Source organism: Acomys russatus, chromosome 20, assembly GCF_903995435.1.
Source record: "Acomys russatus chromosome 20, mAcoRus1.1, whole genome shotgun sequence".
Lineage (NCBI taxonomy): Eukaryota > Metazoa > Chordata > Mammalia > Rodentia > Muridae > Acomys > Acomys russatus.
In genome coordinates, this window is record NC_067156.1 from 62895583 (window position 1) to 63020456 (window position 124874).

A 124874-nucleotide genomic window follows, 5' to 3' on the forward strand; every position below is an offset into this window, starting at 1 on the left:
TTCATGTGTGTGTCCATGCAGGCCAGAAGAGGGCTCAGATCCCCTGAAGCTGGACTTAACAAGCAGTTGAGAGCTGCCATGTGAGTGCTGGGTCCTCTGACAAAACAAGAAGTGCTCTTCACCAAGTAGTCACCTTCCCAGCCGTCCTTCTGTCTTTCTTACCTCCAACTTTCTGAGACAGGGTCTCGTTCACCAGTGCTGGCCCAGAGCTCGCTATTTGCACTAAACTGACCTCTAATTTGCTGTGATCCTCCTGCCTCTGCCTCCATACACTTAGAATTTACAGGTCAAAGCCACTATATTTTATCTTTTCCCTCCTGTCTTTTTTGTTTTTGTTTTTAAATGTTATTTATTTTATGTATATGAGTGCTCTATCTGCATGTACACAGGAAGAGAGCATTAGAGGGTACAGATGGTCATGAGCCACCATGTGGTTGCTGGGAATTGAACTCAGGACCTCTGGAGGAGCACCCAGTGCTCTTAACCGCTGAGCTATCTCTCCAGCCCTTCTGTCTTTTTTGTGCCAAAGCTTCCCCTCTTCATTATTTTCTATTTTCATCCATTCTCTCTGGTCCAGATATAAAATACTCAAGTGTTCTACATCTTTTAAAAATGTATGAGAAACCCTGTCTTGAAAAACAAACAAAAAAAAAAGTATGAGTTGAATTGAGTACACTCTCAGTCTGTCTGTTTCTCCGTTTCTTCACTTCCTGTTCACTTCTCACATTATGCTCTTGCTCTTTTGAATTCTTGGGGCGGAGGGAATGGGGGAGGGACGGCTGGGGTGGTGTAGGCTCAATTTTTTTAACCAATATTTTTATTACAACTTATTGACCGAGTATACATCACTTATAACCCAGCCAACCAAAACAATAGTAAAAGAGGATTAATGAACACAATAACAAAACCGTAAGGATATCAGTTCCAAGGAATGATTCTCCTGGCGTAATCAGCAGGATTTTTTCTGTTGGCACCTGGAGTACCCAGAACCCGGAACCTCAGCAGGAGCCAGAACCTCAAAGCCTTCCCTCAAACAGTTCTCTCTAGGAGCGTCTCGAAGTGGAGCAATGAACAGTTAAAACTATCTGAACTCTCCAAAAAAGCCTCGCCTCCAGTTTTTGGCTCATTTATATAATCTCTTCCCAGAGTCTGGTCACGGGATCTTTTCAGCTGACAACAATCAAGCTCCTGCACGAGGTGGTTGGTCTTTTAATGATTAACCATTCCAATCCCGCACTTGGGATCCTAAAAAACAGGTTTATCTCTCCTTCAGGGCAGTGTATCTCACATTGCCAACCCTTCTGTCTCAGCCTCCTGACTGCTGATATTACAGACATGAGCAACCATACCTAGTCTTCTTACTGAAATGTGCCACTGTTTTCAAGGTACTAACATCTATAACTTATTAAGCATCTATGGCACCCAGTACTATGTGATTTAGAGCCCCACCTTTGTTACCCTATGAAGCATGTGCCACCACTCTTTTAATTATGTGAGTACGTGTGTGTGTGTGTGTGTGTGTGTGTGTGTGTGTGTGTGCGCGCGCGGCCTGCGAGTGAGTATGGGTTCCTGCAGAGGCCAGAGGTGTCGAATCCCCTGCAGCTGGAGTTACAGATAATTGTGAGCTGCTGACGTGGGTGCTAGGACTAAACTCATGTCCCCATCAAAAGCAGTGTATGCTCTTAGCCACTGAGCCACCTCTTCAGCCCTGAGGTAGCGTCTAAGGACAGTGCGTGTAAGACCCTGTTTTAGACAAACAGCAGAACAATTATCAGTGCAGATGAAACAGACTTTATTGGGAAAAGATGCTATTAGGACTTTAGTATGCAATAGCTTAAAGCTGGTAACTAAAGAAAGAAGCAATGTTTATTTCCCATCCAGAACCTCCTAGGTTTTCTTAAACCTCTGTGTTCTATAAATGGAATAACAGAGCTTGGACAACTGTACATCTGGTTACAACATGGTCTACTACATATTTTAAGCACTGTTCAGAACCACTAAGGAGAAAAAAAAGGCCCTTTCAAGATAGTATTGTTCATCAACAATTCCTGTGGTTACCCAGGTGCTCCAATGGAGACCAGCCCCTTACCAGCTACAGCACTCAGGAGAACAGGTCCTGCACCTCTCCTGGACAGCACAATAGAGTTGATCCCGGGGTGGGTGGTGAGGGACACAGGTAAGTTAGCCCTAAGGGCTAAAGCTCTGGAGAGCTGGCCACATCACTCCTCTGCCATGAGGTAGTGTGGGTGCAGGGCAAAGCATCGTCCTACTTGCCCCTTACCACCTGCAGCAGTTGGGAGAGCTGGCCCTGCCCCTAACTAGCTGCAGGAAAGTGAGCCTTCCACCTCACCTGGGCAGCGCAGAAGAGAGAGTTCCAGAGAGCTGGCCTTGTCTGGGTAATACAATGGTGTTGTTGGCCCTGATGGTGAAGGCATACCCTTAAGAGTGTGGGAGCAGGAGAGCTGTCCTAGCCCCTCACACCCTCACAGGCTGCAGCACTTGGGAGAGTGGGCCCCGCACAAACCTTGACTGGGCAGCATAGCAGAGCTGGCTCTGGAGGCAGGTGCAGTTGAGTTGGCATGAGGGCATGAGAGCAGGAGAGCTGGCCCTGCCTCCTGCCAATTGGGTGGCCTAGCTGAAGCAGTGCTGTAGGGCTTTCCCTGGTGGTACAGATAAGGGAGAGCTGGCACAATGACCAGCTCAGCTACCACCCAGGCCCAGATCCAGAGCCCTCTGAATTGCCTCTCCCAAAAATCTATATTATTTGCGAATGGTCGGGACATGTGAAAGGGGCCAGTCCTGTTGTTCCAAATCTGCAAGATCTCCATGACACAAGGCAACAACAGGATAGCCAGGAGGATCCAATATTGATGGTGTCACAGAAGCCACAAATGTCAAACTAGAACAACTCATTGCAATGAACATTGTCAAGTGAAGATGTGTGGGACAGAGGGATATACTGTGACACACTACAGCTTCCATGATGAATTGTTTGCTCTGCTCTGTTGTTGTTTGCTTGTCTGTAGCCTTGGCCGTCCTGGACTCACTTCGTAGACCAGGCTGGCCTTGAACTCACAGCGATCCGCCTGCCTCTGCCTCCCGAGTGCTGGGATTACAGGTGTGCGCCACTACACCCTGTAGGCTTTCCCCAGCATTCTGGATTCCTCTTTCTCCAAAACTCTCCTCACTGCCATGGTGTTTGTCCACCATGTTGCTGGCCCTGACTGCAGCTTAATTCAAACTGTATAGGTTTTTTTCTCTTTCTCTTCTCTGACTTCCTCCTCTGGCCTGCTTGCCTGAGCTAGTGTTTTTTAATTTAACCGATAATAAAATTGTCCTTATCGGGTGTGATGGCGCGTGCCTTTAATCCCAGTACTCAAGAGGCAGAGGCAGAGGCAGACAGAGCTCTGTGAGTTTGAGGCCAGCCTGGTCTACAAAGTGAGTACAGGACAGCCAAGGCTACACAAAGAAACCCTGTCTCTGACTTCCCCACCCCCAAAAATTTTGTTTAAAAAAAGAAAGAAAGGAGTATATGTTACCGGAAGGAATGTCTGTGCGGTTATCTGGAGCATTATGCCAGAAAGCACTGCACAAGACAACTGAAGAAAGGTTGTGACCAGAGCAGCTTCAACAGCTGTTCCATTCGCTCAAAGTGTCCTGCCATTAGTGTGACTCACTTTAAAGCCTCTTTATCTCTAACGCTCAGTCCAAACTTAGAAGGCTCAAATGCTTCTCTGCTGGCTGACAGATGGGTTCTTCCCCCAGATGAATCAGCCCAGCTATGGTGTATGATCTCATAATAGGAATAGGTCTGCAGGAGCCTCAGGGAGGACAGGCAACTCTGATGTGTCCCCTCAACCTAAAAGGATCTGGCGCTATTGCCTGGGAAGGCCCACCATACAGTTTTCAGTGGATCTTAGCAACTAAAGTTACTCTATTTCCCTGTTATCTCAACCTTCATTTTGAGTGTCCCATATGTACTGATAAATGACCTTCTTTTCCCACTCCCCTACCTTCCTCCCTCACGTCTGTTTTGAGCTCCAAATGGGACCCATGCCCTATGTCCCCACAATGTATTTTTTAGGTTTTAGTTTTTTAAGAGCTTCAGCCTCAGTGTCCTGATTACTTCCATGTGTTCACCTGCTCTTAGTGGTGCGTAACTTGCGGTGGGATGGGGTTCACTTTATTTGTAGTGAGAAGAAGTCTTATTACTGAGTGGGTGAATTGATAATAGATAAATAAGCTGGGTGTGGTGGCGCACGCCTTTTATCCCAGCACTTGGGAGGCAGAGGCAGGAGGATCTCTATGAGTTCGAAGCCAGCCTGATCTATAAAGCAAGTCCAGGACAGCCAAAGCTACACAGAGAAACCCTGTCTCAAAAAACCAAAAGAAAAAGAAAAATAAAGAAAAACAAAACTAATAATAAAAATAAATCAAATAAAAGTGTGTAGGAATGGTGCCCTGAGGAGTACCTGCGCTTCGGGAGCAGCACAGCCAGGGTCAGGGCAGAAAGGGGCAGCATGGAGGGACATAACAGGAAGTTGTAGGGTCTGAGAAAGGGAAAAGGAAGGCCTAGTACCTTTCCCATAACCTTCCTAACTCAGAACTCACCGGAAACCACAGCAGTGCTTCTAAAGTTGGACCCCAAGGCAGATGGCTAGTTTTTTGTTTTGTTTTGGGTGCACCACCAAGCTCTGCTGAGGATGGCTAGGTTTTTGTTTGTTTGTTTGCTTTTGTTTTTTGTTTTGTTTTGTTTTTTGAGACAGGGTTTCTCTGTGTAGCCTTGACTGTCCCGGACTCAATTTGTAGAGAGGATGGCTAGTTTAAAGGGAAGTTAGGCCCTAAGTGCCTCCTAATTCAGGAGGGAATATAACAACATTTGAATAGCTTGCTTTTTAAAAAAGATTGTTATTGCTGTTAATTTAATGGTATGGCCTAACAAATGTTTATTATTACACTTATAATTATTATTTTGACCACTTTCACAATTAACAAAGACACAGACAGTTGGATGCAGAGGCGCACACCTTTAACCATTGCACTGGGGAGCCAGGGGCAGGTGGATCTCTATGAGTTCAAGGGCAGCCTGGGCTGCAACTCAAGTCTAGGGCAAGTCGGGGCTGTTACACAAAGAAACCCTGTCTCGAAAAAACAAAAAGACCCAAACCAAAAAACAACAACAACAACAAAAAAACCCAAACCAAAACAACAACAACAAAATCCTAAAAATAATGAATAAATAAAGACACTGACAACTGATATACTTCAGAATAGCCCTATCACCTGGTGCATGGCAGATACTAACCACTGAGCTATTCAACCCTCCATCCCATGCCGTCTGCCTCTAATAATTTCTATTTGGCCTACCTCCCATCCATAATCCCAAAATACTTGCTAAGGTTGTTCATCTGGGCCAATTCTTTTCTCGTGGGACTTCAGAGTTCCTCCTCAGGGGCCACATGGCTCCCTCCTGTCCCACAGGGATCCTCTCCTTCCTCCTTCCTCCCATATCTCTCTGCTTCTTCCTCCCATGATCCTTCTCTCCTCAAAGCCTGAACCTCCACCCCACCCCACCCTTCCTTCTGCCTTGCCCAGGCCTTTTACTCAATCTTGGAGGCAAGGTTTCACAGGTATACTTGGGGTATTTGAGAATGTGCTTGTCAGGGCAGCAACTAAATCTTGGGACCCAGTAATTAATATCAAAATAAAGCTGGGCATGGTGGCACATGCCATTTATCTCAGCACTTGGGAGGCAGAGGCAGGCAGATCGCTGTGAGTTCAAGGCCAGCCTGGTCTACAAAGCAAGTCTAGGACAGCCAAGGTTACACAGAGAAACTCTGTCTCAAAAAACAAAAACAAAACAAAACAAAACAAAACAAAAATATATATATATATACCACCAGACCAACCTCCAACAGATTTTAAGAATGTAGGCAAGTTTCAGCCAAACAGAGAAACCTCTGCTGTGGGCCTCAGAAACCACTGGTGATGGAGTGAGGCTGCTAGCTCGTGAGCTGTTACAACCCAATGGTCTGCTGAGCCAACACAGTCCAAAAGCTGTTACCTGATAGTCACAGGGTGTTATGCTTCAGACCAGCAACATCCCAACCTTTCTATAGTCATCGATGTTCAAGGCTGATCAGTCCTGGGGACTGAGCTCAGGTGGCCAGGTTTGGTGGCAAGCACCTTAGCCTGCAGAGTCATCTAGATGGCCCTATTATTGTTTCAAAGCCATTTAGGCCGGGCATGGTGGTGCACACCTGTAATCCCAGGACTCTGGAGGCAGAGGCAGGTAGATCACTGTGAGTTCAAGGCTAGCCTGATCTACAAAGTGAGTCCAGGACAGCCAAGGCTACACAGAGAAGCCCTGTCTCGAAAAACCAACCAACCAACCAAACAAACAAAAAAAAACCCAAAAACCAAACAAACAAAAATCCAAACCATTTATCCTTTTTTTTTTTAATGTGTTGTTTTTGTCATTTTGCTCACTGGTTATTCATTTTCTCCTCAAAGCAGATTTACTTTTTTCCTACTATGTTACCTATGCCATAATTCTACCTTGGAGAAGGTTCTAGATTCTAAAAATCATAATCTACATTTTTTTTTCCTCCTTAAAACAGGGTCTTACTAGGCAGGTCAGGCTGGCTTGGTACTTACCCTCCATCTTAGTCACTTTTCTATTGCTGTGATAAAACACGGCACCCGAAGTAACTTGCAGATGGATAGGTTTAACTCGTGGTTCTAGAAAGATGAGATCCATCACCATTACAGCTGGGAAGTGGAGCTGGGCCTCAGACTGCTCTTGTTTATAAAACAACATCTCAGTCATCTGATTTTCCCAATGAAGACTCAGGAGCCAGATGCTGAGGTGAAAACTTGCTAGCTCAGAGAGGCAAGGAAAGCACCTAGGCCACCTTCCTACTCCACCAGTATTCTAGAAGGAAAAGGCCCCTTCTTCTCCACACTGTCTTACATACCCTCAACTCAATGTCTCTTCCTTTCTGTTTACTTCTTGTAGACTGGTTGCTCGCTCAGCATTTTATTTTATTTTTTATGTTTTTGGGTTTTTTTTTCTTTTTTTTTTTCTTTTTTCTTTTTTTTTTGGAGACAGGGTTTCTCTGTGTAACTTCCCTGGCTAACCTAGACTCACTTTGTAGACCAGGCTCGCCTCAAACTCACAGAGATCCACCTGCCTCTGTCTCTCAAGTGCTGGGATTAATGGTATGTGCCACCATGCCTGGCCTTGCTCTTGCCTTTTGACCTAGGGTTGACTTTATTTAGCTCTTGGATTAAAGGTATGTGCTAGGGTTGAGCCACATGACAACTAGAAGTAGGTTTTTCTAGTACACAATCTTGGAGTTCACAGTGTGATCAAATATCCTGCAACACACTTCAAACCACAGCCAGGAAGCAGAAATCAAACTAGGAATGCCACATGTCTTTTGAAAGCTAAAAGCAACACTATGAATGTAACATTAATATAATCCCTGATTGTTTTGTGGTTCTTCTTGCTGTATGTAGTTCATTTATATATGTGTAATAATATAAGTGTGTATATATAAAATATTTAAAAGGGGGGCCTGGAAAGATGGCTCAGCAGTTAGGAGCACTTGCTTGGCTTCCAAAGGTCCTGAGTTCAATTCCCAGCAACCACACGGTGCCTCACAACCATCTATACTGGGATCTGATGCCCGTTTCTGGCATGCAGGGGTACATGCAGATAGGTCACTCAATACATAAAATACATAATAAATAAACAAAAGAAAGCTAAAAGCACCTTGCCCACCTCCACCCCCCACTTCCTTCAGCAATGCCACAGCTCCTAACCCTACTCAAACAGTACCATCAACTGGGAAACAAATGCTCCAATGCAGCGAGGACTAAGGAGGTACATCTCATTCAACCCTAACCCTGTCCTTCAGCTCTCCCTCCTGTGTGGGGATCTTGCAGGCCCCTAGTCCCACAGGCTTTTAATCTATGCACTTTATGGTACTGATAAATCATAGAAAAGGAAGAAATTTGCAAGTGAATGCATTCAAGATATGTTAAAAAGAAACATAGAAGATAACAAAATAGGAAGATGATTTATTCCTTATTAAGAACAAGCATTCTACACCAGGCTTGGTGGCTCATACCTTAATCTCAGCATGTAGAGAGGCAGAGGCAGGTAGATCTCTGTGAGTTCAAGGCCAGCCTGGTCTACAAAGTGAGTTCCAGGACAGCCAAGGCTACACACAAAAAACTTGTCTCAAAATTAAAATTAAAAAAATTCTAAACATTCTGTCAGGTTGTGATGGGGCATGCCTTTAATCCCAGCACTCTGGATGCAGAGGCAGGCAGATATCTGTGAGTTTTAGGGCTTTGTGTTCTACAGAGCAAGTTCTAGAAGAGCTAAGGCTGCACAGAGAAACCCTAACTTTTTAAAGGGGGATGTTTCGAGACAGCTCACAGAGGTCCCCCAGCCTCTGGCTCCTGAGTGCTGGGATTACAAGTGTGCACCACCACCACCTGGCTAATTTTTAGTTTTTAATCTCAGAGTTTGTAATGAGGTTTCTTTTGTTTGTTTGTTTTGTTTTTGTTTTTCAAGACAAGGTTTCTCTGTGTAGCCTTGACTGTCAAGAACTCATTTTGTAGACCAGAATGGCCTCGAACTCACAGCGATGCGCCTGCCTCTGCCTCCAGAGTGCTGGGATTAAAGGCGTGTGCCACCACGCCTGGCTGAGGTTTCTTTCTTTCTTTCTTTCTTTTTAAGATATAAGTTATTTTATGTTCATTAGTGTTTTGCCTGCATGTGTCTGCGTGAGGGTGTCAGATTCCCTGGAACTGGAGTTACATATGGTTGTGAACTGCCATGTGGGAGTTGGAAACTGAACTGGGTCCTCTCGGAAGAGCAGCCGTGCCCTTAACCACTGAGCCATCTCTCCAGACACTAATGAGTTTTCCTTTCCTTTCTTTTTTTTTTTTATTTTTAATTTTTTCAAGACAGGGGTTCTCTGTGTAGCCTTGGCATAGTAATGAGTTTTCTAACTGGACTAATTTATTTATTTATTGGTTTTTCGAGACAGGGTTTTTTTTTTGTTTTGTTTTGTTTTGGTTTTTGTTTTTGTTTGTTTGTTTGTTTGTTTGTTTTGTAGTCCTGGCTGTCCTGGACTCACTTTGTAGACCAGGCTGGCCTCAAAACTCACAGCAATCCACCTGCTTCTGCCTCCTGAGTGCTGGGATTAAAGGCATGCACCACCATGCCTGGCTCTAACTGGACTAATTTTAAGGCAGTGGCCTATTGCAGTATTCCCATAGACTGAATTCAGAAATAACAATAATGTAAAAACATTTCATTATTAAAAAGTGTCAAATATGGGCTGGAGACATGGCTCAGAGGTTAAGAGCATCCCAGCTCTTCAATTCCCAGCATCCACATGATGGCTCACAACCATTTGTAATGAGATCTGGTGCCCTCTTCTGGCATGTCGAGTGTCAAATAAGGTAAGAATAACAGCCATTGAGTCATAAAGTTCGTTCACACAAATTCTCTTCAGCGAGGTTTATTAGAATGAAAGGGTCTCAAAAGGCCAGAGATTGGAGCTTGAGGTGGGAGGCAAAGCATTAGACAGAATACAGAGATCTGAACAGAAAAGCAAAGAAAGACATCCCTTTAAAGCCAGGGGAGAAACACTATTCATGAAAATTGAGGGACTGAAGAAATAGCTGCTCTTGCAAAAGATGTGAGTTGGGTTTCCAATGCCCACATAGAGGCTAACCACAGTTTCAGGGGATCTGACCACCTCTTCTGGCTTCCCTAGGCACTGCACATATATTGAAGTAAATAAACCCTTAAAATATGAAAATAAGGGCTGTAGAGATGGCTCAGAGGTTAAGAGGTCTGGCTGCTCTCCCAAAGGTCCTGAATTCAATTCCCAGAAAGCACATGGTGGCTCACAACCATCTATAATGAGACCTGGTGTCCTCTTCTGGCATGCAGGTGTACATGCAGGCAAAACATTGTATACATTATACATAATAAATAAATAAATAGCCTGGCGTGGTGGCACATGCCTTTAATCCCAGCACTCGGGACGCAGAGGCAGGCGGGATCACCGTGAGTTTGAGGCCACCCTGGTCTACAAAGCAAGTCTAGGACAGCCAAGGCTACACAGAGAAACCTTGTCTTGAAAAACCAAAAAATAAAATAAAATAAAACAATAAATCTTTTTTAAAAAATGAAAATAAGAGGCCAGGCATGGTGCTGTACACCTTTAATCCCAGCACTCGGGAGGCAGAGGCAGGCGGATCTCTGAGTTCAAGGCCAAGCTGGTCTACAGAATGAGTCCTGGATAGCCAGTATTGTTACACAGAGAAACCCTGTCTCGAAAAACTTAAAAAAAAAAAAAAAAGAAAGAAAGAAAAAAGAAAATAAGACGGCACAGAGAGAAGTATAGATGTGAAGGGAGGCCAGAGAAGTCTCTGCAGAAAACAGTCTTTGGACCAATTGTGAGAGAGCTTTTTTTTTTTTTTTTAAGATTTATTTATTTATTATGTGTACAATGTTCTGCCCGCATGTGTGCCTGCAGGTCATAAAAGGACACCAGGTCTCATTATAGATAGTCATGAGCCACCATGTGGTTGCTGGGAATTGAACTCAGGACCTCTGGAAGAGCAGCCAGGACTCTTAACCTCTGAGCCATCTCTCCAGCCCTCTTCCTCCTTTTCCTCCTCCTCCTCTTCTTCTTCTAAAAGATTTATTATGTGTACAACATTGTGCCTGCATGTGTACCTACCAGCCAGAAGAAGGCATTAGACTCTAGTATAGATGGTTGTGAGGCACCATGTGGTTGAACTCAGGACCTCTGGAAGAGCAGGCAGTGCTCTTAACCTCTGAGCCATCTTTCCAGCCCTTTTTTTCTTCTTTAAACTCTGAAACATATGTGCGTTTGTGGGTCTCCGCTGTATATACTATTTGTATGAGAGTACGGAATCTCCTGGAGCTGGAGCAGGCCCCTGTGAGCTGCATGACCTACATGCTGGAAAAACAACTCAGGTTGTCTGCAAGAGCAACAAGAGTTCTTAATCCCAGAACCATATTCTCAGCTACAAGAAATGCTTTTGTCCCTTTCAAAAGTAGCTACCTTGCTGGGCAGTGGTGGCACACACCTTTAATCCCAGTACTCTGGAGGCAGAGGCAGGTGAATTGCTGTGAGTTCGAGGCCAGCCTGGTCTACATAGCATGTCCATGACATCCAAAGATACACAGAGAAACCCTGTCTCAAAAAAAAAAAAACATTAAAAAAAATGTAGCTAGCTCAGCAAGAGTCAATAGTCTAGAAATCTCCACCTGTTTGCCCAACCTCTAAACTGTAATGCTCTTTCCCTTCCCACTGACAATTAAGACAGATTTTTTTTCTTTTCGAGACAGGGTTTCTCTGTGTAGCCTTGGCTGTCCTGGACTCACTTTGTAGACCAGGCTGGCCTCAAATTCACAGCGATCTGCCTGTCTCTGCCTCCTGAGTGCTGGGATTAAAGACATGTACCACCACTCCCGGCTCTAAGACAGATTCATAAAGCTGAACTCCCACCAATGGGATAAGACTTAGGCATCACCTGTCCTACAGTAAAAGCAAGGCTGTGTCCTGCTCCTTAGCATGCTTGCTAGCATAGTGTGTATTGTGGCATACCTTCTTTTTAACCAAAAGAAACTGCTTGCCAGGCTACTTTTGCTTTGTGCTTGTGTTACTTTGTGTGATACTGAGAATACTCTTCCCTAACACAATCTTCCCAGCAGTTCCCCCGAGGAATCTAGGACCAATGCACTGAACAAAAGAAAGATTTGAGTTTCAATAACTTTTTGATGGGAAATTTCATATCACATGGCAAACAGCATGGAAGAACCAGGCACCATAAATCCAAAGCTGCCAAGGCACAGTGGAGATTGCTACTTTGTCCTTTCCTTCCTTCCTTCCTTCCTCCCTCCCTTCCTTTCTTTCTTTTTCTTTCTCTTTTTTGTTAAGAAACCTTTAGCTGAGCCGGGCGTGGTGGCACACGCCTTTAATCCCAGCACTCGGGAGGCAGAGGCAGGTGGATTGCTATGAGTTCGAGGCCAGCCTGGTCTACAAAGTGAGTCCAGGATGGCCAAGGGTACACAGAGAAACCCTGTCTCGAAAAACCAAAGAGAGAGAAAGAGAGAGAAACCTTTAGCTAGATGGTGGTGGCATACGCCTTTAATCCCAGCACTTGGGAGGCAGAGGCAGGTGGATCGCTGTGAGTTCGAGGTCAGCCTGGTCCAGGATAGTCAGGGCTACACAGAGAAACACTGTCTCAAAAAAAAAAAAAAAAAAAAAAAAAAAGAAAAAAGAAAAAAGAAAGAAACTTTTATTATCTCCACTTCAAATCATTTCTATCTAATGCTCTGGAGTTTATAGATGCTGCCAATTTTGTGCTGCTGAGATTTTGAGTTTTTTTTTTTTTTTAAGTTACTTTGTTTATTTTATGGGCATTGGTGTTTTGCCTACATGTATGTCCATGTGAGGGTGTCAGATCTCCTGAAACTGGAGTTACAGATAGTTCTGAACTGCCATGTCGGTACTGGGAAGGGTCCTCTGGAAGAGCAAGCAATGCTCTTAACTGCTGAGCCATTTCTCTAGCCCCCTTCTTTTCTTTTCTTTTCTTTCTTTCTTTCTTTTTTTTTTTTTTTTTTTTTTTTTTGAGATAGGGTCTTGCTAAGTAGCTTAGGTTAGCCTGGACTTCAGTACATAGGCAAAGCTAGCCCTGAATTTATAGAGCTCTCTGCCTCCTGCGCTCTGGAATCAGAGTATGTGATCATGCTAAGACAGATTGCTTTTTCAACCCTGTTCCAGTAAGAGTAACTGTTGTCATGACCTGATATAGGCCTGAGTTAAAGGTCTATGCTCATGGTTTTTTTTTTTTTTTTTTTTTAAAGAGATTTTATTTATTACGTATGCATTATTTTGCCTGCATGTAATGCCCGCAGGCCAGAAGAGGGCACCAGATCTCACTATAGATGGTTGTGAGCCATCATGTGGCTGCTGGGAACTGAACTCAGGAACTTTGAAAGAGCAGCCAGTGCTCTTAACCTCTGATTCATCTCTCCAGCTGAATGCCCATGTTTTAACAGAAAAGTAATGGTAGTATTGAATGGAGTTCTTTTTGGTGGAAATGCCTTGGAACTGGCTAGAAATATGTGGCCTGCTTTGGGAGAAGAGATTATACATACACCCGAGTCCCTTCTCTCTCCCAAGGGTATGTTACAATTTGAGAAAACTAAATTTGGGTGATTTTTTTTTTTTGACAAGTGGGATGTACAAAGTCTGATGCACAGCTGAATGGCTTACAATAGTGAAGAGAAGTAACAAGTGTCCTTAACACCTTTTATCACTTAGACTTCCCTTGACTATGAAGTACAGTTTCAGAAAGGCATCCAATAATCTGCTTCAGGGTGTCAACACTCCATTCTAAGATTTTCAGTGGCAATTAACAAGAAACTTAAAATAATTTAAACACCAGAAAAAAGGGATTAGTTTATGAAAACTAACAAATGCGTACACCTTTAATCCCAGCACTCTGGAGGCAGAGGCAGGCAGATTGCTGTGAGTTCAAGGCCAGCCTGGTCTACAACGTGAGTGCAGGACAGCCAAGGCTAAAAAACCCAAAAACCAAAAACAACAAAACCCCCAAATTAAAAAGCCCAAAGAACAAAACCACGGGTTTTGCTGTGAAAAACAGATGGGTTAAGGCTGGAAAACCTCTTCTGTCACTCAAGCAATGGCATTACAAACATAGGCCAAACCACATCTTTGTTTGTTTGTTTGTTTTTTGAGACAGGGTTTCTCTGTGTAACAACCCGGGCTGTTGGTCACTTTGTAGAGCAACCAGGCTGGCCTCAAATTCACAGAGATCCACCTGCCTCTGCCTCCTGAGTGCTGAGATTACAGGCGTGTGCTACAGCTCCGGGTTCCTGAAACACATCTTAAGATCTTTTCTTCACAATTATCAGAACTTGAGAGTACTGACACTGTCAGGTGCAGGGACATGGAACCTTAGTTGCTTACAGCTTATGGTGGATTGAATAACAATGATTCCCAAAGGATCACATATTTGAAAGCTTAGTCACCAGGGAGTGGTACTATTTGAAAGGATTAGGAGGCGTGGCCTTGTGTGTGTGTGTGTGTGTGTGTGTGTGTGTGTGTGTGTGTAGGCTTTGAGGTTCAAACCCATAGTCCCTCCTCTGCCTATGGGTGGGCTGTAGCGCAGCTTGCATGCCACCATACTCCCTGTGATGATAATCATGGATGAAACTTTGAAGAGTGTAAGCAAGGCCTCAGTCAAATGCTCCTCTTACAGTTGTCCTGGCCATGGTGTCTGTTCACAGAACTGGCCCACTAGGTCCATAGTACCAGGACAGGGGTATTGCTGTGACAGGCCTGACCGTGCTGCTTCCTGGTAGAATGTGGACTTTGGACTAGGAAAGCAGTTGAATGCTTTAAACAGAGTCTAATGGGGCATCCTAAAAGGGGCATGGAAGACAGTGGTTTTTGAGAGCAATGTAGATTATGACGGCCCAGCTCGAGAGGGTTCAGAGGGCAAGAATATTAGCAAGTGACCGAGAGACCATTCTTGCTGTATTTTAACCAAGAATTTGGCTGCTTTTTGCCCTTGTCTTAAGAATCTGCCCAAGGCTAACTGAGTTTTGGATCAATGGCTTTGGCAGAGGAGATTTCAAGACAGCCTAGTATTTAATGTATTCTGAGGTTATTAGTAATTATTCTTATGCATAATTTATCATCTATAATTATGAAAAGGAGAAAGCTGGACAAAGACATACAAATGTAGTTTCGGGAAAAAAGGAAGACCAGGAAGTGTAATGAAGCTAAATCCGTAGCTCATGGAGATAAAAAGTGAAAAAACAAACAAACAAAAAACAGGCAGATCTCTGAGTTCGAGGCCAGCCTGGTCTACAAAGGGAGTCCAGGACAGCCAAGGCTACACAGAGAAACCCTGACTTGAAAAAACCAAACCAAACCAAACCAAACCAACAAGTGTAAAAAATAAAAGCCTGATGCTAAATGAAATAAAGGGAGTCGTTACCTTAGAGCAAGGCTTCCCCAGCTAAGCTTCCAACTTGTGGACAGGAAGTAAAGAAAGCTTAAGTAGTGAAGGAAATGAACAACAACAGGAAGCTGTTGAAAATGTAATTGAGGGGCCGGGCGTGATGGCACACACCTTAAATCTGAGCACTTGGGAGGCAGAGGCAGAGGCAGGCAGATCGCTGTGAGTTCGAGGCCAGCCTGGTCTACAAAGCGAGTCCAGGACAGCCAAGACCCTACACAGAGAGACCCTGTCTTGAAAAACAAACAAATAAACAAAAAAGAGTCTAGAACAGCTGGGGCTCTGTTACAAAGAGAAACCCTGTCTCAAAAACCAAACCAAACAAACAAAAAAGAAGGAAAGAAAATGTAATTGAAGGCAAACAAATTCCAGCTCCAGCAATCAGTAGAAACTGGCAGTTTCAGCCATGTGGTTCTGGCTCTAAAGTCAATGGCACAAGTAGGAGCTTGTGGAGTCTCCTTCCATGGATAAGGAAAGCTGCTGGGGCTGCAGGAGCAAAATTAATGCCATATGCTATATGTAATTTATATTCTGCATTTAATACCATGTCTTGTATCAGAACTTGTCTCCAGGCGACTTCACTTCTTCCTGTGTTCCAGGAATGACCACGCACTGCCATAAACTAGACCTGCTAGCAGTTTCCAGAAATTCCACAGGAGCGATTAGCTGAGATAAAACAATTTCCCTGGAGACTCAGTCTCCACCCAACCTGCCTAAGGAACTGTGAAGTTTCCACAGCCTCACCTATCCCTCCTCTCCAGGAACTGTGACCAAAATCTGCCCAGCCTAAGAATATAAAACCCTTAAAATTCTTCTATTCAGGGTCGCCTGTGTGCAGGCGGACCCCCGCACACTGGAACAATACAGCCTCTTGCTTTTGCATCCACCCAGTCTTTGTCTCTCTCTCATTTGATGCTTCCTGGTATAATCTCTCCCGATCAGAGTCTTACAAGGCCAGGTGTGTGTCAGGGATGTTCTTGCATGGAGGCCCATAGAGGCCATTGTGTGAAGCTGTGAACATGAAGCCTGGGGTCTGGAGAGATAGCTCAGCAGTTAAGAGTACTGACTGTTCTTCCTAAGGACCCAGGTTCAATTCCCAGGACCTGGGCTCACAACTGCCTGTAACTCCAAGATTGGACACCCTCACACATACATGCAGGCAAAACACCAAAGCACCTAAAAGAAGAAAAGTGAATCCTGGATTGTGTTGGAGCTCCTAAAATATTGAAGATGCAAGAATTATGTGACACCTGCAACAGAGACCTACTAGTGAGTTACAGTCAACAAAGCTGAAAGAAGTTGAAGATCTGAAGAGCTCTTTGACATCAGAATGTGTAAAAGTATCTCTTACTCACCTGATGTAATTGTCTCTGAGGCTTATTGCCTCCATCTGCTAACCTAGGCCTAGTCCTGGAAGCTTTTAGCTTCTGTACAATCTAATCTAGGTCTAGAATGTTTCAGCCCCTGAGATTTACTGCTGAATAAGCTCACCCTTTCTAGCTCTTTCTGAACTCTGGCTGGCTGGTTCAACTCAGCTGTTCTGGCTCAAATTCTTCCCCTACTTGACTAATTCCAACTGGCTCCTCTCAGGCTCTGACTGAATTGCTCTGCTTGGTCTCACACTAACTTTGGCATGCGTTCTAATCTTCTGGCTCCTCATTCTCTGGCTCCTTCTGTCTTCACATTTGTCTAGTTTGTTCTCTCTCCAACCTGTCTCCGTAAAACTATTCCAGTAAAACAGACTCTGAATTCCACAAACTGAACTGCCACAAACTCAACTCTACTGCACTGCCTCTCAACTCACTGATTCAACTGAACTCACTGGGACTCAGAGATCTTCATGCCTCTGTCTCCCAAGTGCTGGGATTAAAGGCACGTACCACCATGCCTGGATGTAAGCTTTTATTTACCTGAAATTTGCTCTATACCAGGTGGGCCTTGAACCCAGAGATCTGCTTGCCTGTCTCCTAGGATTAAAGGTGTGTCTGTATTCCAGGCAGATCAAACATACATAGAAGGTCTTTGGATGTGATCTGTTACCAGAAAAGGCATGTCCTTAATTAAAATTCCTCTACAGACATGGAGGTACAGGGTTTGGAGTTTGCCCTGCTGGGTTTCAGTCTTGCGTTTGCAATTTCCTCTTTGTGCTCCCTTTCCTCCGTTTTGGAATGGTAATGTATACTCTGTGCCATTGTATGTTGGAAGTATGTGATCTGCTTTTGATTTTGATTTTACAGGGGATTACACTTAAGAGATTGCCTTGAGTCTCAGAAGATACTTTGAACTTCTTTTTTGTTTGTTTTTTGTTTTTGGAGACAGGGTTTTTCTGTGTAGCCTTGGATGTCCTGGAACTCACTTTTGTAGACCAGGATGGCCTTGAACACCCAGAGATCCGCCTGCCTCTGGCTCCCAAGTGCTGGGATTAACGGCGTGTGCCACCATTCCCAGCTCTGTTTAGGCTTTTATATTTTGCTAATAAGGCTTTCTATGTACAATAATCAAATATCCTGTAACATGAGGATTAGGGGTGTGGCCTTCTTGGAGGAAGTATGCCACTGGGGGTGGGTGTTGAAGTTTCAAAAGCACATGGTAAGCCCAGAGTCTCTTTCTCTCTCTGCCTACGGATCGAGTTGTAGCTGTCAGCCTGAGTGTGGCCTTGCTCCCCGCTATGATGATAACTGAATAAAGCTCTGAAACTGTAAGCAAGCTCCCAATTAAATGCTTTCTTTTATAAAATTCATCTTGGCCATGGTGTGTGTCTCTTTATAGCAATACAACTGCTGTGACTAAGAAACAGAACTACTAGGACACAGCTTTTTGTTTCTAAACCTTATGTGAGTCAGCTGTGTACAGTCCACTCATTTAAGTTCTGTTATTTATTACACATGGATAGTATACTCTGTTTAGGCTTTCAGTTAGCTTTCAGGTAACAGTTTTAAGGAGAGGCATTCTGGGGCCTAGTTTTTTTTATTTTGTTTTTCTGTGTTGGGGAAGGAGGCTAGGGATTATTATAGTCTAGCCATGGCCATACCTAAGGCATTTGAGTTAGTACGGTCTGAGGAAGATCTTTGCGGGCAAGTGAGAACTAGTGGATACATACAGTAGAAACTCTTTGCCCAGAAGTGCAACGAATGTGACTGGAAAAAAAGCCTTAGGTAGGAGCAATATTAAACAAGTGTCTGAACTGGTTGTATTCCAACCAGTGTGACTGCATTGTCTATCCTTGGTTTTGTTTTTTCAGTCTCACACTGTACCCCAGGCTGGCCTCCATCTGGCTACATAGCAATTCCTGATCTGATCCTCCTGCTTCTGTTATGCCCAAAATTTGAGAGACTCCCCGAACAGACCACCCAAGAGCCGAGTACAAATGCAAAGACAAGGAAGTCTTTATTGCAGGTTCAAACCCGGGATACACCTCCTATCCACTGACACAGCAGATGCAGGGAAGTGGCCTCAAGCCTCAATTGAGAGGGGTTTTAATAGGTTTTAGACAAAGAAATGGGTTTTACAGTATATGATTTGATGTCATTTGGGCAAAAAAGCTGCAAGCAGGGAGTTACAAGCCTTGGCATTTCATGGTTGGATAACAGGTGTTCATGGGGACATTAGGAACTTTGGCCTGGCTTCTTGTAATTGGTTGTTGCTATGTGCCAGACCACCTGCTAGTCAGCTTGATCAGCAGAGTATATTTGGACTTCCCCAAGGTGAGCTGATTGTGTTGCTAGGGACTATTTTTCTGTTTAGACTAGTTTGTGTTTTTTTCTGTAATCTGGGTTCAGCCCTTGGCTAGGCTTAACACAAAACGGACTTTCTTTTTCAAGATGGAGTTTGTCTGGTCCCTCCACTTCAGCCTCCCAAGTGCAGGTATATAACCCCCACCGCTCATTTCCTCAGGAGCAATTTTTCTTTTTTCTTTCTTTTTTTTCCTGAGCAATTTTTCATCCAGCAATCTTCTATCTCGTGTCTTTTCATTTTTCCTCATTGTCAGAATTTCTTGATCTTTCAACTTCAGCAGGGTTCTCTAGGGCCCTCTTTTCAGGTCATTGACATTAACTTCAAGGTTAGGAAAAAAAAAATCAGCCACGGTCAAGATATAAATTAAAAGTCTTATTCAGCTGGGTGTGGTGGCGCACACCTTCAATGCTAGCGCTCAGGAGGAGGCGGATCTTTTTGAATTCGAGACCAGCTTGGTTTACTAAAGCATGTCAAGCCAGCCAGCGTTACATAGTGATACCCTGTCTCAAAAGCAAAACGAACAAAAAAATCACACACACACACACACACACACACACACACACACCTTATCTGCGAGCACTATTAACTCGAACAACGGTTTACCCGTCACCCATGTTTGGATTATCCTACCACAGCTACTCTGGGGATGGCATTGTGGCTGTTTCCTCTGTTCTTAACCACCTTCGGAAGAGCATTGTGAGAATCCTCCCGAATGAGTCTTGTCAACTCTTTTCTCCAGGCCACTTCCTCAGCCCAGGCTGTCCCTCCAAGTCCGGAAGAACGCAGCAGTTCCGTGTGATTCTACGAGCCTCGGTAGCAGCCCGGACTCCCGTGCACGGAAAAGAGAGCGGGGGTAAAGGAAGTTAGGAGGCAGGCGAAGCTCGGCAGGGACAGGCCACCACCGGAAGCGCGTGGGGGGCGCTCGGGCGGAAGGCCGCGCACGGTGGGCTGGGGGGCGCCACGAAGGGGCGGGGCCTGAGCGCGCCGGGGGCGGGGCTCCCGCGCAGGTCACGTGAGGGGCTCGGTGGTGGTGGTGGCGGCGCGGCGGCGGCGGCGGCGGCGGCGGCGGCGGCGGCGGCGGCCGTGGCGTCTAGAGAGGCGCCCAGTGCAGGATGTTGCAGGAGACGGCGGTGGTGTCTTTGGCGGCAGCGGGCGGAGGAGCGGTGACGGCTGAGGCGCCCGCGGGCGGGATAAGATGGCGGATTTCGAAGAGTTGAGGGTGAGCGTCGCGGGGGGAGTGGAGGCCGCAGGGCGGGGGGAGGGGAGGCGGGAGCTGCGCGGCGCCGCCGGGGCGTGCGGCCGGTTGGCGGAGCTGCATCCACGGGCGCTGCGCTGGGAGGGACAGAGCCCGGGCGTCGGGCCTCACACCTGCGGCCAGCCTTCGGAGGGAGGGCCGGTGGGTGGACTCGGCTGGGCACGGGCAGCGGCGTTCGCCTCAGTGCTGGCGACCCCTCAGTCTTGCGTGCCCGCCGTTCACCGTGTGAAGACCGCCCTCGGAAACGTGGAGTCGCGTTTAGGAATTTTCCTGTCCCCCCGCTGTGGGCTAGGCAGGTCTGTCACGAGATGAGGCCCCTTCCTCCCACCAGTGCTTTCTCCCTCAGCGTGGGGAGAAGCGCGGTCTTTTGGGAACACTGCCTTGCATAGCCGGCCTTATACCCAGATACTCGTTTTGTAACCATGGTAAGAAATCGTCAAAGTCCGTGTTGTCATGCATTTGTAGTTTGTGCTCTTGAGGAAAAACTGTTTGCTAGCACGAGGACAAGGTCATAACTTTATTGTTGGTACCTTTGTAGTTGGAGTTTAAAATAGAGGGAGTTGGAGGTTGCACGGAAAAAGGTTCTTTTTTCTTCTCCGCTAGCCTGATGAGCTGCTTCTTCACAGAAGCTTTGTCTCAAACTAAACCAGGTGTGATAAGTTAGCTGGATTGAAATCCGAAATACAGAGGATATATGTGAGATGTTTACAAGTAGAAACCGTGATTATTTTTTTCCTTGTGTTTTAAAGTAGTGTTTTAAGTATAGAGTTGAGGTTAAATGAACTATAACCAGTTGGGATAACTTAGCCGCGTGTGGTATTTGGGTTTCTATACCCTGATGAACTGTTTCGTAAGACTGTGATTGTTTGTGGGAAAAGATTGTTAGTGGCTGGACACCAACAAAAGAGTGTGAGAGATTGCACGGGGCCTACCATTTTCCCTTGTGTTTCAGAAAAGACTGACTTTCCCACTAAGAAAATAATATCGCTACGTGTTGTATCCACACACACTTTATACTGAGAACCATGATCATAAAGGCCATTTGAACCATAACAGTCCTAAGTGTTCTGTGGTGCTCCTGAAACAAGCAGGCCTGAGCCTTGCTCTAGCCAACTGAATGCTGGAGTTATTTTTACCTGCAATATTACCTTAACTTTTGTACAGTAACATGTATATTTTCTCTTCGCGGGAAGGTAGGGCTTCGCTGCTGCTGCTGTTGTCGTTGTTTGAATTTGGTTCGTGGAAATCTCTGCAGGGCTTGTATGAGACTTTTAGAAATGCTACTGGTTAAAGTGAAGAATTAACCTTAATCATACAGGGTGGAAAAGGGCACCAATACTCAGATTGAAGTGGAACCAGGACCTTGAGAGCAGTGAACACCAAAGTGGCCCTTTTTGCATTTTTCCCATTTTGTCTCATCCTTAAGTCACCTGGAAGCCCTTAGCTGGCCAAGTGACCATCAGAGACGTGACCTCAGAGTTTCCAGAGGAAAGGAAGGAAGGAATGAAGGCTGCAGGCTGAGTATATGCTGGAAGAATTATCCACAATGTTTTTCTTTTTTCTTTTCCTTTTTTTTTTTTTTTTAAGATTTATTTACCAGAAGAGGGCATCAGATCTCATTATAGATGGTTGTGAGCCATCATGTGGTTGCTGAGAATTGAACTCAGGACCTTTGGAAGAAGTACTCTTAAGCTCTGAGCCATCTCCCCAACCCTATCCACAATGTTTTACCTTAGCTTCTTAGACAGACTCATATTAACTTGTGTTTAAAGAACCACTTCTCCGGTGAGAAAAGTGATGATTATGATGGTGCATTGTCACTTTAATGTGGACATGCCAAACTCTGGTTCAAATATTTCATAGATATATTGCCATTCTCAAAATTTTATGAAAAAAATGAAACAAAGACAAAAATTTCTCCTAGATCACAGTTTGAGAGTTGAAAGTTTCAAACATCAGTTATCTTACTTCAGAGTCCTGAGTTCTTTTGTCCATGTTAGAGTTAATTATTCAGATGCCTTTGGGTCCAGGTGGAACTCCTAACCACTGACATTTATGGAATAAGTTAAATGATAAATACCACCCCGTTGAATCATAAAAGTGGAAGAAAGGGGCTGGAGAGATGGCTCAGCGGTTAAGAGCACTGACTGCTCTTCCAAAGGACCCGGGTTCACTTCCCAGCACCCACATGGCAGCTCACAACTGTCTGTAACTCTAAGAGCTGACACCCTCAAACAGACATACATGTAGGCAAAGCACCAGTGCACATACAATAAAAATAAATAAATTATAAAAAAAAAAAAGAAAGAAAATGGGACTGTTAAAAAAAAAAAAGTGGAAGAAAAATAGAGTGGGAAAAAACCAAACCAAAGCAAACCAAAACCAAATAAACACACACACACTCATACACGAAAAAACAAACAGGAATGGAGAGATGGCTCAGAGGTCTGTTCTTCCAAAGGTCCTGAGTTCAGTTCCCAGCAACCACATGGTGGCTCTCAACCATCTATAATGAGATCTGGAGATCTGGTGCTCTCTTCTGGAGTGCAGGCACACATGGAGGCAGAATACTGTATAAATAGTAAATACTTTAAAAAACAAACAAAAACTATAATCAGAGAAGGGGAAGAAACTCTCAGAATGATGGTTTCTGATCTATATTATATTCTAATGATCAGAGTGGCAATTAAATTATAGGACCAGAGAAAATCTGTGCATTTGTTTTTTGGTTATCTTCTTGGCAGTGGAAGGAATGATACTTTTCTTCTTTGTTTCCTTTTCTTTCTTTTTTTGGTTTTTCCAGACGGAGTTTCTCTGTGTAGCCTTCGCTGTCCTAGATTCGCTTTGTAGACCAGGCTGGTCTGGAACTCACAGAGATCTGCCTGCCTCTGCCTCTGGAGTGCTGGGTTTACAGGCATGTGCTTCCCAAGCCCTGTTGGTACCACAGTTTAAGCTGCTGAAGATCAGCAGTCAGCAGTCAGTCTGTGTCTATTCTGGAAGAATTGTTGGGGAAAGATAATTGCCTCCCCAGTGTGGTTTAGTTATCCATGTCTTCTTACTTTTTAGGCTTGGCAAAGGGGTGGGGTGGGGAGGTGCCGTTTGGTCAGGCAGCTGTGGAACCTTGAGGGGTTGCTTGACAAGATGTTTTTCAAGACTACAGTGTGAGCCAGGGACAAAGAGACACTGTGTGGTCCCAAAATATGGCAGCTCTGTTTTGCCTTTCAGGCCCAAGTGACTAGTTGATTACCAGTCTAGCTTTGTTCCATCCTTCTGAGAGAATATGATGAGTGTAGAACTTTTTGTCAGTCCACTGGACTGTAGCCGGGGCATTGGAATCATGGTACAAACCTTATGTAGGAAGCTGTTCTAATGGGTTGAAGGAAAGGAAGGGGGACATTCTTTGAGAAGGAAGAAGGTGGCCAGTGTAATCAAAGATGATTATAATATTGTGGTTAGTATAAGAAGCTTTGATGTGCCAGGGAAATTACTTGGTTTCCTAGATGCTCACTTAAAACATCTTTGTTATAATTGAAGGGATGGCTAACTAGTGTGTGAATTAGCAGCTGGATGTGAATTAACTTGGTACATACTATTTTAGTTTCTGTTCTATTGCTGTGAAGAGCCACTTTGACCAAGGCGACTCCTAAAAGAAAACATTTAATTGGGGGCTTGCTTACAGTTTGAAAGAGTTATTTGTTCATCATCATTGTTGTGAGAAGCGAACAGGCATAGGCTTAGAGCCATCCCAGCTGATACAGTGCTTCTCAACCTTTGTAATTACCATAGTGCTGCAACCCTTTAGTACAGTTCCACTTGTAACTCCCAACCATAAAATTCTTTCTTTCTTTTTTTTTTTTTTTTTTTTTTTTTTCGAGACAGGGTTTCTCTGTGTAGCCTTGACTATCCTGCACTCACTTTGTAGACCAGGCTGGCCTTGAACTCACTGCAATCCACTTGCTTCTGCCTCTGCCTCCCAAGTGTTGGGATTAAAGGTGTGTGCCACCACACCCGGCTCATAAAATTATTTTCATTGCTACTTCATAACTAATTATACTATGCTATGAATCTTAATGTAAATACCTGTGTTTTCTGATCGTCTTGGTCAACCCCTGTGAAAGGATTGTTTTGACCCCTAGGTTGAGAACTATTGAGCTAACAGTTTTATATCCTGATGCCTGGTCAGCAGGAAGCAAGAGAGACACATGGGCTTGGCCTGCACTTTTGAAACCTCAAAGCCTACCCTAGCCGCGCACACTTCCTCCAACAAGGCTATACTTCCTAATTTTTCTAATCATTTTCAAACAGTTGACCAACTGGGGACCAAACATTGAAACATGAGACTCTTGGGGGGCATTCTCACTTAAACTACCACAAAGGTCAATGATACTTCTGTCATTACCACTTTTTCCCCTTAAAATAATCCCTCAGAGAGCTAAGTACTGGGTGCAGTCATGGAGGTGCAACAGTCGGGTTTCCGGGACCAATTCAGCCGATTCCTCCATTCACCAGCTTGCTTCTTACACAGTTCCAACATTGGCTTTCTGGTGGCAGCCATTGTTCAAAACTTTCTGCAGCAATTCAGTCTAGTTAATCCACTCTGTTCTCTACTATCTGTTTGTAGTGACATTCTATTTATTTCTTTTTCTTTTCCAGACTTAATTCACTTTTTCTTGTATAAAAACCCCTATGTGGTAGCCATGGCCGGAGCCTGGGTCCTCTGAACAGAGACTCTGGTGTGAGTTTTCACTAGATCAGTGAATTCCTGATGAGAAGAGTTGGTGAACACAGTCTCTTTCCCTCTAGAGGTTGGGTGTCAGGCAGCTGTAGGTCTTAGAGATGGCATCAAAGGTGGCTTTGGTAAAGTTGCCCAGGGTGGCAGGCATCCCCTGGCTGATGTGTCACTGTCATCAAAACTGGCCATCATCAGTAGCTTTTTGGGCACAGGAGCAGAGACAATACCAGTGCCCCCTCTGGGGGCAGGGATGAGCCGCACTAGAATAGAGCTGCAACAGCCTGTCACCTTGCACAAAACAGTGAGTGGCTTGCCAATCTTGTTGTTCCCCTAGTAGCCTCTCCACACAGGGATGATGGAAAGCTTGGCCAGGATGATGGCCCCTCCAATGGTGGTGGCTACTGCCTTGCCGCACTTAACACCAAGACCAACATGACCATTGTAGTCCCCAATAGTGACAAAAGCCTTGAACCTGGTCCGCTGGCCAGCCCGTGTCTCTTCTGCACTGGCATGATCTTTGCAACTTCCTCCTTGAGGGATGGGCCCAGGAAAAAGTCAATAATCTTGGATTCCTTAATGGGCAGGGAGAACAGATAAATCTCCAAGAACTTGATCTTCTTGGTGACGGGGATCCACTCCTTGTCTTTTGCTTCACTTCCACATGTCCTGCAGCCTTGACCTCCTAATCCTTGGCCTCCAGGCCCTTCCCATTTGGTAGTTTCCTGAGGAAGAAAGGAGGATTTATATTTCTTAAAAGGACATTCCTCCTTTATTCATTACCTTTCATGTATTGAGAACTCGATTTCTGTGTATCTAACATAGAGTGAAGATACATATGACAGCTTAGATATGTATGGTGTTGATTACAATTTTATAGTTATGGGTAAGCTAGAACATTTATAAAGTTTGGAAAGTTTGTTACATCGTACTTTGAAATCAGTTAGATTGGCTGGTAGAATTTGCTTAATATACTTCATGCCCTGGGTTTGGGACTGTGGAAGGTGGGATGTGGAAAGTAGAGGTGGGTCTTTGATACTAAGAGTCTTTAGTAATTCTGTAACAGGTAATTTTCTGCCTAGAATATCCAAGGTGATCCCTTTACGCCTACAAGAAATCTTCATTTATCTTCATTTTTATAACTTTAGGTACCACTAGGATAGAGGAAGAATGAGAAGTTAATGAGATGTTCATGTTATAAGTCCTCATCACCCCTCCACCAAATCACTGGACAGGGGAGACAGACTAATATATATGTGCTGTGACAGCCCATGGTGTTTCAACACTATAAGGAGACACAATGAGGATTCCAGTACTTTGCTTGAGTTACCTATGAAGTCATGCCACAATTAAATAAATGTTATTTTAAAATGAAATAAACGATTTCCAGTTGTCAGTGAGCCATGATATTCTTGGTATAAGCAGGCACTTTTGTATTGTTTGCTTTGTAGGTCTGTTTGTACCTTTCAGTAAACACGAGTAACTTTTGTAACATCTGAACATTCCTTTTTCCTTCAGCATTTTTGTCTTTGTTTCTGTGGGTTTGATGCCTACTTTTTAATTAGTTTTAAATTGGAATCATTTACCTGTTGTAAGATTAAGCCACTGGAAAGTATTGAGTATGGTGTTCTTTAGATTATTCACAAAGTCATCCTAGTATCACCACTGTCTAATTCAAGAGCATTTTTCTTATTCCAAAATAGTCCTTATTTCCACATTCACTATAATAGTCACTCCTTATAGTTCACCTTTTCCCCAGGCCATACCATCTACTAGTCTTCTTTCTGTCTGTGGACTTGCCTGTCGTGAACATTTCTTACAAATGGAATCACACCACAGTGGCCTCTGTGTCTGGCTCATTTTCATTTAGCATAATGTTTTCCAGCTTCGTCTGTGTTGTGGCATGTATAAGCAATTTGTTCAGGTTTTTTGTTTGTTTGTTTGTTTTTGTTGTTTTCAAGACAGGGTTTCTCTGTATAGCCTTGGCTGCCCTGGACTCACTTTGTAGATCAGGCTGGCTTTGAACTCACAGAGATCCACCTGCCACTGCCTCCCTAATTTGTTCCTTTATGACAGAACAGTATTCTGTTGTGTGAATGTATTGTCTAGCATTTTACTTATTGACTAGTACAAATAATCATCTGCATAGGCACAAGTTTTCTATAGAATAGGTTTTCAGTTCTCGAGTGGATATTTAGAAATGGAACTGATGCGTAGTGTTCTGTTCACTTTTTGTATTTAATGCGGGATCTCATCGTAGCACAGGCTGGTCTTGAGTCCTGGTCCTCATGCTTCTACTTGCGGAGTATTGGAATCACAGGCATGCTCCACGATGTTTAGCTTCTTTCCTTCCCTTCCCCGCCGGTATGGAGTTATACTCAAGCGTCACCCAGCACCACATTCTGACAGATATGTTGGCAGGCAGTTTCCATTTTGTGGAACTATCACAGGATGTTGTTATTTTGGGTTTTTCTATAATTTTCTTTTTCATTAAATTTTTAAAAATTTTATTTATGTGTATGAGTGTTTTACCTGCAGTGAAAGTCCGTACCTACTGAGGCTAGAAGATGGCATTGGAGCCTCTGGAACTGGAGTAACAGATAGTTGTGAGCCACCATGTACGTTCTGGAAATCTAACCTATATGTCTTCTGGAAGAGCAGCCAGTGCTTTTATTTGTCTCTTTCTTTTATTATTTATTTATTTATTTATTTATTTATTTATTTTGCATTTTCAAGACAGGGTTTCTCTGCATGGCCTCAGTTGTCCTACACTCCTTTTGTAGACCAGGCTGGCCTTGAACTCACAGTGATCTGCCTGCCTCTGCCTCCCAAGTGCTGGGATTAAAGGCGTGCACCACCATGCCTGGCGGCTTCAGCCAGTGCTTTTAAGCATTGACCCATCTCTTCAGACCCCCTTTCTGTTTTCTTTCTATTTTTGAGGCATAGTCTCTTGTAGTTTAGGCTGATCTTGAGCACTGTGTAGCTGAAGATGGTTCTGAGTTCCTGATCTTACCAGTATGTGCCCACACATTTGGCTTTATATAGTATATTTACACAAATATAGGTGGGATAGCCTACTATGTACACTTAGGCTATATGGTGAGTATTTACATATGCAATATGCAGTAGCCTGTTGCTCCTAAGGCCATGAACAAAATAATAAAGTGATTAAATCAAGCATAAAAGAAAATGAAGCAATAAAAAACTGGCAAAGAAAGAGGTTAGTGAGGCTGCTGCAGGCATAACAAGGTGTACTTTTTCACAGTAAACTTTACTTTTTTCTTTTTAAAAGTTTACTTTATGTGTACGGGTGTTTTGTCTGCACACCACTGTGTGTCTGGTGCTTGAGGAGTTCAGAAGAGTTAAATCTCCCAAGACTGGAGTTACAGATGGTTGTGAGCCACTGTGGGTGCTAGGAATCAAACTGGGGTCTCTGGAAGAGTAACTAGCCAGTGTCCACAACTGCTGAGTCATCTCTTCAGTGCTTTATTGATTTTTGTTTGCTTGCTTGAACAGTACAGTATGACAATTTTTAAAAAAAAATTTTTCGAGAGAGTTTCCTGTGTATCCCTGGCTGACCTGGACTGGCTTTGTAGACCAGGCTGGCCTTGAACTCACAGAAATCTGCCTGCCTCTGCCTCCGCCTCCTGAGTGTTGGGATTAAAGTGTGTGCGACTATGCCTGCGACAATTCTTTACATAACATTTATGTTGTATTAGGCATTATAAATAATCTAAAGATAACTTTTTCAGGAGGAATTGTAGATGACATGAAAGTTTTGTTTGCAGTATCCATTCATATCTTTATGTATAGAGAGACTTACTTACTAATTCTTCTATGAGACCTCAATCCCTCAGTTACTTTGATAGAATAAATCATAGACGTTTAAGATATCCTGTTACTTTCAGTTTAAAACATCTATCTAGACCTAAAAACAGCTCCTAAACAACTAAGCTTAATTGTAAAACTAAGATGTTTTAAGTTGATAATGGTAATGATAAATAGTGATTTACATTCAGAATTTTAGATGCACCAAGACAGGAAAGATGTTTCCTTCAAGGCTGCCAAATACAAATAGCCAAAACACTAAGAATGTAACATTCATATAATTCCTGATTGTTTCATGGTTCTTGTTGCTGTAGGTAGTTTATTGTGTACATGAGTAATAATATGAATGTATATGTGAGAAATAAAAAAAATTTTAAAGCTATTTTCCTCCAAAAATACTATATAACAAAGGAAAAAAATCATATTAATAAATGTCTGCATGAAGGTTAAAAAAAAAAAAAGGTGAGTCCAGACAGCCAAGGCTACAAAGAGAAACCCTGACTCGAAAAAACAACAACGACAACAACAAAAGAAGAATTGGAGAGGGAGCCTGGTGGTGGTGACCCACGCCTTTAATCCTAGTATGTAATGAGATCTTTGTTTTCACTTTTCTGATTATTACTTTGTCCCCTTCCCTCCCCTGTCTTAACACATTCTGCCTGTGTTCTCCAGTGCAGTACTGAATAGACACTGTGGGGGGGCGGCATAGCAGCCTGAGCTTTTCTCTTCCTTAAGGGAGTGCTTTCAGGGTTTTGCAGTTACGTATGATGTTTGCTGCAGGCTTATTAGAGCGTCTTTTCAAGTTAATGTTTTTAAGTTTGCTAACTATTTAAAATTATGAATCGATACTGAATTTTAGCAAAAGCCTTTTCTATGTTTTTGAAAATCATTGTTTTGTAATCATTTTAACATAATGAAGTAGATTGCTTGTTGTATTATATCTAAACTAATCTTGTATTCATAGTACAAATTTCACTTTGCCTTCCCTCTTCCAGAAGAATTGTCGTGTCATTAGAATAATGTGTTTTAGTCTGGTGCAATGGCGCAAGCCTGTAATCTTATCACTTGGAGAGGCAGAGGCAAGTGGATCTCTGAGTTCTAGGGACAGGCAAGGCTGCACAAAGAAACCCTGTGTCGGGGGAGGAGGGGGTCGGGGAGAATAATGTGTTTTATAAATGTCTAATAGAATCTGCTGTAAATTTGTTGGTGGTGTTTTCTTTTAACACTATTTTAAAAATATTTTTTATTTAATTTTAATTTATATGTGTTGGTGTGAGGATGTCAGCTCTTGGATTTATGGACAGTTGTAAGCTGTCATGTGGGTGCTGAGAATTGAACCCAGGTTCTTTCGAAGAGCAGGCAGTGCTCTTAGCCACTGAGCCATCTCTCCAGCCCCTGAACACCATTTTTTAACCAATTGATGCAATTACTCTGTTTATAATTCTAATTTTCAACTCCTCCTCCCCATCTTGAATAGAAGTTTGTTCATTTCTTCTATTTTCTTTCTTTTTTTTTTTTAATATTTATTATTATGTATACAGTACTCTGCCTGCATGTACACCTGCAGTCCAGAAGAGGGCATCAGATCATATTATAGAGGATTGTGAGCCACCATGTGGCTGCTGGGCATTGAACTCAGGACCTCTGGAAGAACAGTCAGGGCTCTTAACTGCTGAGCCATCTCTCTAGCCCTCTATTTTCTTTCCTTTTTTTCTTTTTGTTTTTTTGAGACAGGGTTTCTCTGTGTAGCTTTGGCTGTCCTGGACTCCCTTTGTAGGCCAGGCTGGCCTCGAACTCACAGCAACCCACCTGCCTCTGCCTCCCGAGCGCTGGAATTAAAGGTTGTGCCCTGCTTTTTTTTTTTTAAGATTTATTTATATATTGTGTATACAGTGTTTTGCCTGCATGTACACCCGCAGACCAGAAGAGGGCATCTGATCACATTGTAGATGGTTTTGAGCCACCATCTGGTTGCTGGGAATTGAACTCAGGACCTCTGGAAGAGCAGTCGGTGCTCTTAACCGCTGAGCCATCTCTCCAGCCCTATTTTCTTTTTCTTTTTGATATCCCTACCTCTGTCTCCTGAGTGTAGGGATTAAAGGCATGTGCTCTTTAACCTCCTTTTTAAAGTGCCCTGGTTTATTCTTGATTATTTTAGCTAAAATATTTGTCAACTGCCCCAGTAGTGGTGGCTTTTAATTGAATCCCTGCCTTCGAAAAACAAAAATTTAAAAAAAAAAAAAAAAAAAAAAAGCTTGCCAACTTTTAAAGACTTTTCAGAGGATTAAGTTTTTCTTTATGCTCTTTACTGTGTCATTTGATTAATTTTGCCCTTAATTTCTTACTCTTTTCTGGCCTATTATTTTTTTCTCCCTAGTTTCTTTTTCTTTCTTTCTTTCTTTCTTTTCTTTTCTTTTCTTTTTTTTATTTTTTGGTTTTTTTGAGACAGGGTTTCTCTGTGTATCCTTGGCTTCTCTGTCCTGGACTCACTTTGTAGGCCTCGAACTCACAGCCTCTGCCTCCCGAGTGCTGAGATTAATGGCATGTGCCACCATGCCTGACGTTCCCCCTAGTTTCTTACGTTGAGTGTCTCATTCTTTAGTATTTTATTATATTATATAGGCATTTAAGACCATAGTGTGAGGTGTGTATCTGTGTCTGTCTGTCTGTCTGTCATAGTTGGTACATGTGCATGTGTTTGGAGGCCAGAGGATGGGTGTCTTCCTTATTTGCTCTCTACCATACTCTTTTGAGTTTGTCTCATTGACTGTTGGGCTCACCTGTTTGGCTGCTATGAGCTCCAAGTACCCTCCTGTCCTCACCTCCCTCACCCTGAGATTATAGGTGTGAGCTACGGCACCTAGCTTTTTATGTAGATGCTGGGAATCTGCACTCAAGGTCTCATGTCTATGACAGGAGGCCCTTACTAACCGACAAACCTTTTAATTAATTAATTTTATGTGTATGGGTGTTTCATCTGCATAAATATCTGTGCATCACATTTGTGCTTAGTATCCATGGAAGACAAAGTGCATCAGCTCTAGGACTAGGATTATAGATGGTTGTGAGCCACAATGTAGGTGGTGGAAATTGAACCTGGGTTCTGTGCAAGAGTAGCACGTGCTGTTAACCACTGAGCCATCTTTCTAGCTATCATGAACTCTCTCCCACCTCCTACCCCTGACCAAAGTGTGTTTTAGGTAGGGTCTTTTATATAGCACAGGCTGGACATAAACTCACTGGTGATGCTCCTGTTTCAGCCTCTTGAATGGCTGAATGTTGGAATTAGGTATATGCCACACCTAGCTTTTAAATTTGGTTATTGATTTGTAATTGCACTATGCTGATGGCCAAGGTCAGTGTGATAGCAGTTGTTGTACATTTGTTGCTGGGTGGTGGTGTTGCATGCCTTTAATCCCAGCACTTGGGAGACAAAGGCAGGTGGATCTTTTGAGTTCCAGGATAGCCAAGGCTACACAGAGAAACCTTCTCTCTTGAAAAACAAACACAAAAATTTGTTGAAACTATATGGTTATTTTAAAAAATGTTACTCCCTTTATTCCCCTCCCCAACCCCATAAAAATTGATCCCAGGGAGGTAGAGGCAGGTGGATCCCTGTGAGTTCGAGGCTGGCTTGATCTACAAAGAGAGTTCAGGACAGCCTAGGCTAACACAAAGAGACCCTGTTTCGAAAAACAAAAACAAAAAAATCCCAGGGCCTTGCCACATATTAAGCAAGCCTCTGGAACTGAACTGTATGCTTCCCCTCATGCTTTGAGGCAGACTTTTGCAGTGTCCCTTTAACTTTCTAAGTGCTGACTTTGCAGGCATTGTGCCATTAGCCAGGTACTCAGATGGTCACTTTGAAAAACATTTTTGTTTGTATTAAGAAAAATTTTTTTTTCCATTTCATCTTATATTTCTAGTGCTCTGATAAAACACCATGACCAAGGTAACTTACAGAATCAACAGTTTATAGAGGGCTTATAAATTTGGAGTTAGAATCAGGGACCAGTATGGCAGGGAGCATGGCAGCAGGCAGGCATGTGCAGAGTCAGTAACTGCGAGCTGACATCTGATCCATGAGTGTAAGGCAGGGTGAATCACTGGGAATGGCTGTCCGGATAGTTAATTATGTTGTTCATCTCTCTCTTTTTAAAAAGATTTATTTTATTTTATGTGCATGAATAGTTTACCTGTATATATGTATGTGCACTGTCTGAGTACCTGGTGTTCATAGAAGTCAGAAGGTAGAGCTAGTGGGTCCTGGGAATCAGGGCCCTCTGCAAGAGCAACCAGTGTTTTTAACCACTGAGCCACCTCTCCTGGTCCCTGTTCTGCATCCGGTGGGAGCCTGGGTTTTATCACATACTCTGCTGGGAAGCTTGGACCCTGTTGAGTACAAAACTGGAAGTGCGTGTACCAGGCTGAAAGGGTGAAGTGCGGAGTAAAAGGAACACTCTAGCCAGGGGCATGAGTTCCCTGCCTGACTGGGGCAAAAGAAGCCAGTAAAGGAGGCTTCCTCAGAATTCCGAAACTGAGAGAGGCACAGGCGGGAGTCCAGTTTTTGTCTGGGTAGACAAAATGGCTGCTTCTAGAACAGCCAGATGCTCACCCCTGCAGATAGGCACTGCTGTGGTGGGTGGAGCTGCACTGGAAAGATGGCAGCAGCAATTCGAGCTGACATGCCTTTGAATAGCAGAAGCTCTTAGTGGCCAGCAACACTTGGCTGACCGAGTGGCAGCGAAGCCCCAGGGGTGCAGTGATGAACTCTTTGAGGAGAAGGAGAGCCCTTCCCAGAATGAATGACGAGTATCAGAAGAGCTTTAATGAAACAGATGATGCTGGCCCATTTATTTGTGTGAAGCAGGGACTTATAAACCTTGGGCAGTGGGAGGGGTTTTGAGGGTAAATGTGTTTGGTTCTTTGGGGCTAGGGGAACCAAGGATACTTCATTTACATGTAACTATCATAAGAGGAGGAAAGCAGTACTTATCCTATGGGTGGGGGGGGAAGAACTCCAGGTACAGTTAAAGGTCATTGGTTGAAAGGAAAAACACCAAGACATCTCATTAGCATAGGATGGGTGAATCCCCGTGTGCACTTTGGAGGCTTATCAGGAAAGGATTGAGCCTGTGATTTCCCTGAGGGCTATGTGACTCTTGGAGGATCTGGGGTTCCCCAGATCAGATGGAGAGGGTACCCAGCTGAGAAACAGACTGTGTCATCTTGTACCAAGCTCAGAGGCTATCAGGAAGAGGCAGACTTAAACCTTAACAGAAGAATCCCACAGGCCTCCCCTTCCACCGCCTTGAGAAGATCCCAATCTTTTGATTTTACTAATGAAAATTCTGAAGTCAGATTTTACCAATGAAGATTCGAAAGTCAAATATTGGGGTGAAAACCTACCAGCATCCAGAAAACATCCAGCTGACCTTCCTACTGAGCTCAGATCTCAAAAGGCAAAAAGCCCAAGGCCAAAAGCTTGCTAGCTTAGTTGACCATCGAGGAGGAAAAGGGCAGAGGCATTCTTCTTCTCCACGATGTCGTAAATACCCTTCAACTCAAACTCCCTCGTTTCATCTTGTTACTTGCTCTGCCTCCTGACCTAGAGTTAATTAATTAATTAATTAATTTTATTTTTTCGTTTTTCGAGATAGGGTTTCTCTGTGTAACGGCCCTGTCTATCCTGGACTCTTTGTAGACCAGGCTGGCCTCAAACTCAGAGATCCGCTTGCCTCTGCCTCTATCTCCCAAGCACTGGGATTAAAGGTGTGCTCCACCAAGTCCCTGTGACCTAAGAATTAATTTTATTAAATCTTGTGTATAGAAAACTCTTGGATTAAAGTGTGCGGTAGGGCTGAACCACACCAAGCAAGAAGCAGAGTTGTTTTTTGTTTTTGTTGTCATTGTCCTAGGTGTTTTTTTTTTTTTCTCCAGACGGTTTCTCTGTGTAGCCTTGGCTGTCCCAGACTCCCTTTGTAGACCAGAGTGGCCTCGAACTCATAGCCATCTGCCTTCCTCTGCCTCCTTGAGTGCTAGGATTAAAGGCCTGTGCCACTATGGCTGGCAAAAAACCAAGTTTTTTTCAGTTCACAATCTCTGGGTTCACAATGGGATCAAATAGCCAGTACCCCTTATGCCAGGATGATTTATTTATGGAACATAGTGTCTCATGTATCCAGTGTTGGCCAAAGATGACTTTGATTGCTAATCCTTTTACCCTGACCTCTGGAATGTTGGAATTGCATGCATGAGCCACCAGACCCAACTTTGTGCAGTGCTTAGAAATCAAATCTAGGGCTTGGCCATGCTAGACAAGCATTCTACCAACCGAGTTACATCCTGAGAAATTCCCCTCCCCTGGAATGTTTATTTTTTCCTGTTCATTTTTTTCTTAGTGTTCTTTTTAAATTTTTATCTATTTCCAGCCCCCTCCTTTTCTCTCCTTCCAGTCCCATCCTCATATCCTCTCCTTTTCTCCCTTTCCTCAGAGAAGGGGAGGCCTCCAAGGGGTACCTTGGCACCTTGGCACCTCAAGTCAAAGTAGGACTAAGTACATCCTCTCCTATTGAAAGCAGACAAGGCAGCCCAGTTAGAGGAAGTCCAGACTCCAGTCCTCTCTCTGCCTAGCTATAGGCTGATCAGCCATTAACCAAACAGAGATGATGGAGAACAGTTTTTAACACAACCTTGAGACAGGGGATTGTTCCTAGAAATGACAATGCCCAGGTGTGGGACATAGAAATCAACATCTGAATACATAGCACACAAGATCATCCTCTGTTGTTAAAAGAAAATCCCAATCTTAATCTACCAATAAAGACACAGGAGCTTAATCTACCAATAAAGACACAGGAGCCAGATCCTGGGGTGAAAACCTGCTAGGTCAGAGAGGCCAAGAAAAGCACCCAATTCACAATCTCAGGGATCACAGTGGGATCGAGTATCCTGCAAGGTCCTCCAGCTGGCTTACAGTGTCAGAGGACTAGTCCATGGTCATCATGGCTTTCTAGCAGGCAGGCACCAGGCAGAAAGAGAGGAGAGAGACCGACTGGGGTCTTCCCTGGAGTTTGAAACCTCAGAGCTCACTCCCTGTTGGGAAGTATTAGCCTCTTGGAGGAAATGTATCACTGGGGACAGGGATGACAGACAGCACATAAGAACATTTACCAAGGGGGCTGGAGAGGTGGCTCATAGGTTGAGAGTGCTGACTGCTCTTCCAGAGGACCTGGGTTCAATTCCCAGGACTGATATGACAGCTCACAACTGTCTGTGACTCCAAGATCTGACACCCTCAGACATATATGCAGGCAAAACACCAATACATATAAAATAAAAATAAATAAATTATATTAAAAAAAAACATTCACCAAACATAAGCCTGCAAAGGCCATTCTCATTCAAACCATGTCACCCTTACCTCATTCTAATATCTGGGGAAGGGTATTTACCACTAAGCAAAACATGAGGCCCACCATTTGTAGATACTGTTTGTCCAGTGAGGACTTTACTTCTCTTCTACTTCTCTTCTACAAAAGTCTTGTTGTATAGCCTCAGCTGGCCTGATACTATGTAGTTCAGGTGAGTGGGCCTTGAGCTAGCAACAACCTTCCTGACTCAGCATCAGTTTTCAGTACTGATTACAGGCTGCACTACACACCCACCTGAGACCTTTCCTCTTCCTCCTCTTTAAAGTCATGATGGGGTTTTGAATTTGTTGATAATTCTGTGTGGATTATGTATGTTCACATGACTTTCTTTTTAGCTGTTGAAGTGCTGTACTATGCTAATATCTTGAACACAGCCTTGCCTCCCTGGCATAATCCTACTTGGTGTGGTACATTATTTTCAGATATTGCTGGACTTTGAAAATATTGTATTAAAGGTTCTGTATATATTTGTGAGGGATATTGGTTTCTATTGTTTTTTTTTTTTTTAAAGAATTCTTTATAATTATTGAGGTCTCAATTTCTTTAAAAAATTTTATGTGAATATATATGTGTGAGAGTATATGCACCACGTACATGTAGTTCTCACCCCTCCCCCACAGACAGGGTCTCTATGTAGTCCTGGATGTCCTGGACTCGCTTTGTAGACCAGGCTGTCCTCAGACTCAGAGATCTGCCTGCCTCTGCCTCCTTAGTGCTGGGATTAAAGGCGTGTGCCACACCCGGCTCATGTAGTTCTTGAGGAGACCAGAAGAGGTCATTGAACCCCTTACTCTGAGTTGCAAGGGATTTTAAGTCACCCAGTGTGGGTGCCGGGAGCTAAATTTCAGTCCTTTGGAAGAGCTGTAGATGTTCTTCATAGACCTCATAATTTATTTCATTTCTTACTGTTTTTTTTTATTTGTTTTTGTTTTTATTTTTTGCTCATATACATGAAATAAATAAACCTTTACAATTGCAAATCTTCTCTCTTTGTTATTTCTTTTCCCTTGGAAGAGCAGGCAGCGCTCTTAACTACCGAGCCATCTCTCCAGCCCTGTCATTCATTTGAAATTTAGACATTTTTGTTTATTTAAATAATTTATTTAGATTACATCTTGATTGTTGTCCTCTCACTTGTATCTTCCTGCCCCCCCCCTCTCTCTTTTCACCTTATCCTCTTCCCCTCGGTCTGTGACAGAAGGGGACCTCCTCACCCACCATATGATCACAGCCTATCAGGTCTCATCCTGGTAGCCTGCTTCCCCTTCCTTGAGTGCCACCAGGCCTCCCCACCAAGGGGAAGTGGTCAAATAGGGGGCACCAGAGCTCATGTCAGTCAGTCTCCTGGCTCTCCACACATCTGTGGAGAATATGCTGTCCATTGGCTAGATCTGAATACGAGAGTCTAGGTTTACTGCATGCATAGTCCTTGGTTGGTACAGTAGTTTGTGTATGTCCCCTGAAATTTAGAATTTTTATCTTTATAACTTAAACTGGAAAGTATTAACTTTCTTTTATTTTGTTTTATTTTTTTTCTCAAGATAGGGTTTTTTTGTGTAGCCTTGGCAGTCCTGGACTTAATCTGTAGACCAGGCTGGCCTTGACCTTGCAGTGATCCACCTGCCTCTGCCTCTGCCTCTGCCTCAGAGTACTGGGATTAAAGGCATACGCTACCACTTTGGCTAACTACTTTCAATACTGAATTTTACATTTAATCTGATAAAGTGGTTTTTGTCTTTAATTTATTTAGTGTGGCTTTTTGTCTTTTGAGATAGCATATCACTTTGTAGCCCTGAGTTGCCTGGAACTGTATTTAGACTAACGTGGTCTTGAACTCAGAGAATCACTCACTTGTCTGTGCCTTCCTGTCTGCTGGTATTAAAGATGTGGGGCTACTACTCCCCTCTCTCAGTTGTGTTTTAGTGTTTGAAAAGCTTTGAAGTTTAATCTTTTGTATTTTGAGTTATGTTATTTAGGTTTCCACGTGTAAATGTTATTTTCATTAGTCATTTGCAGTTTTGTTTTGTTTTTGATGCAGGATCATGCTTTGTAACCCAGATGGTGTGAACTTAAATCTGTAACAGCCTTAGTTTCCTGATTGCTAATATTACAGGTGTGCTACCATGCCCAGTTTATGCAGTCCTGGGACCTTAGACGTCATGCGTGCTTAGCAGACATTCTGCCAACTGAGCTACATATCCAGCTCCTTCTTCAAAGACTTACGGCTTTGTTGTATTATCTAGAATCTTTGGAATCACATTTAATGACAAAATAGTATACATATTATGGGCCTTGGATTTATGATACAGTGTTTCATCTTTAATAGGATATTTGCTATTGACTTCTGATGTTATTTATCATGTTGATAAGGTTTTTATACCTTATTAAGTGGATTTTATCTGAGTAAGTAAAATTTTATCAGATGCTTTTCTGTCATTTATCTAAGTCAATGTGGCTTTCCTTAAGCCAGTAAAATCTTTTTTAAAAAAAGGTTTTCTTTTTATAAACTTCAGAATAATTGTTCAGTTACTCATATCTTCTAAAGGCAATCATTGAGTTTTCTAAAGGAAATCAGTGAATTTTCTAATGTCATTATGAGCAAGTTTTATTATATATTTAATGTTTGAATCCAGTTCTCATCTCAGTTACATGACTGGCTCAGTCCTAGATTTTCCCCCCTATGTCCATCATAAGACCTGAATAGTTTTGTATAATTTCTTTGTTTTTTAGTATGATAAAATATGGCAAGTATGAGCCACGCGTGGTGGCGCGTGGCTTTAATCCCAGTGCTCAGGAGGCAGAGGCAGGTGGATTAATGTGAGTTTGAGGCCAGCCTGGTCTACAAAGTGAGTCCAGGACAGCCAAGGCTACACAGAGAGAAACCCTGTCTCGGGGGGAAAAATTGCAAGTACATCTTGTATTTTTTTTTTTTTTTAATTATTGTTAGGACAACTTTATTCAGAATTCCTAGAGATCTTACAGATCTCTCCATCACTAAGAGATCTTATATAGTTTTAAACCCAAGGCCTGTAATACCTATAATGAGCCATTTTCTCTAAGAGCCTGGATTTTTTTTTTTTAATATTTGAATAGGTGTTTTGATTAAATGTTTTTATCCCACCTTGAAGCATACTAATATTTTTATTTGTTTAAATTTAGATTTGATGAAAAGTTTAGAAATTAATAATCCCTATAAGTCTTATGCCAACTTTGATATGCTTAATCAAATGGAAACATTCTTGCTCGTTCTTTCTTTCTTTCTTTCTTTCTTTCTTTCTTTCTTTCTCTCTTTCTCTCTTTCTTCCTTTCTTTCTTTTTGGTTTTTTGAGACAGGGTTTCTCTGTGTTAGCCTTGGCTGTCCTGGGCTCGCTTTGTACACCAGGCTGTACAAACTCAAAATGATCCACCTGCCTTTGCCTCCTGAGTTCTGGGATTAAAGGTGTGTGCCGCCACCGCCCGGCTCATTCTTGCTTTTTCAAAGATGGCAAATTCTCCCTGTACACTTTACTCAGCTGAAGTAGTTATCAGCCATAATCTTTTTTATGTCATACTCCGTACAAATTATTTGAAAGAATATGTCATTTTGAGTATTTCATACCCGTTTAGCAGTACTATCTGACTATAATGATAAGATTGTTTTTCTCTGCTATACTTAGAGATATATTTTGGCTCAGGGCTTCATATTTCAGTCTGTGGTTCATTGATATCTTTCTTTTTCTTTCTTTCTTTCTTTCTTTTTTTTTTTTCCCCTTCGAGACAGGGTTTCTCTGTGTAGCCTTGGCTGATTTGGACTCACTTTGTAGACCAGGCTGGCCTCGACCTCACAGCGATCTGCCTGCCTCTGCCTCCCAAGTGTGGGATTAAAGGCGTGCACCACCGCACCTGCCTCATTGATATCTTTCTTATGTCCTATAGTGAGGGAGACCATCATTTCAGGGAAAGGTAGAGCTGAGCTGCTTACTTTATGGCAGCCAGGAAGGGACGTGGCCTCAGTTTCAGTAGTCTCTGCAGAGATATGCATACTCCCTCTCCACACTCTACCGACCTAACTTCCTGTCACTAGGCCTCTGCTTCCTTGTTCTGTCATGGGATCCCCCTCTGGGGTGAATAGACACCCGTGTGTGTGTCTCCAGAAAAAGTTGTGTCACATAACAACCCACACTGGCAGAGGTTTTGATTATCAATAATCTATATAGTTCAACATTTTCCCACTTTTCCTTTTTAAAATACAAATAAAATACAAATGAGATGATTACTGTGTGTGCTAAAATGTGGCAATATTAACTTCACATTTTCTTCAACAGCCCAGGAAATAGGATTCCTCTTTTTCCTTGGCGGTTGCCAGGATTTGTTTACTAAACTGCCTGGTCTGTGTAGTGGTTTTAGATGGAGCAGGGAGACAAAATATTACTATCTCTTACTGAATCAGATGGGATAACTTACTTTTCTTTTTTAAAATCTCTTTCCTTTGCCTTTCAGAATGCTTGCATTTAAGTAACTGCTTTATTCTCAAGCTTGCCTCTTGCTTTCTGTACATACACAGGAGCTTATTCTGTAGCTACACCGTTGTCTTGGAACTTGAGATGATACTCTTGCTTCAGCTTTCTCAATGTTACGGTTTCAGGCGTGAGCCACTATGCTTGAAAAGATCTCGTTGCATGTACTTTCTTTTTGTTCTTTAAGAAAAAGTGGCTTTCATAGCCCACACTGCTCTCAAATTTGCCATCCTCCTGCTTCATTCTCTAGATGGGTAGAAAAGAAGGTGTGTACCACCATGCCCAGTTTCTATCATCATTATCACTACTTTTTCTTTTCTTTTCTTTCTTTCTCTTTTTTTTTTTAAGATAGGGCCTCTCTATTCCTGGCTGTCCTAGAACTGTCTAAGTGGGCCAGACTGTCCTTGAACTCATAAGATCCTTTATCCTCTGTGTTTGGTGCTGGGGTTAAAGGTGTGTGCCATAATGCCTAGCCTTTTTATTCTTCTTAATATACTGTATATTTGTTTATTTTTCTGTTTTGGGGTTTGATTTCATTTTGCTTTCTAGTTAATGTGTGGGTTTTTTTTTTTTTTTTTTGTCATCGTTTTGTTTTGCTTTATTCTTTAATTCCTCCCCCTTTATGACTGCTTTTGGTACTATTTGATTCTTGAACTATTTTTATAATTACAGATGTATTTAGAGAGGTGTCCAGAGCTTTTTATAGATTTTGAAATGTAGTATGTCTTTTTACTTTGTCTATGAGTGTTTTGTTTGGATGCATGTTTATCAACCATGTGCCCGTGGAGGCTGAGTGAGGGTCTCTGGAGTTACCAGTGGTTGTGAGCTGCCATGTGGCTGTTGGGAATGGAACCTAAGTTTTCTTTTTGCAAGAGCAGGAAGTACTCATAACCATGATCCATCTTTCCAGCCCCTGTAGTATATTCTTTATTGCTTCTTTTTTGTTTGTTTGTTTGGTTTTTTGAGACAGGCTTTCTCTGGGTAGCCTTGGCTGTCTTGGACTCACTTTGTAGACCAGGCTGGCCTCGAACTCACAGTGATCCGCCTGCCTCTGCCTCCCGAGTGCTGGGATTAAAGGTGGCACTACCACGCCCGGCTTTTATTGCTTCTTTTAATAGTTGACATTTAATTTTTTTTTTTTTTTTGGCCTGAGATGAGTTAAAATATTTTATTGTAAGCAAAGGACCCATTTAGAATTCCTCAAGTAAAAGTAGGCTTAATCATAGGGAGTGATTTTTATAAGGATTGAGTCTTTCCATGACCTCTGAAACAGACAGTGGTTAGGATCTAAGAGATTTTCTGATTTGCCGTGCGTGCAGACTATCTTAGGATGTTAGTATCCTTATTCATTTATTATTTTTTTGCTATGTTGATTTTGTTAACTTTCTCTTTCTTCCTATTTATAAATATAGATACAGGTTATTTTTATGTAGTAGTAACTAAAATAGGTAGCATTTAATAATAAAATTTATGAGATTCCCTGGCAATTACAAAAGTAGCCTCTTAGTCCCTATTATACATTATGGCAGATGGGGGAAGTCATCAAAACCTTGTATCAACGCTGTTTAAAAAAATTTTTTTTAAAGTGTTAATTTTTACATACACATTTATGTCATTACACATATATACAATAAACTACCTATAGCAAGAAGAACCATGACACAATCAGGAATTATATAAACGTTATGTTCTTAGTGTTTTAGCTATTTGTATTTGACAGCCTTGAAGGAAACACCTTTCCTGTTCTTTTTTTTTTTTTTTTTTTTTTTTTTTTTGGTTTTTCGAGACAGGGTTTCTCTGTGTACCCTTGACTATCCTGGACTCGCTTTGTATACCAGGCTGCCCTTGAACTTACAGTGATCTGCCTGCCTCTGCCTCTCAAGTGCTGGGATTAAAGGCGTGCATCACCATGCCTGGCCGGCTCTTTTTAGTTTATATACAGTCTTTCTCCCTACTCTCTGTCTTTTTCTTTAAAAAATTTTTTAATTTATTATAATTTATTTATAGTACATCCTGATTGTTATACCCTTGCTTGTATCTTCCCATTCTCACCCTCCCTCCCTCTTTACCCTATTCCCCTCCTTTAGACCTCTGACAGAAGGGGACCTCCTCTACCATATGACCACAGCTTGTATCAGGTCTTATCTGGGTAGCCTGCTTCCCCTTCCTCTGTGTGCGGCCCAGCCACCCCACCAAGAGGAAGTGATTAAATTGGACCACCAGAGTTCATGACAGAGGTAGTCCTGATTACCCCACAACCAAGGAGAGTGAGTTGTCCATTGGCTAGATGAGAACAGGGGTGCATGCATTGTCCTTGGTTGGTACAACATTTGTGCAGCCCTCCTGGGTCCAGATCCACCAGCCTTGATGGTCTCCCTGTGGGGCTCCTGAGCCCTCTGGGTCCTTCCATCAACCCCATTCTTCCGTACCACTCTCACCTGGAGTCCAGCAGCGAGTCCCAGTCCTGTCATGGGGGCGGGGTTAAAACCTTAGTCTTACAAGAAAGGAATCCTGGCAGCTTCGTGCCTAACTCATGAGCTAGTAGGGAACCCCAAGTCACAGTGAGAAGATGATCTTCTGAGAGTTGGTTTTGGATGGGTGACGCCATATCAGTTTCATCTCTTGGCAGAGGATTCATGTGTGGCGTAGTAAATCTCCCTATGTGGTGTGCCTCTTATGTTCAGAGTTCACTGAAAATCACTCAGTAGCCAGACTCAAAAGGCAGCAAGCCATTTGCCGTACTGACTAGGTCTTACGGACTAAGTAGATGAGATATGTAGAGCAGGAGTTGCTTCTAATGCTGCTTAATACTCAAATACAGATCAGTAAGAGTGCTATGAGGGTGATCTTAATTATTTTTTGTTTTGTTTTTCAAGACAGGGTTTCTCTGTGTAGCCTTGGTTGTCGTTTTGTAAACCAGGCTGGTCTAGAACTCAGAGATCAGCCTGCCTCTGTCTCCCTGGTGCTAGGAACACAGGTGTGTACCACCACTCCTAGCTGTGATCTTAAGTTTTAAGGATTGTAACTGTTCTGTTTTTTACTTTGTAGAGATTCTCTTTTTTTATTTAAGATTTATTTATTTAGTATTTATACAGTATTCAGCCTGCATGTGAGCCAGCACGCCAGAAGAGGGGCACCAGATCTTATTATAGATGGTTGTGAGCCACCAAGTGGTTGCTGGGAATTGAATTCAGGACTCTGGAAGAGCAATTAGTACTCTTAGCCTCTGAGCCAGCTCTCCAGCCTGAGGTCTTATTCTTGTTGAATACTAAGTTGAAATTTAAATATATTTTATAAGTTTGACTGTCAAATAGGATGTATGTGATGTTTAGTCATCGTCTTCTACTACTTCTTCTTCTTCTTTTTTAAAGACACTGTCTGTCCGTGTATTCTTGGCTGTCCTGGACTTGATTTGTAGACCAGGCTGGCCCTTGAACTCAAAGAGATCTGCTTGTCTCTGCCTCCCTGAGTGCTGGGTTTACAGGTGTGCATCACTGTGCCATGCTGCAATGTTTAGCCTTAATATTTTTAAGTCTCTTTTAAAAATTATTTTGTTGCCAAGCAGAAGTGGTACATGCGTTTAATCCCAAACTTAGGAGGAGGCAGAGGCAGGTTGATCTCTTGAGTTTGAGTCCAGCTTGGTCTACAGAGTGAGTTCTAGGACAGCCAAGACTACACAGAGAAACCCCCCTGTCTTGAAAAACTTTAAAAAAAGATTTTTTTAAAAAAATGCTTTGGCTTTGAATACCAGTTAGAGTTGGATTTTCTAGATTTATTAAGGAGCACTAGAAGTTATACATGTGACATAAAAAATCCAATTTGTTTAATTAGTGACAATTTTGTAACAAATGCTGTGTTTTATATTAGCAGGTCTTAGTTTTGAAAAAAATTGTATTAGTTCATAGTGAAGAAGCAAACAGGGATTTTTATATCAGCACACGCTGACAATAAAGTGGCTAATAAGAATCAATACTAGGAAACTATGATTTAACAACGTAAGTCAGATGTAAGTTTCAAGAGAAGATAGTTTTCTGAATATTATGTTTTGCATGGTGTGGTCTATGTAAATAATGATGACTATCAGGAAAAAGTCTACTTTCACAGTGCATTTTAGGTAGGGTTTTTTTTTTTTTTTTTAAATACCTAACAATGACTTCTCTTTTTTTTCCTTCCTCCTTTTAGAATATGGTTTCTAGTTTTAGGGTTTCTGAATTACAAGTGTTACTGGGCTTTGCCGGACGGAATAAAAGTGGGCGCAAGCATGACCTCCTGATGAGGGCGTTGCATCTATTGAAGAGTGGCTGCAGCCCTGCGGTTCAGATTAAAATTCGAGAATTATATAGACGCCGATACCCACGGACACTTGAAGGACTTTCTGATCTATCCACAATCAAATCATCGGTCTTTAGTTTGGATGGTAGCTCATCACCAGTAGAACCTGACTTGGCTGTGGCTGGAATCCACTCGTTGCCTTCTACTTCAATTACACCTCATTCGCCATCATCTCCTGTTGGTTCTGTGCTGCTTCAAGACACTAAGCCCACATTTGAAATGCAGCAGCCATCTCCTCCCATTCCTCCTGTGCATCCTGACGTGCAGTTAAAAAACCTGCCCTTCTATGACGTCCTTGATGTTCTCATCAAGCCCACAAGTTTAGGTAAGTATTAAGAAAAATTGCTTTTTACGTCTGGAGAGATGGCTCAGAGGTTAAGAGCACTGGCTGGTCTTTCAAAGGTCCAGAGTTCAGTTCCCAGCAACTATGTACATAGGGCCTCACAACCGTCTGTAATGAGATCTGGTACCCTCTTCTGACATGAAGGCACAGTGTAGGCAGAGCACTATATACATAATAAATAAGTCTTTTTAAAAAGAGAAAAGAATAATTACATTTTAAACTAATTTTGTTTAAAAGAAATGAATAAAACAGCCCTCAATTATTGATTAGTGATTTGCTATTAATACCTTAATATTGATAGCCAGGGTTGATAAGATGACTCTGAGGGTAAAGACACTTGCCACCAAGTTTGACAATCTGAACTCAGTCCTCAGACCCACGTGTTGAAAGAAGAGAACCTGTTCCTGGAACAGATGCTATGCTTCTGCCTACATGCACCACAACATGCATACACCTACAGATAAATAAGTGTTAAGGAATATTTGTAAGAGGACCAGAGAGATGGCTCAAAGGTTAAGAGCACTTGCTGGCCTTCCAAAGGTCCTGAGTTCAGTTCTCAGCAACCACATGGGGGCTCACAACTATCTATTATGAGACCTGGTGCCCTCTTCTGGCACGCAGGTGAGTCATTTTGTGCAGTGTGTGTGTGTGTGTGTGTGTGTGTAAAGAACCTGATAGCCAGGTATGGTATGCAGTAATTCAAGAGATCCGTGAGCTAAGGAAGGTTCTCATAAGGCGGCCAGCCTGGGGCACTTAGTAAGCTTGAGGCCAACCTAGATTACATAGTGTGAGCCCTTATTTCAAAAGCAAAAACAACCTCCCACCAAAAAAAGTCAAGGGGCAAGGGAAATGCTTTAGTGTGTAAAAGCAGCAAGCCTGAGGACTTGAGTTTGACTATTTAGAATCCATATAGACCCAGACTTGGTAACACATACTTCTGTGATTTTAGTGTTCCTATAGGGAGATGGGAAATGGAGAAAAAAAAATCCCTGGACGTTTATTATGTACTCACACACAGAGGACTGACACCTGACCCTCCTGCCTGAATTGCCACATGTGAATGTGGATGCTTACACAAACTTTTAACTATCAATACAAGTCATACATGGTGGATTATGCCTATAGTCCTAGTACTAGGGAGATTGAGGCAAGAGGTTTGCTGAGAATCTGGGGCCAGCCTGGGCTACATAATGTAATTCTAGGGTGTCTAAGTTTACATAGCAAGACCCTGTCTCAAAAGCAAAAGGAAACAACAAAACCGAACAAACCAAAATGAGGTATTACTTCTAAACACTTAAATGTATGAGTAAAAAACTGTGGCAGCCATAACAAATTTAATGTAGAAATGTTTTATCAGTTGAGTGTCTTTTATTTTTCTAATTTTATTTCATTTAATATTTAATATTTTTTTTGAGACAAGGTTTCTCTATGTGTATCCCTGTCTGTCCTGGACTCACTTTGTAGACCAGGCTGGACTCCGACTCACAGGGATACACCTGCCTCTGCCTTCCCATTGCTGGGATTAAAGGTGTATGCTACCACACCGGGCTCCTATTTTTCTAATTTTAAAGAATTGTATATGTGGGGCTGGAGAGATGGCTCAGAGGTTAAGAGCAGTAGCTGGCCTTCCAAAGTTCCTGAGTTCAATTCCCAGCAACTACATGGTAGCTCACAACCATCTATAATGAGGCCTGGTGCCCTCTTCTGGTGTGAAGGCACATATGTAGGCAGAACACTATATATGTAATAAATAAATCTTTTTTTTTTTTTTTTTTTTTTTTTTTAAGAACTTAGTTTAAAAAAAAAAAGGCTGGGCATGGTGGTGCATGCATTTGATCCCAGCATGAAGGAGGCAGAGGCAGGCGAGGCCAGACTGATCTACAAAGTGAGTCCAGCATAGCTTAAGGCTACAGAAACTCTTGTCTTGAAAAAACAAAAAACAAACGTCTTTTGGAGTCTTACTGTGTAGCACAGGCTAGACTGGAAAACTGTCTTACTGCCTCAGCCTCTCGAGATGAGATTACAGGGTTGTGTCCCCCAGTATTAGCTAACCTTTTCCTTTCACATTTGTGTGCCTTTTATTTCATTTTTCTGCCCTCTTAATTCTGGCTGGAACTACCTCTCATATTCTTTGTATGTCTTAAGGACTCAGATTGCTTTTGTGTGAATTGGAAATAAATTTAGGCCTTCATGTCTGAATCATGTTTTGATAGTGTTACAGAGCCCTGGCATCTTTTTAACGTAGTTTTTTTTTTTTTGTTTTTTTTTCCCCTGTTTTGTTTTGTTTTTTGATTTTCCAAGACAGAGTTTCTCTGTGTAGCCTTGGCTGTCCTGGACTTAACTTTGTAGACCAGGCTGGCCTCAGACTCAGTGCGATCTGCCTGCCTCTGCCTCCCAAGTGCTGGGATTACAGGCATGCACCACCATGCCTGGCCTCTTTAATGTAGTTTTAAGCTACTTTGGTAACAAAGAAACCTCTTGGCTGAAGAGATGACTGAGTGGGTAACAGTAAGTACTGCTGTTGCAGAGGACTCATTTTCTAGTACCCTGTGGCTCACAGCCAGCCTGTGCTGTAGCTCCAGCTTTAGGTGACTTGCATTCCTTTACCCACACTCAAGCACATATACATAATGAAAAGAATAACTCTTAAAAGAGTAAGCCTCTTATACATAATATTTTTCCTAGTGTCAAAGGGTGTCTGATAAAGTTTACAATTTTTTATTATGTTTTTATCCTTTTGTGCATCAGTGGTTGGTACAGTTTATTATCCTGTGACCCAGGATGAAGCTGTCAGATGGTTTAAGAGATTAGGATGGTCTGATTGTTGACAGGCCAGCATGGCTACTTAGTATCTTTTACTCTGTTTCATTTATTTATGTTTTAGCAGTTTAAATTCTGCAAAAAAAAAAAAAAAAAAAAAAAAAAAAAAAAAAAAAAAAAAAAGTAAGAAATTGTCTCATTGAACAACTTCCCATTATTGGATACTTTTAAAAACATCTTTGCGGAGAGTGAGGTGGCTCAGTGAGTAAAAGATGTTTGCTCTGGAGCCTTAAACCTAACCCTAGGCTGCTCGAGCCCACACGGTAGAAGAGGAGGTCTGACCTGCACAAGTTCATCTCTGACCGCTGTGTGTACAGACAAATAGATGTAGTAATAGATATCCAACCACCAAAAGAACTCCACATATTTTTGAAAAATTTATATGAAAACTTGCTTATTGTTTAAACTTTTCATTTTGAAAATTAATATTAGAGGAAAGCAATGTGCCTCAATGCCTCAGTGGGTGAAAGACAGTGGTCATAAAACCTGAAAGCATGAATTTGTTCTTTCTTTAACTGTACTTGTAGCTTTTCTTTTATTCATTTCAGCAAGGCTAAAGGAAGACAGGTTTTTAAAAAATACAAGTTTAATAAAATAAAGTTTTATGTTTAGCATTCCAAGTAATTTTCGTTTGACTTGAAGAAATTGTACTAGAAATATTTTATTTTGAAACAGGGTTTTTCTGTGTAGCCCGTGGCTGTCCTAGGACTTGCTATGTAGGCCAGGCTGGTCTTGAACTCAACAGAGATTCATCTACCTGCTTATTCCTCCCAATGCTGGAATTAAAAGATTGTACCACTATGTTTAGCTGGAGATATTTTATTTTCAAGAGTAGTTAAGAAAATCTGCATTTTGCTCATAAATTGAAATTGTAATATTAGAAATGCCCATAACCTCCTTTTTTTTAGATTTACTTACTCACTTTACATCCTTGTTGTAACTCCATCCCTCCACACATAACCTGTTTTATGAACCAAAATAAACTGTTCATATGTTTTTCAGTATCCTTGTATGTCACTGTTTTTTTTAAATAAGTATTTATTTTTCTTAATTTTTACCCCCTGTTCTTGGATTATAAACATCACAAACACAACAGAAATGAAAGATCTTCAGGAGCTCATATTTTCTGGTTCAATCATAGAAACTTCAAAGTTAGTGATGTCTCTATATGTATTGAGCCATTTCTCCCCCCCACCCCCTCCCTGTTCTCCATTTGAAAAGACTTTTGTAGTTTCAGGGTCTTCTTTGGAGAGGGTTATTATTCTGTTTGCCATAGCTGTTAGTCTCACCAGGACAGTCTATTGTAGTGGTTTTTCTGAAGTGTATTACATGTCTTTAGGTAATAGTTGGTCTGTTACCTTGGTACTTTATCAGTAGTCTGATGTACAGTTTTAGTTTTTACTCACTTAGAATATTTTAGTGTGTGAAATGTCAGGCACCATTTCTGCAGTCTTATATACATAGCAACTGTGAACATCTTTACTTAGGTTTCTGAATAACTGCACATAATTATGAATGATAAACACCTCAATGAAAAGTTGGGCCCAAGAGCATGAATATTTAATATCTTCATATTCACTGAAGCTTTGCACCAATTTATATTCCTCGGTGGCATAGCATAAGATTGCATTGTTTCAGCCAGGCGTGGTGGCACATGACTTTAATCCCAGCACTCAGGAGGCAGAGGCAGGTGGATCACTGTGAGTTCGAGTTCAGCCTGGTCTACAAAGTGAGTCCGAGACAAAACCCATATTTGTATTGTTTCCCTACATCCTTACCAACATTGCATGACGGACTTTTTAATCCTTATTAATCTCAAAGATTATAAAGTTAATAGTGTTAGCTACTTTTCATGTCCTTAAGCCCTTCATATTAGGATATACTCAGTCAGCTCCTGAGGATAATCAGACCAGTATAAAGTGATATGCTAATTAATGTTAAATCCATTAAAACAGAATGTTTAAAATTATTTGAATAAATTTAAACACATTTAAAAGTAACTCAGATAATAAATGAGTATTAATTTGGAGGTGGCCGTGTGGTCTAATTGTAGGGAAGCTAGAAGAAATATGAAACGGCTTTAGGGAGTGTGTTAATGTAGTTTAGGAATTGAATAGGAAAAAGGAAAAAAACAGAGCCAGGTGAGGTGTCCCCATGTCTATAACTTGGGAGGCTGAAGTAGAAGTGTAGCGGCTTCAGAGTCAGCTGAAGGTGTACAGCAAGACTCCTCAGAGAGGGGGTGAAGAAGTGGCGCAGGGTCTTGGGCTGGTAGCTCAGGGTTCCAGGGCTTCCCTAGCATGTGTGAGGCCCTAAATCTAATCTCTAGAACTAAAAAGGAGCCAGGGAGTAACAACGAGTGTGTGGTGTGGTTACGATTAAATTGTGCTCAGATTTTTGCATCTGTCTAATTAATGAGGGATTCAATGAAGCTTTCTTCTAGAGACGAGGGAGGTTTGGATGTCAAATATGTATAATTGGAATTATTGGAATTTATGTCAAGAAAAGAGAGAGCTCTTTTTAATCATAGAAATTGAAATTATAAGACGAAAACAGTGCAGAAACTGAATGGACTTCAGAAGGTTTGAGAGGTATGGGTTTGCTGAGAAATGGCTAAGACCACTGCTGATGAAGGACTGTGCAGAGTGCAGGTGAGACCTGGACGCTGTGCAGAGCAATGTGATGGAAGTGACACTACAATGACTAGCTCCACCGCACCTAACTCTCATGGGAGATTGGCAGAGGAGTAGTGCAGTTACTGCATTGTGTACAGCATCGCTAGACATTGACCAGAGTGATGTCATAAAAATGGGCAACAGTGACAGGGAAGAAGTTTTTAGACATGAGGCTCAGTGTGGAACAAAGAACACTAAAGTAAAGAAAAGGACTTCTTCCCAAGTGATGGTGGTGCACGCCTTTATTCCCAGAACTCTGGAGGCAGAGAAAGGTGAGTTTGAGGCCAGCATGGTCTACAGAGTGAGTTCCAGGACAACCAAGGCTACACAGAGAAACCCTGTGTTGAAAAACAAAACACAAAACAAAACAAACATTGAAAAGGACTTCTGAGAATTTTACTGTGGTATGTAATTCTGACTTTAAACTCACTGTTTTTCAGATACAAGAAATCTCCATTCTCTGACCTCTTCAGCTGACTATTGCAGCTGTTGATTATTAATATAATGATGGCACCTACTGTATTAAGAACCAAATAGTAAAAAATGGATTAGTTTGATAATATAAAATAGCCTTATTTTTATCCTGTGACAATTATATATAAAAGTTAGGCTTTTATACCTTTTTGTAAATTTTTTTGAGCTATAACATCCCCTTTTCTTTTAAGCAATATTTTGATTTTCCTCCAACTTTTATTTTTACTGTCATGAAATACACATAACATAAAACTGTATGTCTACAGAGTGTATTTTTCTGTGACTCTCATCACCATCCATCTCTATTTCCTTTCATCTTATAAAACTGAAACTTTGAGCCCATAAAACTATAATTCCCCATTTCTTCTCCCCCAGCTTCTGGCAACCACAGTTCTACTTTCTGTGTTTGATATTGACTATGCTAAATACCTCATGTAAGTGAAATCACACAACATGACTTTGCTACTGGCTTATTGTGAAGTTAATATAATGTCCTCCATGCTTGTCCTTGACACAGTACATACTTTTTTCCCTCCTTAAAACTGAAAATCACTATGTGTAATACTGCCTTTTGAGTGATTGGTGGAGGATGGAAAGCAAGCACAGCCTTAGAGGATGCAATATAATAAATTAGTTCACTCACTGTTAAATTTAGGAATCATCAGGTTGGCTAAACTGAGCTACAAATCTACTTGTAGAGGAATTTTAAATCAGAATATGGCTCTTCTGGCAAGAGATCACATCCAAAGATCTTCTAGGTCTGTATGGTCTAGCTGGAATACAAACACGCCTTTAAACCAGGAGACAGAGGCAAACAGATCTGAATTCAAGGCCAGCCTGGTATAGAGCAAGCATCAGGTAATGAAAAGCTTAGTCCAAGTGTGGTGGTACACTGCCTTTAATCCCAAACAATGAAGGTAAAGTGAGTTTGTAGAAGGAAGCACCCATGTTTGAAAGTGATGTCTAATTGAGTGGCAGAAAAAGAAAGTGACCAATCAGAGATTTGACAGACTCTCTCATAAGAACAGAGAGGAAAGGGAAGCTATTTAAGGGAGCAAAACAGAATGAGAGACACAGGCAGCCATTTTACCCAGAGGATTTTACAGAGAGAGGAGTTGTTTTACCAGGACAATAATAAAGAGCAATCATGACCAAAATACAAGCCAGCTTACTACAGGGTGTCAATATAATACTTCCAGAGGGTGAAGGGATGGCTTAACAGACCTCATATTTTATTAATATTTAACAGGTTTGCTAAAATGCTAACTTTTTACCTAAATACTTTACAAGCCAGAGTCATTATTATAAAGTGGGTGCAGTATATGTCAAACTGTAGCTTTTTTCCTTGAAATATTTCACTTATTTTACTTATTTTGAGACAGGGTTTTACTATGTCACCCTGGCTAACTTGGTAGTCTATATATTCCAGACTGGCCTTGAACTCACAGATATCCACCTGCCTCTGCCTTCTGTGTACTGGGATTGAAAGTGTGTGTACCATCATGCCTGGCCCAGGCATGTCTGAATTCATTTAATATATATTTAAAAATTTTATGCATGTATGCAGTATATTTTGACCAAATCTTCTCCCCAGTCTTTTCCTTCCAACTCTTCCAAGGCCCTTCTCATTGACATCTCCCTCCCACCCCCATGTACTTATTTTTTTTTTAAAGTAATTTATTCAGATTACATCTCAATTGTCATCTGCTCACTTGTATCTTCCCATTCCCCCCTCCCTCCTTTTTTCATCCTATTCCTCTCCCCTAGGTCTGTGACAGAAGGGGACCTCCTCCCCCACCATATGATCACAGCCTATCAGGTCTCATCCAGGTAGCCTGCTTACTCTTCTCTGAGTTTTACCAGGCCTCCCCACCAAGGGGAAGTAGTCAAATAGGGGACACCAGAGCTCATGTTAGTCAGTCCCTGCTCTCCACACAACTGTGGAGAATGTGCTGTCCATTGGCTAGATCTGAATAGGGGTTCTAGGTTTACTTCATGCATTGTCCTTGGTTTGTACAGTAGTTTGAGCAACCTCCCCCCCCCCCAACACCTCTGGATCCGCCAGCCTTAATGGTCTTCTTGTAGGTTTCTAGAACCCTCTAGATCCTTCTATTTCCTCATTTTCCCATACCTCTCTTACCTGCAGTCCCACTAGGAAGTCCCAGCATCTATCCCAAGCTCCTGCTAAGTGAAGACATTCAGGGCTAGTGTCCAGTTATAAGTGAGTATATACCATGTGTATCTTTCTGGGTCTGGGTTAACTCATTCAGAATGATCATTCCTAGTTCTATCCATTTGCCTGCAAATTTCAAGACTTCCTTTTTGGCACAGGAGACAACTTCATGAACAGAACACCAACAGCCCAGGCTCTAAGGTCGACAATTAATAAATGGGACCTCATGAGGCTGAGAAGCTTATGTAAGGCACAAGACACTGCCAACAGAACAAAACAACAGCCTACAGGCTGGGAAAAGATCTTCACTAACCCTACATCTGATAAAGGACTAATATCCAAGATATATAAAGAGCTCAAGAAATTAAATACCACCAAACCTAATAACCCATTTAAGAAATGGGGCTCAGAATTAAACAGAATTCTCAACAGGAATATCTAATGGCTGAGAAACTTAAAGAAATGCTCAGTGTCTTTAGTCATAAGAGAAATGCAAATCAAAATGACTCAGATTCCATCTTACACCCGTTGGAATGGCTAAGATAAAAAACCAAGCGACACCACATGCTGGCGAGGATGTGGAGAAAGGGAACACTCCTCCATTGCTGATGGGAGTGCAAACTTGGACAACCACTTCGGAAATTAGTCTATCTGGCGCTTTCTCAGAAAACTGGGACTACGGCTACCTCAAGACCCAGCTATTTTACTCCTTGGAATATACCCAAAAGATGCTTCACCACACAAGGATATGTGCTCAACCATGCTCATAGCAGCCTCATTTGTAATAGCCAGACCCTGGAAACAACCTAGATGTCCTCACTCAAAGAGTGGATAAACAAACTGTGGTCCATTTACATTATGAAATACTACCCAGATTTTTGTTTGTTTGTTTATTTAGAGTGCATCTTGGTATCCTCAAAGTCAGGATTTTAGACCTTCTGGAACTAGAGTTACAGGTGGTTGCCATCCACCTGTTTGGGTGGTAAAAAGTCTTAACTTTGAGCTGGGTGCTGTGGTGCATGCCTGTAATCCCATCACTCAGGGAGGCAGAGACAGGAGGATCTCTGAGAGTTTGGGGCCATCCTGGTCTACAAAGTGAGTCTAGGACAGCCAAGGCTACACAGAGAAGCCCTGTCTCGAAAAAACCACCCCCACCCCCAAAAAAGTCTAACTTTGGTCCTTTATAAGAACATCAAGTACTCTTTAACTACTGAACCATCTTTCCAGACCTCTCATTTCTTTCCTTCCTTCCTTCCTTCTGCAAGGACTTAATGCAAACTACCAGAACTAAACATTTATCTGTTTATTTCCTGTTTTCACGTGTGTTACAGTTATAAAAAGTTGGGAAAGAGAAGACTTAGAAGTTTTATGTGAATTTTATTTGTGTGTGTGTGCCATATTTTTGCTATGTTCTTTTTGGGGCACTCTGTACTTGTGTTCAATATTTTCAGATTTATGGCTAAAGAAACAGTACTCATGCAACACTGTGTATTTACTTGGTTGCTTGGTTTGTGCTAGGGATTGGGTCTAGGGTCTGGTGTGTACTAGCCAAGCATTCTAGTGCTGAGCTATATAGCCCCAGCCGCTTTGTGGTCACTTGTAATCTCACAATATAGGTTTTTATATTAAATTTGATAGTTAAGATAGTGTGCGTAACTTAGCCATTAACAGAGGAAAGTGGAAACCAAACAAGGAGGAAGGGGATGCAGGAGCAAGTAGGAGCTGAGGAAGTGGAAAGACTTACTTTGTTTTATCCTATAGTTGTCATCTAATGTGAAACTGCTTCCTGTATAGATCTTCATTTTTAGCTTTATTTATTATGTATACAGTGTTCTGCCTGCATGTATGCCTGCAGGCCAGAAGAGGGCACCAGATCTCATTATAGATAGCTATGAGCCATCATGTGGCTGCTGGGAATTGAACTTAGGACCTTTGGAAGAGCAGCGAGTGCTCTTAACCTCTGACTCATCTCTCCAGCCCTAGATCTTTACCTTAACAACCCCTCTCTTTCCTTATTTTAAAGATAGTCTGAAAAAATAGGAATTAGCATTATACTTATATGAAGCGTAATTCTGCAATAAAGTGCCCTTGATTTTTACTCAAGGAGTTAGTAGTTTTCTTGATTTGGTGTGATTGAAAAACAATGTCTTTTGACAGTATATATTTAGCTATCTTGTTCACGATCTTGGATACAGGAGTTACTTTTGCTTGTTCTTGGGTGATGGTGCAGTGCTTTATGGTGTACTCTCCCGCCCTGTGTGTCAGTAAGCTCCTACTTTTTAGGACACGGTCTTTGTAGCATTGGACTCATTGTATATAGCCACGCTGGCTTCAAACTCATGATCCCCTTGCCTTACCTTTTTGAGTGCCAAGATGACAGGCCTGTGCCTGTAATAAGCATTAGAATAAGATTGAATAATTCATCAGTATTAATGTGTTACAGTTCTTGATATTATCAGTGCATTTCAACTTTTAGTAATATAGTTTACCAGAATAACTTTACCAGGTAATTATGACTAGGTCATATTTTTGGTTTGTTTGTTTGTTTTGTTTTGATTTTTTCAAGACAGGGTTTCTCTGTGTAACAGCTCTGCCTGTCCTGGACTCGCTCTATAGACCAGGCTGGCCTTGAACTCAAAGAGATCTGCCTCTGCCTCCCAAGTGCTGGGATTAAAGGCATGCACCGCCACCGCCGCCACCCCTCCCCCCACCGCCGTCTCCGCCAACCTTCCGCTAGCTAGGTCATCTTTTGTAAGCAATAATTACTATTTATCAGATTGACCTAGAGCTGTGAAAATTTGGATTTTCTTTTGTATGCTCTGAGTAATGTAAATCACTGAAATAAACAACAAAGATACTAAAACATTTATATATTTTATTATTATTTAGTATTTATGTGTATTGATGTTTTGTGTGCATGTGTAACTGTGTAAAGTTGTCAGAATCCTGGAGCTGGAGTTACAGACGGTTGTGAGTTGTCATGTGGTACTAGCAATTGAATCCGGGTCATCTTGCAAAGCAGCCAGAGCTATCCTCCAGTATTTCTTGGATTGTAATGCTTTGAGGAAATATTTTTGACTTTCATGAGATAGTCCAGAGTAAAGTGTCATCTTGAATGCTTTCTTTTATATTCTAACATTACAGTATAGTTAATGTTTTAGAATACTGAATGGTTAAGTATTTAAAATTAGGCTCATTTGGATAACTGTACTCAGATCATAGATGAATGCAACTCCATACAGTCCTGGAATTTAGAGTATTAATTACATTTAACCTTGAGCATTTCAGGATTTAGCAAACAATTCCTGGTTATTGCAGGTGCTTATTTGTTACTGAATAAATTTTTTTCCCTCCTCAGTTCAAAGCAGTATTCAACGGTTTCAAGAGAAGTTTTTTATTTTTGCTTTGACACCTCAACAAGTTAGAGAGATATGCATATCAAGGTAAGAGGAATGTTTCAAATATATTTTTCTTGAAGGTTATGTGTTTGACTTATAAAGTCATAACAAAATATGATAGACTAGGTAACTTAAACAGAAAGTTATTTTCAAAATTCTAGAGAGTTGTGTCAAAGATTGAGATGTTGATAAGTTTTGTTTTCCTAAAGCTTTTCCTTATGGCATACACATTTGCTGTGTCACACATGACTTGTTTCCTGTTTTAATGTATCCCAGCTATTCAACATGAAAGTGTCACGACACCATGCTTGTTAGCTCAGGGTTCCTTTAAGAATGTTAATTGCATCTATAAAGTATTTCAAAGCTTGTCACCAATATTATATAATATACAATTTTGCTTGAATGTGCAGCTCTAAAATAAATTTTTAAAATGGATTTTATAAGATTATTCATAAAGTTGTGTGTGAGTGTGTGGGTGCAAATGTGTATGCACTCCAGTCCAAATTACATTTAATTGTGAAACTTAGTTTTCTTTCACTTAGTGACTGTTTTTTTCATTTATTGATGACATTCGTCATCTTATGCACTTTCTTTTGAGTAGCTGTCAGGGAACAGCTTGTAGGAAGTAGGTTACTTACTTCCACCATGTGGCACCCTTTTGCCAGAACATACACAGATGCTTTGTCTTGATTAGATTTGGCCAAAATGTCTTGTTGTATGGTTTTTTTTTTTTTTTCAAATAATATCATGTGCTACATAATATTTTTGTTCTTACTTTTGGTCGTGCTAATATATCATTTGGCTCAGCTGTCTGTTATACTGTAAAGTCCCTGATATTTTCCCATTGTTATTAGTAAATATCTTGAGGGAGATACTTTGAGACTTGGCATATATTTTATTTTCCTTAAACTTCTGATTGATAGTTCAGTATTCCTCTTGAATCTTGGCAGTTTCCAGCTTTTATTTTGGTTAGTCTTCTGTAAGGAAGGATTAACTGGCCTTTCATTTATTTATTTGTATAATTGTAGACTCATAGGTAAATTGTGGGTTGTAATTTATTTTGTGATTCAATTTTTTTTTTTTTTTAGTGGTCTTTCAGATTAAATCCTAGATTTTAAAAACATTTTTGTTGTTGTTGTCATCTTACTTAATGGCACTTTATTTTGTTGTGTGTTTAACCTTTTTTAGATAAGGTCTTACTGTACAATCCAAACTGGTTTTGAACTTGGGTGCAGTCTCCTTGCCTTAGCCTTATATGTATTGGTGTTCTGCCTTAATGTATGTCTCTGTGCTATGTAATGTGTGCATTTAGTCCTAGGGAGACCAGCAGAGGACCTTGGTCCCCTGGGACAGGAGTTACAGGTTTTTTTGTTTGTTTGTTTGTTTGTTTTTTTAAAAGACAGGGTTTTTCTGTGTAGCCTTGGCTGTCCTGGACTCGCATTGTAGACCAAGCTGGCCTCAAACCTACAGGGATCCACCTGCCTCTGCCTCCACCTCCTGAGTGCTGGGATTAAAGGCGTCTGCCGCCACTGCCCAGCAGTTGTAAGCTGCCATATGCATGCTGGGAATTGAAACGAGAATTGAAACTGGGACCCTCTGGAAGAGTAGCCAGTGTTCTTAACAACTGAGCCATCTTTCCAGCCCCATCAACATGGCTTTTCAAACAAACAAAAAGAACTGCTAATTGGGAGTGGTGATGCACATGTTTAATCCCAGCAACAATAAATAGATGTCTGTGTTTGAGGCTAGCCTGATCTACAGAGTGAGCTCATTGTACATTGACCCTGGAGAGGAAGGGTGGTGGGAGAGTGAGGGAAGTAGAGAAAAGAGAGACAGATTATGTCTAAAATTGAACTTGTTTTCTCCCCAGACCTACCTGTTTGTATTTCTAGTCATTTGTTCACTTAGCATGTTATTTGCTGACTCTCTGCTGTAGTCCAAACAGCACTTCATATAACAAAGATACACATTTGAAGCCAAGCGGTGGTGGTGCACTCCTTTAATCCCAGCACTTGGGAGGCAGAGGCAGGTGGATCTCTGCGAGTTTGAGGCCAGCCTGGTCTACAGAGTGAGTTCCAGGACAGGGCTAAAACAGAGAAACCTGGTCAGCGCCCCCCCCCCCCCCCCGCCAAAGGATACAAATTTGAAAAATAAATTGCCCTCAAGTAGTGGAATCTACCTAATCGGATGACCCATACTATTATTGTACTTTTCATTAAGCATACCATGTCTATTTGCAGTATGCCATTGATTTCTCTCCTTTATTTTCAAGATGTAGATTTTGACTATGCAGTTTTACCTTTGAGGAATAACAGTTACTACTTCGTCGCATAGTTAAAACATTTAATGTTAAACCTGTTCTCCTTTTCCTTATCCCTGAGTTAGTGTCACAACCGTCCAGGAACACTTCTGAAACCTGGCCTCCACCCTAGAATCACCCTCATTTATGCACACTCATACCCCCTCAGTCATTGGATCTTACCAGATTCTTACTGAAATCACCCAGAAATACTTAAGTTTCTTTTGAAGGCCTTATATTTGCTTACACATAATAACTAATTCTAATGGTTTTCTAGCCATCTCTTACCTAGCCATGTAATCTTTTTTGTAAATACTAATTTTGTTTTTATTTGGGTACATGTGTGAATGTGTGTGTATTTGTTCATATACTCGTGTATAGAGCTGTAAGTTGTTGTAAGCCACTTTATATGGTTGTCAGGAACCAAGCTGGAGTCAGTACTTTTAACTGCTGAGCTGTCTCTCCAGCCACCAGTGACCATATAATATTTTAAAATCGGTTTCTTTCCTCTATGGTGCTTAAAAACCTTTCCTGTAGGACTTGTTTATAGAATTCCCATTTTGTTACCTGCCAGCTGGGGCTGAGCTTCTCATCTTCGACCTCTCTTCCCTAGCAGCTGTATACTTTCTGCGTTTCCAGGGTCACCTCTTGACACTTCTCTGTCATGTTTTGTTCCCCAACCTCACAAAGTTCTGATATGTATCTAGTTGAGAATTCCTGGACTCAAGGAAACACTAGCAGAAATGTTCTTGTACAAAGCTGGGTTCTAATTTTGATTGTGTAAAGTGACTTGCACTCTTAAATAAAATTAACTTTCTTCCTTCTTCCATCTCTCCCTTCCTTCCTTTTTTTGGGGGGGAGGGGTACTAATTGTCACATTTTATTTTGTATATCTACTACTAGCATGAATCTTTAAGGAAAATACTATATTACTTTTATCTGTGAAGCTTCAGGGGCAAGACTGAATTGTTTGATTTGAATAAATGGAATGTTTGAATAATTTAGTCAAAAATTGCTTAGAAGGGATCAGTAATGTAGAGGGTATTGGAATATTTTGAAGAAATGACTGTGGATAATGTAGGCTCCTAGAAGAAGGGGAAGTAGCAGGAGCAGAGGAGACACTGCTGATACTTTTTGTATAAGCGTCTTAAACCCAGGCATTTGGATTACTCTGTTTAATCATCACACTGGATGAAGTAGGTGCATTCATTTCTGTCTTTAACACGTATAGAAACTGAATACAGAAAGGTTGAATGATTTGCCTAAGGTCATTGAATTTGGGATTAGAGAGTCCCTGTGCTTTCCAGGGAACTACAGAATGAGGAACAGTGAGCAAGGTGAAGTCTAAATGTGCTTCTTCAGGTTTTTCAGGTTTGGTCTGTGCTGTAATATTTTCCCTGGTACAGTCCAACACTTAGAATAATGTTAAGAGCAATACTTCATTTTTATCAGATTTTATATCTGTAATTTATAAAGTGTTCGTTTGAGACAGGGTGTATAGACCCAGGTTGGCCCCAAAGTTGATGGTTAGCGCAGGATAGCCTTGTATTCCTAGTCTTCATACATCTGTGATGGGATTCCAGGCACACACTGCCATGTGTGCAGGCAGGGGTTTCATTTGCTTGTCTGTTTGTTTTTGTTTTTGTGGGTTTTATTTTTATTTTTTAATCACAAAATAGTCATCTGAGAGTAGGAAACCTCAGCTGAGAAAATAGCGTTATAAGATCAGGCTGTAGGCAAGTGTGTAGGGCATTTTCTTAATTAGTGACACTCCTACCTGCCATCTGTATCAGCTCCTGCCTCCAGGTTCCTGCCCAGTTTCAGTTTCTGTCTTGACTTCTCTCAGTGGACTATGACTCAGGATATGTAATCAAACAAACCTTTTCCTCCCCAAGTTGATTTTGGTCAGAAGCCCTAAGACATCCAACAAGGCAGATGCTTCCTGAACTGTAATGTGCATCCGTGTCACCTGGAGGTCTTGTTTTCCTCTTTTTCCTCAATTATGTGTATGTGTGTATTGGATTCTCTGCAGTCAGAGCTTCAGGTGGGTGCTGGGAAATGAATTCTGGTCCTCTGGAAGAGCTGTCTATTCTGTTAACTACTGGGCCATCTCTCCAGCTGCTGGAGATCTTGTTAAAATCCAGATTTTAGTTGTATAGTTCTGAGGCAAGTCCTGACATCCTATGTGTTTATTATCTCTTAAAAATAACAGTTCTTGCTGAGCGTGATGACACACGCCTTTAATCCCAGCACTTGGGAGGCAGAGGCTGGCAGATCACTGTGAGTTCAAGGTCAGCCTGGTCTACAAAGTGGGTCCAGGACAGCCAAGGCTACACAGAGAAACCCTGTCTTGAAAAACTAAAACCAACCAACCAAACAAACAAGCAAAAAAAAAAAAAAAAACCAACCAAACAAACAAAAAAACAGTTCTTCTTAAGTGTGGACTTCATTTTGAGACTAAAAAGTCCAGAAGTCATAAAAGGCTCTGTGTCTGTATTTGGACACATGGTTACAGAATTGCCCTTACTGACATGTAGTAACTATAGGTTTCTATGTTAGAATCACCCATGCAACTCAAAAAACTATGATACTATGATCAAACCAGTAAATATTACCTGATGAGAAAACTTTATATTAAATCAAGTCTTCACATGGTTAGCATGTTCAGTCAAGGTGAAGAATCACCTGAGCATATAGATTAATTCCTTAAACTCCTTCAGAACCTAGAATGCTCCTTTTCATGTTAACTATATTTATGTATAAAAGCAAATATCGTATCACTGAAGTTTCTGTGAGCTGAAAAGAAAAACACCTTAAAATTGGCATGAAGAATGACTAAAGTTTATTAACTGGAGGTTATAGGTATTGCATTGTTTGTTTGGTTAGTGTCATTTTACATTTTACAAAGTGGTGTGTGTGTGTGTGTGTGTGTGTGTGTGTGTGTGTGTGTGTCTGTCTGTCTGTCTGTCTGTCTGTCTGTCTACGTGCTCACCTGTGTCCACACTCTTGGCATGTTTAAGTGGCGACTGGAGGGCAGTGCTGATTGTCTTCCTCTGTAGTCTCTACCTTGTTCATTGGGACAAGGCCTCTCTGTGAGCCTAGACTGACTGGGCAGCAGGACTCAGGGATTGTCCTGTCCTCATAAATCCTGCCCCGTACAGGGCCTGGGGGAGGCAGGGTGTAGTTGCTCACTGTTAAATAGTACCTGGCTTTAACATGAGTACTTGAGGTCTGAATTAGTACCCACTGAGTCATGTCCTCAGCTCCTGTTCTGTGAAGTGTTATTGCACTTTCTTATTCATTTTTTTCCCCCTCTTGCCAACAGGGATTTTTTGCCAGGGGGCAGGAGAGATTATACAGTTCAAGTTCAGCTGCGGTGAGTTTGATATTTGCCTACTTGCTATGTGCATTGTACTTTTAAAAAACATGTAAGCATGTTTTGATGCCCTAACTTTTTTTTTTTTTTTTTTAAATACAGACTTTGCTTGGCAGAGACCAGTTGCCCTCAAGAAGATAACTATCCCAATAGTTTGTGTATAAAAGTAAATGGGAAACTCTTTCCTTTGCCTGTAAGTTGCTATGTATTCACCATATTTTTGTGTAAGTTTAAAAAGCCACTGAGAAAGGGGTAGGAACAGTAACAACCTGACACTGATTAATAATTCTAGCCATCTCTAGAGAGGTTGTATCAGGCCAGCCCTCATGGCCATGTGCTCATGGTCCTTACTGCCCCATGACAACTTCCTGCTCTTGAGCTTGCTCTCCTGTTTCTGTATCTTCTTTTCCTCTCTCCCTCCATCCTCGTGGTTCCTCTGAGACCTCAAGCCCGGGAGCCTAAACACCACCCATTTCTCCCCTGCCCTGTTACACGCTTCAGCTTTATTAACCAATCAGAGAGTGTTGGCAAGCAAAGTCAGATGCACAACATCACTTGATGTGCGTGAGAATGCAGTCTGACTAGCAAGCAGATCTTGGGGCCAGCAATTAACATTAGAATACACGGCGCCTGATTAACTACCAACACATATCTAAGCTAAGCGTAGACAGTTGAGCATGCAAAATATGTTGTGGTGAAGTTCTGAGTTAGCTGGGTTTGGTCTGAAGATTCCATCAAAGAAAGCAGAAATAGCAACTGAATCCAGGATTCTAAAGCTTGGCCTTGATGATAGATAGATGCTCTTGGCCCCAGGAGCAAATATTTGATTGATAGCTTGTTGCCTAACAGTGAAGCAACTCCTAGAATTTATACAATATGAACATATACAACCTGTTTTGGCCTAAGATAACTAGAATCCTCAAATTCTTAGGTCTTAAAATAGCACTTCACTTGTTGAATTGTACTATATGTTAGTTTCCCCTGAAGTCTGGAATACATCACTAAATTAGTATAGTTGTATAGAAGGCCAGCAGTACTGTAATTCAGAAGTGGGGGAGAAGCCTCCTTATTAAGCATTAAAACAAAGGGGAGGGGCATGTATATTTGTTGTGATTGAGTGTTCTATGATTCCAATGGTATTTCAAATTGCCATTTCAGCAAAAGCAGCTATTAGAGACAGGGAAACTGTTTGACTTCCTGGTAGGCTTGAGACTTGACTTAGAATGATTATGTGAACAATATACATTTGAGCAGCTGAACAAGTCACGGTGCAGTCTGGGGAGTCTAGGTTCTCCCAGGACCAAGTGCTTATAACTGTTCATGGCCTAGGCTACCCTCTGTACTGTAGTCAAGGAAACTGACTTTCTTTAGTTGTTAGGCATATCATTTGTCTTATTCGTGGGCTATGGGACTTAGAAACTTGAAACTTTATTTGTCCCATGAATTTATAGAAAGATTTGTCTGTCTGTTTATATCTATCTATCTATCTATCTATCTATCTATCTATCTATCTATCTATCTATCCTGCACATATACTTGCACACCAGAAGAGGATATTAGATCACATTATAGATGGTTGTGAGCCACCATGTGGTTGCTGGGAATTGAACTCAGGACCTCTGGAAGAGCAGGCAGTGATATTAACCTCTGAGCCATCTCTATAGCCCTGTCCCATGGATTTTTAGAAATGCTTTTTTAAAAAAAGTGTGTGTGTGTGTGTATGTGTATGTTTGCATGCATGCATAAGAGTGCTGTGGTGACCGTGTTGAAGTCAGATGGCAATTTTGAGGACTAAGTTCACTCCATGTTTTTATGGGCTCTAGGGATTGAATTCTTATATAACCAGACTTTAATGGCAAGCTCCTTTTTATACCTGCTGAATTCTGCTACTGTCCCGCTTAATGAATTTTATAGAGGGTAAGCACTACTGTACCATTAACTGACTCTTCTAGAAGATGTTTGAGATACTGAAGTCTGAGATAGTTCTTTGAAGACAAAGGGGAAGAGGAGAGGGTCTGGGACCATGGGGTTAGGGAGTATAGCACTCACCAGCAGTATAAGTAATGACACACATGCTTTTTTAATAATTTAAAGCTTAGGCCTTTTAGCTAGAGCAGTCTGCTAGCCAGCTTTATAGCTTAATCCAACTAATCCTGGCACTATGTCCTGCTACATGGCTAGCTCCACCTCTCTGCGCAACACGCACACTGAGGGAGCGGAAGCCCCACCCACTGTCTCCTCAGCCTGGTCATAGGCTCTTCATTTTCTTTATTAACCAACCAGAGATAATTAGACAGTAATTTTATACAGCGCTGAGAGAGGAGAGTGCTCAATAGCAATGACAGGACAGAGCGTGCTAACATTTACTGCACTGCAGGCTCGTCAGTTAGCTATCAGATACACAGAGACACAGGTTATGGCTGGACAGATAGCTCAGCCGCTAAAGGCTAGGCTCACAGCCAAAACTGTAAGAGACACACTTTAATACAATGTGAGTAGTGTTCCATAGTGTAAATGTACCACAATTTCTTCATCCATTCTTCAACTCGGGGACATTTAGGCTGTTTCCAGGTTCTGGCTATTATGATAAGGCTGCTATGAACGTAGTTGAGCATGTGTCCTTGTTGTGTGGCGGAGCATTTTCTGGGTTATTCCAAGGAGTGGAATAGCTGGGTCTTGAGGAAGCCCTATTCGCAGTTTTCTGAGAAAGCGCTAGATAGATTTCCAAAGTGGTTGTACAAGTTTGCATTCCCACCAGCAATAAAAGAGTGTTCCTCTTTCTCCACATCCTCACCAGCATGTGGTGTCACTTGAATTTTTGATCTTAGCCATTCTGATGGGGGTCCCTCAGTTGAAGACTGGATAAAGAAACTGTGGTCCATTTACACTATGGAATACTACTCAAATATAAAACACAGGGAGATCCAGAAATTTATAGGCAAATGGATGGAACTAGAAACGATCATACTGAGTGAGTTAACCCAGAAGCAGAAAGAATCACATGGTATATACTCATTTATAATTCGGCACTAGCCCAAAAGGCATGTCCCATGAAAGTCTTCACTTACCAGGAGATTGGAATAGATGTGAGGAGATCCTACTGGGACTCTTGATAAGAGAAATATAGGAGATGGGGAAATAGAAGGATCCAGAGGATCTTAGAAACCTACAAGAAGAACATTGTAACGAGTGGATCAGGGCCCAGGGGTGTCTGCTCAAACTGTTGCACTAACCAAGGACAATACAAGTAGTAAACATCGAACCCCTACTCTGATCTAGCCAATGGACAGGACATTCTCCACAGTTCCGTGGAGAGCAGGGACTAACTCTGACATGAACTCTGGTGCCCCAAATTTGACAACCTCCCCAGGGAGCACTCAAAGAAAGAATAGGCAGGCTACCAAGATTAGACATGATAGCCTGTGACCATAAAGTGGGGGAGGAGATACCCCTTGGTCATGGACCTAGGAGAGGGGAATAGGGTAGGTGTTGGAGGGAGGGAGGAAAGGGAGGATACAAGTGATGGGATAACAATTGAGTTGTAATCTGAATAAATTAATTAAGAAAAAAACAAAAAAAAATATGAGTGAAGGTCACCTCTACATATATTAAACAGTTTTAAGGACCAGAACTTTATATTACATTTTTAAATGAGTTGCGTATGCACAGAACTTTAAATAAGAGTTGAATCTATAAACAGTATAGCAAATATAACCTTAAGTTTCTCTCAATACAAAATCCATACCTGGGCTGGAGAGATGGCTCAGTGGTTAAGAGCACTGTCTGCACCCAGGTGTGTGGTGGCCCACGCCTTTAATCCCAGCACTCAGGAGGCAGAGGCAGGCAGATCACTGAGACTATGAGTTCGAGGCCAGCCTGGTCTACAAAGCAAGTCTAGGACAGCCAAGGCTACACAGAGAAACCTTGTCTAGAAAAACAAAAGAAAAAAAAATGCACTGTCTGCGCTTCCAGAAGTCCTGAGTTCAATTCCCAACAACCACATGGTACATCACAACCATCTATAATGTGATCTAATGACCTCTTCTGGCATGCAGGTGTACATGCAGGCAGAATGCTGTATACATAATAAACAAATATTTTTAAAAAATCCATACCAACCTAACATATTCGAGACTTCTTTTCTAATTTAAAAGGAGATACAATATCTACCCTTCTTTTTTATCTTTATATCCCTATACCCCTCACCCCACTTGATAGGAGAGAAAGAAAGAAATCCCTGAATCTTACTTCCTTTACTTTGTTTCTCCCCTGACCATGACCAATAACAATTTGTAACCAACCCTCCTAAACAACAACAATAAACATCCATAACCCACCAAACGACCAAAAATCATTTACCCAGCTCTCGGGATTGAAGGTGGTGTGTTCTTCAAATTCATTCCTTCTGTCTGTGGGTCAAGGCATCTTTTGGGGACCCTAGGAAAACTGGGAAACTGGCCAGGTCCTGGGAGAGCTGGCTGTTTCACATGCTGTCCAGAATCTGGGACCATCTGGACTAGGAAAGTGCAGGGTTTTTAATTGAAGTCCTGACTGAAGCAGTCTGTGAGGCTAGACCAATTGGAACAGTTGTTTTGAAGCTGCCCTGGAGGGAAAGTTTTGAAGAAGAAATAGCTGAGGTAGTCTCTGAGGCTGGATGACCTGGCCTACTTGGTTTGTCTTCATTGGTATCTAGTCCTTTTGCTCCAGAAACACATACACTTTTAAAGGTAACATTGTTAGGTATATTTCTGCATTAACACATGTATAGAATTTATGGTATGCACAAACAAAAAATCAGTTAAAGGTCATTCTCTGCTCTGTGTTTGAGTAGGAGAAAGGCATCTGTCAACTTCATAAGTCCATTTGGACTTTATAATCAAGCTGTAATATAGATCTCCACCCATGCTATATAAAGGAGTGATAAATAATAAGGCATGAGAACACTACCTAAGATTTCATTGGCTATGCAACAACATTCATATCTCTGCCAGACTCTTGGGCTATTTCCATGTAAGGGGATCAGCAATCATGTCACCTGTTTTGTTGTTCTTCTGGGTCTCTTCCATCATGTCTGCAGCCAATATTTTCAGGAGGTCTCTCTGGTCAAATCTAATCTTAATTAACTTTGAAGAAATTCACAGCTTTTTGCTTCCTGTTGAAACAAGAGCATATTCTCTTCCCCATAGAATACATTTCCTGACTTCCATCCTGAGGTTAACATATTCTTAAAGTTTATAGCCTGATTCAATTCAGCAGTCCTTTCTAAAGTCCTATGGTTTTTCAGCAACTGTGCTGCATTGAGTTGAAAAATTAAACTCAATAAAGCATTATTTTGTCTATCTCTGGGAAACCTTATATCCCCCTTTTGTTTTTTGTTTGTTTGGTTTTTTGAGACAGGGTTTCTCTTTGTAGCCTTGGCTGTCCTGGACTCCCTTTGTAGACCAGGCTGGCCTCGAACTCAAAAAGATCCACCTGCCTCTGCCTCCCAAGTGCTGGGATTAAAGGCATGGCCACCATGCCTGGTTCCCTCTTTTGTTTTCTGAGCATTTCCTTTAAAGAGCAGTTGGATATTTTACAATTGTTTGATCTTTAGTATTGTAAAGTATACCTGTGACATGTTTTATGTTATCTTATCTAAAAATTGTTTCATTTTACTGGATATATATCTCAGAGTATTATCAGGTTTAATCTGTAAAGGCATCCCTAAGATACCCATCACTTCTAATAAAAGTGTAACTGCAGAATCAGCCTTTTCAGAACTCATGGCAGAAGCCAACTGAAATCCTGAATAGGTATCAATTATATGAAGTACTGCTAAATTTCATTTCTTTGGGTAAGTTTAAGGTTACTTCTAGCAGGTAATGGAGTTTGATTATACAAAGAACAAATAGGACAGTGTTTTATAATTTTGTTGGCTCATCGCCAGGTTATAGAAAAATTTAAACCTTCACTTTTTACCTGATGCCTTTTATGATGATTTGAAGCTTCTAATACATTTTCTATTAATAATTGATCTATCGCCGCATTTCCTAATGTCAATGGTCCCAGCAAATCTGCATGATGTTGAATATAGGTTAGATATATTGGATGATCTCTGCTTCGAATTACCTGTTACAGATTTAATTTTGAATCATCTGGAATAAGCTCAGTACTTTCTACATGTTTCTTCATAGTGAGAGTTAGTAACTTTATTAAGAGGTTCTGGAAAATCTAATAGAACCATAAGAGTTCTGATTTTTTAACTGTAGCATATGAGCTTTGAATTACTGTCCTTATATTTTCTACCAGAGCCAATTCTCTCAGCATCAACTGATACATTTTTTTTTTCCTTTTTGACTATTTAAGTCCGAATCACCTTGTAATGTTTGAAATAAGTTACTTAACTCTTGAGTAGTCAATCCAGTTGTGGACTGTAGCCAGTTATGCTGAGTTATTCCTGTTGTTGGGGAAACCCAAAAAGCATTCAAGCAAAAGTCAAGAAAATTCCAAGTTGTAGGCCAGTTGTGTTATCTCATGCTGCAGCAGTGGAACCCTGCCCATCATTCTTCGGAATTCAGGTGTTTCCACTCTGCACTGGCATTCCCTTAGCAGCTCCGTTGTGCCAGTTGGGTAGTTGGGTAGTTTGATGTTTGAAAAAGGAAGCCTGGCAAAATCACAAATCATAGGGTGATTCTACATATATGTGATTTCCCTCTCACATTTATTTTTGCTTAGTATGTGCTAATACTCATTTGGTTCTCATTTCTGTTTACCTCTTTTACTATCCTTGAAGAAAGATAAAACTGTTGAGGCTTTTTGCTCACTCTTAACCAACCCAGTGTGATATGACTGTGCCTTTGATGGAGTTTGTTTGCAGTGTACCAGATTCTTCCTTAACTCTTTGAAACTTTTATAGTCCTATGATGGCTATACAGTATGTCTGCATAAGTTCTACAGAACTCTAAATGGCCCAGTCAGTATCATGCTTTAGTTTAGTATTTTAATGGATGAGGTTTGCAACTTCACTCTGATGGGTCTCAATTTGTTACTTTCCAGACATTTTGAGACAAAAAAGATGAGATACTTGAGTACATTGTGAGACAGTCAATGTTGGGCTCTGCGCTAAAGTACCAGGGACCCTTAAGTCCTTATATGTGGCTGTGAAGATATGAGCATCCTTATCTTAAGGGGCTGTCACTCACTCCTTGAGTCAGGGGTACCTGTGAAGGAGAAAAATGTGAGTACTATGAGAAAGACAAAAGCATATTTCAAAGATGGAAAGCAAGAAGAGGCTTGGCATTTCATAGAGAGGCTTTTACTTCAATCTCATGAAGCCATTTTCTTGTTATTTTGAGACCTGGCTGGCCTGACACTTGCCATATAGGCCAAGCTGTTCTAGGTACAGTCCTCCTGCCTGTCTCCTGAGCTTTGGTATTATAGGTGTTTGCCACCGTGCCCAGGAAATCTTACGGAACAGATGGCATAAGCTTACATGCAGCCAATGAAAAACTTCTCAAAGTGCCTATTGGACCCCAATTACTAGTTACTAGGATAATGAAATATAGTGTCTTCGTTTGCACTTAACAGGATTCTGAGGTTCATAGCAATCATATTAAGTATGCTACAGCCTCAAGAATGATGCAGTGGATCTTTAGGGTTGAACTGAGCCCTATAGCTTGTGGGACCTTATTCTAATTGTAAAAAGCACTAAGAGGCCACAGGGGATTTGGACTTGTTCTTTGCCATGATTTCAGTTTGCTAAATTGCTGAAAACAGATCCTGTAGGGGTAACCTTGATATAATTTTGGAATTTCCTATGGCAAATCTGAATATAACTTGTCTTTGACTTAGCGTAAGTCCTTACATGTGTGACTATTACAATATCCAGTCATTGTTGACCCGTTACAGGTGGCTGCTTCATTGCCTGTATGAAATAAATGGAAAAGGGAATAGTATTAAGTGATGAAGTCAGCTTTATTTCTTCCACTTCAAGATTCTTTTTTAATGTATGTGTTATATGCATATATGTACTATTTTGGGTTCACATTTGGCACGTGTAAGCTGATGTATGTGCATGCATGTAGAGTCCTGAAGTTAATGTTGGGTGTCTTTGTACACTCTTGACCTTGTCTGGAGGCAGGGCGTCTCACTGGATCAGAGCTCTCTGATTCCTGCTAGTTTAGCTATCCAGTTTGCTCTGGGAATCTTGTCACTGCTTCTTGAGTGGTGGAATTATAGGAGGTTACCATGTCATCTTGGCTTCTTCCTGGGCTCTGGGAACAGAGGCTTGGTCTTTATTCTTGTACAGCAAGTGTTTCATCCACTGAGGTGGCCACACCATTTAATTTGTAAGTTTATGTGCATGCCAAAGGTTGACATTCAGCTGTCTTCTCTTATCTCTGTCTTAGTTTTTTTTTTTTTCAGGTAGTCTCTTGTTGAAGCTGGAACTCACCAATAATCTTAGTCTCTTTTCCTGCTGCTGTTTGTTTATTTATTTATTTATTTTTGGTTTTTCGAGACAGGATTTCTCTGTGTAGCCTTGGCCATCCTGGACTCACTTTGTAGACCAGGCTGGCCTCAAACTCAAAGCGATCCGCCTGCCTCTGCCTCCCGAGTGCTGGGATTAAAGGCGTGCGCCACCACGCCCGGCTATTTATTTATTTTTAAATAAATATATATATATGCTCTGTTTTTGTATACACTAGAAGAGGGAATCAGATTCCATTACAAATGGTTGTGAACCACCATGTGGTTGCTGAGAATTGAACTCAGGACACCTGGAAGAGCAGCCAGTGCTCTTAACCGCTAAGCCATTTCTCCAGCCTCTCTTGTTGCTGTTTATAAAACACCCTGATTAAAGCAATTTTACAGAGAAATTTTCCCCCTTGATGAGAAATCTTATTGTGGAGAGTATAAAGTTCTTGGATTGATCAGTCAATGAAAATTGGACAATTAGCCTTCATTTACCTCATGATGTGGTATACCATAGAAAGAGCACAACAGTCCCTGTTAAATATATTTGTATATAAAATTTTAAACCCAAGGACTAGAGAGATGACTCAGTGGTTAAGGGCACTTGATGCTCTTGCAGAAGACCTGGGTTTAGTTTTCAGCACTCACATAGGACAATTCACAATGGCCTGTAACTTCAGTTCCAGATTCCAACACCCTGTTGCTCCTGCCAGCACCTGCTTGCACATGCACACACACTTTAAAAAGAAAAAAGATTAAAGAAATAAAAGAGCTGAGTCTGGTGTACTGGAAAGAGTGAGGCAGTGCTTATAATTGAACCCACAGCCTTGTTCATGCTGAGCAAATGTCATACCTTGCTTTTAACACTCCGATATGTTTATTGCTTTCTCTGTTTTTCGCATGGTTGAAATGCCTTGTGACTCAAATTCCAACTAGAGTTGATATTTAGCTAGGACATGAGTTATTTTTTATCATTTTGCCAGACTCCAAGCTACTGATTGTATTGGTTAACCTACCAATAGATACAGCCAAAGCAGAATTATTTTTAAGGTCCCAAACAGACAGAAACAAACGTTTGTATTTATAATTGCTTAAATGCTAGTACTGGTACTCCCATGTGTACTGCTCCTTAAGTGTTACCACTCCTTATTGCCTTGGGACAGGTCTCTAATGACTTGGAAGCTGGTTTGCCTGGGCAGACTGGATGGCCATCCAGCTCTCGGAATACACTGGTCTTTGCCCTCTGTGCTGGAGCTAAAGGCCTATGTAGCCCATCTTTTTACATGGATGCTGGGGGGCTGAATTCAGGTCCTCATGTGTTCATTGAGCTATCTCCCCAACACCTCAAGTAAGGCTACACAGAGAAACCCTGTCTCAAAAAGCCAAAAACAAAACAAAACAAAACAACAAAAACATATATAAACACACAGCACTTCTATTTTCATGGTATAATTGCAAGTTCCTTGTACCAGAAATTTTGATGATGTTTAGAATTTTGTTGGTAGCCATCGATGACAAATTATCATAGGGATATTCTCTCTCTCCCTCTCCCTCCTTCCCTCCCTCCCTCCCTCTCCCTCTTCTTTTTTTTTTTTTTTTTTTTTTTTTTTTTTTTTTTTTTGTTTTTCTAGACAGGTGTTCTAGCCTTGCCTGTCCTGGACTCACTCTGTAGACCAAGCTGGCCTCGAACTCACAGTGATTCGAGTGCCTCTGCCTCCCGAGTGCTGGGATTAAAGACGTGCACCACCATGCTCGACAGGGATACTCTCTTAATAATGACTACCCTTCCCTTAAGTGACAGTGAAAGAAAGTTGGCTTGGGTGTATTTTTGCATGGATTTTAGCTGTTACCTGAAAACCTTTTACCTAGAATTATTGCAAGATTCCAGATTCTATTAGCCTTAACACACACAATTAAGATGGTTTTTTACTTTCATGGAAATCTGCAGTGTGTTAGTGGAGTGAAGTATAGATTTTAGATGTACTTGTAAAGCTTTTCCTTATTAAAGGATACAAATGTAAGCTCTAATGATAGAATGAAAAGTTCCTCAGAAGATTTTTCTGTCAAAAAAGAATATGCTAGGGCTTTATGTGGTGGTTCACAACTTTAATCCTAGCACTCAAGAGTCCGAAGGTGAATCTCTGAATTCAAAGCCATCCTAGTCTACATAATGAGTTCCAGAGCTTAGGCCTATTAATAAGAGAGACTGTGTCTCAAGGAAGGAAGGCAGGGAGGGAGGGAGGGAGGAAGGGAAGGAAGGAGGGAGGGAGACAGAATATGGTAGTCAATTCATTGTGCTTATATTTCTTTGGTGTGTAAATACAATGGTGTGTTAGGGAAAGCTCTGAATAGCATGGTTGTCATATATAGTGAAACATACTGTCTGCTCTTCAATATGGGGGCATTACTGCAGCAAAGGAAGTTTTATTTTCTAAAAGGTATATTATTTTGCCTTTGAAAAATCACAGCCTTTTAGTAATTGAGAATTGAATATACTAGAAGTAAAAAGGGAATAGGTTTCCTATTTGAAGAAAATTCAAATCAATTTAATACCTACTGAAGTAGTGGTTTAAAAAAATGTATTAGCCCTGTTTTTTTTGTTTTTCTGTGGTTTTGTTGTTTTGTTTTGAGACAGAGGCTTATTATGTAGTCCTAGCTGACTTGGAACTCTCAGATCTATCTGCCTCTTAAAAGCTTATGGGGTTGTTGATTTCCTTTTCCCTTAAGATTCTGCTTCTTTTTTATTTCGATATGTGTGCATGCATTTGTCTATGGGTGCCAGCAGAGTCCAGAAAAGGCAGCGTGATGGTTTGACATTTATGTCTCAGGTGGTTGTAGCTGCCTGGTGTAGGTTAGTGGTATTCACTCAGGCCCTCAGGAAGTAGCCAGCATTCTGCTGAGCTGTCTCTTCAGTTTCTTAACCTACTTTTAAAGATGATAGCTTCTCTTTCAGAAGAGGCAATAGAAAGCATTTTAACTACTCACAAGATTTTAATGAGCCCTTTAAAGTTCATTAATGAATTCCTTTTTAGTTCTCAAAGATTGCACTCTACTCCCTCATTTATGTGTGTCTCTTTTGATGAGCTGTTATTGAGGTGTCACTTTATCTGTAGAGATTGGTTGTCTATAAAAAGATTCGTAGCTAATGATGGAATATGGATTTAACTTTTTCTGGTGTATTTGTGTGTAAGGTAAAATAAAAATAACATGATATAACAAAAATTAGCTGAGATCCTGTTTACATCTTGGAGAAAAACATTTAAATCCTACAGACCTTTAAAATTATCTTTTTATGATTATAGGGCTATGCACCACCACCTAAAAATGGGATTGAACAGAAGCGCCCTGGACGCCCCTTGAATATTACATCTTTAGTTAGGTTGTCTTCAGCTGTGCCAAATCAGATTTCTATTTCTTGGGCATCTGAAATTGGAAAGGTAAGAATTTTTGTCTAGGTAATATGAAGTGTCATCATTGGGAACTGATGTATCATCTTAGGCTGCCAGCTTTGTGTAGCAGGCTGTGACAGAATACCTGGCACAGTGACTTTAAGGAAGAGCTCTCCTTTGGAGGTGTTTGAGTATTACTTTAGAGCCTAGAGTTTCTTCCATCTATATTTTTGTTGTTATTGTTGTTTTGAGACAGGGTTTCTCTTTGTAATAGCCCTGGCTGTTTTGATACTCGGCTTTGTAGACCAGGCTGGCCTTGAACTCACAGATATCTGCCTCTTGAGTGCTGGGATTAAAGGTGTGCACCACCATGCTTTGCCAAAATTAAGTAAATTATTTTTTTGATTTTTCAAGACAGGGTTTCTCTATGTAGCCGTAGCTGTCCTGGACGTACTTTGTAGACTAGGTGGCCCATCTCTGTTTTATATAAGTAAAGAAAATACTCTTTACTTTATTCATTTATTTATTTTATTTTATTTTTATTTGGTTTTTCGAGACATGGTTTCTCTGTGTAACAGCTCTGGTTGTCCTGGAACTTGCTCTGTAGTCCAAGCTGGCTCTGAACTCATGGAGATCCTCCTGCCTCTGCCTCCCAAGTGCACCACCACTGCCCAGCCACTGTCTTGTCTTTAAAACAGAGTTTCTTTTTTTGTAGAATTACTCCATGTCTGTGTATCTTGTACGACAACTCACATCAACCATTTTACTACAGAGATTAAAAATGAAAGGTATTAGGAATCCTGACCATTCCAGAGCACTAAGTAAGTAAAGTGTGTAAGACTAAGCATATAAGACACTTTGATGGAGGGAAAACCTTATATACACAACCATAAACAGTAATGTTAATCACCAATATATACATATGTACACCACATATATGTATATATTTTTATATTTTAGTCTGTCTATGTTTGTATATATACACACATATAAATAATAATTCATGTTACATAACTTGTGTTTGTTAGCTATTGGAAGAAATCTCAGACACATTACCACATTGTTTTCAGTTGTAGAAGAAATAAAGAATGTATCTTTTCTGTTTGTAAATTTAGCAGCTGTTGAAAACAACCAATGTAGCATAATAAAAATGTAATGAATATATGATGGAAAGTATTACAGCTCAGGCCCCTGCTCCATTCCAAAGTTCTCTCCTAACTGTTTTCTTAAATCCTGAAACAATTTTTTGTTTGAAAGTATTCCTTTCCAGTGGCTTCATTTTAAAAAGAAAATCTTAAAAATTCAGTTAAATATGTAGAGACATGTGGTTATGTTTTCACTACATTAATATTCAACATTTTGTGTTTCTTAACCTATTCGGGGCGGGGGCAGTAGGAACTTATAAGATGTTTTCTGTAATTCTGCTACAATATCACCATTAATTTTAAAATTTATTACTACTGTTTTCTTCTTCTTAAAGTTAAAGAAAAACTTACTGCAGATCCTGATAGTGAAATTGCTACAACTAGTCTTCGTGTCTCTTTGATGTGCCCTGTAAGTAAAGTGACAAAACATTCTGACTAAATTTTCTTTTCATAAATAACTAACTGCTTTAAAAAGTAAGGGTGGGGATGAATGAAGGAGTATTTGGGTAGAATTCTAAACTTTTCTTTTTTTTTCTATTTAGATATCTTCATGAGTAAGTGTTAAGGTTTTTAGTTTTTTGTTTTTGTTTTGTATTCTGTGAGCAATTATGAAACAATAACCTACAAGATTGTTATGTCAGAGAAAAAAGCCTTAAGCTCAGAAAGCCTTTCATAAATCAGTGCTGTAAATAATGCAGTTTAGTAAGCATATTAAGAGTTTCTTTTATCAGAGTGCATATAATAGCAGTACCATTCCTGGAGTCTGATAAATGCTAATGGGTGCTTTTGGTTTTATGAGTTAGGATATATGGGCTGTCTCTGCAATGTGCTCTTTTTTTTTTTACATTTATTTATTTTTATGTATATGAGTGCTCTATCTGCATGTACACTTAAATACCAGAAGAGGGGAGCAGATCACTTTGTAGATGGTTGTGAGCCACCATGTGGTTGCTGAAAATGGAACTCAGGATCTCTGGAAGAACAGACAGTGTTCTTAACTGCTGAGCCATCTCTCCAGCCCCTCTGCAATGAACTTTTAAATTACAAATTTTTTATGTCATATATCCTTACATAGAGACTTGGGTGAGAAATCATTCAGGACCTCTAGTAACTTATGTGTGCTTTGTGGTTGGCACTGAGCTAACAGAAAGTAGACGGTCTAGTTAGAGAACACAACCCATGAGAAAGTGACAAACTGCACTAGTGATGAATGAGGAGAGGTGGAGGAATATCAGGAATAGTGGAAGAAAGTTTCTTTAAAATCTGTGTGAGGAAGAAAGCCTTTTAAAAATTAGAAGAACTTCGTGAGAAAACCTATGAGTCATGAATTTCTATTGGAGTTTTGGATGACATTTGATGATTGCTACCATTGTGAGGCATATGCTTTTTTTAAATTTAATGGAGAGAAGGTAATATCAGAGCAGGGAGAGAAGGAACTAATTTCTGAGTTTTCTCAACATGTAAATGTTCCAAGAAGCCCTGATAGGAGCATTATTTTTACTCTGCAGATGAGGAAAGTGGTCAAGGTTGGGTAGCCCAAATCACAGGGTCACTAGTGGAACAAGAATAAAGCATTTATTCTGATAATTCTTCCAGTTTTATTTCCAATAATTGCTACCAGATTGGGCTAAAATATGAATACACTGCTTTTTAGTGGATCTCCTTTCGCCTTGACATGTGAGGCCAGAGGTCAGTCTCAAGTGTTGTTTCCTCAGTAACTGTTTAGTTTTTGTTTTTGAGCCATGATCTCACTTGGTCATGGCGCTTGCCTGTCAGATTAGGGCTGTCTGGTCAGCGAACCGAGGGATCTACCCTTTTCTGCTTCCACAGCACTGATTACAAGCATGCCGCCACACCTAGGTTTGGTTGTTTGCTTGTTTAATCTCTCTAGCTCATGTTGTTTATTGTCTTTCAGGTATCTTAATGTATTAGTAGTTATACTGTTTTAATTTCTGTAGGCGTTCTGTTGAGTGAGTTAGTGTAACTTATTCAGTTTATTTTAATGGCTTGTTTCTACACACTAACAGTCTAAAGAAACAAACTCACATTGATATAAAATTACGAAATTGAATATGACTGCCAGTTGTATTTAAAAACTTACAGAGATGCCTGCCAAGATTGTAGAGGTAGTTTGGTTTTAGAAAAGTTCTTAAAACTGTTCATGCTATAATTGAAACGGTTGAAAAATTCACACTGAGTGCTAAATAGAAGTCAACTTCCATTCTGAGTAGGACAGAAGCTTAGCTAAATCAGAAAAGGTAGGGACTAAGTTCCCTACTATTTCAATGTTATGAAGCTAGAGGCACATCAAGGCAGCGAGGAACATTTGAATGTACACATAACTCTACTGGTTGTTAGGGAACTCTGAGGAGTCCAGCTGTTCTTAATTTCTACAGCTTTATCTAAATTAGAAGTAAGTGTGTTGTAGGTCTTAGCTTCACTGTAAGATTCTGGAAAACTAAGAGATGGTCTGTTTTCAAAGAAGGAAAAATAGGGAAACGTATATTGTAAGAAGACAGGGTACATTTTCTGTTGATCTGGGGTTAAATTCCGTACTTGCTTGTTTGTTTGGATTTTGAGACAGGGTTTCTCTGTGTTTCCCTGCCTGTGCTGCAATTCACTCTGTAGACTAGACTGGCTGAACTCAAAGATCTGCCTGCCTCTGCCTCTCAACAGGCTAGGTCACTAACTTTTTTGGCTATTTACTGTATACAACGTTGTGTCTGCATGTACACCTGCACACCAGAAGAGGGCACCAGATCTCACTATAGATGGTCATAAACCACCATGTGGTTCCTGGGAACTGACCTCAAGACCTCTGGAAGAGCAACCAGTGCTCTTAACCTCTGAGCCATCTCTCTAGCCCGAGGTCACTAACTTTTAAGAACTCCTTCTCTTTGTTTTATCTTTGCCCCCTTTCTAGTGTTTATTACCTAGTCAACAAATAGTGAGGACAATTGATGAGCTGGTATTGAGCTGGCATTGAGGGATCACAGAAATAGATGCCCTTGTGGGCATAAACCTAGTTGAAAGGAATGTTTAATTAAAAAAAAAAAAAACCCATTTAAAAATGGAGATTTTCTGTAAATGACATATAAAAGAAACCCACCTGATCTAACGTGGCTGTGTATGTCAGTGGACCTCTTCTCTAAGAATTGAGCACAATATAAGTATAGCTATATAAAAAAACATACTGCAAGTTGACATATTTGACTGTAAAAAGTTTTCATGAATATTTTCAGTTTTTGTCACACACAAGGTTTAGGGTTTCTCTGTGTAGCTTTGGCTGTCTTGGAACTCTCCCTGTAGACCAGGCTGGCCTTGAACTCACAGAGATCTGCCTGCCTCTGCTTCTTGAGTGCTGGGATCACAGTAGTGTGCCTCCACCACCAGCTAATTTTTCCTTATATTTAAAGAGCTGTATAAATAAATGACAAATTTAGTGACCACATAAAAAATGAGTAAAGTGTGTATCTAGAGAGTTCTTAGAAATACAAATTGCTCTTTACAGTAGAAGAAGAACTTCAGTTCACACTGGAAATTGGAGTATTTTTTGCCAACCAGGTAGAGAAAACCAAAAATTCATTGACACTGATAATGGTTGAGTGGAATAAAGCACATTAATGTACATGAATTTACAGATCAGTAGATTTCTCTATTTTAGGTACTTTGTCAATGTTCAAAGTCTACAAAGATTTCCCATTGACCCCCCCAAAAATTCATTTTGAGGTATTTATTTATATTACAGTGATACAAGGTTGGAAACAATATAAATGCCTATCACTAGTACACTAATTAAATAAACCATGATGTCTTTGTATCACAGTAGCTTTTTCTAAAATTACTTATTAAAGTATGTGATGGTGTGTGTGAGTGTGTGTGTGTGTGTGTGTGTGTGTGTGTGTGTGTGTGTTTTCTCACATGAGGGCAGGTACCCGTGGAGAGAAGAGGCATGTGGAGCTGGGATTATAAGTGGTTGTGAGCTATCTGATGAGGGTGCTGGGAAGTGAGCCCAGGTCCTCTTTAATGTCAGTATGTGCTCTGAACCATTGGTCTAGCTCTTTAGCTCCTACTGGTTGCTTTTCTTATACTTACTGACTTGTGAGTGTTAGCTACTAAATTGGGTGACACAGTAAGGTATAGATTTTTGTAAAACATGCCACCATTTGGGAGAAAATATTTTTTTCAATCTGTACTTGATTTTTGCTTAGAACATTTATAAAAGGGCATGGAAGAGATGTTTAGCTGATTTCTTAATAGTGAAACTAGGAGTCAGGTATGAAGCAGATTTGGGTGGGGATTTTTTTGGTGGTGGTGGGGTGTGTGTGTGTGTGTGTGTGTGTGTGTGTGTGTGTGTGTGTGTGTGTGTGTGTGTTTCTCTGCCTTTGGACTTAGACTTTACAAAGGTGAAAGGATCTTTCAAAAATCTTGAGACCACACATAAAATGAAAAGATTAAAAAAAAAACTTTATGAGAGTAAATTTTGGCTGGGGTTTTTATTTTGAACATGCTGTTTGACTTGCTAAGACTATTTTTATGTTTGTTGGTTGGTTTGGTTTGGATTTTTGAGACAGGATTTCTCTTTGTAGCCTTGCTATCTTGGACTTGCTTTGTAGACCAGGCTGGCCTTGAACTCACAGCGATCTGCCTGCCTCTGCCTCCAAAGTGCTGAGATTAAAGGCATGCACCACCACGCCTGGTTTGTTAAGACTATTAAAATACCTTTTTTCTCCTGTAGGCTTTCTTGTCCTATTTGTACTGGTTTCCATGTTGTGTTCCCTATTTTGTAGTTAGGAAAAATGAGGCTGACAATCCCATGCCGTGCAGTGACTTGTACACATCTGCAGTGTTTTGATGCTGCCCTTTATCTTCAAATGAATGAGAAGAAGCCCACCTGGATTTGTCCTGTTTGTGACAAAAAGGCTGCATATGAAAGTCTGATATTAGATGGGTAAGTGTATCTCTGGGTAAGTAGTTAGACAAAGAAATAGAAAAGTTGTGGCGGGGGAGAGAGGGCCAGCAAATAACCTGCTGTGTGGTACACATCTTTAACCCCATCACTCAGGTGGCAGGCAGAAGTGGGCAGATCTCTTGAGTTTGGGGCTAGTCAGAGCTGCATAGCGAGACCCTGTCTCAAAACAAGCAAAGCAATAGTAGTTAAAGAGGTACAGAGCTGCTAAGTTTAAAGTTGTAATTTGTGTGTAGGTTATTCTGCTTTCTTATATTGTGTGTGTGTGTGTGTGTGTGTGTGTAAAATTATATGAACTGGTTTAGTAAATTTGGTCTTTTTATTAAAGGTTTTATTTTTAATTATATGTATGTGTCTAAGTATGAGTGTGTGCTATTGCAAGCCCTGATTTCTTTCTTTTCTTTTCTTTTTTTCTTTTGTTTTTTGTTTGTTTGTTTGTTTTGTTTTTGTTTTTTGTTTGTTTGTTTTAATACACAGTTTCTCTGTGTAGCCTTGACTGTCCTGGGCTTGCTTTGTAGACCAGGCTAGTTTACAGCAATCCACCTGCTTCTGCCTCCCAAGTGCTAGGATTAGAGACGTGTGCCACCACCGCCTGGCTCCAAGCCCTGATTTCTATTCCTATCCTTTATATCTGCCTGCCTGTCCATCCATCTCTTTACCTGCCTCATAAAGTATAAAATAATTGAAGTTCCAAAAGTCTTTTTAAAGTCTAGAGCTATTACTTTTTCTTCAGTGTATACTATTTTCTTATTTCATCTTTGACTTTTTGTGACATGTATATACTTCCAATTGATTTATAGGCTCTTCATGGAAATTCTCAACGAGTGTTCTGATGTGGATGAAATCAAATTCCAAGAAGATGGTTCTTGGTGCCCCATGAGACCTAAGAAAGAAGCTATGAAAGTAGCCAGCCAGCAGTGTACAAAAATAGAAAGTAAGTGCTGAATGGCAGGAGTACCCAGTGGAGTACAGACTCTGAAATATTAACCCCAGCCACTAGAATTACATTTAGAATTTAGTTTGTTAACTGTGTCTTTATCCGTCCTTCCACAATAATTTTTTTCTTAAAGAATGTGCTAATTTCTATACCATTTTTCAAGCTTTTAAAATAGTGTTTTATGTGCAAAATAAGTATAAGTTTTCTTAAGTTAGCCTTGAGGATGGGTATAGTATGAAGCCTGGAGCTCAGATCCCGGGCACCCATAAAGACTGGGTGGCCATGGGGGACCCTTGTGGAATCCCAGTGGTCTAGAAGCAGAGACAGGAATCCCTAAGACAAGTTGTTCTCTACCTTGGGTGGAATGACCCTTTCACAGGTCACCTAAGACCATCAGAAAACACAGATATTTGTATTATGATACATAACAGTAACAAAATTAGGAGCAACATAATTTTATGATTTGAGGTCACCACAACATGAGGAACTCTTATTAAAGGGTGCAGCAGTAGGAAGGTGGGAACCACTGAGCTAGACTAAGTAGCTAAGTTGGTTCAGTGAGACCTTGCCTGAGTTAATAAAGGGAGAGTTGAGTAAGATGCTTGATATTAGGAGGTTAATATCAACATATATGCAGACACATGTGTGCATGTGTATGACGTAAACCCAGGAGAAACAAAAAGAAAGGTTAGAAATTGTTTTGTGTATCTGTACAGAGCCCGGTATGGGTGGAGAGGTTGTCTATATCATTTATTAATCCTTGTGGAGTGAATATCCTGAACAAGTTGTTAACTCAACTAGTTTTAATACCCTGCACTCGTCTGCACTGAGAGGGCACTAGAGGAGTCTGAGAAGTCGAAACCTATGTGTACGTGCCACCTCTGAATTCATTGCAGTTGACTTTTCTCGGCTTTGTTGAAATTGAAAAATGCAGTAACAGATTATCTGAGTAAGAAGGGAAAATAAAGACTTTCCGGCAATGTTAATTATCCTCTTGTGATCATCACAGAACTCTGAGGGGTCACATTGCTGGGTTGTCCTTATTAGTGTAAAAATTGTGGGCAGGCATAGTTTTATTGATTACTGTCTAATGTTTTTTCGCAGTGAACTAGCACTCATTTTTGACAGATAATAGAGAAGAATGTTATGTAACATGATAAATGTAATTGTCTGTATAAACAGAATGAGTGATGACTAGATGATTCATACCAGGAACTTAGATAACCAGTTTGGGACTTTATATGAGCAAGATTGCTACAATTCAAGTGTTGAATTCTGATTCAGTGGTGCTGCATGTTAAATTCTACAGCTGTGGAAACTGCATATACTCTTGAGGCTTAATGGCGCCACATACGTATGATGATGCACACAGATGACACACTGTGTACTCTTGTCCCGTGACATCAGACCAGTTCTCTAGCCCTAAAGGTCTGTCTGTACAGTGATTGTGAAAGACAACATGAGCAGCCCCAGGCTCTGTGCTTGTAGTGCTCGAAAGAGTACGTATGCTATGAAAAGGCGTCTGACCCCTGGCTGTGTCTACCTAAATGGTGAACAGACAAGTTAGGAACTTGAACTCTGTCCCTACTAGAGAAAAATGGCTTCCCTGGTGTTGTCTCTCTCCCTCCCTCCCTCCCTCCGCCACTCTCCATGTGTGTATTTAAGACTTTTATAGCTAGTTGTGTTATATCTTTGGTATTTCTGTTTTCTTCCTATTTATCTACATCCAGGTTCAAGTGTCTTTAGTAAACCTTGTTCAGTGACTGTAGCCAGTGATGCAAGCAAGAAGAAGATAGATGTTATTGATCTAACAATAGAGAGCTCTTCTGATGAAGATGAAGACCCTCCTGCCAAAAGGAAATGCATCTTTATGTCTGAAGCACAAAGCAGTCCGACCAAAGGGTTTGTCAATTTATAGTTCACTATTGTTCATTGCACTTAAAACCAGATGTTCTTGGTATGGTTTAAAAATGTCTGTGAAAAGTGACTGCAGAAGCCAGTTTTCATCTGCTTTGGTACAGTTGAAATACTTTCAAGTGAGCATAGTATTTTCAGGAAATCAAATTTTTATGAAAATACTGAACATGTCTGGGAAGTGGGAGTTTTAAATGTTTTTACCTTGTGTTATATGCTTGAGCCTACTCACAGGGAGACTTGACATCTCAGTCTGGTGTGAGGGTGCTGGTACAGTAGAACATAGACGCAGGCAGCTTGTAAGGACGGAGCCATTTTTGGGACTTGTATACTTGCTAGAATGTTTGGTAGTCCTTAACTTTGACTCACTTTTTGTTCTGTTAAAATGAAGTAAAATAATGCCTGCTTCATAGAATCATTGCTAGGTTTCCATGAGATGATAAAAGAACGTGGTCACCATGTAAGGAGCATATTAGTTCCTTAATGAAAAGTCATCTGTTTTCCTTTGCATTTTACAGAGCAAACTATGGGCAAACAGATGGGTGTGTGTTATCATGTGCTCTCTCTGACAGATGCAGGAAAGCTATTGGACCTTTAAGACAAGACAGATTGGAGAGTTGAGCAACAGCTCCTCCTCACAGAGAGATCTTGACAGCCGTAAACTGTTGTGATAGTCCATTGTATTCTTCAGACGGGTGTGTTAGTCTCATCTCTGTCCTCAGTCTATTTAACATTTCCTTGTGCATTTTTTAATAATAAAAATTTACCCATTTTAAGTATATGTCATAGAGTTGTATGTTTACCATTCCAAGTCAGTTTTAGCATATTTTCAACGTGAAAAAATGCTCATACTCACTTGTTTGTTATCTTGCATCCCTAGATGTTGGCAACATTGCTCCTCTATTAAATTCCTGAATTTGCCTGTTCTGGACATTATATATAAATGAATTATAGTCTGAAATATAATTTGAATATACTTCAGATTTCTTTTTTATAATTCTTTATATGTACTTTGAAATAACTTTTTTTTGTTTTTTGTTTTTGTTTGTTTGTTTGTTTTGTTTTTTGTTTTTTGTTTTTTCCAGACAGGGTTTCTTAGTATAACAGCCCTGGCTGTTCTGCACTCGCTTAATAGACCAGGCTGGCCTTGAACTCAGAGATCTGCCTGCCTCTGCCTCCCAAGTGCTGGGATTAAAGGTGTGCGCCACTACTGCCAGCTTGAAATAACTTTTAAAAGCTACTTTTTAGACTTAAAACTTTTGAGCTGCTTTCTGTACTTATTCTAACAGGTGTGGTAGCTAATGCCTGTGACATCAGCGCGTGAGCGGCTGAGCAGCTAGATCACCACGAATCTAAGACCAACCTAGGCTCCTGCCTCAAAAGGAAAATCCTAAAATAAAGCACCTCTGTTCCACCTATGATTTGTATGTCACAGTATGATATGGGCTTATGTTCTCTTTTACCAATTTAGTTCGAATAAGTTTTTATGTTTAGTGACACAAAGCGAGGAAAATAGTTTGGTAGTTTTTTTTGTTTTTTGTTTTTTGTTTTTAAGATTTATTTATTATTTATACAGTATTCTGCCTGCATATGTGCCTGCATGCCAGAAGAGGGCACCAGATCTCATTACAGATGGTTGTGAGCCACCATGTGGTTGCTGGGAATTGAACTCAGGACCTTTGGAAGAGCAGTCAGTGCTCTTAACCTCTGAGCCATCTCTCCAGCCCCAGTTCAGTAGATTTTTTTTCCTAATGTGCTAATTAATGTTTTGGGACAGTTCATTTGATACTTCTAAAAATCAAATGATAAACAAATGAAGATACACTTTTGAAGTGTGTACTGAAATCTAGAAATCAAGACAATGGGTGCTTAAGTATTTCTAGTTTTTTACTTTATCATCTTAAATATAATTACATGTTTTCAGATTACAAAAGAGTTTCAAACTTTTTCTACTCATCAGTTTTTGCTTGAGATTTTCATGTGATCCCAGGAATATGAACTAAGTACTACTGATAATAAATCATAACTTATTTAGAAACAACCTTTTAGCATATAGACATGTTTTACCATTAAAAGTTGAAACTTTGCATACTAATGAGATAGGTATGCCTATTTTTACACAAAAAGAGTTAAATGGGTGACTAAGGTGCTTGCTATAAATACACAGTGTGTAGCTCCAGCACTCATATAAATAAGTGACCTCTGCGTTTGTGACCCCAGGGTTGCTTGTTGGCTGTGCAGTCTAGCTGAATCAGTGAGCTCTAGGTTCAGGTACAGAGCCTGTCTCAGAAGCTAGGTTGATGTGTGACTAAAGAACACATCGTGATGACCACTCACGGCCTCCACTCACACAAAAGGTAGCACATACACATAGGCACTTTCATTGGATTCTGGATAAATATTTGATGTTTCTGAACAGAGAATATGTCATCAGTGCTAAGAATTCTCATTTACATAAATACATAGTACAAAATAATCTAATTATGTTAAGGAATACTTCAGAAATTGTTGGAAGTTTATTTTGGGGAAGGGGTGTTGGTTTGGTTTGGTTTGGTTTTTCGAGCCTGGGTTTCTCAGTGTAGCCTTGGCTGGCCTTGAGCTCACAGCGATCCACCTGCCTCTGCCTCCCGAGTGCTGGGATTAAAGGCATGCGCCACCATGCCCAGCTCATTGAAAGTTTCTTATTCTTACTCCCAATTTATTTAATGATTGTGTGTGTGCATGTGTGATTTTTTTTTTTTTTTTTGAGACATTGCTTCTCTGTGTAGCCCTGGCTGTCCTAGACTCACTTTGTAGACCAAGCTGGCCTTGAACTCACAGAGATCCACCTGCCTCTGCCTTCCCGAGTACTGGTATTACAGACTTGTGTCACGGCGCTCGGCTTTAATGATTTTATAAAATGAACCTCAAGCGAGCAACTCTAAAAGAAATACCTGAAGTCAAACATAACACAGTCTATCCAACAATGCTATCAACTGATATTTACATACTGAGGAGTAAAGAGTGCTATAGAAAATTAAGTTTTCTTTTTCATAATTAAATACTATATTTCTGTGTACAGTAGAAACATGGCAGGTCACAATAGTGATGAATTTGAGCCAAAACATTTAAAGTGGCATCAATTGGCATGGTGTAACTTCGTGTGTAGTGCAAAATGTACATGTGTGGTAAGAGCCAAGTCTTACTTAAATGAAGTCACATGATGCAATGTGTGTGAGTGTTGCCAGAAACACCTTGAATTCATTATGCATTTAATTACAAATTGAATTTCAGTTTTTACTCATTCATAAACCGTTCCTCTTACCCCATAGGAGACAGAATGCAGAATAGAGATAGTTTATACTGTGGTCACATACTAAGAAGGTAGACGTCAAGACTATTTAGATGGAAAAGAAAAGTACTTAACACTGTTAAATATAAGGTGGTAATTTGTAGTTATATCAAGGATACATGAGAGTTTATATTTTAAATCTTTATAAATTTCAACTATTTGGCTGTTTACCTTAAGTTGACATAATACTTAATACCTAAATCACATTTAGGCATTAACACATGAACAAAAGAATGAACACGTAGAGCTATAAATTGAGAATTCTGAGCTCAATTGAAGGAAGTTAGTAATGATATTTTAAAATAACATTCACTACAGCTAAATAAGAGTTTATTATGGGAATTCTTTAGTATTGAAAACTACATTGATGAAGTGGTTTTGTCATAATGACCACTATCTAGTTATCCAAATAGATGCTTTAAAGGAATTCAATAAATTATCTCCTGATAGAAGTTTCAATGTCTTTTTAAATGTCTGAATTCACTTATGGAGATGAGCTCACTGCTTAAACTGAGTTCTTATTAGACTGCAAACATATATATTAGTATACCTACCATACCATTTTTGTTGCATTTAGGGTATGTGGCTGTACTTAGTATTTTTGTGAGTGCTAATCATTGAGAAATGCCCATGAATACAGCCCAGAGGAAGAAGCAGGAAAGTGAGTAGTGGAGTCCAAAATGCAGTGGATGAATGGGTATCAGGACTGAAGATACTGAGCCAAGAAAAGAAACTGTGAGAACTATTCTGATTCTCAAAAATAGAACTATTGATTGGCTGGATTTTTATTCTTTGTATAACATTTAGAAGTTTGAACCAGTAAGTAGAAGAAAGATACATGGGAAAACCTCCAGACCACTTGTTAACTGAGGTTTTGTGTTAAAATCTCATTTTCTGGGGCCTTAGTGGTTTAGAGCATTTATTGCTGTTACAGAGGACCTGGGTTCTGTTCCCAGCACCCACATGTTGGCTCACAACTGCCCACAACTCCAATTCCAGGTATTGTGATGTTCTCTTCTGGCCCCTATGAAAACCAGGTACTCATGTGATGCACTTATCATTGCAAGCAGCATATTAATTTTATGATAGTATAAAAGTAAATTGCCAGGATGCTGTTACATAGTAAACATTAGTATTTTAGGTCATGTTCATTTTCGTTGGTTGGTTGGTTTTTTGAGATAGGATTTCTGTGTGTAGGCTTGGCTAGCCTGGACTTTGTTGACCAGGCTAGCCTCGAACTCACAGAGATCTGCCTGCCTCTGCCTCCCAGAATGCTGGGATTATGGGAGTATGCGACCGTGCCTGGCAAGATCATGTTTTACACTAGAAACAGTACGAAACCATAATTGGTCCAGATTTAGGTGTCTAAAAATGAGTTAACAGTTTTTATGTACTTAAAGTTCACTCTGGACTCCTGCTCTGATCATACAAGCAGAAAGAGATGGGATTTTCAGCAACTCTTACTGATTCCCATATTTAATACCCTTACCATTTGTTCTGTACTTCTGGAGCAGCTCATCAGTTGTTTAATATGTGCATATGCTTGTGTGTATATTTATGAATGCTATGAGGAAATGAATAACACATTTTAAAACTTGAAATTTAATCATTCAATTTTACATCATTTGATAGTAATCTATACCAGAGCTGTATAACTCTTGTCTGAAGAATCTTGTATCAGATAAGCATGTAGAAAACTCGTAAACTCCACCTTACATCGTGGTGCATCCCGATTCTTGAGCATCTGTGTGGCTGTTCTGTTGTTGTTGATGAGCTACAATGTTGGGTTTATAATAATAGCAAAGGTCAAGCAATAGGAATTAATCAGCGCTGAATATTTAACATTAATCATCTTTAGTGAGATTTTAATGATTTGCTAACTGCTGTGCCCATTGGAATTTGGTGTTTTTATAAGATATATTCGTATACGAGGGAATTATAGCAGGATTATTGATTACACGTTTTTCTATTAAAATTTATACCTAACTAAACATTCTTTATCATTTCACAAGTACATTATATGTTGGAAGCAGTAGTTTTTTTACATATCTTTCATTTCACAACCTTATTATAAGTTCAGAACAATAGTTTTTATGTCATAGGTTAGAAAGGTTTTTACCAGGAAACAGGTCATCTGTCTTATATCTTATTTTTGAAGTCTTGTACAGTTATCCATGGTTTTTCTTATGGTGCACACCAAGACTTGTAACCTCATTCCTGAATCTGACCTAGAATGAATGTTTCCCTTGATCATAAATCTGTTCCAAGCTTATTTTTCTTAGTGTAATTTACATGCTTGTGACACATGAAAGCTCACTAAATTCCTATTGCAGCTTTTTGCTATTCTATAGGGAGAAGAAGGGGCTTAAAATTACTTGTATCAAATCTGAAATTCTATAAAATCATTATCAGGAATTATAAAATCATTAATTTATCTACACAGCATTATTTCATGAGAGTACATCTTCATGTTGATCTGCAGGAAATTGGCCCAATAGAGTGGGCTAATACCCTGGAAGCAATCACACTAGACTATAGGCAGTGAGGGTCTACTGAGGCCCAGTCACATCATGCCAGATACATGAGAAATACAGTTATGACATCATGAGAAGGGACATCAGTAGCAAGAAGCTATCAGGAGCCGAAGCTTCTGGGACCATGTCCATCCAAGATACACCCATCACAGCCATGCAAAACGGTGGGCCATCAGTTCCTGCATGGTGACTGCCAGCTTGCTCAGCCAGGACCACCAACCCAAGGATGTCACCAGCCACAATGGGCTTGGCTCTCTCCATCAGTCACCAATTTTAAAAAAATGCCCTACAGGGTTGTCTACAGCCTGATCTTAGGGGAGCATTTTCTCAATTGAGATTCTCTTGCATTACATTTTAAAAAATAAATACTGTAAGCTCCTCTTTTAGCACTAAAACGCAGGTAGTTTTTTCTCTCTCTCCTTCCTTCCTTCCTCTTTCTTTCTTTCTTTCTTTCTTTCTTTCTTTCTTTCTTTCTTTCTTTCTTTCTTTCTTTCTTTCTTTCTCTCTTCTTTGTTTCTCTGTATAGCCTTGGCTGTCCTAGACTCACTTTGTAAACCAGACTGGCTTCGAACTCACAGTGATCCGCCTGCCTCTGCCTCCCGAGTGCTGGGATTAAAGGCCGCCCGACAGTTTCTTTATTCTTACTCTCTTTCCTGCTTTCTCTAAATTCTTTGTTGTTTTTTGAAACAGTTTTCTATGCAGCCCTGACTGTCTTGGACTCAGAACAGCCAAGTTGTAGACCAGGCTGACCTCGAACTATAGAGATCTGCTTGCCTTGGCTTCCTGAATGCTGGGATTACAGACATGTGCCTCCATGCCTGGCTTGGTTTCTTTTAATTTCTGATGAGCATAGAAACAGTCACTGAGAAAACACTAATCTTAAGTTCCATTTACTGTGATAATAAACACTAGAAGCAGGTAAGGGCCTATTTCAGCTTACAGTTAATCATCACAGTCTATCTTCACAGAAAGTCAGGGCGGGGACTTAAGGGGACAGGAACTGAAGCAGGATTCATGGAGGAATGCTTCTTCATTGCAAGCTCCTCATGGACTTCTCAGCTTGCCTTCTACAACTCAGAACCACCTGCCACGTGCTATGCCTTCCTGCATCAGTCATCATTCCAAAAAAAAAAAATGCCCTCACAGGCTTGCCTACAGGTCATTTTTATGGAGGCATTTTATCAGTTGAGGTTTCCTCATCTTGGATTACTCTATCTTGTGTCAAGTTGACAAGTAGGCAGCACATTTGACCCCTGTCAACTTGATACACCAACATATCACTGTTGAAACACAACCATTTATTCCCAAGATGACATGTTAATATAGTATCACTATATAAAATACTCCAACTTTCATTTATTTATTTATGTTTATGTACGTTTACATTTATGTGTATGGTCATTTTGCCTGTATCACATGTTCAGACAGTGCCTTTGAAAGCCAGAATCCTGTGGAACTGGAATTACACAGACAGCTGTTAGCCATCATATGGCCCCTAAGAATCAAACTAGGGTCCCCTTGGAAGAGCACCCAGTACTTTTTTTTTTTTTTTTTTAAACTGCTGCACCATCTCCTCAGATTCTACTGAAACCTTTTGTTTTTTCAAGACAGGGTTTCTTTGCGTAGCCTTGGCTGTCCTACACTCACTTTGTAGACAAGGCTGGCTTTGAACTTCCAGCCATTTGGCTGCTTCTGCCTTCAGAATGCTGTGACTAAAGGCATGCACCACCATGCCCAGCCCCTACTCAAACTTAAAAGTCCCAGTTTTTAAGAAATTGAATGCTTAAAAATCCAGTTTCTCTAAAACTTGATTCTTTGGGTTTTTTGTTTGTTTTGTTTTTTTCTAAAATAGCCAAGGTTTCATAAATGTTCGTTCTGTTAAAAAAAAAAAAAAGTCTTTTTTATGGCGGGGGTGGGGCGTAGTTTGAAATAGGGTTTCTCTGTATAGCCCTGGCTGTCCTGGACTCGCTTTGTAGACCAGGCTGGCCTCGAACTCACATCAGTCTGCCTGCCTCTGCCTCCCGAATGCTGGGATTAAAGACGTGCGCCACCACGCCTGGCGTCTTTTTTGTTTTTTAACTCAAAGAGGGCATAGTTAATTCCAATCAAAACAAAACCAAAGTCTACCAGTATAAAGGTCAGTGTCAGACACCTGAGATTCGTGATCTAGGCTCTGTCCTCTACAGCACACACAGCTTATCTCATAAGCTCAGGCGTCCTCCACTCCACACCTACTGCAGTTGTTTCATGGTACTGGCATCTCAAATGCAGCTGGGCTTTTCATTTCAGCTGGGCTGCACCTTCAATAATCTGGCCCTGTTGCAGTTACAGCAACCCTGCCCCCATGGTGCCAAGCCTCAGCTGCTCTGTATAGCACCTTTTTGCCTTTAGCACTACTTGGGTAACTCTTACACCGTGAAGTTCAAGTGCAAGCATGAGGTGTAGTCTCAGGCCCCTCTGGGCAACAGCTGATTCTAAGAAAATACTCCCAGCTTTATGATCCTCCATCAAGCTGATCTTAATCATTGCCAGTTCCTCAGCTCTAGCTAGCCAGTGTCAATTGTTCAGTAAAGCAAAGGTTTCACTTCATTGGTGCTTGACTCTTGCCAATCACAGCTGATTTTTCAGCCCCAGCTGACCAGAACCACGGATTTTTAACTCACCAAGTTGAATGGCCCTGATAGAGTCTTTCAGATACTTTGAAACTTCCCTCTGAAACATCACAAGCCAGGTTTCCACCATCTATATTGTTCTTAATATTCTTATCTTCTAACTCCTATAGAGTAGCAGCCGACTGAGCTCTTTGCAGCCCAAGTTCAGATGCCACCACAGTTCTTACAAACATATATGGCCTGCTCCATCACATCAATACCACACTACCTGATAACAAATTCTGTTTTAGGTAGACTACCAAAAGCAATTTGGAGAGGTAAGGGTTTATTTCAGCTTGCAGTTCTATATCAGTCTATTGTAGGAAATCTGTTCAGGAACTCAAGGTGGAGCAGAATCCATGGAGGAACACCGCTTTCTAGCTTACTGTCCATGGTTTGCTCAGCTTGCTTTCTGATAAAACCCAGGACCACCTGCCCATGGGTAGCATTACACATACAAATCATGAGTCAAGAAAATGGCCCACAGGACAGTCTGATGGAGGCAGTTCCCTAGGTGAGATTCTATCTTCCCAGATTACTCTAGTTTGTGCCAAGTTGACAAAAACTAACCAGTGCACCAGGTTTATTTTTGCCTTATGTATATTATATTTCCTGGACCTCCTACCTTAATGACTTTTTATCTAAGATGTATGTTTGAACTCTGATACTACTTACTTACTTTTTGTGGCATTGCCATAATTAACAGTAGAGTCATACATATATACTTAAGGGAACTTTGTTCTCTTCATTTCCAGTATCTTTTTGACAAATGATGTGGAGTAGCAGCTAGGTATTTTTCAGTGTTTTCATATCATGACACTTGAGTCTAACTGGATTCTTACTATTTAAGACTCTGACACTAAGTCAAGCTTATAGAAGTTTATTGGTTAAATTTAGAGTGAAGAATTTCATGCAAATATGATAGAATGTGTTCCAGCTGTGGAAATGGAGATCTAGATGCTTTGGTTATTATCCTAGTCCCACTTTTTCACCATGATCCTCCTTTAAGTTTCTAAAAATGTTGTACTTTCCTTCTTTTTCTTGGCTTTTCTCCCCCCCCCCCCCCCCCCCCGATCCTTTCTTCTGCCCTCCTTTTTTGGTTGCTTTGTTTGGAAAAGAATTGACCTTGAAATTTTCTGATGTCTCTGACTCTCCAATGCTGCTAGTGCTAGGATTACAGACTTTTGTCACCATGTCAAGTTTTATATGGTGTTGGGATTAAAGTGTAGGCCTCTTGCATGCCGGGCAGCCACTCTACCAGCTGTGGTATATCCCCAGCCCAGAGAATTGTGCTGTCTTCTTCCTCAGACTGGTTTTCTTCAGTCTTGGTCTTTCAGTTGCTGTTGGTTGGCCACTGTGGGATGCTGTCTTGGATATTTTGCTCCTTTTCTGTTTACTACTTGTTGCTGAGATACCCATTCCCAATGTAAACAGTCTATAATGTTCCTTAGGTTTGATTTTGTTTTCTCCTTTTTTCTTTTTAGTTTTTTGAGACAAGGTTTTCCTGTGTATCCTTGGCTGTCCTGGGCTCACTTTGTAGACCAGGCTCATCTTGAACTCACGAAGATCTACCTGCCTCTGCCTCCCAAGGGCACCACCACACCCTGCTTTGCTTAGTTTCTTAAATACGTTGAAGATATTTCTCTTATAAAGTACTAGTTGTTTCCCCAAGCTAAGAAAAAAATTAGGTAAATGAGTTTGAAATCTCTGTTTAAGCTGAGCCTTTCAAACATATGCCCAATTTTTTATTATTTTGCTTCTTGGAATTATAAAAGTCTTAATTATACAGTATGCATATATTTTATATACAACAAACTGTAAAGTATTAGCTGTGTGCTTGATTTGTATATGTAATAGCCTGAATAGCTCATTTTAAAGGTATAGGCCCACTTAGAAAAGTAGGGAGTATGTCATAGTAGCCAGAATTTTCATTTCTGGTTATAAAGATCTTAAATCCTGAGTATTCATCATCTTATCCTAATTTCTGATTGTATTATTGTACCGCCAGGCTGGCTTGCATTAGGATTGATTAATTTTGTTCAGATCGTTTATATATTTCAGATAATGTGATTGAATTTATAATTGAAGAGACTGGTGGAGCTGGTGTTAGTAGTTTCATACAGGTGTTCTTACTTTTAAATCTCATTCTTTTCTTTTTTTTTTATTTCTGAGTCTGGATCTCATTATGTAGTCTTGACTGCCTCGGAGTTCACTAATGTACATCAAGCTGCTAGGGAATGCTAGGATTAAATGCATGTGCCATTGTGCTCAGCAGTTAAGTCAAACCTTAATAGCCCTCTATTTTAGTCATAGATTTCTTTATAGATAAATTATCCATATGCTATGTATACATTAGCATAAAATGTAAAGTATATTTCTATTTGTGAATTAAAGTATTTCTTTACAGTAGTGGTCCTCAACATTCCTAATGCTGTGATCCTTATTATAGTTCCTCATGTTGTAGTGACGTTGCTACTTCGTAACGGTAATTTTGCTATTGCTATGAATTGTAATGTATATATACCTGAGGTTGAGAACTGCTGCTTTACGGTATATTTTAATTCCACCTTGCCTCTATGCTAACAGCTGGTGTTGCTGACCAAGAGGTGTTCATGTGAGAATGAGGCCTAGGAAAGATGAGACGAGAGAGAAGTGTTGTGTTGTGAGTGGCTGCCGTATACTTGGGCTGAGACTTACTGAATGTATGTCTGAGAATGCCCAGCGGTTCAGCTCTTCTCTCCTTTGAACTAACAGCCAGATTATTTGTAATTTCCCATACTATTTAAAACAGGGTTCTCATGTATCAGCCATCTTCTGTAAGGGTGCCCAGTGTGACTTCGGTTGATCCTGCTGCTATTCCACCTTCATTAACAGACTACTCAGTACCATTCCACCACACGCCAGTGACAAGCATGTCATCAGACTTGCCAGGTATGTGAGAGGTTTTGTCTTGTTTGTTTTAGTTGCATTCTTTTTAATCCTAATCAGTAGAACAAATATATTGTATTTTGAATGCAAATGCTAAACGAAATCTCAAGGCTTCATGTAGAAGTATTACTGTCTTAGTATCTCATAGTCTATCGTTACTTTATAGGCTTCATGTAGAAGTATTACTGTCTTAGTATCTCATATTCTATCGTTACTTTAATTTTATTTAATGGGACTCTTCAAATTTCTGATAATAGGAGATACAGAAGCATAGTAGGAAATTTTTATAGAATTGTAGGGGATTTGCACTCAGGTTTTTTGTTGTTGTTTGTTTGTTTGTTTTGTTCTTCTTCTTCTTCTTCTTGTTTTGGGGGGGGGGGGAGGAAGCTTCAGTGTTTTGGGACAGATTTTCCTCAGAAGTCTTTCCTTATAACTTCTAAGTATGCCAGTACAGGACCCAGTTTTGCTTAGTGGTTTTACCGTGTCGATTTTCTTCTCTGTAAGGATAGGGTGGACTATGTATTTCTCTGACATAGATCTTAGTATTTTTGGATACTTTTATATGTAGAATTATCATCATTTTAACAATTCAAATTTGTTGGAATTATCTTAGTACTAGAATTTATGCAACTAAGACCATGACATAAAATCTAACCACAGCCTCCCACACCAATTTTTCCTTTCCTCTCTGCTGAGATTCTTTTATTTTTTGTCAGTCAAGTCTGAGCATAGTTGGAACCAGTATATCATACATCCATGCCTTCTGTCTGTGAATGATTTTAGTTTAATGCACTTTCCTCCTTCTGCTCCCTGGAAGTTGATTGTGATCTGCAATGTATTAAGTTGTAAGCACAGTGCTTATGCTTTGAATGAAATACATGCTTTTTAGTAATAGATAGTTTTATTACCTATCCTTATATAGTTTTGCCTCTTCAATTTAGGTTTATTTGAATAAAATGTAGTGGAAAACGTAGACTAAAAATAATACCCACCCAAAGTGTCTTAAAACAAACACACATGCACTGACACTTAAGACTAGAATATGTTTGTTTTTGTGACTTGGTATTTTTCACCTTCTTTGTGAAACTCACTAACACCAGTCAGAATACACTCACTATATGCAGAGACTCTACAAAGGGGTAGAGGTGAAGGTTCGTGGTCTCTGACAAAGTTCTCAACAGTCATGTGTTGTAACCTTGGCTGACTTGGTGATTGAGTGTTCATTGTCTTAGTATGTATTAGAAATAAGAATTTCTAAAGGATTTGCTTAAGACCTTCTGTTAAAAGTTAGGCTTGGAAAAAAGAACAGATAGTTGAACATTTCTGTTTGCTTAAGTAACTATTTAGCTGTAATACAGAAAAAAGTATTAATGATTAGTCCTGCTAAGTTTTTAAATTATGACAATCTGAATGCTTTTCTTCTTAATTTGGGAGAATGTACATTCTGATTTTGATCATAAATGAGATTGTGTGTGTGTTGTGTCTTAAATGTGCCTGGACTTTGTATTTTCTAAAATTAATTTAAGCTCGTGAAGATCATACTTATATTCAAGGCTGGTATTTGGCTAATAAAAACCAACATTCTGGTTTATTAAATGTTGAAAAAGTTTTTAGCAGTTGATAAACTTAAATAGAATAGAGTATTGAAGGATTGTGTTGTGAAGGGTGCCATATACTTGCCCTGAGACTTCTTGAACGTATGTCTGAGAATGCCCAGGGCCACTTATTTTTAGAAAAATTACTAGTTATTAAAAGTTATGTAGCAATTAGATACCTAAGAAGTTTAGTTTGTATTTCTGTTTTATTGTCAATGCACTTTTTTGTTAGTGATTGGGTATATAACTTTTATGTAAGGAGTCATAATGTGCAGTTCTGGTATTGATAAACAATATTTTGATAGTAAAAATTTAAGTAGAACACCAAGAATGGAGACAAGATAGTTTTCATAGATTCTAACATTCCATTTAAACATCATAAATCTGAATCTTCTGAATCTGCAGGGGAACAAAGAAGAAATGATATTAATAACGAAGTACAGCTCGGAACATCTTCTGATACTGTGCAACAGTGAATACAAAATAAAACATAATTTGTATTTATGGAGTGGAAAACAGCTTGATTATTTCAAGAAAAAAATGTCTACCTTATTATTGCTAGTGCCATATTTTCAGGTGTGAATGGTGCTTAAAAGTTGTATGATTAAAATTTCAAAGTGCTAAAACCTTTACATATTTAACTATGTAGCATTTATAATTTGTGAAGTTTATGGTTCAAGTAAGGAAAGATTGTGTGGTTGTCAATGAAGGAATGAAAAGCAAACCAGCCATCAGTCCATTTTATTATTAACGAAGCATTTAAAATTCAAACATTTCAACTTCATTTTAATTAAAACACAGATTGTATTATCAGAAGTTTTAACAGCACTTCTTTTAGTTAAAAAGAATAAGGCATTTTTAATTGAAATACTTGAGGGCAAAAAAAAAAAAACCTATCAATTTGTTACAGTTGAAACATGATAAAATAAGGAAACAACATTTTGCTAACAAGACAGTAAAATTTTACTGTTGATGAAACTTATTTCATATGCAAAATAGTGTACCCAAGTGATAAAAATATTTTGATGATAGTCTGCTCTTTTATTGGGAATAATTTTCAAACTACATGGAAATGTTTTCATTGAGGAATAGTCACATTAATCTCTCCTTGGATTTTGTGTGATGCTTGGAAGATGATCTAATATTTCAACCACCCTTTAGAAAAATGTTCATACATCTTATTAGGGCATTGTATAAGTAGTAGTAGTAAGTAGTAGTATCTGTGGGTGAGACATCAAAACAAATAGATGAAGGACATATAAAAAGCTTTTCTACATAGGTTTTACATTTGCTGGGATACATGAAATCAACAAAGACAATTACAGTACATCTGGAAAGCTGGGTTGAAGTAACCAATATTGGAAGACATTGGCCCTCAGTGTATGTTCTGTAATAATAGAACACAGAGTTATATTTTACCAAACTGAAATGTTTACTTAGTCATCAAGCGGCAACAGTTGGATGTTGGGAAGAATGAGCATTTTCAAATCATTTGCTTCAATTTGTGGTACATCCTCTTAAATGTAATGCATTCTCTAGCTTTTATTTAGGTTGTTATTAAATAGAATGATGAACCAACATTAAAGATGGCAAGGCAGAAATGGTGACTTTTGCCTGTCACCCCCATACTTAGGAAGCAGAGGCAGGAGGTCTGAGTTCAGCCTGTGCATGGAGTAAGGCTCTGTCTGAACTGTGTCCAAACCAACAATGAAAACTATTCAAAAGCAGGAGCTGTATCTAAGGGATGGCTCAGTGGTAAGAGCATTTACTGCAGAGGACCTGAGTTCGTTTTATAGCACCCACATGGTAGCTCACCAGCACTTGTAACTGCAGCCCCACATTATCCAGTGCCCCCTCTTTTGACCACTGTGGATACCTGTGCACATGTCCATGAGAGCATGCGCACACAGGCTAAAACTGTCTTTTAAAAAATAAAATCGATTGTAAAATTGAACAAAAATGTTAACACCACTTAGGATAAAACAGTGAATTAAATGAACCCAGTCTATTAAATAATACTCCAATAAATCTTGATGAAAAAGACTCTAAGAAGGCATATGAAGGCTAGACGGGTTTGAGCTACTGTTTAAAAGCAGAAAGATTTAAAAACTGTTCTCCTTATTTAAATACATCACTTTTTAAATCGTCGCCAACAGCAGATTATGGTTTACTTTGTCCATCAGTTCGAACTACTGTATCATGTAGTAAGTAACAGATTGTACTAACGAGTTTAAAAATGTTTTAGACAGGGCTGGAAAGATGGCTCAGGTTAAGAGCACTGGCTCTTCTTCCAAAGGTCCTGAGTTCAATTCTCAGCAACCATATGGTGGGGTTACAAGCAATTATACTTGAGATCTGGTGCCCTCTTCTGGCATGCAGGTAGAATACTAAATAAGTAATAAACCAATATTTTAAAAGTGCTTTATACATTGTTTCAGTAATTCCTTCTAAATGCCTAGGGTTATAGATTGTTTGATGATGTGTTTAAAATACACTCATTTGTAAATAAGGAACTAATGATTCTTTAAATTTTTAAAAATTATTCATAATTTTTATGGAATGTGTCCATTATCTTTCTTACTAAATTCTATTTTTATAGTGATAAAGTATTAGACTTTCACTCCATGTAGTTGGTATATTAAATGCTGTCAAATAAAAATATATGGGAGCTGGGTGGGGTTGGGGGTGGTGGTGCAAGCTTTTAATCCCAGCACTTGGGAGACAGAGGCAGATGGATCTCTTTGAATTGAGGCCAGCTTGATCTACAGAGTGAGTTCCAAGACAGCCAGGGCTACCCAGAAGAACCCTGTCTTGAAAGACAAAACAAAACAAAACAGAAAACTGGAAAGGGAATGAAGGCATCCACATAGACATAGGGTTATTTCAGGAATGAAAAAATTAAAATACATGGTATTGAGTAGACATTGGCCTGTTTGTTTGTTTGTATGGCTTTTTGTCCCCCTCCCCCCATACAGGATCTCACTGTGTAGCCCTGCCTGGCCTGTTACAGAGATCTACCTGTTTCTGCCTCCCAAGTGCTGGGCAACATTGCCCTAATTTACTCAGTATGTAGTTTCTGTTTTAATGTTTTAAAGTAAATCTTAAAAGCATTTGATCACACAGAGAAGTCTTTGGAAGTTGACTTTGAAGATTTTTGTTAGATTTTGAGGCATGTTTTTTCTGTAGCTTATTATTACTTGAGTACTTAGTTGAGGAGAATCTTTTTCACATTCCTATTTCCAAAATGCTTGAGTTGAGTTTGGGTTCCTTGGTTTAGGACATTGCATTAGCTGTGAACCTGTGGCTGCTAAGCTAGCTTGTTAGTGACTAGCACTTTCCAAGTGCTTGCTTCATGCAGAGCATTATTCTCTGTAGCACTCTAGATGTGGGAATGGTCAGACAGACAGCTCCTGATGAATGAAGTAAATAGTGTTAAAGAATTGGTGTTTTTAGACTAACCTAATGTGGCATATTTCTGTGAAATAAATTTTATCTTAAGAACCTAAGTATCTTGTTCAATGGTCCAAATGTAATTCTGATTTGTATTGCGTCTTGCTCTACTAAATAACAAAAGAAAAAGATTTGGTTTAAGTAGTCCAACTCTGAATATTTTTGGGGACTGCTGCTTTTGAGTTGCTGGGAGGCAGTTTTTCCAGTTGTTTGGTCAAAAAAATGTGTTCATCTTTGGGTTTTAGATGCATTACACATCACCATTTGTGATTATAGAACTTCAGTGTGGCAGAGAGATGAACATTTACCACAGATGTTTCCTGGCTTATACCTGCACAATGATCTTGGGAAATAATTATTGTCTCCAAAATATGAGACAACTATTAACAAAGCATTTTTGTTTTAGGTTTGGATTTTCTTTCCCTTATTCCAGTTGATCCTCAGGTATGTATCCTGAATTTAAGCAACTAATTTGTATTTGATTGTGGAGTATGTCTTACTAACTAAAAATGACCAGTTGCATAAAATCAGGACAGTCAATTCTCATTTGGGTAGAAAGGAAGTACTATATAAATATTATAGTTTATTATTTACTGCTCTTATTACTTAAACTTTCTATTTTTATGGCATTTCCTACAAGCCTTTTGGAGGAAAAGCAATATTAAGTGCATAGAAATTAAGATTTTACACTTAAAAACATTTACATGAAACAATCAACTAAAAGCTCATCAAATTTGGGTCACTGACTGAGGATGGCTCACTTGAAAGACAGAGTCATTTGAAAAGGCTTCAATTAAGAGTTGCGGTATTGCCATTTTCAATCAAAGAAAAGAAATTCTAGGAGTATCCCAAATTACAAACATAAGACTGTGTGGTGAGCATGGACAGTCATTAGCAGTAGAGGCAAAGCACATAAAGTAAAGGGGCAAGGTGGGGCAGCAAAAGAAAGCACTTTTGTGGCACAGATGTGGTACCCAGGGAGAGCTGGAAGAATTGACCTGTCTTATCAGCTTCAGGACTGACTTGATTGCAGGTTCAGTGTGAGCCTCCTATTTTCAGTGTCTGCATCTGATTGCACAAACAGCACAGGAAAGTTGAGTCCCAGATCTGTGTGGACTGAGCATTTCTTTCTCGCCCTTACTTGACTTCCCTAATAGGGAAGTTGCATATTTTTCTAGGATACACATTTTCAAGCTTAAGAGAATTAGATACTTTCATGTGAACAATACCTTAAAAGAAAAATAATCTTGGAGCTTATGGTTTTATTTCATAGTTTTATTTAACACACTTAGTGGGAGGCTGATTTATTTGGTAACTTGGTAGGAGGGTGAGAGTGGTGCCTACTAAGTGACTATAGAATCCATAGGTTTCTCCTTTGCATCACATTTTCCACAACCCCAGTAATCCTTGAGCAGATGTATACTTAAGGGACTTAGAGTAAAAGTGAGATGGCAGCAACCCAAGTTAGATATTCAAGGCACTGACAGGTTCTATTGGCAGCAGGACGGCAGCACCTAGCATTTTTACAGATAAGTGCTATGATACAGGCCAAAACAACCTTGGGCAGTAGCAGGTTAAAATGGAACCAATTAGAGGCTTTTCTTTATATTTTCCTCAGTTTTACTATAATTGACTTGAATTTGGAGAGTTTTTAATATTTGACAATTGTACTTTCAGAGCTTCTTAAGAATGGCCGTTGAATTTCTTCATGTGTGGCATTAAGTTTATAGCCAAACCAAGAGTTATCCATTAAAAAAAAAAAACAATAACTTTTTTTGTTGAAAGGCAGCCTGAGTTGGACATAATGGATCACACCTTTAATCCCAGCACTTAGGAGGCAGAGGCAGGCCAATCTCTGTGAGTTCAAGGTCAGCTTGGTCTATATAGTGCCTTCCAGGAAAGCCGGAGCTACATAGCGAGACCTGTCTTTAAACATAAAACAAAAACCAAAAAAAACCATCCAGCCAATCAATAAATAAAAAGGCAGCCACAATTTCATGTGTACTTCAGCTGTTTCCTTTTGTTTTTAATGCGCCTTAAATTATGTAATCTCACAGCTCAGTTTTGAATTGCTGTCCATAACTTGTTGTCTCTAAGAAATCTAAATGACATATAGGATGGGTAATATTAGGTATCCTTATTGATCTTCTTTCCTGTAGTCTAACTGAAGACAAACTTAGTAGCACTAGACGTTACATGTGTTAAAGTCAGTTCAATTGTGTTTCATGTAAAGCATTCTGCAGTGAAATATAAAATTCCAGTTAGCTCTTATGTTAACTCCTAACCATTTTTGGATTACTACAGTCAGGTTTGTATTTGTATGTGAATCATCATCATCCAGATGGAAGGAGACTTGAAATACGGACATTTGGAGAGAGATGTTAAATATTATAAGAAATATTAACTTTTTGGTTATGCTATTGTTCTCTGAACATACCAGGGTAATTAGTTGCCATATGTCCTCCAATTCAGTGTGAATGTTAACATTATTAGTAAGTACTGTTATATTTGTTTACAATATATACACCATCATTCAGTTCGTCACTCTTAATATTACTCACAGAGGGTCTGTTTGATTCTAAACTTTGAAAAAATTGGTGAATTCTATTTCAGTTATTGATTCGTTTTTGAGGTTAGTTTGAGTCATAATTTTGGGGGTGTGGTCAATATTTACCATTAAATGATTTAAGTAGTTGCTGACATTGTCTTTTCCCTGTGTATATGGTCAACAAATAAATTTCACACATTCAAGACAATTCAGAATGTGGCATTCAGTAAAGAATGTAAAATAGCTGAGTTCATATTGTCTTCCACTTAAATAGGGAATTTGGTATTTTTTTAAATCCCAACAGGATTAACTTTATGGCTGTCAGTTGTACATATCTAACAATTTCTAGTCTCTTTACTTAAAGCCGATGTAGCCTCTTCCTCATCAGCATCATTGTTTGTTTCAAGCAGTACTGTCCTCCTATGTTTTTGGATAGTCTCACCTCATCCTTAACAGCAAGCAGTGCGTCTGTCTCCACCACCAGCCCCCATGAAAGCAGTACTCATGTTAGTTCATCCAGCAGCAGGAGTGAAACAGGGGTCATAACCAGCAGTGGGAGTAACATTCCTGACGTCATCTCTTTGGACTAAAGGCAGACTCACTTGATTCTGGGAATCATTAATCAAAACTACTCTTTCTTGGATGTCTAGTCCATGGAAACTAATTTTTGCATTTAATATTTATTGAAATGTCAAATGGATTCTTGGCTTTCTAAGAGATGAACACAGATGACTCCAGCAAGAACCAAATGACATGCAAGGACTTCTTATGCTGTATGTACACTGAACATCAGATCTACTCATCCACAGCAATGTCTTCTGGAGCCGTGGATTTCAGTTTCTACATTACTGGATGGATTCTACAAACCAGTTAATCTTTTGTTACAATAAACAGCAATAAAATTATGTAAATAGTTAAACTTTTATAATTAAAGATGTAATCGCTGATCTAGCATAACAGCAACTTCTGTTTAATTCAGTATGAAGGAAAAATAGATGGGAAGAAGTCATGTTTCCTGGATGAATGAATACTTTCAATAGAGGCTTGTCCTGTGTTGTTGACATAATGACATTTAGGACCTGGGTTCCACTTCTCTTCTTTTGCTTCTCTGTTCTTCATGATCCCATCAAAGAAGACGATCATTGTGCTGTTCATCTTTTCTCGTCCTTTAAGCTTTGACATTGTTGTTGATAATGCAAAGTAAAGTGCTGGGATTTGGTTGCTCTTTTATGGTTATGTTTAAGAACATGACACAGATCTTGTTTTGATATAATGTGATATTTGGTTATTATACATTCTTATTCTACAAATTTGAGACTTGCTTTTTAGAAAGAAGGTCTACAGCCTTTGAATGAAATGTGCTTGGATCACCTGGTAGAATTTTTTTTACAATGTCCACAAATACTTAATAGTTGGGAAGCACCAGAACATATTTAGGAGCGGTGGAAATAACTAAATTCTTCCTAAGAATTTAATTTGTTTCATATATTTTATAGACTAGTATAGTATACTATCTTGGTTGGAACTTTTCACCTTTTAATGGCACTGATAAATTATATTTAGGGTCTCTGATCATAATTCTTACCAATGTAATTTTAAATTGAGCAGTGATTTTTCAAGTTTAAAGAAAAGTCAATGATAAATGATGGGTGGTACCAGATCTCATTTTCCTAATTAAAAAAAAAAAAAGGTCTTTTATGAAAACACACACACACACGATAGTGAATTAAAGTGAAGGACCCCAAAGTCCCACTTAATGCTGCCTTTAAACCCCCCTCTCATGTGGTTGTGCTGTGTGCACTTATCGTTTGCTTCATGTGGATTCCATAATACTTTTTAGTTCTCAAGGGTTTAGTATTTTCCTGATGCCTGGTTGTCACCATATTATATCCAACTTAAAGCTTTTTCTTTCCCTCCTTCCCTCCCTCCCTCCCTCCCTCTTTCTTTTTCTTTCTTTCTCAAATAAGTCCCAATATAAGGACTCTGTACTTCCACTCATAGCAGAGACATGTTACTCACTTAAGAACTGGTGCAGCTCTAGAGAGCTAGCTTGTCCCTGGTTGGCTTTTTATCTTCTCATATTTTTGAGGCCTTTGTGTGCTTTTTGTACAGATACCTGTATAGTTGGCCACACTGTCCCTTTTTCACCTTTAGCCCCTCATGTTTAATCATCTTTCCTTTTGATAGGCTTTTGAGTCGTCAAAGATAGGGAAAGCAAAGCAAGGCTCTGTGGTCACAGTGGTCACTGTGCTGTGGCCTCTGGCTTGCTTTACCTTAGCAAGTCCAGATAGGAGATTTCATCCTACAGGATCTTATGTTGCTGATGTTAAGGACAGATGCAGTTGCTGTTACCTATGTGATCAGAAAAAGTAACCTGGCTTGTGTGGTATGATTTGTCAATACAGACATGATGCAGAGTCTTAGAAGCTATGAAAATGGTAATAGAGAATATTTGCTTAGTTCTCATAATAGATGCCTCTGTCTTTTGTAGTTGTGGTACATTTGTCACTTTCATGTGAACAATTTAAGTGTTCATTTTGTCTAATGAGATTACCAAAAGATTTACTTCATCTCAGCACCTTTAAAAATAGACGTAAGTTCTTAATACTAAAATTGGGACTGACTTTGCAGGTATATTTGAGGGCCCACACTTTGCTTTCTTCACTTCACTCTGTGATTACATGGTGGTTTCAAAGCCATGCTTTCCTTAATGTCACATTTTAATCAAGATCCTGACTTCTTAGCAGAGTCTTGCTAATGCAGATTTCTGTTTAACCAGATAAACTGGAATAATAAAGAAGTCATCCTCTTGTTAGATGTCAGCCACCTGGCCAATATCTCAGATAGCCACACCTAAAGATATTGTGGGTAATGTTTACAGTCACTTGGCCAATCTGCATTTTCATCTGTTATTCATGTAAAAATATTGAAGGGCTTTCTTGCTTTAGTAATTTCAAGCAGTATAGCTGCTGCTCCAAGCTCCATTCATGAGGTACACTGTTACTAGCTAGCTTTCTGACCCCCTGGTGATTTAATTTCAGATTTTATTTCCTTTGCTGCTGCAAAGCTGATATCTGCCCTAGGGTAAGTCTAAAGGCCATATGGAATTGGTCAGGTGAGTTTAGTTATATGCCCTTTTATTTGTTCTAGAACACTGTGATGAGAATATGATGCCTATGTAAGGGATAGTGGATATAATCCAGTTGATCTGAACTTTTGATGTCAAACAAGTTTCTATTAGAGTAGACTAAATGAATTTGAAGGGAACGTGTTGAATTTTAAAGTCATGTTGAATGGAGTTAAACAGTTCTTTTTTACTTTTAATATGTCTTCTATCAGTCCTGCACACTCACTTTTGTCTTTTGCCAATAAAGATATTCATTAGTTGCATTTGCCTTTTAAAGTAGGGTTGGTTTTCATACTTTTTTAGTTTTTAGGTATGCTTTTCAGTTACCTTTGCTTGATTATTTAAGGGGGGAGCGAGATTTTTTTTCCCCCTGCAGGTTTGTCTCCACTTCTATGGAAAATCGTAATTTATTTTCCACCCTTTTTCATACTAAAAAAATAAAAATCAGTGCCCATTTAATTTGAGTCTGACATTGATTTTAGTAGCTCTGGGTCCAGGTAATGTTGGGAGTTCAGAGTTGCCATTTGGAAGACAATAGTTGAACCTGACTCACTGTACTTCAGATACTATCATGAAACGTGGAGGAAAGATTTGAAGGATTTCTCTGCCTTTTTAGAGACTGATGCTCTTGGTAAGTTGCTGCCTTGTATCTTCCTTTTGTTAGGAGCTACATCATTCACAAAAGCAGCGGATAAAGTGAGATCAGAACATTTTGCCCATTCACTGCCTGCCTTGAATAATATTTTTTTGTTTTATCAGTAGTATATGTTCATTGCAGAGAATTCAGGCAAAGGAGAAAACCAAAGAAAAATAACAGCCAGCTCTCACATCTCCAGGGGAGGGAAGCTTCACTTTTGCTATTTTTTTCACATCATGCACACCAGTAGCTAGCATGAAAAAATTGTATAGCTGCTTTTTCCAAGAACACAGTTGTTTCTGCAGGTATTGAAATTAAGATCCCCTGACTCCAGTGAAGTGGACTATGAGACAATAATTAGGAGATAATTTTCCATGCTTTCTGAAATTAAAAAAACAAAATGTCTGTGTGTCTTTGTGTGTTGTGCGCATATTTGTGTGAAGACCAGAAGAGGGCCTTGGATCTTCTGCACATGGAGGCTACAAAGCAGTATTGAGCCACCTGATGTGGGTGGTGGGAACTGAGCTCAGGTCCTCTAGTAGAGCAGTATGTGCTCTTAACCTCTGATCCATCTTTCCAGACCCAGCCTTTAAATTTTAAATATAGAGTTGCCTTATGTGTGAGATTGGTTTTAAAATTCTCTTCCAATACAAAAATATAACTGCCTGAGTCTTCTGAAAATGGCATAATGTTTGCATAAAACTGGCATTTATACTGTATGTTAAATCACCTTTAAAGACCAGTACAAATACCATATAAATGAGTGTTAACACTGTACTTGGGGAATAGAATTCTGTTGTCAAAAGTAGAGTCTCAGCCCTCTCCATGCCAATAGAACACTGCACTTAATTGGATCCGTGGATAAAAGATGGATGGATATGGGAGTTGACCACACTTGTCTGACATGTTTCCAAAGTTCCTGTATGTGGATGCCCAGCTGGCTTTTTCCATGGTTTTAACAACATGAAGATGACAGAATTTTGATGTTTGCTTTGTTTTAAATCATTTGTGCCTGCTGCCAGCCCCTCCTGTAGGTTCCATTTACCTTTCTGAACTAATGCCAACCGGATTTGCTGAAACAGGCAGTACAGCATAAACTGGAAAGATTGTAATGCTAAAATAAAATCAGCTGCATTTAGCGTTTATGTACACATATGCCGCAACAGGTGTGTTGAGGTGAGCACAACCTTTGGGAGTCAGTTTTCTTGCCACCATGTGAGTACAACATATCGAACCAGGTTGTTAAGATTGTATAGCACGCGCATGCGCACGCGCACACACAGATAACCCGTCTCTATGGGGAAAGAAAATAGTGCTGGCCTGATGTGGTATGTGCCTCAACTCCACAAGCAGAGGCAGCTTGCCTCATACTGCATAGTGAAAGTGAAATAGGTTACTGTGTTCAGATGGCCAAGGCATAGCATTCTGATAGACATGCACTTTATTTCTCAGACTGCTGTGAGTGTGAGAGAGAGTGAATGGCTTTTATAGCTGTTGTTTTCCCAAAAAACTGAACTTTTATAGGAAGGTTCTGTTTTAGAATAAAATGCTCTTTATTTTGGTTGTTATAAACTGTACTTGGCATAAAGTATTTTGGGACACCTAGTCTCAGGCTTGAAAGGGTTTTATAATCCAGTTTTGAAAATTCAGGAATTGTTAGTAACAGTAATTGTCCTGAGAACTTAAACTAGTATCTCATTCCCTGACAAATGAAATACGTTTTTTGACACACTGACTGAGGGAATCTGACCTAAATTGACTGAAAAACAAAACAAAAAAATCCTTGATCTCAATTAAGGTCACTCCAACTTCTGGTGTTTAGGAGACTCCAGTAGAGCTGTAGATAAATGTAGGATCTGGTTCCAGCTGGTGTAGTTGATGGAGCACATGCACATTCTTACCCTCCTGGCACTGGGAGGATTACGCTTCTGTTGAAAGGCACAGTGGAAGTCACTTAGGGGGGACAGTTCAAGCCCTTCCCAGATATTTCTGCAGTTAAGTGCCAACCGCATTGCCGCCCATTTTGCCTTTTCTCTGTAGTGTGTGCATCTATTCAGTCACAGTTGCCCATTTACTCCCTAACCAACCTCACTTCATTCAATTCAGAAATCACTTTTCTGTTTTCATGGTACCAAGCAGTACTGCCTAGAGCCCTGTAGCCTCAAAATTTATTCACTGGTATATTTATACTCTGCTTATTCAAAGTAGTTGTAAAAAGTCTGCCTGCAGGAGGGCTGATTTGAATGGCCTTGTGAAATAGCACTGATTACCACTTGCACTTGACATGTATGGAAATTTAATACCTGTTGTAAAGTCCAGTGACAGCAGGCATTTACCAGAAGAGGAAAGAAAACAAAACAAAACAAAACAAAAGCCATGTTTAGAGTGGGTGGCAGAGGTAATAGATGTGAGTAGTTGGAAGAAAGGAAGGTAGCTTGTATAAGTATATTTAGTCTTGAGACTGACAAACTGACCTACTTACGGACTCAGGGCTTTAAATGGAAAAAGAGTAAATTAACCTCTAGAGGAATTTTAATCCAACAACATGGCTGCTCTGGCGAGGGATTACATCCAAAGACCTAGATGTATGTGATCTTGCTGGTATACAGACACACCTTTAGTGCACACTTTTAATCTCAAACAATGAAGCTAAGGTTAGTTTGCAGAAGGAAGCAGCTATGTCTGAAAGTTACAACAGACAAAGAGAAAGAATTGACAGAATGTGAGTCAGAGATATGTCCCCAACTCTTGAGAACAGGACAGGAAAGAGGCTATTTAAGAGCATCGTGTGGGTTACTAAGAGTTGATTATCCGGACACTTTTACAGAGACAGACAGAGGATAAGGTAGACACAGGTGAAGACAGAATGAGCCAAAAAATGAGGAGCCACAAGATTAAAACATCGCCAGAACTAGATTGAGGCCAGGCAGAGGAATTCAGTCAGAAGCCAAGAAAAGCAAGTTTGAATCAATCAACTTGGAGAGTTTAGCTAAAACAGCTTAATTGAGCTAGTCAGAGTTTAGAAAGGCTTGGGAGTGGCCCTTTTCTGAGGAAATAAAAATGACATTTACATTAACTTGGTGACCCTAGATTAGACAAGTTACAGAGGCGTATTCTACAACAGCCTGAAGGACACAATATCCTGTTCAACACCAACCACCCTCGTTATCACTCTACATCCCCCACACCTGTCTCAAGTGTCCTTTTGAACATTTTTGTGTACAGTGAATCAGGATATGTGGTCTTTGTGGTGGCAGCTTTAATTTGCCCTCTGTCTTCAAGGATCACCTATGCTGTAGTTAAGTGTATGTGGTTTGCTCCTTTCTTGAATATATATGCATTTGCTTATTTTCTCATCGTAGACATTTTGAGCTATCCCAATGTGTTTGCTGTTACAAATAATGTTGCTATGCTCATTCATATACACATTTGTGTGGATATGTTTTGGTGGGTGGGTATGTATATGTATGTACATGTGTGTGTAGACCAGAGGATAATCTTAGTTGCTCCTAAGAGCACTGCACCTTCTCGTCATCGTTGTCTCCTCCTCCTCTTTATCCTCCTCCTTCCTCCTCCTTCTCCTTCTCTTCCTTGTTCTTTTTCCTCCTCTTCTTCCTCTTCCTTTTTCTCCTCTTCCTCATCTTTCTCCTCTTCTCCTTCTCTTCCTCCTCATCCTTTTCTTCTTTCTGATACAAGGTCTCTCACTGGTACCCAGGGTTTATGGATTAGGCAAAGCCAGCTGGCCAAGAAGTCCTATGAAACTGTTTGCATCTCTGCCACCTCTCCAGTGCTGGAATTACAAGCACACACTACCATACCTGGATTTTTACGTGGATACTGGGAATTGAACTCAGGTATAATGATTGCATGGCAAACACTTTACCAGTTGAGTTATGTCCTTAGCCCATTAATATATGCTCTTTTATTTCTTTAGGTGTAGAATTTGCTGGGTCGTTTTGTACCTTCATAGTTTCTGAGGAGCTGCCAGACTTTTCCAAAGCATACCATTTAAAATTCCCATTAGAAATTATAAAAGTATTGTTTTGTAAATTCTCACCCACATTGGTTGTTTACTGTGGCTATCCTAGTGGTTGAGACTCTTACCTGACAATAGTTTTGATACATGTTTCTCTAATGATAAGTGAGCATGCTATCTTTTTCTGTGTTTGGGGGAAAATCTGTTCAGATCTTTTGCCTACATTTTCATTGAGCTATGTGTCTTACTAAGTTGTAAGAGTTCTTTTGTTTTACTGATACAAGTCCTTGTTGGGCTATTTAATAGGCATATACTTTTTTCTGTCTGAGTATCTTCACTTTCTTGATACTCTTGAAGCACACATATTAAATTTTGATAGAGTCTAGTTTGTTTTTTCCCATGGTGCTTGTGTTTTTGGTTTCATGCTTAAAATTCCATTACCAAATCCAAGGTAGTTTTGCTAGCTAGCTTTTATGTCAACTTGACACGAGGTAGGGTTATCTGGGATAAAGGAATCTTAATCAAGAAAATGTTTCCGTATGATTGATCTGTAGGCAAGTTTGTTGAACATTTTCTTGATTGATCATTTATGTGAACTGCCCTGGCCCATTGTGAGTGGTGCCACTCTTACGCAGTTCTGGGTTTCATAAGAAAGCAAGCTGAGCCGGGTGTGGTGGCACACGCCTTTAATCCCAGCACTTGGGAGGCAGAGGCTGGCGGATTGCTGTGAGTTTGAGGCCAGCCTGGTCTACAAAGAGAGTCTAGGACAGCCAAGGCTACACAGAGAAACCCTGTTTCACAAAACCAAAAAAACAAACAAACAAAACAAAAACAAAGCAAGCTGAGCAAACTGGATAGCAAGCCTCTAAGCAGCATTCCCCATGGATTTGGTTTCAGTTCCTGCCTCCAGGTTCCTGCCTAACTTTCCTGTGCTGATTTACCTTGGTGAAGGACTGGTACCTGATACTGTAAACTGAAATAAACCCTTTCTTCCCCAAGTTGCTTTCAATCTTTTTTTTTTTTTTTTTAAATCAGGGCTAATAGAAACCCTTCGTAATAAAAATAATGAAATTATTTGTATTTCTTGTAAGCATTTTATAGTTTTAACTTATTTACAACTGATTCATTATGAATTCCTTCTTTGAATTTTTCTTTATTGAAAATAGATTCTTTTCTCACTTTTTTTGTTTGTTTTTTGACACAGGGTTTCTCTGTGTACCCTTGGCTGTCCTGGACTCACTATGTAGACCAGGCTTGCCTCGAACTCAGAGAGATCTGCTTCTCAAGTGCTGGGAATAAAGGTGTGTGCCACCAGGCCTGGCTGCATCTCACATACCTTGATTACAGTTTCCCCTCTAATCCTTCCAGTCCCTCCCCATTTTTCCACCCCTCTGAATCCATTTCTTTTCTGTCTCTCATTAGAAGAACAAACTTCTAAGAGATAATAACCAAACATAACAAAATAAAATATAAAAATCATCACATTGAAGCTGGACAAGGCAACCCAACAAAAGGAAAAAACTCTCAAGGGCAGGCACACAAGTCAGAGACGCACTCATTCACACACTCAGGAGTCCTATAAAAATACTAAGCTGAAAGCATGTTCTAGAACTCAAAATATATGGTAATGGCTGTGTTGTGTACTTTGTGCCAGCCTGTCTGGGTTTGAAGGATGTCTTCTCTGACACTTGGTAATTTAGCAAAGTTACTTAGTTACACTATGATTCAGGTTTTGTGTGTTAAGTAGCATTCATGGAATTTTTGGGAGGGGGTGTTTTAGGGTTACTATTACCGTGGTGGAACACCATGACCCAAGCAATTTGGGGAGGAAAGGGTTTATATGGTTTACACTTCCACATTACAGTTCATCAGAGGAAGTCAGAACAGGAACTTAAGCAGGGCTGGAACCCAGAGGTAGGAGCTGATGCTGAGCCCATAGAGGGATGCTGCTTACTGGCTTGCTCCTCCTGGTTTGCTCAGCCTGCTTTCTTAGAGAACTGAGAGCCGCTAGCCCAGAAATGGCACCATCTACAATGGATTGGGCCTTCCCCCATCAATCACTAATTAAGAAAATGCCCTACAGGTTTGCTTATAGCCTAATCTTATGGAGGCATTTTCTTGAATGAAGTTCCCTCTCAAATGACAATAGCTTATGTGAAGTTGACATAAAAGTATCCACCACAGGGGGGTTGTCATTTTGGAAGTAGAATGGAACTGCATGCAAAGATATTAAGTCAGCACTGAGCACCTGTTTCAAGCTAGTCTCTTAACTTGCAGAAGTGGCCAACAATTGATAGATTATAAAATCTGGCTTGTAATAAATGGCCCTCACCAGGTCTGCAGTTTAGCCCAAATGTTATTTTCTACCTTTCATGAGGACCATGAATTTATCTTAAGTAATAAAGTGAGGCAGAAAAAGCTGATAAAATTAGCAGAGCCAGTGTATCAAAGTTTATACCTGCTGTGTTTAGTTTGAACCTCAAGTTTAAAAGCATGCCCATTAGTATAATGCAGTATCAGGATACATTTTTCATGTTAATAAACTTAACTATATTTTAATTTTTATCAGGTTCCACTTTGCTTTAGTAACTTGGCATTAACCCCATCAATTCTTTTTCCTTACCAATATGCTCTATTCCTAGGAGCATAGGGGTGAAGGTACTAAAAACTGAAGCAGTTATAGCTACTTTGAGTATCTAATCCTGAGATGTTAGTTTTATGTGATTTAGTACCTCTCTAAGGAATTATTTAACTAGTTCATTCCATGGACTGAGATTCCAGACTGAATAAAAAGGAGTCAGCCGGGCGGTGGTGGCTCACGCCTTTAATCCTGGCACTGGGGAGGCAGAGGCAGGTGGATCGCTGTGAGTTCGAGACCAGCCTGGTCTACAGATCAAGCCCAGCATAGTCAAGGCTACCCAGAGAAACCCTGTCTCAAAAAAAACCAAAAGAAAAAAATTATCTAGCTGAGCAGAGGCATTCATTCATCACCTTTCATTTCCTGATTGTGGATGCGATGCACAGGCATTATGTGGCCTCCATGCCTTTCCTGCTAATGACATCATCTCTTGGAACTGAGAACCAAAATACACCCATCTGACCGTCCATCCTTCCTTAAGTTGCCTTAACTTTCTAAAAGAAAAAAAAATGGTGAGGTGTTTATACAAAAAATTCTTGGTGCTTAACAGAATTTGGTGAATAGTTGAATAAAGGCTGTTGCTGTTAACCCTAACAGTTGATAAGTGAACTAATGGATAAAAACAAGCATAAAATGCCCTTTCTTCTATTGATACATTGTGGAATTTAATTTGGGTGAAATATTCTAACCACTTATTTTTTTTTCTTTTTTTGGTTTTTCGAGACAGGGTTTCTCTGTGTAGCCTTAGCCATCCTGGACTCACTTTGTAGACCAGGCTGGCCTCGAACTCACAGCAATCCGCCTGCCTCTGCCTCCTGAGTGCTGGGATTAAAGGCGTGCGCCACCATGCCCGGCTTCTAACCACTTATTTCTAAAGCAGATAAGCAGTAATTTTGAGCAGTAGTCATCCAGCCTAGTTTAACTTAAATAAGCATACATACCACTGTGTGTGTGTGTGTGTGTGTGTGTGTGTGTGTGTGTGTGTGTGTGTGTGTGTGTTGACTAAGGAAGTGATAAAAGGACACCACATCTCCTTGAATTGGAGTTATAAATGGTTGTAGCTATCATGTGGGTGTTAGGAATTGACCCTAGGTTCTCTGCAAGAGAAGCAAATGCTCTTAACCGCAGGGCCATTTCCAACTCCTCTTCCTCTTTTTAAAAATTAATTTATTAATCTTACATTCCAATAGTAGCCCCCATCCTCCCTCTTCCTTCATATGCCTTTCCTTACTCTTCAGAAAAGTGAAGCCCCACTCCCCTATGCCCACCTACCCAGGCACATCAAGTCGAATCCTGACTTGAATGCATCCTCTTCCCCTATGGTCTGGGGAGTCAGCCCTGCCAGGGGAAAGTAATTTAAAAAAAAAAAAAAAAGCAGACAACAGAGTCCATGTCAGAGACACTCTCTGTTCCCCTTACTAGAGGATTCACATGAAGCCTGAGCTGCCCATCTGCTACATCTGTGTAGGGGGCCTAAGTCCAGTCCATCCATGGTCCTTTGTTGGTGCTTCAGTCTCTGCAAGCTCCTCTGGGCCCTACTTAGCTGGCTCTGTTGGTCTTGTGGAGCTCCTGTTACCTCCAGGTCCTTCTATTCTTTACCCCTACCCCCACACACTTTCCTACAAGTCTCACTATGTTTTGTCCAATGTATGGCTGTGAGACTCAGCATCTGTTTTGATCCACTGCTGGGTGGAGTCTCTCAGGAGACAACTATGCTAGGCTCTTGTCTTCAAACATAGCAGAGTATTGTTAAAAGTGTCAGAGGTTGGCTCTCTCCCATGGGGTGAGTCTCAGGTTGGTGTAGGCACTAATTGGATATTCCCTCAATCTCTCCTTTATCTTTTTTTTTTTTTTTTTTTTTTTTTTTTTGTCCCTGAACATCTTGTAAGCAGGGTATATTTAGGTTAAAAGTTTTTGTGGGTGGGTTGGTGTTCCCCTCCTTCCACTAGGAGTCCTGTCTATTTAGAGGGTGTCCTCTTTAGTCTCCATGTCCCTTGCTAATAGGAGTCTCAGCTGAAGTCACCCCTATATCCTCCCAGGAGCCTACCATCTCGTAAATCTCCAGATTGTCACAGAGATGCCCCTACCCATGGTTTTTCTTCTCTCTGCAGGCCCTCTGTCCTCCCACCCTCCCTTTCCCCAGGTCTGGTGTCCACCCTCATTTCTCTCTATGTTCCCTCTCCTACCTTGTTTCCCCTCTTTAGCCATTTCTACTGTCTATTCTATTTCCCCTTCTGAGTGAGATTTAAGCATCCTCCCTTTGGGTACTCCTTTTTACTTCTTTGGGTCTGTGAGATGTAGTATGTTTATCCTGTACTATATGGCTAAAATCCACTCATTAGTGAGTAGATACCATGTATGCTTTCTAGGTTTGGGTTAACCCCCTCAGGATGATCCTTTCTAGTTCCATCCATTTGCCTGTAAATTCCATGATTTCCTTGTTTTTAATAGCTGAGTAGTATTCCATTGTGTAAATGTACCACAGTTTCTTTATCTATTCTTCTGTTGAGGGACATCTAGTTGTTTCCAGATTCTAGCTATTAGGAGTAAAGCTAATAAGAACATAGTTGAGCAGATGTTTTTGTGGTATGGTGGATCATCTTTTGGGTATGTGTCCAGGAGTAGCAAAGCTGGGTCTTGAGGTAGATTTATTCCCAATTTTCTGAGGAAATACCAGATTGATTTCCAAAGTGGTTGTGCAAGTTTGCACTCCACCAGCACCAGCGATGTAGAAGTGTTCCCCTTTCTCCACATCCTTGCTAGCATGTGCTGTCACTTGAGTTTTTATCTTAGCCATTCTGATGAGTGTAAGATGGAACTCATAGTCATTTTGATTTACATTTTCCTGATTCTTCTTCCTCTTTAAACAGAATCTTATGTAGCCAAAACTGGCCTTGAACTCACTACATAGCTGATGCTAACCTTGAACTGATCCTCATGTTTGAACCAATTGTTGAGATTTCAGGCTCATGCCCCTATGCCTACCCTAACACTGCACACTTACTAAGAAAATCCCTCTTTTGTTTATGTTCACATATGTGGGTGTCATGTGGTAGTCAAGTCTACATCAGGTGTCCTTCTGGATTGCTTTTCTGTTTTTGAGACTGTTCGTCATTGCACCTAAAGCTTATGGATTCAACTAAATTAACTGGCCAGCAAGCCCCAAGGATCTTCCTTTCTCTGACTCCCCAGCTCTGGGAGTATAGGAAATGCTACCAGCCTTTTTATATGGGTGCTGGAGATCCAAACTCAAGTCCTCTTGCTTGTGTGGCAGGCAGTCACTTTACCGACAGCTCTCTTCCCAGCATGATAGTCTTTTTAATTATACTTGAAGTATTTGCCTGATTTGATCATTACCAGTAACAGCAACAACAACAGGACATTCTCTTTCTATACTGTGATCAAGCTAGGAAAAGGAGCTGCAGAGTCACTAGCTGTTTAAAACGTAGACACTACAGTTCTAACTCCATGGATAGAAAATGAAATTGCATGGGGACCAAAGGGACAACACAACAGTTATGACCATGTGTTGCTCTTACAGGGCTCAAGTTTGACTCTCTCCACCCACATACAGGCTCACAAGTATATAATTCCACTTCCAGGGTGCCCGACACCTTTGTCTGGCCTTTGAATGCCAAGCATGCACATGTACACATATATGTATTCAAGCAAGAATTCAGTCATGTAAAAATAAAACCTCTTTTAAAAATAAGTACATCTGAGCATGGTGGTGCACAGCTATAATCCCAGCACTTAGGGAGGTAGAGGCAGGCAGAGCTCCATAAATTCAAGGCCAGCCTGGTCTACAAAGTATGTCCAAGACAGCCAAGACTATACAGAGAAACCCTGTCTCCAAAAATCCATACATAAATAACTAGGAATGTAGAAAATTAGAAAATATTTTGGGTAATAAGATATATGATTAGAACTTGTATTATACAGCTTAAGGTAGTTCATTGATTCATTTTAATTTTTGAGGTAAGATTCCTTTATATAGACCAGGCTCGCCTTGAATTTGTGATTCTACTGCCTGTGTCTCCCTAGTGCTATGATTACAGAGACTTGCTGCCATAGCCACGTAAATTTGTAATTAAAAAAATATATATATATAAAACACATCAGTTGGTCATAGTGTCTTAAACCTATAATTCTAGTATTCAAGAGATGGAGGCAGCGGTATTGCTATGAGTTCAAGCACAGCTGGCCTACAAGTCCATCTTAAAAACAAGCCAACAAGAGTGACAGAAATATCACATCGAGACATTACAAAAAAAAAGGATGAATTACATACATATAAAACAGGCTTAAGTTAGTGAAAATATACAGTATGTAGAAAATTACAGCGTAGTATGGTTTAGCTAACAAAAAATAAGTTTAAAGGGTGACTTATGAGGCAACTTGAGTAGCTAAGTGTTCTGAAAAGACAGAAACAGAAAAGATATCTATTCAAAAAATGAACATTGGCTTCTGCTTTCCGGGAGAACTGAGAATTACCTTGGTCCTTGGGTGTGGTCACCTAGGAAAACAACCAAAAGTTCAGCTGGGTGGTGGTGACACACGCCTTTAATCCCAGCACTCGGGAGGCAGAGGCAGGTGGATCACTGTGAGTTCGAGGCCAGCCTGGTCTACAAAGGAAGTCCAGGACAGCCAAGGCTACATAGAGAAACCCTGTCTTGAAAAAACCAAAAAAAGAAAAACAAAACAAAAACCCAAAAGTTCTAAGAGAGAGCATTCACTATCCAGACTTTAAGGCAATTGTTATATTTGCAAGAAGGGTATGCAGGCAAAAACAAAAAACAAAAACAAAAAAACAATGAACTGGTGCCTCTAGTTTTCTTCCATTGGGGTTTTATAGAGAGGGGTGTGAAAACTACATTCCTTCCATGTGGTGGTTTGAGTTAAGAATGCCCCCCCCCCATAGACTCATATTTGAATGCTAAGGAGGTGTGGCCTTACTGGAGGAAGTGTCTCACTCACTGGGTCTGGGCTTTGAGTTTCAACTGCTTAAGCCAGACCCAGTGTCTGTGTCTCTCCTTGCTGCCTGTGGATCTGGTTGTAGAACTCTCAGGTACATCTCCAGCACCATGTCTGCCTGCACGCTGCCATGCTTCTCACCATGATGACAGTGGAACTGAACCTCTGAACTGTAGGCCAGCCCCAGTGGAGTGTTTTCCTCTATAAGAATTGTTGTGGTCATGGAAACCCTAAGGCAAGGATGATGTGAACCTTGGATGTTAGAACTAGGCTCCAACTGACTGAGAAAGTGAGGTTGCTTTCTATTATTCCTGAGTTTGATGTGTCAGTCAAAGGTCACAGACTCATGTTAGGTGTTTGAGATCACTGAGATCTTAGGTTCCTCAACAATTTTTAGTTTTTGTCTAGTTAGACTCCCTACTCCGGGAATTAAATCTGGTAATTGTTGTTGACTGGTAATTCACTTCATTAAAAAAAAAAAAAAAATCTCAGAACTACTAGAGGAAAAGTTTCAGATAAATTTAAGCTTGACTAAATAAGTAAATAAATTTAAAAATCTCAACTGGAAAGCCTTCAGACCCAGAGAGGTTCAAGCAGTTGGACCGTTTCATATATAGTCTTTGTTTATTTGAAATAAACCCGTGTACATTGTGATCTGTTTGTGTGTTTTAGTAGTCAGTACGGTTCACATTCTGCTACCATGCTGATTATTGTGGTTTTCAAGCAAGATAGGAAAAAATTAAAGCAATGTGCTTGCAAAGGGAAAGAAGCCCTTGCCCTGGAATTTGGCTCCAGAGTCTGAAGCTTGCAGCTTCCTACAAAGACAGTGCTTAGTGCTTGTATTCCTAATGACATTTTAAATACTGATGCTAAAGCAGCTTACTTAAGGCTACAGTGTTGTGCCCTTGACTCTAACCATATCGGCCCTCCACTCACATCCTTAAATACAAACAGTGCGCCTCAAAAATAAAAACATTACAGTTTTACTTACAAAAGGAAATTCTTTAAAATAAGAAAAGTAAGGAAACCAATGTGTGCCTTTCCCTCTTAATTTTTGAACTTAAAATTTAAACTTTGCGGAATATTTAAACCTGGTGAGTCTTTGGAAAGTAGCTTAGCCCAAACCATGTGTGTAACCACTGTGGAAAAACACTTAGTGACAGCTCTCTTCTCTATGCCTGTGCCCTGGATGTACGCCAGGTGCTCACTTTTAGTCTTAATCAACTTACTGGTCTTCCTTTATTTTGGTTCATCCTGAAATCCTTTTCTCTGTATAGGATCTGGCTATCCATGGTGGAGCTCCTTTAAAAGGAAGGATGTGTTGGTTGTGGCTCTCCACGGCTGCTGACAGTTCCACTCCGTGGCTTAGCATCTGGTTAGGCTGTTGTCCTCTGTGTCTGCTTTCTTAAAAAGTATTGGATTTAAGAAATTAATCAAAATTACAAGTTTACTGTGACTTCCATTACTCATCATGTCAGTAGTTGAAAATTCTTTCCCACCTTGCTCTTACTTCCAATTCTTTCATTCTTGTCTTTGGTAACATTTGTTACTTCAAGTGAGGCCTTATAAGCAGGTAGGAGTGGCCCATATGAAGAGCCCAGAACTTGCCATGTGGAGCATTGCTACAGAAACCTGTGGATGATAACAAGGTCTAAAACTCAGAATTCTGGACTTATTATTCTGCTCCATGGTAATTTGCTAAAATGTTAACTTTTCCCAGTGACTGCATATTGCTCATTAAATCTCTCTCTCTCTCTCTTCTTATTGCACAAACATTTCAGCCTTTCTCTTTCTGTTGGCTCCTCTTTCCCTCTCTCCCTACAAAGCACCCAATGCTAGATAGATGTGGCCCAGCAGGAGCTCTGATTCACTGATGAGAAAGCAATGTGGTACAGCCACTTTGGTTTGGTAGTGTCTTCTAAAGCTGAGCATGCTTTTACCATAGGACACAGCCACTATGCTCCTTAGTGTTTCCCCAAATGAATTTAGAACATGCATCTTACAAAAACTGTATGTGTAAGGACTTAAAGAAGCTTTGTTAGAAATTGCCCAACACTTGAAAGCAGCCAACCTTCAGGCGGTAAATGGGTAAGTAAGCGGTATGTCCAGTCAAAAAGGAAAAGAGGCATCACTGTTTTTTGGAAAAATAGCCAAGTGTTTAAGAGTATGTGCTACACAACCATTGGGGCCTGGGTTTGGATGCTAGCACCCAGCTTGGTCTCCTGCACACCTATCACACCAGTGCTGTGGAACCCATAGACATGAGAATTTCTGGGACTTGCTGGCTGCCAACCTAGCCAAAAAATGGGAGCTCCAAAAGAGAGCCTCTGTCTAAAAGAAATAGTGTATATCAGTGGCTCTTAACCTTTGGGCATTGCATGTCCGATACTATTACATTATGATTCATGACAGTAGCAACATTACAGTTACAAAGTAGTAATGCATGTGTGTTGGTTGTGGTTCATTACAACAGGAGGAACCCTATTAAAGGGTTGAAGCATTAGGAAAGTTGAGAAAGCCAAAAAGAACAACATCTTCCTCTGAGCTCTGGGAACATGCACAGGCTCACACATCTATACATATGTATACACATATACCACACACACACATACACAAAAGTGTGTAAAAATTATGGAGTAGCAAGATGGCTCAACAGAGAAAGGCACCTGCCACCAGGCCTCATGACAAACATGATCTGATCCTCTGGACCCACACAGTGGAAAGAGGACCAACTCCCTCAGCTGTCCTCTCCTGCATGTGCTTTGTGGCATGCTGTTTACTACACCCAACCCTCCCATGCATACAAAATAAAAATATAATAAAATTTAAGAGAAAATGAAGTACTAAGCTGATCTTTAAAGCCCACACACTCTGTAGTTCCATCTCTATGGCAAACTGGATCAAGCAAAACTTTAGATGGTGAAAAGAGGAGTGGTGGCCGGGGCTAGTGGACAGGAGGGGGATGCAGAGGCAGAGGATAGAGGGTGTGGGGGACCGTGAAGCTATTCTATGGGATGCTGTGATAGGGCATCTATGCCACATTTATCAAAGGCCATTAAAGAGTAGCACAATGAGTAAGCCCTAATGCAAACTATGGACCCTGGGTAATGGGATGTCACAGACTGTGACCTACACAGAAATTGGAAGAAAATATTTACAAAAATTTGATTTTCTCCAAAAATATATAAAATACAATGTGTAAATATACAAGGGGCTGGGTGTAGTGGTGCCTGCCTTTAATCTCAGTACTTGAAAGGCAGAAGCAGATAGGTCTCTTGACTTTGAGGCTAGCTTTGCCTCCATTACTTGTTCCTGGACAAACACCCTGCCCTGCCCTCCAAACCTAAATATATTCAGGACCAAGAGTGTCCTGGCACCAGCTCCTACATTTTCTTTTCAGATGGGCCAATTATTTTTCTGTAATGATCCACTCTCCCACTCAGGATCACTACTCTCATGTGCAGAGTCTAGCAGGAAGCTGTCCGAAGCCTCCAGGTGAGTTGTTTTGGAGTTGCAGTCCTGTAGACTGAGAAGCCATCTCTCCTGTGCTTGATGACTCAAAATAGGCAAGTGCTTATTCTAATCTTAAAAGAACTCTTCAAGCCGTGGAGAACACAAGCTGAGGAGGAAAAGAGAGCAAAACAAAACAACATTGAGGTTTTAAAAAATGAGGGAAGTCTGCCCACCAAGACCTCGTAAGGCAGGAGGGAAAGCGTACACAGTTAGACACAGCCCAGCCTCTGACTCTGCTGGAGGAGTGACTAGAATTTACAGGGGATGGTGTCTCAGTCTGTAGCAAGGAAAGGAGAGTCTGGAACAACAGGCCCAGCTTCAAAGGGAGAGGAAGCTGTGTGCAAAACCCAGAAAATGTGGTGTCCTAGAAGACTTTTATACTGATGGGTCAGCAAGCAGCTGAGGACAAGATCAAAAATCTCATGAAAGCAAAGCTGAGCTTCAAACTTGGGCACTCCATGGAAAAGGGGAAAACAACAAAGAAAAGTTAGAAAGATACGACCTCAGCCAATTTTAATCAAAGAACACTGTCTTTTGAGTGTGAAAACTTGGCCTTGCGGCCTGTTCCGCAAATGCACATTTGCCAAACCTTCTGGGACAATACACTCTTGTTGCCCACACACCCTTTCAAAAACCTAAACTACTTCTGTTTCAGTAACTGAGCCCACAAGCCGCCCAGAACAAGTTCCCAGAGTGAGGCTGTGCTTTCAAACTCAGAAAAGTCAGAGTTTAAAAAAAAAATTTTATTAGTTCTTTGAGATTTTTGTGTAATGTGCTTTGATAATATTCCCCCAACTCTTTTCAAGTCACCCCCTTTTCTACTCACCCAACTTTATGAGGTTTTTTTGTTGTTGTTTACCCATCAAGAACAGTTTGTGCTCACAGGTTTTTGCATGCTGTCACACCTCTGACCCTATATGTGCTGTTGTTCTGTGTCTAGAAGATACAGTTTCCTCTTAGTCATCCATGGCCAGACTCTTAAACTTTTTTGATCCCCTTTTCCACAATGATCCCTATACTTTGGGAGTGTGTGTGTGTGTGTGTGTGTGTGTGTGTGTGTGTGTGTGTGTGTGTGTGTGTGTGTTACATGTTCCACTTTAAGCTGAGAATTCCATGGTCTCATTTCCTGCATTTTGGCTAGCTATGAGTATCTCTTAATCACCATCTATTGCAAATAAAATTTTCGCTGATGAGGGTTGAAAGATGTGTTAATTAATCTATAAAATTAATGCTAAGTCATTAGAACTCAGTTTGTCTGTCCATTTAGTAGGATAATAGTGATAGGTTCTCCTCTAGGGCCTAGGGCCTGTCTTGTCATTGGTTCTTGGCCAAATAATATTGCCAGGTATGGGTTTCATATTGTGAAGCAAGACTTAAATCTAACCAGAAAGGCGTTGCTTACTCTCATAATGTTTCTGTGACCAGGAGGTGTGTCTTGTCAGTCCAGTTACTTTTGAGGCTTCCAGGGTTCATTGCTGGATAAAACGGGTGGTTTCTTTTCTCCTCTAGTAGACTATATAGCCCCTTCCAGCACTATGAAAGCTAGACAACAGTTATGGAGCTTCCAGGTCAGTACCACCTTGATTTCTCATGTTCTGTAACTCAAAATACATGATGTCTACAGCAATAAGGTCTTGCCATCATGTTCTAGAAGGTACCCAAGGGCTGTAGCAGTAGCCTGAAGTGTTTTGGGGTCTGTGAGGCCTTGTGAGAGTTTACTGGCCAACAATACAAAAAGGAGTAGTCCGTACCTGGCACTGGAACTTTTAATAACCTGTAATGTCTAGGAGGGCTAATGTTACATTGTTAGATGGCAACTCCATTTTAACTTGTGTGTTTTTAAGGAAGCTTCTATAGTAATAGATTTCCAAATGACTTTTTGAAAGGATTTTAGTGTTATTTGTCCTTTCCTGTGTTGCTTTCTCTATCTTGAGTTTTCTCCTCCCCAACCCCAATTATCCCCTCCTGTTCCATTGAGTTTTCAAGGACTAGGAGCTATAACACATCCGCATAAAGGGTTAAAAGACACAGATGTTATCTGGACTTTAAATGGCAACACAAGATGAACTGGGCAAAGCAAACATGGAACATGAGAACTACTGAAACAAAATGCAAACTGGAAGCCAGTCAGTCTGAGACGACCTAGAAAGTGAACCAGACTCAAGAGAATGGAGAGTGGGGCTGGGGATGTAGCTCAGTGTATAACAGAGGGCTTGCCAGGAATGTGCAAAGCCCTGGGTTCTAGCCCCAGTGCTGCACAACTGAGTATGGAGGGCATGCCTGGAGTCCCAGCACTGGGAACATGGAGGCAAGAAGATCAGAAGGGCACCGTCATTTTCAGCTACATAGTGAATCCAGGTCCAGCTTGGAGTAAATGAGACCCTGACTCAAAAATAAAGAGAAATAAAGGAGTGGAAGGAGGGAAAGAAAATGTGTGTGTGTGTGTGGGGGGGAGGAGAATAGAGAAGAACCAGTCTCCAAGCCAAGAAGTGTCAAGCCAAGGTTGTGCCTATAAACTGTAACACAGTTCACAATGCACAGGTGAATGAAGCTTCAGGCACTCAGCTAGATGATCAGATAGCCACTGCAAAATTGAAATGAAAAAAAAAAAAAAAAAAAAAAGCTGTGGGAAGTGTTTGGACCACACTAACTCTTGAGCTTGTTTGGACATTGTAGCAGGGGAGAGCAGCTACTCCTGTATCCTTGACTATTGGGAAGGCAGTTTGGGAAGGATGCACATGGAGCTGTGAGGGAGGAAGGGAACCCCCGCTGAGCCAGCTAGATCAGCTGAGTCAACCTTAGCGGTCAATGGGGTCGACCTCACGTCCGGATTATACTAACTCTTAAAAAATAAACTTTCATCAAATATAAATCCATAATCTTCAGGTGAACTTGAGATTCTATCAAATGGGAACTATGACAGAGTAGAGACATAGTTACATCCATGAACAAATTACCAGAAGTGGATTTTCTTGTTGTTTGGGTTTTTTGTTTTTTTATTTGGTTTTGAGACAGGGTTTCTCTGTGTAGCCTTGGCTGTCTGGACTCACAGCCACCTCCCTGCCTCTGCCTCTAGAGTCCTGGTTTTAAAGGCGTGCACCCCCATGCTGGGCTAGAAGTGGATTTTAAAAAATGTACTGTTGTGACACTGTAAATTCTAACCTCTGTACAACAGGAAGTTATCTGTTTTTTGGGATTAAGGCCTGCTCACTCACAGGGTCACAAGTAATGACTGCAATTCATTTTGTTGTTGTTTTCCTTATAAAGCGGAGCCCCTAACCTTGCCACAGTTTAGACGCGTTGTCTGGCTTGCATCACTTAAGCTAAGTTTAAGCAGCTGGGCTGAACTGGCAGTATTGAAACTCAGCTTAAATCTGAGCTACTGTTTCCCTTCCGCTTTTCATCTAGCATGGGCCTGAGAATCAAGCTGGGTGGGTGAAGAGCAGCCTCAAAGCTCTTCTAACTTTCTGAAATCTTTTGAAAAAAGTTAAATGGGTTTTATTTTCCCTTTAAGAAAAAAAAGTGCAGTGGTTATGCAGTTTTATGGCAATGCCTTTTGTTCTTGCTGCTATTTTTGAAATGGGCATTATCCACTTCTAATGGTTTGTTTGTTTAGTATTGGGGTCTCTTGTAGCCCAGGCTGGCCTACCTTGCTGTGTAGATGAAGGTGACCTTGAACTTCTAATC

At 40.4% G+C, this 124874-nt stretch overlaps 1 protein-coding gene across 9 annotated transcripts; it reads left to right on the plus strand.

Moving 5' to 3' along the window:
- Window positions 1–19917: 19917 nt before the first annotated feature.
- Pias2 (protein inhibitor of activated STAT 2) lies at window positions 19918–103241 on the plus strand. 9 transcript variants are annotated; one of them, XM_051163677.1, is made up of 14 exons: window positions 19918–20071; window positions 44776–45250; window positions 56766–56850; window positions 62430–62480; window positions 62583–62673; window positions 74234–74368; window positions 75036–75141; window positions 75801–75874; window positions 80256–80416; window positions 81235–81368; window positions 83102–83273; window positions 94593–94732; window positions 100181–100218; window positions 102730–103241. In XM_051163677.1, the coding sequence occupies exons 1-14, from the start codon at window positions 20048–20050 to the stop codon at window positions 102910–102912; spliced, it is 1869 nt and encodes a 622-aa protein (XP_051019634.1). In that variant the 5' UTR covers window positions 19918–20047; the 3' UTR covers window positions 102913–103241. The 9 variants fall into 9 exon arrangements, with proteins under 9 accessions (XP_051019634.1, XP_051019635.1, XP_051019639.1 ...); XM_051163678.1 differs by having other exon boundaries at window positions 102733–103241; XM_051163682.1 differs by having other exon boundaries at window positions 103039–103241.
- Window positions 103242–124874: the final 21633 nt, after the last annotated feature.

Coding starts and splice junctions, on each gene's coding strand:
- Pias2 (XM_051163677.1), top strand. CDS start 20,048: ATGGCGGATTTCGAAGAGTTGAGG. Junction 62,481..62,582: donor ACAGTTCAAGTTCAGCTGCG/GTGAGTTTGATA, acceptor TTTTAAATACAG/ACTTTGCTTGGCAGAGACCA. Junction 81,369..83,101: donor GCAGTGTACAAAAATAGAAA/GTAAGTGCTGAA, acceptor ATCTACATCCAG/GTTCAAGTGTCTTTAGTAAA.